Source organism: Heptranchias perlo, chromosome 21 (genome assembly GCF_035084215.1).
Source record: "Heptranchias perlo isolate sHepPer1 chromosome 21, sHepPer1.hap1, whole genome shotgun sequence".
NCBI classification, from domain to species: domain Eukaryota; kingdom Metazoa; phylum Chordata; class Chondrichthyes; order Hexanchiformes; family Hexanchidae; genus Heptranchias; species Heptranchias perlo.
In genome coordinates, this window is record NC_090345.1 from 24,691,914 (window position 1) to 24,836,092 (window position 144,179).

Here is a 144,179-nt window from a genome sequence, read left to right on the forward strand (position 1 = left end):
CACCTGATTGAAGTCTCCTCTGCAATATTGGATTGCTTTGAACACAGCCAGCCATTATGTCCCCCTCCCCACCCATCCTGGCCTCTAGCCCCTCCAATTGCCGCTGCTACCCTCCTGAACCCGGCCTCAATGTGATTCGTGACATTCCTTTGTCTGTTATTTTAGTGGAGACTTCAACCCATTTAAAATAAGTACGTTATTGCCTGCATTAAAATAAGGGCAGAGGAAAGTCTTGCAAAAAACATTAAGCAGTTGTATAATCGTGTAGTTTAATGGTCATGAAACCCTTATCGGAAGAGCTAAAAAAAAGCTCCGCCCCCATCAAAATCAATGCCGATCGCAAATTTGCTGAAATAACGCTACTTTGATTGCCGCTGCCAATTAGATCATTACATAACGGCACTGGTGGCTTACACAGTGGCATGGGATCTTTTACATCCACCTCAGAGGATAGACGGGGCCTCGGTTTAATGTCTCAGCTGACAGTCCAGCACTCCCTGAGCATTGTACTGAAGTGTCAGCCTAGATTATGTCTCTGGAGCGGGGCTTGAATCCACAGCCCTCTGGCTCAGAGACAAAAGTACTACCACTGAGTCAAAGCTGACACAGTGGGACATGGAATGCCCTACCAGAAACATTAGTGGAAGCAGGATCCATAAGAGCTTTTAAAAGGGGACTGGATAAATATTTGATAAAGGCTGGGGAATAGGGCTAAGTGGATAGTTCTTTCAGAGAACTAGCACAGGCACAATCAACCAATTGGCCTCCTTCGATGCTATAAAATTCTGTGGGAGTAGTTTTAACTTTCAGAGATGGTGTAAATCTGACAATATCAGATCAGCCGTGCATTGACTTCAACAGAAAGGAAAATTGGGCGGACGATCCCTATCACATGTTTTACGCCATCGCCGAAAGTTAAAATTACCCTCTGTGATCCTAGTTATAATCCTAGCTTAGTTGGGAGAGGTGATGGTGGTTGGAAGTAATCTTTACTAGTAAGTACTAAGCAGATGTTTGTCTGAGGCACATCCTTGGTACCAACAGTTTGAGATGAGAGTATCTAATTTATCTGTGGATGTAAAGTCATAGACAAGTTTTTGGAATCATAAGGGTCCCTCAACAGGTGAGTAAAGCATAAGACTGAGTGTTGTTACAGTTTATGCAGACAATACCAGCATCTTAGTGTTATGGTTAGTCATTATTTAGCCACACATTAATTAAAAACCAGAACAGTTGGGAGTATGGTACAATACGAATCCTAAAGTGGCTGAAATGACACTGCTCTGATTATTATCCATTAATGAATAGTGAAAAACCAAATTCAACATCCCAAATAAACTGAACCGTTTGTAAAGAATCCAAAGTGGCCCAAATTCAGAACACTTTAATTCAGATACAAAAATAGAAGCGTACATGTATTTTATACATATAACAGCACAATTGCACACTATGCTGGGCAAGCATTCATAGATACTTAAAAAAAAAAGCTGTTTATTTTTATTTTTATGAAGGACCCTGATTCAGACATTGGCCCAAGTTTCTTTTGTAAATGCTGACCAACCTGCTGTACAATTCCACAATAAATACAGATGAAGGAGATCATTCTTCCTTATCTGGAAATGTTCAGTTTAACTACCTCTGGAATCTTTCAAGAGTTTATTTCGGTGGGGTTGGGGCCAGGGGAAAGAATGCATCCATGGTGATCTGATCTGGGAAATCTTGCTCTCTAGACTGCAGGATTGGGATTGGTCTTGAGCTTTGGCTTCATAAATATCCTAAATTTAAATACTGACCTTCCTTATCTGGCATTGATCAATCCAGTTGTACTAATTTTGAATGTTTCGGGTATTCAGGTGTACATTAGTCATTTAAAAGCCACAATAAAAAAGAACAAGATATTGTGAAAACAAATGGATAATGCTTTATTATAGATATACACTATCAGATTTTCATTGTTTATTGGAAATGTGATTTAAAAATACAAGAATCATGCATCTTGCTCAGTAAAATGTGATCAGCGCTTAAATATAAATCAACTCTAAATACTCCAAATATGATTTATAAAGGGTTCTTTAGTCCAATAAATCTGATATTTAAAAAAAGAAACAACTTTGACTTTTTCATGCTCAAGGTATGTGTTGGTGCTATTCCACTCCCCAGTACCAAATGTCAGCATTGAAGACTTTCGGGTCTGATATAGCCCGGTTAGGTGTAGAGTAAAGCTCCCTCTACTCTGCCCCAACGTGCTGCTAATTAGTACTAAATTAGGGGTAGTTTTATGCTGCGGGTCTGTGACTACCAAAAATTGGATTGAGACTGCCCAAACTCATTTCATGTTGGAGCTTTACAACTAAAAGACAAATATTTGGAATTCCTGCAGAGTTCTCCCGCCATAACTTTGGTTTAAGGTCAGTGGAAGCCCTACACAAACAATGTAAATGGCTGCTTACGCCATTTCTGAAGGGTTTCCCCCGATCTTCCACCAAAGTTATGGTGGGACGTAGGAGAACCCTCCCAAAAATTTGACCCAGAAACTTTAATCTCAGCAGTCTGGCTTGGATTCGTACACAGGTGCCAAAGGTGAAAGAACAGTATCTAATTCACTGTTTCACACAGTCCAGTCCTCCTTAAAAAACACTCTAATTTTAATATAATACCACAATTTAGAAAATTAGAATATTACTGACATAACACCCAGGTATATGTCTTCATTGCAGATGTTCTTATAATACCACCATAGTGTAAATCAGACTCTATTCAATCAACCGTGTTAATCTCAATTCATTGCTACAATGTTGTACATACTGGATGTTCAATGCACAGTAGATTTTTGACAACCTTTTTTAAAGGCAAATGTTAATTTTTCCAGAAAGGGATTTACAATGAAACTGTGTGAAACACATAAATACAGTTTAGCTATGCTCAAACATTGTTTTGCAATGTATTATGCATCTACTGCAAAGAAAACAGATTAGAAAAAAATAGTATTCAATTGAATTATTAGTTTGTGCAAGACAACAAGTTTGTATCAAATATGATATATAATAGTCTGAAAACATAAGCATTGCTGTTTAATATGGTACAGAACAAAACTTCAGGCACCCCAGGTGCAGGTGGAGCATCTGTTACTTTTCTAGGGTTTGTAAGACTGCCAAAATATCTGTTAAGAACAACTACGCACCATATGCCTGCACCTAAAATAAACTTTCAATGAGTGTCTTAAACAAGCAACAGAATAAGAACTTTAGGCTGCACAACAGCCCACAGGTAGGATTTGAAGACAACACAATTATTGTAACTGCTTCAAACAACCTAAGCTGCAACCATAAGAATTTAGTACAGAAGTGATGCTACAAACACCATCAATTATAGAAGAGCCAAGTTGTTCTGGGAAGTGGTAATATATTAGGGGCCTTATGGAATAACGGAAAAAGGTTGGTCAGTAGTAATAAGATGGCTGACACACTTACAGAAAATACTAACATTATTGTAATTGAGTATTATTTAGATGTTATATATTAATTTGATACGGAGCAGTACTTTTATTGACATCATATATTACCAGTATAATATGTGATAAAATAGAATTATACCTTGTACACAGTATATGCTGTAATAAAATACGATTTTATATTGTCAAAATCCAATAAACTATGCATTACAAAAGATACAGTCCATGACACCCTGTATAGTACCTGTGGCTTGTGAATTTAAAAACACATATAAAAGCTGTGATGTAAAGATCTCACTTTTAAATCTCCTAATCTTGCATCTGGTTTACTTCAGGTAAAATTACCATGCACAGGCACATAACATGATAACACAAATAGCTCCCTTACCACAAACTACCCAACAACAGATTTTTCAAAGAACTAATGACTGCATGTTGCAAGATAAAGGAACCATACTAATTCTGCTATAAAGGCCCAAATTGAACTTTCAGATATTGAAAAAACATACAAATAGAGACAACTGTCCGAGCTGAGCTATACAGATCAGGAAATGCCCAGCTTCAGGCCCCCAGTATGTGGGGAGTTAGCTGATCTCTGCCAGGGCAGCAGTTAGGCTGCTACAATTGGCCTCAGTGCCCCTTCATAAGAGAAGAAACAAAATCAGGTTGTTTTCTGCTCCTGATCACTATCCAGTAATCCCTGCTGAATGTGCATGTGGCAAGGCCACAATGAAGGTCCTTACAGTCGAATAACCCGCGGACACTCACTGCCACATCTCTCTCATGAGTATTGACCAATTGAGGTACTGGAGAACAACCAACACCTGTGGATTCATGACCCAGCAAGTAGTTAATGCTTTCAGGAGGGGAGGAGAGAATAGTTCTGCAAAGAGAAGCGATCCTCACAAAGCATATATCGCACGACTATGGTTATATTTTTCTTCATTTTAGTGACTTACACTCAATAGTTTATGTTTCCAATTGAGAACCACTGGAATTAATGACACAAGTGCCTGACAAATGGGTCAGAAACAATAATGCATAAATGTGAAATAAAGGTTTTAGCCACAGGAAAAATTCTCTTTAAAACTTTATTGTAAAAGTGGTTCGGTTCTTCAGTTACGATATTTATCACTCCAAACTGGCTATTTATAAATAAGAAAGAATCTGCATTGATATTATACCTTATCAAGTCTCTCACCAACATCCCAAAGCACTTCAAATACAACAAATTACTCTTTTAAGTGCAGTTATTTAGGCAAAACAGCAGCTATTTTGGTCACAAACAGCAATGTGATAAATAGACATTGAATCAATTGCTGTTGCTGTTGGTTGAGGAAAGAATATTGGCCAGGACACTAGGAGAACTCCCTGCTCTTCAAATAGTCTCATGGGATGTTTAACATCCACCAAAACAGGCAGGTGGGACCTCAATTTAATAACTCATCCAAAGGACAATATAGAAGCCCCTCAGTACTTCACTGAAGTGAGAGCCTAGATTATGCGCGCAAGTCCCGCAGTGGGGCATAAACCTGTAACCTTCTGATTTAGAGGGGAGAGTACGACCAACTGAAGCAGGTTGATAGTTAGTATTATTTTACCCAATCAACTAACAACAAATTCACTTGGTGATGGTGGGCATTATTGGAAACATAAGGGCTGATCCCCGACAGGGAACGTTGGTTGGGAAATCATCGGCCACCGCCCTTGACTTTCTATAAATTTAAATCAGTAATGAGCAGAGAATCAAGGGCTGCAGCCCCGCAATTCATTGACCTACGTTTGGCATGAGTGCTGATCCTCACCAGGAACACTCACTTGGAGAATCAGTCCTTTAATCTATAAAAGAATTCCTGATTTATGTGAAAATCTTTTAACATTTTTTCTTCCCTTAACAAAGCTTGAGTGAAGCAATTCACTTCAACATTTTGCAATATTCAAGATTTCAGCTATTTCACTCCCCCCACCCCCAGTTTTCTATCCCAGTTCTTGCTTGGGTACAATTCAACAGCAGCCTTCCAGCACTTCATCTAAGTGGCTCCATGTGCAAACTCTGAGGTAGAATTTCTGCAGGGGCTCTTCCGATCTTTCATTGTAACTTCAGTGGAAATAGCATAAATAGCTGTTTATACTGGGTTTTCCGCCAAATTTATGGAGAGCAGGAGCATCCCAATAAATCCGAGTGCTAACGGGATATTGAACCTATGAAGGGCAATACAACCAGACCAGATCATGTTTTCACTGGACATCTACACATGCACTCTTCAGTAGGGATCACTGAACAACAATCAGGAGTGGAAACCCATGTTGACCCCTCCCCCTCCCACCAGATTGGATGAGGCTATTTATAGTGGGATCAACAGCTACCCTGAGATCAGATAAGTCGACACAATTATATCCAATGCTCACTGAAGATATCTGGCTGATTCATGCATAGCATATAAATAAAATGAAGATAACCCATCCATCTCCATTTAATTATATGTTATGCATGAATAGCCAGTAAAGTAACTTTTTAATATCCCCTTTATATAACAAATTGCATTGATAGTAATTAGCAGTTCTTCAGGACCACCCTGATAAGTGACAAAGTGCACTTTGTCTTTCTTCAATGATAGGTTAAGCTTGTGGTGTATAAGACATATGCCCAGTGTCCTTCATAGTTCATTATGTCTAGACATAATGGAAGGGCTTACGCCAGCCCAAGTGCAAGCTTTAGGATAAAGCTGTGAGGTGAATTTGTGGCATAAAGTGGGAGACCTGTTGCTTTGGCCTTCATTCACCTATCACTGAGTACTCTAGACTGGGCACAATTCCTTGACAAAGCCCTCTCATGAGGACCTGAATTAAACAGTTGGTTGTGAGTTGTCTTGGTACGTGGCACAAGACTTAAAGGTCGCTGGGGAAACTAGACTTGGGATTACAGTTCTGGAAAAAGTTATCTGGAGTCCTGATACAAGCTCGTATAACCTGGCATGATAACTGGCCCGCAGAAATGCAAGCGACTGCTGCTGAAACTGCTCACTTCCAATCGGTTTAAACCATTATTCAATGGGGTATGATGCTGTGATCAGGATGGTGGCACTGCACCCACATTTTATGGTGAGTTGAGTTGCTCGCCTTGCCACTCGTGAGGTGCTCTTGGTAACTGCTGCTTGTTTAATGAGGACTCAAATGATCAGTTCTCCAATAACCCAACTAGTGACTATGCTCCTTGGGAAGTGAGGTAAGTGGGGTCATTTTAGCATAAAAGCAGACACTCCCATCAGAAATTTGGAAACAAGTTAGCCCTCTGTGGCAGACTCTGTAACCCGAACCAGGCAATATTGCAGTAGCCCAGGGTACTGCTGCTAACTGACCAGCCACTCTGACTCACTTATAGAGCCTGGAGGGGTTGACCTGCCACTGGGGCTGGGATTCTTCCTACTCGGCTCTAATTATTCTGGCAAGCGAATTCCTCAATAGGTAGGGTGATCCTGGCTGGACAAGCAACAGGAAGTTTACCAGCACTCTAGTTTAGTAGACTAAGTGGTTTGTGCTGGATAAACTCCAGCAGTACCCCTACTCACAATTAGGGGTTCTGAAGGCTTGGTGCTCCCAAACTGTACCTGAGCTCTCTCTGGATTTAGTTTGGTGGGGGGGGTCCCTGGCGGAGGGGTGTGTACTCTCATTAGTCAAACAGAAGCATTACCTGAATGGATGTGTCAACAATTTGGTTTCTATGCATATCAAACATCTGGCTGAGCAAAAAACTACAGTAACACTTGTCCAATCGTATTTCAAAATAATTTGTGCAGTGCAGCCTTACAAAAGCAAGTTACAATCAGTTTTACAGCTTCTATGTTACAGAATGCTTTTTAATCATGTTGACACCATCACTGGCATAAACACTGAATTCATTCAATCATTTATCCAACATGCTAAATCTCTATAAAATACTGGTTAGGCCCCACCTAGAGTCTTGTGCCCAATTCTGGGCACCACAAGGAATGATGGATGTCAAGGCCTTAGAGAGGGTGCAGAAGAGATTTACTAGAATGGTATCAGGGATGAAAGACTTCCAGTTATGTGGAGAGACTGGAGAAACTGGGGTTGTTCTCCTTAGAGCACAGGTTAAGGGGAGATTTGATCAGTGTTCAAAATCAAGAAGGGTTTTGATAGAGTAAATAAGGAGAAACTGTTTCCAGTGGCAGAAGGGTCGATAACCAAAGGACACAGATTTACGGTAATTGGCAAAAGAACCAGAGGCAACATGAGGAAAAAAATTTTTACACAGCAAGTTATGATGATCTGGAATGCACTGCCTGAAGGGTGGTAGAAGCAGATTCAATAATAACTTTCAAAAGGGAAGTAGATAAATACTTGAAGTGGAAAAAATTGGTGGGCTATGGGAAAAGAACAGGGGAGTGGCACTAATTGGATAGCTCTTTCAAAGAGCCGGCACAGGCACGACAGGCCGAATGGCCGCCTTCTGTGCTGTATCACTATGATTTTATGCACAAATATAATTTGTTCTCAAAACTGCTAGGATTGTTCACAAATTCTGAGGAAAATATAGGCCTCGAAAATCCATGGGCCTTCCATCCCAGGTGTCTGTGCCAATATGTTCTTGCTAGTGACCTCTGGCGCCGACCCTGCCAAAATATGCAGGGTCAGGGGGAGCTCATCTCATTAAAATAGCAACAGCAGGTGCCCTCACCATTACGGGTGTATCCCTTGTACCTGCCACTTAGGGGGGGCTGGAATTCCAGGTAGAGGGGTCCAGGCTATGACCCTACCTGGACCTCCAGGTGGCTCCAACGTCTGCTAGCTGGTGGCCTGTTATGTCTCTCTTTACTTGGCGTATCGGCCCACTCGCAGATTCCCAGGCCAGATACGAGAAAACACCCAGCCTAGGAGTGCCCTCCCTTGGCCACACCCTGTCTGGTGCAGGAGTTCACGTTTGGAGCAAGCTCCTCCTCAAACAAGTCTCTGAGAAAATTGTGGGGGAAGCCCGGGACGCCAAATATCCAGGTTCCAGCTAATTTGCAGCCCTTCTGCCGCACTCCTGCATGGACTTACAGTAAGCACGCATCAGAAAGGCCATGGATTTCTGGCCCCATAGTTGGTAAGGAAATCTAACTGGACAGTTCCCATTATATACTTGGCTTGCACTTTCACTAAACACCCACAGTCTTGAATTGAAACTGAATTCTAGTAATTAGCACAAACATCATCTGAGTATTATTTTCCGTTTGTACCAGTTAATCCTTCAATGACCGCAACAGAATTTCCATGCAATAACAAAACATACAACTTGCATTTATATATTAAAGTTACAACTTGTTCTTTTCCCAAAGTGCAGTGGAGTCTTATTGTACCTCAGTTTGGAACTATATTTATGCTCTTAAGTGGATGATTAAGCACGATTGTAGAAACTGAAAGGGTGCAAGGATCTGAAGAGAGATTATTATAATGAGCTAAAATTGACAGAGAGGTTTGTAGAGACGTTGAAATCAGGAACAAAGATTAAATGGCAAACTTGTAGTTCAGACGTGCTTATTTTTATGGGAGCAATGATAGGGCAATCCATGTGTGAATTCTGCATGAAAGTATTTTAGTGTTGGCACATTAGATTCAGATTGTGTTTATTGTAGAACAATTTGCAGTACAATTAACAGAATCTATGCTGACAGAAAACATGATAAATTACATAGAAATGAATAGGAAATGGCTTGGTGTTTGGAAATTATGCAAGAAGAGTATTGCAAAAGTGGTTTTCACAGTACTGTGAATTTAGTAAACACATTTTTGTGGGGTGGCGATTGTGGTTGTACTTCCCATGCTGGCATAGTTGTAACACTGCAGAGTGACACCCAATGGTTCTTAACAATTATCTCCACTTTTCATATTTTAAACCTGAAAAATACTTCAAATATAGAAAATAGAATACTTGGTACCTCTGTTAGTGCTTCACTGCTGAAGAAATCTGGTCAGACTGCCTCAAGATAATAACAATTGCACATTACAGGAGAAGCATTTCATTGCATTTTGCATCACTCATAATTAGTAGTTTAAAGCAAATGGAGTATGTCACATGTAGGGTGTAGGCGGTGCAGTGAGGTACACCCACTGGGGCAGATTGGGCTTTGCATTACTAGCACCCATTCAATCATTGGTATGTTGTCTCTGCCTGATTTTGCAAAGCCAGGTTCATTGTCTAATGTGGGTGAGAAATTAACTGCAAGCACTCGTCAAATGGAGATAAAAACAGTAGTAGCCTTTATAAAGGTTAAAATTCTTAATGTACATCTTAGGCTTTGTCACGGTTGTTGCAGTACCAAAAATAGCCTGGTTAAAGCTTAGCAGCTACCACAGTAAAATATAGAGGCAGGAAACAGACGCTGTGGTCAAGTGATGGAACAGTGCAACACTCCAACCCCCTTTTTAATGGCTGGTGAAGTGGTGGTGGTATACAATGAGATGGTAGCAGGGAGGATGGTCCTCCTCATAGCACAGTATTGCAACGAGCCTAGAAGGAGGCGCAGGAAGATGACATGAGGGTACAGCTGACTGTTATTGCCACTTGCATCACCAGTCCTATGGTGCAAGCTGGTTGCAGGTATTCAAGCAGCAGATGGCAGAGTTGCGCATCCAGCTGTCGGCTGACCCAGAGCCCACGTAGCCAGTTCTGCATAGTCGTTGCTAGGCAGATACACTTTTGCCTGTAAATGAGGGTAAGCGAGTCCCTGGCATCTCTATTACTCTTCTTCCTCCAGAAAAAAACATAAGTGAAAGGTGGCTCCCACTGTCCATTGTCATGGACATGCCAAAAAAACCCAGCAGTGCCAGAACATTAGGCACAATGCCATTTGCCCAACTATATGGAAACAGGAAAGAAACAAAGAAAGAGCAGAAGAAATCAGAAACAGCCTCAAAATGTTGCTACAAATCTTATTATAGGGTTCTTTAAAATGTACTTTTGTAAACTGCACACCCTAGTATCCATGGACACCCATTGTATACGGTCAGGCAACGATTGGGCACTACACCAGGATATTGCATGGACATCCAAATGAGGACTCTGGGGACTTATTTTCATATAATTAATTGCAAACAGCCAGGTGTTTCTGGCCAGTACAAAACCTAACCTGTAATTTAGGGTAGAAATCAGTTATGCACACTTTGCCCCCAATAATCAAGTGTAACCGAACAGAAAATCTACCCTACTGTGCTTTTAGCTGTGGGACCTGCATTCAAATCCAACCCAGACTAATGGATTAATCCTCACTCTCTGCCAGTTGCAAAGGCCGTTCATGAATGAGTTTGTGCAGTCTCAACCCAGTTCATAGTGCGTATGAATCCACAACACAAAAACTGTCCGTACTGTAGCCCAAAATGCCACTAAATGGTCAGTCTCACTCAGACAAACCACAAGCATAGCTGGTGGGTGAAATGGAAACTTTTTAACTATGCAGTACAGAGTACATTTCTAAAGTTAAGGTTAAGTAGGGATCATTAAAATCTGTTTTATACCGATTTCCACTGATAAATTTCCAGATTATTTTAGGGTGGACAATTGGTAAAAACCAACCTAGTCCCAAATTTGCACTCTCGCCCATACTTCCCATTTATTTTAAACTCAAAATCTAGTTCGTAGATGCATCTGTGGCATCAGCATGCACATTGTGTGTAGTAATGTTGGTATCACAGATGGGATGTACACATATCTGAGCCCAATTTTTGCCAGGAAATGAAACAAAGGATGTGTATCTTGGATTTTCTTTAAAGGGGATCTGGATCTTCTTTAAGTAGAGCAGTGGGAATTATATTCTTTATATAGCAGCATCAGTGTTTCCTTCAGAGTTAGGTATGGGGCAAGGTCAACAATGCACTCTGACAAGTTACCACACTAATAGTCCCCTGAAGACTAAGGCCGACTCAAGTCACACACAAAGGCATTGTTTGCTGAAAGCAAGATCACAACTATTCCTCTGTGCATAATCTCCACTTTTCTTTTTATTATCCCATTATAATGGCAGGTGAGTGATTGGAGCCACAATACACAATTTACTTTTAATTTTTAAAAAACTATCTAGAAGTTAAGTGAGAATCCGATGGTGAGCCCCATAAATGTCCTGTCAGTGAACTGTGTAAATAACTGTGGGTTGATATATAGCGTGACTGTACTTTTTCAACTTCCTTATTTTCTTGAGTTTGAGAGATCTTCAAAATAAAAACTGTTATTTTTTTTTACTGATTTTCTCAGGTTATTTGTGGTTCAATTCTTGCCTACTCATTTTCTCTTCTTTTTTTACAATAAAGCTAAAAAGTTAAAAAAAATGGATATTAAATTGGCATTAAAAAAACTGACTAATGATCCTCGAGGTTAAGGCCTACTATCGAGCTACAGTGAAAACGTGGTTTACTCTGTAAATGACTGGATGATACCTGACCCGGAAGCAACTGACTGGGTAACAAAAGTGAAAAGTGTTCCATTACCCTGTATTAAGATCTCTCACTTTGTTGAGCATAAAAATTAATTTAGAGAAATATTAGTATTCTCAAATATATAAACTATTCGACTGACTAATGGTCCTCATTGCTAAAAGTGCCCAAGAATTTCAAGCAGTTAAACCATATTCTTCCTGATGAAGTTTGCTCGGCTTAACTTTGGAAAACCTTCTTTCCGATTAAGTTTGATGTTTCATTATAAATTTACATCTCTTACCACAAACATTTGCGATTCTTTGAGCCAGCATATGTTAGAGTTTAGCTGTATGAACTCTCGATTTATAAACCACTTGACAATAGGGGGCACTGCTACACAATCTTTCACAACATAATTCTTGACAAATGCTGATGGTGTGACTATGGACAGAAAAGCAATCCCCAGTAAAAACAAGTCATAAATTCATAGTATAATATGCAGTGCAAGCTTCTGTTTATAACAGTAACTGAGTGTTACACATAAAAATAGGTTTGCTGTGCACATGGACCCTGAAAACACAGTGAATTTTGTCCAATTCAATCCCATGGATGTAATAATTAACATTTTACCAGGCATAGTCCTTTCTAGAAGCAAGCAAATTAAGACAACTTGATTATTTGATTGAGAACATGCAAAGAACAGGACAGGAAACAAAAGTTGGCAAATATTCTGGACTGATGGCAAATGAAGATAATGGGCTTTGTATAACTAACACCACAATTGCTGGACATATTCCTTCACAAGCTTTAGCTCCAACATATAAACCAACAGGGAGGGAAGCGATAAAAAATAAGTTAAAAATAGTAGCTCTTATATCGGTTACCAATCCATAATTATGGTATATGAATTACTGGAAGACTAAAGTAGGCACTATTATTGTATGTTTGGCAGCAATATTTAAACACATTCTGTAAAGATTTCATTTTTACCAAATACACAAGTATAATTGAAAATCCTACAAAATATTTAAAACTCAACCACATGGGGAATTACTTTTTAAAAAATTATTTACACAAACTATGGGATTCTGATTTATTATGGTATTCACAGTGTCAAGTATTATGAACCTACATATTCCATGGGAAAGTTAAATGAGGGCATATGGATAATGTTCTTCTTTATAATCAGGGTTAAACTTCAAACGAGCCTTTTGTTGAATTCCAGACAGGTCTTCAGGTAAGAGTTTAAAAATAAACTTAAAAAAATAATTTTTGAACTTTAGCATCAATGTTTTGTTGAATATTCCAGGACAGTGAAGAAAGCATTATATAAAACATTTGATATTTTACGGCTTTGTGTGAGTTTGGTCTGTATTTATTTTTCCCATAAGAATGAATCATCATCAAGTAGCAAAGCCAGCTTTTCATTAAATGGCCCGTAGAAATCCTCTAGAATCCTCCTGGTTTCCGGCAACATAGGCCCAAGGCTTTTGTCTTTGGGACGTCTGGTATTTGATGCAGGGTTGTTTATGATGGCTGCCTCCAGTTGCTCTGTTAAATTTCCTGTTGAAAAGTAGCAGTAGAGCTTTAGAAAAAAAACTCTAATATTGGCACAGAAATTTTAAACCTTTCCTTCTGAATCTAGCCAGCCTTTTCTTTCCCCTCTGTGAGTCATCTTTTCTCTTTGCTCCTTATCCTGCCATGATTTAAAGTAAGAGTGAGAAGGTATATTTGGTTGGTTTTTGTGCAAACAGATTGAGGCTGAAAGCAACTGAAGGAAAGAAAAGATTTTCTTTTGAGTTAAATACCTTGGCTTAGTGCAGTTAGCAGGGAGTCATTTCTTAAACTAATATCTAGATATTTATTAAGGCTCAGAGACAAACTATCAATGATTTAAAACATGCTCCAGTAATAGGCTATTAATTTGAAGCATTTTCCACTAATAGATTGCCAGTGTTTAATCAAGTATTCTTTTAAAAAGAATGTCCTAACTGAGGTTATTAGGTTACCTGCTCATGTTCACACTCATTCCTACTATTTGCACTAGAAACTTCTTCAATTGCTTGGTTAACCTGAATACCAGGAAAAATGTGTTGAGTTCACCACAAAACTATTGAGCAGCTTCAACTTCAAACTGAAAAGCAGACTCGCTGAAAGGCTGATATTTCTGTGAGCCAGTTTAGTAAACCTTGTTTTTATTCCTGAAGCCAATGGAAGTTTCAATTGGAGCTAAAATTGCATTAAATCAGAAAAATGTGCACCATTGTCTAAGAATTTATTGTGCATGTGAGGGTCAGGAAATGCGTATTTATCCAGTCATAGCCAGAGAATCACCTACAATAGCTTGTCTTCCCGCTCCCGCACCGTTACCTCTGGAGTCCCCCCAAGGATCTATCCTTGGCCCATTCCCATTTCTCATCTACATGCTGCCCCTCAGTGACATCACCGAAAACACGACTTCAGACGACACGCAGCTCTACCTCACCACCACCTCTCTCGGCCCCTCCACTATTTGTCACACTGCTTGTCCTACATCCAGTACTGGATAAGCAAAAATTTCCTTCGATTAAATATTGGGAAGACCGAAGCCATTGTCTTTGGTCCCCACCACAAACTCCGCTCCCTAGCCACCGACTCCATCCCTCTCCCAGGCCACTGTCTGAGGCTGAACCAGACCGTTCACAACCTTGGTGTCCTATTTTACCCGGAGATGAGCTTCCGACCACATATCCGCTCCATCATCAAGACCACCTACTTCAATCTCCATAACATCGCCCGTATCCTCCTTGCCTCAGCTTATCTGCTGCTGAAACCCTCATCCCTTTGTTATCTCTAGATTCAACTATTCCAATGATCTCCTGGCTGGCCTCCCATCTTCCACCCTCCATAAGCTTGAGCTCATCCAAAACTCTGCTGCCCATATCCTAACTCGCACCAAGTCCCGTTCTTCCGTCACCCATCCTCACTGACCTACATTGGCTCCCGGTCCGGGAATGCCTCAATTTTAAAATTTGCATCCTTATTTTCAAATCCCTCCATGGCCTCACCCCTCCCTATCTCTAACCTCCTCCAGCCCTGCAACCCTCCGAGATCTCTGCATTCCTCCAATTCTGGCCTCTTGAGCATCACTAATTTTAATTGCTCCACCATTGGCGGCCGTACCATCAGCTGCCTAGGCCCTAAGCACTGGAATTCCCGCCCTAAACCTCTCTGCCTCTCTCTTCTCCTTTAGGACCAAGCTTTCTGTCACCTGTCCTAATACCTCCTTGTGTGGCTCAGTGTCAAATTTTATTTGATTTCGCTCCTGTGAAGCGCCTTGGGACATTTTACTACATTAAAGGCGCTATATAAATGCAAGTAGTTGTTGTTGAAATATGTAAACAGGTTAACACAATAATGTTGTCAAGGTTAAATTATAATTTGAACAAACTGTAAACTCAGTTAATTCGATTAAAAACATTCAAAATTCTGCTGGCCTTCAATGTTTAGTGTCAATTGAACATAATAGTGTCAATTAAACAAAACTTTCTGCTTGTCTGGGTTTCAACACCAAGGTTCTCAAATTTAGATATTTACAAAGCTGAGGAAAAACCCAGTCATGATAACCATAGGCTGGCACAAACCATGCCAGGTCATCATGAAATTTAGAAGCCTATTATTCTCCCAAATCACCAGGAAATATGGACATATGCTTACCATTAAATTGCCATAGAATCAGATATATTGCTATGACCTCGACCCAGTGTGAATGTGTACCCACTGTTAGGCCAACAGGGATCAGGCTCCCTGACTACACTACCATAAATAAGAATAAAAAATAAAGAGAGACTGCTAGTACGTTTCAGAATTTAACTCCCTTTACCCCCATATCCATCCTTAGAAGACTGCTAGGGACTGGACTTCCATTTGACTGCTTTATAGAAATTTTCTTTATAAGTAATTTTTAAAGACATAATCGTGTTGCTATGACTGTAGATGTTCATTCCTTACACTGCCAAGAAAACAGAAATTTTATGGCAGGACACATTTCATTTGAGATTTAAAACCGGACAGGAATATACAAATCCATAGCGGCCAATTTTAGTATCAGGTATGTCCGAAACGCGCAACAGGTCATCATGGAACATAGGAACATTAATAGGCCATTCAGCCCCTCGAGCCTGTACCGCCATTCAATTTGATCATGGTTTATCTGTCACTCAACTCCATTTACCTGCCTTTAATCCCTTGATCCCCTCATCTAATTAAAATCTGTCGATCTCGGTCTTGAAAATTTCAATTGACCCAGCAACCACAGCCTTTTGGGGAAAAGAATTCCGTATTTCCACTAACCTGTGTGAAAAAGTGCTTCCTGATTTCACTCCTAAATGGACAGGCTCTAATTTTAAGATTATGTCTCCATGTTCTTGATTCCCCCAACAGAGGAAATAGTTTCTCTGTATCTACTCTATTGAATCCTTTTATCATTGTAAACACCTCAATTAGATTACTCTCCACCTTCTAAATTCAAGAGAGTTTATGTAACCTGTCTTCATAATTTAGCCCTTTAAGCCTTGGTGTAATTCTGGTGAATCTGCGCTGTACCCTCTCCAAGGCCAATATATCCTTCCTGAGGTGCGGTGCCCAAAACTGAATACAGTACTCTGGAAGGGATCTGATCGAGGCTCTGTACTACTAAAGCATAACTTCCTCCCTTTTCTTTTCCAACCCCTTTGAGATAAAGGCCAACATTCCACTAGCCTTTAGTAATTTGTGCATCTGGATACTCAGATCCTTTTCCCCCTCCACAGTTTCTAGTCTTTCACCATTAAGAAAATATTTGTCCTTTTTGGATGCAGAGTGACTGACCTCACTTTACAGTGAGTTAACTCAGAGGGTCGTGAATCTGTGGAACTCCCTTCCCCAGAGAGCGGTGGAGGCAGGGTCATTGAATATTTGCAAGGCCGAGTTAGATAGATTCCTGATTAATAAGGGAGTCAAAAAGGTTATAGTAGGTAGACAGGAAAGTAGGGTTGAGGACACAATCAGATCAGCCATGATCTTATCAAATGGCAGAGCAGGCACGAGGGACCGAATGGCGTACTCCTGCTCTTAATTCGTATGAACGTCATCTGCCACAGTTTTGCCCACTCACTTAACCTATCTACGTCCCTTTGTAACTTCCTGGTCCTATCTACACAGCTTACTGTGCTTCCTAACTTGGTGTCATTTGTCATCTTGGATATACAGCACTCTATTCCTTCATCCAAGTTATTGATATATATATGGTGAAAAGCTGAGGCCCCAGTACAGATCCCTGGGGAACACCACTTGTTACAGCAGCCAATCAGAGTACATTTACTTTATCCTTACTCTCTGTCTCATACTTTCCCAACCAGTTACTAACCCATGTCACTAGGTTACCTCCAATTCTGTGCGCTTTTACTATTGCTAATCTCTTGCGCAGAACCGTACCAAATGCCTTACGGAAGTCCAACTAGACAACATCCATAGACACTCTCCAGTCCACCACTCTCTTCAAAAAATGCTACTAGATTAGTTAGACATGACCTATACTTCACAAATCCATGCTGACTCTCTTTGATCAGTTCATACTTATTCAAATGCTCAGGCACCCTGATGATAGATTTCAGTAACTTCCTCACAACTGACGTTAAACGGGACCAGCTACCAGGAAATTGCAGGCCGTTTCTTGAAAAGGGAAGCAGAGAATGGCTGAGAATCTGTCAACAGAAGATAGACAGCTGTAACTGTGAAGCCTTGGGTGCCAGGGAGGTGGGTATGTCAGTGGGGGCAAGACATGGGAAAGGTTTCGCGCCAGCAGGTGTCATACGAGAACTGAAAATACATAGGCGTTAACTGTGAACGCGAAGTACATTTTTCCCGGGCTGCTAGCAGCAGTGCCCAGGAGATCAATCTTCCATTCCCGGAGACTCCCGGACAATCAGGAACGATTGGCAACCCTACAGGGCTGGGCTTTTGAAGCTATTGTCCAAAGCAGACAGGAGCTTCATTGCAATATGCATGGGGATATGGGAAAGGGCGCCTTGGAGGGGGTGGGGAGAAGAACTACCTTCAGACAGGACAGCCTTTATAACGGCAAATAGATATTAAGGGTATCTTGAGTGCTACTTGCCCTTTAACATTCATGTGGGATTAGCACCTGTTCTAAACCATTCAGGGCTGACTTAATCCTGTAGTTGAAAAGCAGTTTTTGTCTAAACTGACTTGAATTCGAGTATTTGCTGAATTAATTGGAATTATACAATTTGCTGATCCCTAGGGTTCTCAACAGTATACTTTGTGAAGTATATTAATATTAACGAATGTACTCTAGATTGATATTTTATTAACTGATGCTTTTAGCATGGAAGTGCAACTTATATTGAAAGCATACCCAAGTTCAAGAAGTCAAAGACCCTGCGCATACTGTTCTTCAAATCAGCTGCATGTTCCTCCAGTCGGAGAATGAGGAATTGGTTCCGGTTAAAAACTGCATACCAGTCCCACACAAAGACTGCATACAGTCCAATTTGCAATCTCACCTAAAAAGGAAAAAAAGACAACACATTGTTTGATAATTGTACCCTAGTCCATCTCCTTTTTCTTTTGTGGCCAATCACTTTATGTAACATATTTGGCCCATAGTATTGAATATTTTAAAAGGATCCAGATGAGCTTCTCCCATTGGAGTATAAGGCAAGGATTTTGTAAAATCAGTGGCACAGCACACTAGTGAACTGACACACTGCACTATAGGTGAATGTAGGGCCTTCCCCTGTAACTCCCCACATTAGGAGTTCCCAATGGAGAAGACACCAAGCAGAGGCAGGGCTAAGACACTGAGGGGAGAATTTCTGTGAGGTTTTCCCGATCTCCCACTGTGACTTCAACAGAAATCATAGAGAAATGGTGTAAATAGCTACTTTTATCCATTTACACCATTTCTCTGGGGGTTCCGCCGATCTTCTGCGGAATTTACAGCGAGTGGTTGGCAGAACTCCCTACAAAAATTCCAGGCGTAACAGGTCGCGTCAACCCACGCCACCCAAAAGGACCCGTCATTGACCAACTGAAGAGAGATAATGAGAAGAGGCCAAGAAAGAGATGACCTAACTGTCTTCTCGATCAGGGAACGTTGCAGTTACCATCAAGTTTCAATATCAGGCATGGTAAGAGAAAAATACACGACACATGGCTCCCTGTTCTAAACTGCTTTTCTTTTTTTAAAAAAAAGTACTAAGTTCTGTAGGGGTGGCAGCTCATCCTTCATCTGATCACAGTGGCTGTTTGTTGAGAAACCTAGGTGAAGAGCCAAGACAAATCAAGAAATAATAGATAGGTGACACCAAGCAGGGAGGGAAGATTGAGGGCAGGTAAGGAATTTCAGAGTTCTGAAGTCCTGGCAAAGAATGAGAGTTGGAGACAGTACAATGAGTCTTGATTTTAACACAATTAAGATGCAAAGAGGAAAAGCTTGTAGGACGACATTTTTCTGACCTAAGAGATACAAGGAACTTCAGCGGAAAAATGACGAAAGCAAGAGAAAGGTTGCAACAAGAAATCAAAGCGAGGTTGGTAGCTAGATGCGAGAAAAGGATTGTTTAATGGCCTATCTTAAATCCTGTCCAAGAGTGTGAGAGAGGTGCTTGTGGAACCACCCCAAATATGGGACTAGTCCAATAGAGGGACATTGAAGGGAAAAAAAGTATAGAATGTGTGGCTATAAATTCCACACATGTACAGATTTTTTCCAAATACTAACTCCCAGTCTCTCTGGAGGGGAAAATAAAACTAATCCACAATAAATAGAAACTAGGTAACAGTTTCCTCCAACAATGTGGAGATAATAAATTGCAGCAGCGGAACCGGATACACTTGAAGATGTAGTTTGTTTTATTTTGGCATTACTTGTGGTCAAAACAGTAATATTGCCAAATAATAATATTCCCAGACTCTGGTTATTCTCTGGTAATCAAATGCAGATTGTCACTCAATAAGCTTGTAATGGTCAAGTTACAATAATCCTACAGTTAGAACATAATTACATGTCATCTGTATGGAATGTCCATGGTATCAATATCTGTTATAACAGGCACCATTTGGAAGGGGAGGGAGGAAAGAAAGAAACAAATTAAAATGAATATCAATAGTTTGTTACAGAAAAATAATGGATACTAAGGAGCGACTTTTCAGGTCGTCATTTCATTTTGTGGCCCAAATGAAAATCATAAGAGCAAACAAAGTATTTTTATACAAACATGTGTTTGTACATAAATTTTATATGGTGTAATTGCTAGGTTTAAGTAATTTAGATAAAGAAATTTTGTTTGAAAAATTAAGGCAGAGTAGCATTTCTGTTACCTCAGCAAGACCACCATTTTGCAACTAGAGAAAGTAAGTAGATTACAGCCATTTATTCCCACCCACCCACACCTTAACCCCAATGTCTCCAGGTAGCCTGCGGTGTAATAATAGAGGTACCAGGATTGCTACTACATTTGTCACTCTGGATGATCTGGAGGGAGGCTGGGTAAACTTGATTAGGAATCTTAATTATTCTGAACACAAATTTTTTGAAAAAGCTTAAAATTAATATATGTTAAAATGTAAGGTGACGACATACTGCTCCTTTGTTGGCACATAGAACCAAATCAACAACACTTACTCATAGCATTTAAAGTTATGTATAGTTGGCCACATGGCACAGAGAGAAGAAAAACAAACCAACAAAATTGAGGAGAAATAAAAAAATTCTGTGCATCTATTGCAGTGTGTTGTGCACAAGAATTCAAGTACTAGTGAAGGCAGAACTTGAAATTATCACTGCAGATACCTAGGGAGGATGACTCCAAACAAAAATATTCTCAGATAGGCAGTTAAGCCCAAACTTGCTAGCATGGGCTCAATAACTGCCCTTACTCCACCAATGGGGTGAATAAGTTCAGGAGTATAGAGACCAATTCCTGCCAGCAGTCAGTTTGAGGCTGCTTCAATTGGCCAGCAGGAAATAGCATGGGCGGAGATACAAACTAACATCTGCTGGTGGTAAAGTTTTGAGATGCAGGTAATATACCTCAAGTTTTTTTTAGTGCCAAAAAAAAAAAATCCAGTCAACATGGCCTTTTTATTTTAATATACGTAGCAAATTTCAATGTATTATTTTTAAATTCCAGTGAAGATATGAAAACTCTGTTTTGTTGGGAGGATTTTACACTGCCACATGCGTTTTATTTAGGATCCTTAATAGCCATCAGAGAAGACTTACTCTGTCTGGGCTGGAATCTAATACGTGTCCTAGAGGTGGAAAGTGTATTCTAACGCACTGTGTCACTACATCTTCTAAAACTCTTTAAACTGTTTCAGCTGGTTATTATTCTCTTGTCACCATACATACCTCCTAAAGAATATTTGTAAAGGAAAAGAAATATTATTAGAAATCAGCACATATGGCTAAGAATAAACTGTAATGGCATGGCAAATCCTGCATTGCCCTCTAATCTGGTTATCCCTGAATTATAAAATATAACAGAAGGAACTGGATGGCACAATATGGCTTTACACTCTTCTGGATCATGGGTTTTGAGCCACCCAAAAACTGATGGGATGACATTTCCTCCCAGTACTGCATGTTAGGCTCCTATGTGAAGTGACTTTCTATAGTGTCAACCCAGTTCCTAATGTGTATGTGTCTATAGCACAAAACTGCAAATAATGCAATATGTCTTGACGCTAAATTGATAGTTCTACTCAGTGAGGACATAGGATGAATGTGTAACAAACAGAAATATTTCACTGGTGCAGTGAGGGGGTCGCCTCAGAGGCTAGAACACAGTGGAGGGAGATTTACTTTGCATCTTGTCATTCTATACCTGAGGTATGAGTGCATGATGTTGATCATGGATGTCAAAAGTGTTCTATGCACCAGTGCTGACATTCCTCACCTTAATAAGGAAACATGGTCTGCCAAAAAAAAAATTATAATGTACAACTCCTAGAATTAACAGGGTTAAACTTAATTTGTACTACTTGATTCTTTGCCAATGTAAAATGCACTTCATGAATAAGGGCACCAAAAGAGAAAGAGTCTTTTTGATGACATGAGGTACAGGTTTGCCTGCCATATATTTAGGTTCTAATTTTACCTCTTTTTCTCAGATCCATTCAGCATGGATTATGTTCACATGGTAGTTTCTGCATTGATATTTTACAGATGTGCATTTCTGCAATGATATCTTACAGATGTGCATTAAGTGTGTCGGCAAAACTGTACATGGCTGGACTGCACTGTGTGCCAGGTGCTCAGAGCAAGTCATTAGCTGTGGTTCTGCAGAGAGGGTACTGTACTGTGCCTTTCCTCCCTTATCTTCAATGGGATTCGGGGGCAAGGGGCTGTTCTCTTCCATTATGTTACTTGTAACGACCGATGTCCCTTTTATGGGGCCGCTGGGATGCCACAGGGGACAGTATTGCCAAGGAGGTAGCCAGGAAGGGGACCTGGATGCAAGGCTTAATTTGCAAGATTCACACCAGTGCATTTAGTTTAGTTGTTGGTACATAACTCTAGACCAAGGAGAAAATGGTCGTACATAGAAACTTGAATGCCAGTTTCCTTCCCGAGTATGGAACCTCAAAAATAAAAATGGAGTGAGGGAGCCAATGGCATTACTGCTAGGTTACTGTGGGAAAAAATATTTTTTTATTCATTCACATCCAGCATGACAGAGGAATTTGCTCTTCAAATGGCTGTCACTCTAAAAGGTACTTACAGGCATGGCAGAGTTCACAGTGCAGTTGTACACACAGGATCTAAGGGACGAGTGCATCAAACAGCCGTCGAATATTTGCAGTGAATCTTTTACCTTTTCATGAAAGTCTTCCACAGATTTGTTAGCGCTTATGAAGTACAAGTAATCAGAATACAGCCTAGAAAAAGTGTGAATATATTAGTATCATACAAGGGCATAAACTGAGTGACTGACCCTCATCAGAATACTAAAACACACCATTTTACAAAACCTAGTCTTCTTTTTCCATGTTATTGCCTTTCTTTAACATGGAAAGATCTCAAGGAATTCCAGTGACTTCTTTTGGAACACTAATTGCTTCTATGGTCACAATAATTAGTTAAGTGGTTTCAGGAATGGAATGGTAAACTTCCTAGATATTCAAATAATAACCTTGATTTAAAAGCATTAGGAAAGTTAGTTATTGCCTACATTTGACATTGTCAATGTGCTCCAGTCATTTTTTAAAGCTCTGATAGCATTTTGTGGACTCAGAATATGAGTCTCCAAACTATTAAAAGTATATAGAGGCACTGGAGCAAGTGCAAAACAGATTTACTAGGATGATACCAGATATGAGAGGTTATACCTATCAGGAAAGATTGAATAGGGCTCTTTGCTCTAGAAAAAAGACTGAGGGGTGACCTGATAGAGATCTTTAAGATTATGAAAGGGTAGACGTAGAGAAGATGTTTCCACTTGCGGAGGAGACCAGAACTAGGGGCCATAAACATAAGATAGTCACTAATAGATCCTTTCAGGAATTCAGGAAAATCATCTTCACCCAGAGAGTGGTAAGAATGTGGAACTCACCACCACAAGGAGTAGTTGAGGCAGCTAGCATAGATGCATTTGAGGGGATAGACACATGATAAACACATGAGGGGGAGGGCAATAGAAGGATATGTTGATAGGTTTAGATGAAGAAAAGTGGGAGGTGGCTCACATGGTGCATAAACTCCGGTATGGAACAGGTGGGCCGAATGGCCTGTTTCTGTGCTGTATCTTCTTTGTAATGCGAAATAACAATGAAGTTTCACTATTAATATCCCCATTAAAACTATATTACAACTAACTACCATCAGCATCCTTTTTTCTATCTTTGCTGGTTGCTTGAAAGAACTCAAATAGAAGAACTGGATGTGCTGAAAATTTGGGAGGAACTTATCGTGGAGGGGTGCTGATTCTGGTAGCATGATGGAACTGAACTAACAGAGGTACATAGCTGAACAAGAGGACTGCTGAAAGACCTAATGTAAATGTACCTTAATTAATCTCGATTCTAATCCATCACACTATCAGACTCAGTTCACCGAGATCATCAGCACTCTTTGTTTTAAACAAAAAGCTTGAGGAAAAAGGTTAATAGAAAGAATAGAATGAAAAGGATTTAAAAATTAGTCATAATCCTTTATAACTGTTTGATTGATTTTAATGGCCAAGATTTGAGCCTATGCCCTTATGTTCCCTTGCCCACTCAAATTTTTTTTTTTTAAAACTCATCACTTTTAGCAAGTAAACATATAAAGCAAAGAAATCAAACGGCAGACACAAGTAGTGGGAAATTCTCACTATATCCCCGCAACATTGACAGTTCTACACTGAAATGTATGTGTGCACGCACACAGTTAGGGGGACCTAAGCCCATTACATCAGGAGAGCATAGCCATTTATAATGAAAATTGGTTGACCCTCAGATGTCAGGTGACAGAAGAGCAGTCATGAATAACACAGGCCTCAGTTAGTTGGAGCAGTGTAAGAGGAAGAAAACAGCAGGAGGAAAAATAACAGAGGGAAGAGAAATCATAGGATTACCCTGTAGGAATTACTATATCCAGGGGGAGATAAATCATAGGATTACCCAGCAAGAATTACTATATCCAAGGGGAGATAAATCATAGGATTACCCAGCAAGAATTACTATATCCAAGGGGAGATAAACCATAGGATTACCCAGCAAGAATTACTATATCCAAGGGGAGATAAACCATAGGATTACCCTGCAAGAATTACTATATCCAAGTGTGAAACATGAAGTAGTCAATGGAAGGAGAACCATAAATTGAGAAAGGAATCTGTGGTGGAGAGTAAAAATAATGTGCTGCACGGTCAAAATTTGCTAGTGGAGGCAAAGGTAGCATTGGAACTTAAGGGATTTACTCTATCCCAAACGAACACACACTGCCTGGCCATTGCCAGCATATGTGGATCAGTTTTTGACTATGTTCTTCTCCTAACCCATAAAGGGCAAGGCCAATGAGCTACAGCAGATTCCTGGGCACTTCTGCTTCAGTTAGGTGCTGTATTACATTCAAATCATGACCTCAGAATCCAGCAAGACTCAAGGAAGTTCAAGAAAGACAACCCATGCAACCTCCTGGGTGTCATCTGGATTGGGAGATATATCCCATCAATCCAGTCCAAATCAAAGACGTTCTAACTATAGAAGATGGGCTATCTCCCATCCCTGCTCCCGACTCACATCATAAATTGACCTAAATCGGGCCAGTAGCTCACCAGTTCTTCATTGCCAATGTAATTGACAACTTCGTTTCCAAAATATGTGTTTTTTAATTCTTTGTCCTCTCAGGTCAATGTCTTCAAAAGCACTATTTTGTGGGACTGGATGCAGCAATGCATTAGCATTTGGACTTCTCTGAGACATAGATTCATATCTAGCTCAGAATGATGACTGCCTGTGTTTTGAAACTTCAAATGATTTTTAGTATACACCCATTAACAGCTCAACTCCAAAAAAAGCAATAAAGACTGGGATGGGAAATTGAAAACGCACAGGGAAAGTACAACCGGAGCACTCTTCTGAGGGAAAGATTAAGGCTATTGTAGCTGAGCTGAAGAAACTTTACATTTAGCCACGTCATATCTGACCTGGTAGTGCGTGATGCTGACAATTGGTGGCCAAAGTAGTCAAAGTATTCCAAAAAGCCGGCAGTGATATCTTCAACTTGGTGAGCACAAACATTCACCAAACCATTTAAAGTTAATACCAGTAAAGAAAAGCCACGCACAATTTTCAATTAGTGGTTATTCCACTTTAATGAGTCACAAGAGCACAATAATGTAAATTTAGAAGACATTTTGTAACTGGTGATGTAAAAAATGTGAGGAACTTTCAGGACATTATAAATTACAATATCACTACAGAAATACTGGACTTACAATTATAGGTGGAGCAATTATGCTTCCTTTTAAAAATGAAATAATATTGAGTTAATAAACTATTTATTTTTAGTGAAAGTCTCACCATGATAGCCCATTTTAAAAATCAAATAACTGTACTTGTAGTTGCAAAGAATTAGAATGTACATTCTTGCCCTTTTGTTACTGTGTCTAACCCCATCAATAATTTTGAATACTGATGGCACTGGCTTGAAATCAATAGTCAGTGTATCTGTATGAGAGATATTGAATTTTCAGTAGAGTTGTTCCTTTGTTACGTTAATGGCATTGGCATGGGAGAGGTGCATGACATAATTTTGCCTCACTTACATTGGCCAAGTTGTGCTGACCACAAATAGTGGCTCCAGCTTCCTCTGAAACCTGCAGTACCATTGTGCGTCACAAAAATACCATCAAGTTTTTGGCTGCCATGTTGACTGTAGTTGAAATATTAGAGCTGGCACAGCATTATTTCAGTGCCAAGCCACCGACTTGGATGACTCTCAGAGGCAACTAGCACAGGTGTGCCAGTTTTAGATTTAGTGGTTACACACCATCAATTCCATGCCAAATTCCTACCACAGTACTGGCATCAATTCAGTGCAAAATCCATAACAGGCTATTAAATCTAAAGTGCTTCAGCAATAATTGCCATAACCTTCCAAAATATTTAGGCTTGTTCACTGTTCCAAGCTACTACCAATGATTCCATTTCTCCAGATGCCCCTGACTTTTTCTAGGGTAGAATTCCACAGGTACCTTGCCCAAGTGGCCATTCTTTATCAGCGAACCTGGACAGCTGGGGTCGATAGACTGGGGAGCTTAATAGCAGAGCTCAGTACAGCCTTCATGCAACACCCACACACCTAGCAGGATTCACAAGACTGCAATAAGATGCATCAACTCTGGCTGATTTTGCCTTCCCCACCTTCAAAACTTTTAGGTCCACTATAATATTCCCCAACACTGCCCTGGCTGAGATCAGTTAGCTTAGCATAGACCATGAATCAGACTTCGGGGCCTTTCTGGGCAGTAGGGTTCAGTGCTACACCTACATGCTGCATTTATCGATTAAACCTTCCGAATCCCAGCACTTCTAGTTTAAGCAACAACAAACTGAAACAAAAATAATGTTAATGTTTATCATAGTCTTTTCTACAGTCTACGCCTGAGAAGCCCATCATTTTTTTTTTGGAACTATCCAGTAATTTGAATTAAACAATGTACATAACACAAAAGTGTGAATTTAGTTCAAAAAAATTGTAAAACGTTAATAAGAGTAGACGGTAACTTTTCTTTTTAGTAAGTTTTATTACTGAGAATCTATGAGAAAATTTTCTACGATTCTTTTTTTCCAATTATTTAAGCCAAATTCTCAGTTACAGGAAAGTTGAATCACACATTTATTTGAAATGGAAATGTCAGAGCAGCGGAAACATTATACAGCGTGGAAACTCAGTACTCAGAGTTTATAACAGTCATTAATGCACGATTGCCGCTCTTTGCGAGAACTCAAGTTTCCTTACTGTTTGGCAAAACGAACACAGCACGACAAAGAAAGACTACAGACTAACCTCTCAACCGGGTCCCTCAGCATAACAATAAGTTTAGCAGCTGGCAGAACTGCATGAAGGAAGTCCTGAATTAAATATGGTGGTTCACTATTAGCAGTGCGACCATAGAAATTCTGCCAAGCATTATTATCCCACATTGTGGAAGCACTTGCCTCACCTATAAAGAGATAAAATGAAATGTTTAAAAAAAAATTAAGAATGGAAGTAACTAAGGTTCGCTTCCCATGAACGATGAGAAGCAAAAAGAGGAAAGATACAAATTGAAAAGCCCTGGTGAAAATACTTGACTGGGTAACATATGCAATGTACATTTTCTCTATTTTCATGCGCACATTTGAACTGTGTCCATGGTAATTAAAATGCCCTATACTTTCCCCTCCTTTTTTATACAAATGCACCTGTGATGTCTGCATGACAGTGTGAAAAAGGAAAGTGCATTGGCAGAATGGTTTGCTCGTGGCTGGTTTTCATATTTTGGCTACAGGCAAGCTTCGTACATAACTAAGTGCTAGCTTTACCTGCATCTTATTTGTTAGCATCTGAAAACTTTATTAAATTGGACTACTGATTCCTCTCATTATGGAGAAAAGAGCCCATCATGTGAGAGGCACTGATTTTTTTTGAAACCAAAACAAAGATTCTTTATAAACTTAAATGATAGTAACTCCATGGAGTTAATAATGCAGTCCCAGCCGTGTGGTGCCAGCACACTGGGTACTGGTCATGTCAAAATAAGTTGTATTTGCATCAAAATAAGCTGCATTTGCACAATAATCTATCAGCACATTTAAAATATTTTCATGGCACCCCCAGTACTTAGTGCGATAGGAGCGCCATGGTGTTTCAGACCTGGAATGTTAGATGGTAGCAGGAATGGAAGGTTTGCTGGCCACCCATATATTTTTTTGTAATGTGGTGGGATATGAAGACCCCACTGAAGAATTAATCATCGCAGGCCCCCTGAAAGTGGGTAACAAAGTAATGGTGGCCAGACCAAGAAGGAGGGGGCCACACTAGAGCAAAATTTAAATTATTAATGAGAGCTTCCTCTGAAGTACCTGTTGGAACGGGTGCTCAGCAGCTGAACGCTGCTTGGACACTCTGGCTGCATTACGGGGAGGGTCCCCTAATGTGCTTTCTGTGGGGGGGGGTGCGCCTTAATGAACCTTACACATATTTTGTGAGCAGATGCCCAGCACTCTATTTGCTGGCCAGCCATTTTGTTGAACACTGGATATATGGTTAATGATTAGGCCCCAGTAGCACAGCATTTTAGACATTACTGCATTATTGGTCGCCATGTCTATTCCCCTCCTTATTGCCACTGACTGAGTGCTCAATGGCGTGCCCAATGGACCTTGATACCCAAAGAGTAAATTTTGCGATGGGACATGTGCCGCATGTATGCTTATTATATAAGGACTTCCCTTCCATGCCACTTGTTGACTTCTAAGTGCAATAATAAAAATCTATCTCCTTATCTGAAACCATGTCAAAATAATCTTGTAAAGTTTCTTTCTGACATGGCAGGTGTGACAATTAATCAACTATAAAAGCAGTGGGTTATTTTTATTCGGAGAAATAGATTAGTTATAGTTATATGTTCACTTTGCCCATTAGATGTTTGCTGTAACATTTCTTTAACAAAGTTAAAAATGAGATTAGAACATTTAACAATGTTTTAAAGGATTCACTCCTAAGCTACTCGAGTGTTTCGTATCCTATGCTAGAATCATTTCTATTACAACTGCCAGAAGCAGGGTTGAAGTTCATAACGATACCACATGAAAGCAATTTTTAAAAATGGAAAAGATTAGGAGCTTAACTCTCAGGTAACAGACCAGGCAGGGCACATGGGCAAATGGGATATAGCTGCGTCCTAACAACAGTCTCTGGATCTGGCTGCAATACCAAATGTGGAAAGGTGTAGCACATTCTATAGTGAGACACATTGAGTAGGAGGAGCAAAATAAAAGGGGTTCTGCTCAGACAAACATTTAAAACAATTCAGGGACATACCAATATAATCTGAGTTGCTAGACATTCTAGCATCTGACATTGAGCTGTAATTGAAGGAAATACAAATCTTTGTTTGTACAGAATTCTAGCATTTGCAGGTTTTGAGCAGGAGCACACCACAGCTCTAACATACTGTGCCAGAATGTTGTGATGCAGTTCACGTACACATTTCTCCATTAAACCTCACCTCTGCCATGAAAGTAAGCATAGCCAGAGGCCTGACAATGAGTCACCTCCCTGCTCTCTTGGTTTGAATATGGTGCAAAGTCAGGGAAACAAAAGAGGGGAAAGGGAACAAAATGTACTTTAAAAAATCAAGTACAGACAAATGAAATTTTGACAGCTGCTTTTATTTACAATTACTTTCATGTGGTAATCCAGTAAAAGATCAGTTGCAGCAGAATCAAGGCTTTCACGCTACAAGCCAAGACTGAATTGTTCTTGTAAATTATCAGATTTTCCACCAGTGAGTATAAAATTGAAACTGTGTCTGAATAAATGATCAATTTAGAAAACAAATTTCCATAAATAAGATGCTCATTAATTGACACCAACTATACTATGACAAGTACATAACATGCTTTTTAGGAGCTCAAATAATCTTTTTAATAAAGTGTGGGTGCATTAATTATCTTACCAATAACCATGTTGCTGTTAATTTGTTGTTCAGCAGATGAATTGGCTATCTGACTCTGAATCTGATGTGCTGCCAGATCAAACAGATCCAGATAATCTTCAACTAGATATCGGTCATGGAACCCATTCCAGGGCTGAATAATCCCTGCAAACAAAAGCATGCCTCAGTCGAGAAATCATAACACACCAGACAATTTTAAATTGACCTTCTCTTCTCATTAAAGTGGTTCTCTACTCCATTAATGTTAAATTTCGAGATTACTCACTTAAAATTCTGTCAAGTGTCCTGAATTGTGTTGTACTACTATAGAGAAATCCAGCAGGCAGCATTGCATTTTTAAGCACTAGTTGCTCCTGTTTCACCTGACTAATACATTGGAATAAAATGACAGACTAAGAATTGCTTATGCTCCATAGTGGTGATATACAGTCAGGGTAGAGCATGTGGTTACGCTACTGGACAAGCAACCCAGAGTTTGCGAGCTCAAACCCCACCATGGCAAGTTGTGAAATTTAATTCGATAGATCTGGGTAACTTTTGAGCTAGCGCCATAAAATATTATCAAAGCTGCCGTTCAGTCATAAAAACTCAACTGGTTCACTAATGTCCTTTAGGGAAGGGAACCTATCGTACTTGCCTGGTCCGACCTATTTGTGACTGCAATCCTGCAATTTGTGGTTGACCTGAAGTGGCCTACCAAGTCATTCAGTTGTGAACAATCACTGCAGGACACAATCATAAGAACAATATTGAATGGCCTAACGACCTGGGCATTAGATCAGGACAATGCTCAGGCAATCCCACTTCAGTTAACCCTGCAAAGTTCTCCTCACTAACATGTAGGGACTGGTGTCCAGCTTGACATTGCCATACTAACAGAATCATATCTACCAACCATCATCTTGGATTCCATCATCATCCCTGGGTCTATCCTGTCCCACTAGCAGGACAGACCCACGAGAGATGGCAGCACAGCATGTAGTTGGATGGGCTTGGCTCATGGCTTCAGGACAAACAAGATCAAGAAAATCTGACTACTACATACCACATATCACCTCCATCAACCGATGAATCAGTTCTCATACATGTTAAACACTTCCTTAGAGGAAGTACTGAAGGAAGCAAGAGCACAAAAGGTAATCTGAGTAGAGGATTTCAATGTCCACCACCACGATTAGCTGAGTAGTATCACCACTAACTTAACTGGGCAAGTCCTGAAGGACAGAACTGCCAAACTGGGCCTGCATCAGGAACCAACACAAGGGAGTTATCTACTGGACCTCATTCTGACCAACCTACCTGTCTTAGACATTTCTGTTCACAATAGCATTGATGGGAGTGACCACCGCACAGTCCTTGAGGAAACAGTTTCGCTGATGATTCTACTGTGATCAGCTCCATTGACAACACTGATAACCCATGACAGCCTTCGGAAAGCCTGGGACACCATCAGGCTTGGACTGTCAAGTGGCAGGAAACGTTTACACCACATAAGTATCAGGTAATGACCATCTATAACAAGAAAAGGTGCAATGAGGGTCATCTCCCTGACCTTCAACGGCACCACCATCATGGAGACCCCATCTTGGATGATCCATCTCGGCCTCCTCCCGATTCACTCCACGTGATATCAAGAAACGGCTGAGTGCACTGGATACAGCAAAGGCTATGGGCCCAGACAACATCCCGGCTGTAGTGCTGATGACTTATGCTCCAGAACTAGCTGTGCCTCTAGCCAAACTGTTCCAGTACAGCTACAACACTGGCATCTACCCAACAATGTGGAAAATTGCCCAGGTACATCCTGTCCACAAAAAGGAGGCCAATTACCGCCCCATCAGTCTATTCTCAATCATCAGCAAAGTGATGGAAGGTGTCGTCGACAGTACTATCAAGCGGCACTTACTCACCAATAACCTGCTCACCGATGCTCAGTTTGGGTTCCGCCAGGACCACTCGGCTCCAGACCTCATTACAGCCTTGGTCCAAACATGGACAAAAGAGCTGAATTCTAGAGGTGAGGTGAGAGTGACTGCCCTTGACATCAAGGCAGCATTTGACCAAGTGTAGCACCAAGGAGCCCTAGTAAAATTGACGTCAATCGGAATCAGGGGGAAAACTCTCCAGTGGCTGGAGTCATACCTAGCACAAAGGAAGATGGTAGTGGTTGTTGGAGGCCAATCATCTCAGCCCCAGGGCATTGGTGCAGGAGTTCCTCAGAGCAGTGTCCTAGGCCCAACCATCTTCAGCTGCTTCAATGACCTTCCCTCCATCATAAGGTCAGAAATGGGGATGTACGCTAATGATTGCAAGGTGTTCAGTTCCATTCGCAACCCCTCAGATAATGAAGCAGTCCGTGCCCGCATGCAGCAAGATCTCGACAACATCCAGGCTTGGGCTGATAAGTGGCAAGTAACATTCGCGCCAGACAAGTGCCAGGCAATGACCAACTCCAACAAGGGAGTGTCTAACCAGCGCCCCCCACCATCAACATCCTGGGGGTCACCATTGACCAGAAACTTAACTGGACCAGCCATATAAATACTGTGGCTACAAGAGCAGGTCAGAGGCTGGATATTCTGCGGTGAGTGACTCACCTTCTGACGTCCCAAAACCTTTCCACCATCTACAAGGCACAAGTCAGTAGTGTGATGGAAAACTCTCCACTTGCCTTGATGAGTGCAGCTCCAACAACACTCAAGAAGCTCGACACCATCCAGGACAAAGCAGCTTACTTGATTGGCACCCCATCCACCACCCTAAACATTCACTCCCTTCACTACCAGCGCACTGTGGCTGCAGTGTGTACCATCCACAGGATGCACTGCAGCAACTCACCAAGGCTTCTTCGACATCTCCTCCCAAACCCGCGACCTCTACCACCTATGATGTGGAGATGCCGGTGATGGACTGGGGTTGACAAATGTAAAGAATCTTACAATACCAGGTTATAGTCCAACAATTTTATTTGAAAATCACAAGCTTTCGGAGATTGTCTCCTTCGTCAGGTGAGTGTGGGATTCCTTGAACGTTTTGCATTTATATTCAGTGAACAATACCTGGTGATTACAGATAATCTTTCCAACTGCCCGTTGTCAAGGCAATCAAAGTGTTCAGACAGAGAGGTGTTACCTACAGGACCACCGAATATACAAACGGCCAGAACAAAAGACAGAGAGAGAGAGGGAGAAACATCCCAAAGGAAGAGAAAGACAGAGAATGACCCGTTGTATTAAAAACAGATAACTTTTATTCGCTGGTGGGGTTATGTGTAGTGTGACATGAACCCAAGATCCCGGTTGAGGCCGTCCTCATGGGCGATCGCCAGACAGGAGGGTTCCCTCCCAGTCGGGGAACACTTCAGCAGTCAAGGACATTCAGCCACCGATCTTCGGGTAAGCGTTCTCCAAGGCGGCCTTCGAGACACACGACAACGCAAAATCGTCGAGCAGAAATTGATAGCCAAGTTCCGCACCCATGAGGATGGCCTCAACCGGGATCTTGGGTTCATGTCACGCTACACGTAACCCCACCAGCGAATAAAAGTTATCGGTTTTTAATAAAACGGGTCATTCTCTGTCTTTCTCTTCCTTTCGGATGTTTCTCCCTCTCTCTCTCTCTCTCTGTCTTTTGTTCTGGCCATTTGTATATTCGGTGGTCCTGTAGGTAACACCTCCCTGTCTGAACTCTTTGATTGCCTTGACAACGGGCAGTTGGAAAGATTATCTGTAATCACCAGGTATTGTTCTCTGAATATAAATACGAAACGTTCAAGGAATCCCACACTCACCTGACGAAGGAGACAATCTCCGAAAGCTTGTGATTTTCAAATAAAATTGTTGGACTATAACCTGGTGTTGTAAGATTCTTTACATTACTCTACCACCTAGAAGGACAAGAGCAGCAGGCACATGGGAACAACGTTACCTGCACGTTCCCCTCCAAGTCACACACCATCCCGACTTGGAAATATATCGCCATTCCTTCATCGTCGCTGAGTCAAAATCCTGGAACTCCCTTCCTAACAGCACTGTGGGAGAACCTTCACCACACGGACTGCAGCGGTTCAAGAAGGCAGCTCACCACCACCTTCTCAAGGGCAATTAGGGATGGGCGACAAATGCTGGCCTCGCCAGCGACGCCCGCATCCCATGAACGAAAATAAAAACATCCTGGGGTTCACTGCTAACCAAAAGCTTAATTGGACCAGCCACATTAATAATGCAGCTACAAGAGCAAGGCAGAGGCTGGAAACTCTGATGAGTTGCTCACCTCCTTACCCCTCAAAGCTTCTCGAACATGTACAAGGCTCCAGTCAGGAATGTGATGGAATACTCACCCGAGTGCAGCTGCAACAACAGCTTGACACCATCCAGGACAAAGCAGTCCACTTGATCAGAGTCCCTGTCACTGGACTCAGTATGTACCCCTTCACCATCGGTGCATTGTGGCTGCAGTAGGTACTCACAATGCTTACTTCAACAATGCCTCCCTCCCTTGTGACATTTACCATTGAGAAAGACAAGACCAGTAAGATCATGGAAACACCATAACCTGCAAGCTCTCCTCCAAATCACACACCATCCTGACTTGGACATGTATCACCATTCCTTTATCATGGTTGGTTCAAGATCCTAGAATTCTCTACCATTGTGGGAGCACCATCAGCACAAGGACATCACAGTTCACAAAGGCCCATTACCAACTTCTCAGGGTAATTTGAGATGGGCAATAAATGCAGCCTTGCCAGTTTTGCCCACATCCAGATCTCAAATATTAAAAAATGCAGCTTCAAGAGTCTTGGAAACGATGATGGCTTTCTGCATGTGTTAGACACAAAACTGTCCAAAAAAAAAAACAAATCTTGCAAGCGTTCTACCGCAGGTAGCAGTCTTGAAGGTCTATAACTGTCTCTATTCCTCTTCTATCTGATGGCCAATGTCTCATTCCTAGACTTCTTGCAAGCTCTGGGTTGTCTTTTGATTTTGAAAGAGTGGAGATGGCTTTGTAGAGATCTGTTGAGGAGTAGAGCTACAGTTCTGATGGGGGAGGGGGAGAAGGGGCAGGATCAGCTGTTCAAATGGGAACTTTGCAGGTTGGTCAGGTATTTAAATAAGTGGCAGCAATATTGGTCATGTTGGAGGGGCCAACATTTATCTGCCAGCTGTTGGAAGGAGATAATCTGACCCCTTGAAGATATCTTAGTGATATCTTGTTTATGTTGCTTTGTATGTTCAGTTGCTGTGAAATAAAACAGCTTAACGATTCATATTTGGCCTCATCGTACCATGTGTTTTGTAGTTCCACCTTAAAAGAGATCAAAGAAGCACACATGCAAAAGGCAGAAATATCCAGTCCAGATCACAAGGGGTTACTGTTATTACACTATCATATTGTTAAATATTGAGAGTATGGGCACACTAAATCTCAGATGCTTAGACTGCTCACAGGAGTTACTGGCACTGTTGTACCTGAGAAAATTTCTATGGCAAGACCCTAAACTTTTAACAGGCTAATTACAGATAAGTTCAAACATAAATGCATCCAATAATAATTAATAATATTACAGTCAGATAAGTGTAGATAAACTGGAGTGTGTTGCTGAATTTACCCCATCAGACAGTAGTGAAATCGTACCATAATAACCAGGTTATGTCCTAACTGAATTGCTGTCAGTTATTTTAAGACACAATGCTGTGCCTATACTTGACTGCCAAACGTTAAAACCCTTTTAGCCACTCAGGAATCAAGGCATATATCCAAATCTGGCTCAAACACAAAATGTCAAAAATAATAAAGCATTTTTCCAGCTAAATATACAATAAGCCATTGTATCCAATTTTCAAGTATTCAACAGGAGAACCAGAGAAAAAAAAACTTTTAAAGAAATACTCCGAAAAGATTCTCTGAAAAAACATTCTCTGAAGAAATCTCAGTCTGTCAGAATTCCTCAAAGCATGAAATTAGCTGACAGGCTATCACATCAGGTGATATCATGAAGGTACAACTCTACCATCCAGACCACCTCTACTTTAGTAAATACATCCAAGAAGAGGGAAAATGCAGTCCTCCAACATAGATGGTATCATTTTTGGCGACCTAGAAAACTATCAAAAGCTGACCAACAGCTTCAAAAAAAGCTGACAATTCAAAAACAACCTTGAATATAAAACTATGACATGTGAGAAGAAGTAATCACACTGGAAATGCAGTGGGACATTAGCACGTATTCCTTCACTTTTAGAGAAAAAAAAAGTACATCAAAGTTTGAAGGGAGACACAAATGTTGAAGGCACAAGATTCATTTTCTAGAGGGGTCAGGCATGACGCCCACAAAACTTAGATTTTTGTTACTTTATATGGTGGATTTTCTAATTGTGATTGAAAAAAATTACAATACCATTCAAAAAAGTAGAGACATTTGCTCAATGTTATAATGAAGTATTCTATTTGCCATTTGAGAATTTTTTTTCATACTTTAAAGCTTCTTTTTCTCTAATCTATTACTGTTGGAAAGTCTACAGCATGCTTTCCTGGGACATTTGAATGTTTAAATGAAAAATAAAGCATTCTGGTTGGTTTTAACTACAAATCTAGCAATTGAGATGTCATCAAAGAAGGTGGTAAAATAAACTCTCATTTAGATTTTCAACAGGCCAATCAAATGACGCTTCCTCCTTCACAGAGGAGCTCTCTCCTTCCAACCTCCTACAGTTCACAAACATTTCAGACGACTACTTCACAGCAACATTGTCCTCCCTTCAAATCTCTCCCCAGGTCACAAAAACATTCTCTTCCCCTTCAGCTAGCGGCACTCTTCTCTCACTCTCTCCCCATAATGCTCGTTTGAACCTAGCATTCCAACCCATCTTCCTTTCCCACTGACAAACTGACATTTCTCTTCTCCATCCCCGCACCCGCCCCCCCCCCCAACTCCAGCTGGGGCTCATCTCCTCTGCCAGTTTATGTTGGCACTCTCCCCCTCCCATTCATCGAGATTCTTCTTTCCCTCCAGCGTCACCAGTTCATGCTACCGCTCTCATTCTCATCTACCTCCTCAGTTAACACTGGAACTCTCTTCCTCAGTACTGCTCCCAGTTTCTCTCCTCTCCTGAATCATTGCCAGTCCAGGCTTCTACCACTTGTTGTGCACTCAGACCACTTACAAGAATGACTGGCACCATTGAGCCAGAGGAGATATCTACAGCAGACCTGAATTTGTAACAGTTGCATTTTTTTTTAATAAAAGAAACTGCTGTCATTATAGAGGCCGTCAATATACTCCATGACTTTGTGTCAGGTGCTGTTCATGGGTATTTGTCTATGATGTTGGAAATTCTCCACAGTGACCAAATTTAGAAATTAGGGGCCAATACAATTTATAAAACACTTAATAATTTGACATGAAACCATTTTACAATTCCAGCTCTGCAACTCATTGGGATGGTTAACATTTTGTGGCCCCAACAGTAAATATCAGTTAAAAATAGTTAGCCCAGTTCTACATTTAGCTGCATTCTGTGTAGCTGCTGAACATGAAGTATGCAGCACATTCCTGTTACCAGCACAAGAATAGGATTATAATTTAAGATGTATTTATAGGATTTAATATTTACAGACTCACAAAACCAAATGATAAACAAACTTGTGACAAATTATTAAAATATCCTGTTTTTGGAGCTTTAAATGTAGTAGTTGTGGTAATTAAGGGAGTGGCTGCAAAGTATTGCCAGTTCCAGCAGATGACTAAATTATCTAAATTAAAGACCATAGAATAACATCCCACAGCTTGTACATCCATATTTAAATTGTAAATATAGAATAATAGATAGGTTGAGATCTGCAATAAGACAATAATGCAAAAGGCTCCGATTATGCCAAACTGTGCAAATGGCTCAGAAGATTTTTTTTTGTTTCTTTCCTCTCTATCTCCTCCCCCCACCCCGCCCTAGACTCCTGGTCTAGCATGACCAACAAAACTTGTAGCCAACCCACTCCCAGGTCTCTTCCAATGTTGCTCTGAGTTGACCATCACATACAAAATGTCTGGAGGAAAACCTCCTTCTGGCCTGGCCATCATTCAGTGCCTCTTTATAATAGGAAACTAACCTGCTGTGGAGCCACACACTGGTGCTTCAAGACTATTGCACTTCCTTGTGTTCTTCAATATGTGGAAGTTGTGGACTTTAAGATGACTTTAGAAGTAATAATTGCAACATTACAAAAACCATTATCATAGAAAGGTTACAGCACGGAAGGAGGCCATTCGGCCCATCGAGTCCGCGCCGGCTCTATGCAAGAGCAATCGAGCTAGACCCACTCCCCCGCCCTATCTCCATAGCCCTGCAAATTTTTTCCTTTCAAGTACTTATCCAGTTCCCTTTTGAAGGCCATGATTGAATCTGCCTCCACCACCCCCTCGGGCAGTGCATTCCAGATCCTAACCACTCACTGTGTAAAAAAGGTTTTTCCTCATGTCACCTTTGGTTCTTTTGCCAATCAATCACCTTAAATCTATGTCCTCTGGTTCTCGACCTTCCGCCAATGGGAACAGTTGCTCTCTATCTATTCTGTCTAAACCCTACATGATTTTGAATACCTCTATCAAATCTCGCAACCTTCTCTGTTACAAGGAGAACAACCTCAACTTCTCCAGTCTATCCACGTAACTAAAGTCCCTCATCCCTGGAATCATTCTGGTAAATCTCTTCTGCACCCTATCTAAGGCCTTCATATTTTTCCTAAAGTGCAGTGCCCAGAACTGGACACAATACTCCAGTTGTGGCCGAACCAGTGTTTTATAAAGGTTCATCATGATTTCCATACTTTTGTGCTCTATGCCTCTATATATAAAGCCCAGGATCCCGTATGCTTTTTTAACCGCTTTCTCAACCTGCCCTGCCATCTTCAACGATTTGTGCACATTTACCCCCAGATCTCTCTGTTCCTGTACCACTTTTTGAGTTCTGCCCTCTAATTTATATTGCCTCTCCTCGTTCTTCCTACCGAAATGTATCACTTTGCATTTTTCTGCTTTAAATTTCATCTGCCACGTGTTCGCTCATGCTACCAGCCTGTCTACATCCTCTTGAAGTCTATCACTATCCTCCTCACCATTTACTACCCTTCCAAGTTTTGTGTCATCTGCAAATTTTGAAATTGTACACCCAAGTCATTAATATATATATCAAGAAAAGCAGTGGTCCCAGCACCAACCCCTGGGGAACACCAATGTACACCTCCCTCCAGTCCGAAAAACAACTATTCACCACTACTCTCTGTTTCCTGTCACTTAGCTAAATCTGTATCCATGTTGCTACTGCCCCCTTTATTCCATGGGCCACAATCTTGATGATAAGCCTACCATGCGGCACTTTATCAAACGCCTTTTGAAAGTTCATATATACCACATCAACTTCATTGCCCTCATCTAATCTCTGTTGCCTCATCAAAAAACTCTATCAAGTTAGTTAAACACGATTTGTCTTTAACAAATCTGTGCTGGCTTTCCCTAATCAATCCGCACTCGTCCAAGTGACCATTAATTCTGTCCCGGATTATCATTTCTAAAAGTTTCCCCACCACTGAGGTTAAACTGACTGGCCTATAGTTGCTGGGTTCATCCTTACACCCTTTTTTGAACAAGGGTGTAACATTTGCAATTCTCTAGTCCTCTGGCACCACCCCCGTATCTACGGACGTTTGGATGATCATGGCCAGTACCTCCGCAATTTCCACCCTTACTTCCCTGAGCAACCTAGGGTGCATCCCGTCCGGACCGGGTGACTTATCTACTTTAAGTACAGCTAGCCTTTCTAGTACCTCTTCTATCAATTTTTAGCCCATCCAGTATCTCAACTATACCTTCCTTTATGAGTCTCTGGCAGCATCTTCTTCCTTGGTAACGACAGATGCAATGGTACTCATTTAGTACTTTGTCTTATGAGGTAAACAAACAAATGCTACTCTATCATGACTGGTAGAAGGGTGTAACAGTTTTTCTTTATAGTGAAATACTATGTCAGGCTACTTATTATCTTGCACACACTAATCAGCATTATTCCAAATAATTTGACAGTGCCTTTGGTATATTTGACAGTTTGAAAACAACTTTTTGAAATGTGACATATATTTTTAAAACTGGAAATGAATTCTCTTCTTTCATTACTCAGCTATATGGACAGCCCGGAACATGCCTTACCCGGTGTTGATTTTTTTTTACTGTAACTGTGTCCTTTCATTCACAAAACTGTGGTGCAATATTAGTCCTGACAGTTCTTCATATACTTGTAATCCAAATGACGATGCCAACTTTAACAAGTAGGCTCCATTACTGTAACCTCTGTTCATGATTTTTTAGCTATACAGTGGGAGTAAGCAACAATTCTGCCACTTACCAAATCTTTTTCTTGTCCACCAGTGAGGTTCTTTGACTATGGAAAAGCTCACTTCAGGATGCAGCCTGAGTCTGTTATACAGATCTGTAGTCCCACACTTTGGCTGTCCTATAATGTAGAAATAAGGAAGACAGCGTAGGCGGTAGTGTTCGTCACCACGGCGTTGCAAGTGTTTCCAAATTACCTTTTTCAAGTAATCAAATATAGTTTGGAAATGCTTTGTGTGTAAAAAATATGCATTATTCTTGTAAGGATCCGTGGATGCAGTCCCTGTGTATCTTGTATACCAACAATGGTTCTTCACATTTTGAAGAAACTTTCTTGGAATGACAGAAAATATCTGTAATGTAAAAATAACAAAATATTAAAGGAATCCAATACCTAGTTTTGATTCTAAAACCATTTTGACCACACATTACATGATATTTAATTGCACAATTTTATTTACAGAATGGTTGAATTAATCTTGTGATTTAATGTCGTATGGCACATTGACTGTCATCTTGAAACCTTGTAAAACATTTGTAAACAAAAAAAAAACTTAGATATTACCCAATACTCTGTTCAGTATGATCTTTGCAGCTACAATTATAAAGAATTTAACATTGTTCTTTCTGCCCACTTCCAAAAGGTTTTTCGTATCTTTTAACATCACATATGCTGGATTGTAGAAAGCTTAAATAAGCAGAGTGTCATGTGTAATAATCTTGAGTACAAACTTTGATTAAAGTGATGAGAATGCAAATGCAGGCTTTTTCTTTAGTAAATATAATTTAGACAGCTGTAACGTTTGAGAATTTCTGAAACAAAACTTCCACAAATACATATGCCATCAAGGAACAATCCACTCATCGGGTTCAGCTGAAGGCTAGCTGTGCTGTCAAAACTCAAAATTCTATACTCAAATTCTTTACAGCAGCCTAACCGTCCAGCTGCAGACAAACACACTGGGGTCATTCTGACTTTGTGTGATCGTGTAAAATGGGCGATAGCAAATCGGCACTCATTTATGTTTCTCCTTATTTTTACTTCAATGGAAATAAAAATCTGCAGCAATGTAAAACGGGCTGCCGATTTGCTATCATCCATTTTACATTATCGCACAGTCAAAATTACCCCCAATGTCCCTTTCAAGCAGCAGAGTGGCTCGGTGGCAGCACTCTCACCTACAAGTCAGAATATTTGTGGGTCCAAATTTCACTTCAGAATGTAATCACAATTTTTGTTTGTCTTGGTTTTAGGTCAACATTAAGGATCTCATGGAACCAGTTGAACAGCAGAGAATGCATCAATATCCTGGCCAACATTCCTTTATCAAATAATACTACCCAAAGAAGACAGATTAACTGGTCATTTGTCTCAATGCCATTTGTGGGTCTTTGCTGTACGTAAAATACTGCCAAATTTACCCACACAACAGCAGCAACTGCACAAAATAATTCATTCAATGTGAAGTGCTTTGGGACATTTCTGGGAGATGTAATTTCACTATTAAAGAAAGGAAGAGCTTCCATTTATAAAGAATTCTATAACCCTCTCCATAATTCGTTTGTAGACCTCCATGAAATATATGAATCCACCTATGGTTCTGCTGAAATCTCTAGAGAAGTATGGCATCTCTTGGCAACTGATTTACATAATATATAATGCTAAAAGCTTAGTGTTTTGGGATATTCTCAATGGATTGATGTGAAAACTAAGTTACACTTTACATCATCTCAGTTTAAAGCATATTTACTTTTATAAATCTCAAGATACATAATATGTAAACTGAAAGAATGGTTTTCAAATTCTGTGTATACAAATTACATAATCTTCATTGACGGTTACAGCAATAAGTATAGACTGAGACAAACAAATACTCCCATCAGATACTATTCTGTGCAGTTGGGCCGGGATGTTGTCTGTAGAGGACAATGGCCAGGATTGAATAGTGCAGATGTAATGATTGATGGATGGTCTGAAGCTGTGCTCATCATTGGGGGTCATCATGTATTTATGCACAACTTTACTTTGGTGAGATTAAATTGGTGAGGTTGGATCCATAAAATGGTAGATTGTACAAGATCTGTGAAAGAATCAGGATTACGGGCCAGATGGATTTTCTCATTTCTCATGCATTATTACATGGTTATGTAAAGTGAGAAAGACATTGCAAAGCTTTCTAATCCTTTCAGGGCACTGTAGCAATCCTGCACTGACTAAGATTAACTAACGTTGCATACGTCGAAGACTGAACTTGAAACCTTCCTTTATGTCTTAATGCCATAACATACAACACTGAGCCATCGGGGTAGTCAACCAATAATTATATTAATATTCAAATCCAATACTCCAACTTCAATTTGTGCAAGAGGAGACAGCAGTAATCATCCTCTAACTAAATGAATAATCCTCTTCAGTACTAATCAGTAGAACTGAAAACAAAAATCTCTGCCATATTAGGTTCCACACAAGGTAAATGTACTGCACTTCAGTATTTAATGGCGGTTGGTTGGCACACCAGTGAAAGACATTTTTTAACGTCTGGAACAAACAATCTTTAGCACTAACTGTATTCCATTAAAGTGGCTCTAACCTGTTAGCTACATGGGGCAACTTGTAAACCTGGCATGTATGGTATTAGTCTAGACTACAGCCCCGAGAGCAAGATTCTTAAATTACTTGAGTGATGCCATTAAAATAGCATAATTTAATTACTAATAAACATACTAAGTGGAAAATTGTTGTGCACTATATACCTTTAATTTAAAAATAACCCATTAAAAAAGCTGCAAAAATACTGATTATTATGCACTGCAGACTTCATGGAAAACATTACGGGTACATTATAGAAAAATGTATTCCAACTCACATGTGCCTCTTGTTTTACAAGATCATCCCATCGTGGCAGTCTTCTTGGCATGAGCTGAAGTTTGGAATCACTAGTTTCAATAATAAGTTCAGATGTTAAATAATTGGTCCTTTCTAACCAATTAAGTGGCAAGGAGAGCCCATCAGTGTCACTCTCAATTTCTGCAGAGTCCATTTCTGGAAATTCTTCATTATTTGTGGTTGTACTGTACTGGAATGGGGATGGAGTCAACAATAATCTCTGTTGGTCTCTAGTTAAAATATAAGATGCCATTACTAGGCAGAGTATTATTACTCCCAAAAACAGGGTTCCCAGTTTTGCTTTCCAAGCAAAAATATGTCCACTCCACCCAAACCGGCGCTCTGCTTTGACCTCCAGTGTTGCAAGTAAATTCATTGGCTGCTGCTCAGCTTCATAAAATAGTCGAGGCGGTTTTTGAAAGTCTTTGTTAAAAGTAAATGAAGCAAATTTATTTTCTGTAAGATCAGTCCCTGAAAGCATTTTATTTGGTCGTGTACCTTGTAATAGTAAAGCAGAAGTACACAGCAATTGTGTATTAAATAACTACATCTTCAATTGATGTCATTTCTTTTGTCATCCTAGCATTTTAAAAAAGTCAACCTCAGTTGATAAGTGGCTTGGCACAATCTTGCTCTTAAGCCATGAAGACACTTTTCCGTTGTGAGTTAGTGGAGATAGTCAGTCTGCCTTTAAACATACCTACAGAAAGAGAGAAAACATACAATAAATACAAAATGACACTTAACATTATTTCCTTTAGTTATTAGAAAATGCCGGCAAGCCACATATATCCATCTCATAGCATTGCTCACAGCAATCGGATATGTTATGTTATTTTATATGGACAGAAATGTTGTACCATATAATAAACATTATTCTGCTAAGGTGATTACTATGGTCATAAACTACAGGTATTCTGACTCTGCTAAGGCATTTTTTGTTGGTGGGGTAGTTTCTCTACATTCCAAATACCAGATTTCCTTTTTTAAAAAAAAATATAAGTATTGTTGGAATTTACATATAGGCCAATCAACTGGAAGAAATTTACCTAAAATAATTTGCCTCTAATTGTGACACAGAAGTGTGATTCTGGACATGTGATGCAACTATCTCTTTTATTAAAAGATGTGATTGCTAAGCTCAATTAAGAAGCTGCAATAATTTGGTATCTCTTGTATTTTCTATTTGAGCAGCTTCTCTGTACATTGCCTTTGTCACTTAATATTTTATTTTGAAGTTTGACACTTAAAATGTGATTGATACGCATGCCAGTTGCACTGAATTTATGTTATTATTGGCAAAACGTCCCATGTGCTGCTCTCAGCAATTCAAAGGATGCACAGAGGTTTAATAAGAACAGGGACATTATATCATGTTAAATAATGCTTGTAAAATGTTGTGTATCCCATTAGGGATACAAAGTTTGCTTTAAACAACTTTTATTCCAAATGTGGCACAGAAATTTGCAATGTGTAACATCTGAAGTGTAACAAACATTCTAAAAGTATGAGAAAGGAAGTGCACTCAAGTTTTCATAATATTACAGGAGCTAATCTCTTGTGTCACTGTTCTCGTCAGTGGAAGTGCTGTTTGGCAAGGTTATACATTATACCATGTAACACACACTGTATTATCGTGCTGCTAAAGTACAGGTGTGCATCTAATTGTCAAATTGAAGTTAAGCAGACACTGCCTTGAGTTCATTCAGAAGTTAATTGCTATTCAGGATGGATACACCCTGACTCCAGAAAAGTCAATTAAGAAAGTACAGACATTATGGTTCTAGTATGCTGTGTTCTTGCAGAGTTTCTCTGTTGATTCTAAATGTTCTGCTCTTTATGCTCCACTGCCTCCAAGTGTTACATTAAAATTTGCACTAGACAATGGGTGCTTCCCATTTGAAGTGAGAGACATAGTAAATGTATGTGTAAACTTTGAGTGAGTGAGAAAAAAAATCTCTAATTTGTCTATTACCACCTAGATGGCCACAAGGAATACTTAGTGGCTTTAATTAAATATCACACCATGCTCCATGCTCCAGGCCCCAGAATAGCCTAGGAGATATGCTAGTTTTATTTAACAACAGGAATCTATTATGTCATTATCTAAAATCTCTACAAAGTGTAGATTTATTGTTAGCTGATTTCATAACACTTGCAGACATCAAACCAAGCTCAAATTTCATTGTCTAACCATGGTTTTAGTTTACACCAGTGTCCAAGAAAAAAGGCAAAATGTAATATAAACAAAAGGACATACATTTTCTCCTCTCCTCCCCGCACCCCCCCCCCCCAACCATGGCAAAAGCAAGTCACAACAAACTGAAAATACAGCAACAGATATTCAAAGCACAGCAAGTATATCCATTCAGACTCTAACTGTACTAGAAAGTCAGAGTAAAGTGGAGTGAATGTCAACAAATAAAATAACATTAAAATATTGATTTCTGCCGCAAAAAAAATTAAACAGCTTCAAAAATACAAGTAACACAATGTCCATGGGCATTTATAGTTCCAGTGTAACACTTGGAAGATTATGGGTACCTACCTGTAGCATTGAAAGATTGCCTTGGCCTTTGATACTGCTCATCAAAAATATTGTTTTGGAGTCGAGACTAGTTACATTAACAGACGAAAATGATATTTCTATGCCTTAAGAGTTGCCACCTTCCACATGTCCAATTCATGTATACACTTTAAAGAAAACACTTGCATTTAAACTGACTAAGAGGTTGAATTTCAACAAAAAGGCCAGCAGACCAAATGTTTTTCAAAGCTTTGCTTAAAACTCTGCATTAAAACACAATGCAATGTTTGTCCTGCTTCACTGTAGTTTGCAACCTTTAAATCAGCTTACTGTTTTACACAATCTTTGTGTTTAATCAGAACGTTGCAACTGAATTGAAATTATCTGACTCACAATCATTTTTAATCATTCCCCCACAGTGAGACAGATTTTTAAAAAACATCACCTTAGTATGGACTAAAATGTTTCAGCTGTTTGCTGAACAAATGTGTCTCAGTACTATGTCTGACCCAAATCCTTTCACATTGATGCTTGTGTTACATTGCAAAAAGGAGGAAGTGGACTACCTACTTTCAGTACAGTCATCCTATTCTTCATGTGTAATTTAACCATCTACAAATCAATGGATTAGGCTCAATCATCCAGGAGGGAAATCACAAGGGCATGCATAATCTTTCAGGATTTTTAAATATATGACAGATAAGCAACTATCACGTGATCTACCCCTGCCCTTCAAAATTATATCCAGACCACTTACCAGCTCTTTGAACAAACAAGCAGTGAAAAAATAATATTTTGCACTTCAAATCTGTTAGAAACACAACGATTGGAGGTCTGTGAAAGATAAACTACCAAAAGGTCGGTAGCCCATTTTTCCTCTTCTAGATTGAACCACCACATTCCAGTGCGGATAGTTTCATGTTGTGCCCAAAACAGAATATAATTTTCTCTCGATTTCTGCATTAAAGGGTTGACATGCTGAAAAGCATATTCTCATCACACATCTAAATAATACAATGCTCCTTAAAGGGGAAAAGGGTGAATCCATGTGGTAGCCAATATTAAGTTTGAGTTAACCCTTTGAATATTAGCCCATGAAATATATTATATCATAAATGCCTATATCTCTGGTTAACAAGCTGATCACCAGACAGTTCCCTACCTGGCTACTGGTAAAGTAAAATACATCCTATGACCCATTTTCAACACCCTGCTCCCAAACATTCATTGCTGTCCCAGAAAATAAGGAGCACCCAAATGTCTGCAATTGGATTGAAATGTCGTCTCCAAGGGAGACCGGTTTCATACAGATTCAATTCAAGAGGTAGACTTTGTCACCACCTGACAGGATAGGATGTACATTTGCATGCTAAGTAGATCCTTGTCATTTGGACCAAGCCACATAATAGCTGGTATACCAACAGAAATCAAAAATCCCGATAAAATGAAGCCCTTTTTAAAATTGGTAGCATTTAACATTCTTTGCTAAATCTAAAAGAAGAAAGAAAAAACTTATATTTACACAATGCCTTTTATCACCTCAGGATGTCCAAAAGCATTTTACAGCCAATGAAGTAGGGAAATGCACAGCCAAATTGTGCATAGCAAGATCCCACAAATAGCAATGAGATAAATGACCAGATAATCTGTTCTACTGATGTTGGTTAAGGGATAAATATTGACCAGGGTACTTGGAGAACTCCCCCACTCTGCTTCAAATAGTACCATGGGGTCTTTTACGTTCACCCGATTATGGAGAAGAAGGGGCCTTGGTTTAACATCTCACCTGAAAAACAGCATCCTTATCCCTTTCTTAAGATCTTTCTTTATTTTTATTATTTTTTAATCATATCTATAGATTCCATATGTCTTCTTGAATTTTAATTTCTTTCTAGCCTCTATTTAGCCACAGCATTTTGAAACTTGAAGTAGTCTTTTTTTTTAAATGGCATATTTAGTCTCCTTTATAAAAATATTCTATTGTTGATCTACAGTCCTGTATGGCTCCACAACATAAACATATTATTACGACAGTGTCAGACCATATCATACAGGGGTAGTGTCACTGTGGCAGACTTAGGTCCTGCATTATCGGAAGCAGTTGACCTGATGATGTTGCTGCTGCTTTTTCTGCTGGGGAAAGTTTGCATGACAGCAGACACTGCACCGGATGCTGCATAAAGCTTTGGAATTTGGCGTTCACATTTTTACCTTAGTTTTCATTTAAACTATGGGGAGAACAAAAAACACAAGACACAATTGAATGTGTGGTTACATCATTGCGTTGCAGAACATGTCATTGAGTCCTCTATGTGCAAATAGAGTCAAAATTCCTTGCGTGGTGTTTTTAAGAGCAAAAAATTATCCTAGAGATTCTGAGATTTTCCCTGAACAAGTTGCATCCTCCTGGCGTTCAATTTTCTATAAGCATTGTATAAAGGCTTAGGAAATAAAGTTACCCTTTCAAAAAAATAGAAGAATGCCTGCTTTTCTCTGTACTTAACTTAATAAAATCACATTCTTAGAAAATTGTATATTTCAAAGCTTTACATTCCCAAGTTTCTGTTAGCAGGTTATAATTACAGAATAAAAAGTGGTAATGAGGGACATGCCCAACTACATTACATGTTTGCCTCTAATGGCAACAGTGTTGTTAGAAAGAGAGAAATAAAGGAAGAATTTTCATTTAGGAAGCATCCCTGTAGACTAAATAAACCAACATCAGTGCCATCTGAGGGGTTCTTGCTGAATGCCTTCGACGGACAGTGCCACCTCCCATTGGCAGCATCATCTCCACCATCTTGATACCAATTGCTGATCGCTCATCCCACCCGTACAGGTCAGCAATACCCTTACCATTGCTGCCATGTATGAGCCATGTACAAATCCTCTATGTATACAGTTTTCCCAGTATGGAAAGAATGTGCATATATGTAATGCCTTTCACAATCCCAGGACATCCCAAAACGCTTCACAGCCAGTTAAGTACTTTTGAAGTGTCGACATTGTTGTGAAGTAAATGCGGCAGCTAATTATTGCCAAATTTCCCCCCATAGTGTAAGAGGGGCAAGTTAGGAATGGGAATTGATTGATTATTGAGCTGATTCAGTAATATCAAGTAGCATGAGTGGACAGTGAGTTCACAGACAGAGGGCAGTGGAAAAAAATTGAGTTGAAGCATGAACATTTAAATGGGACGGTTTCCCAACAGTGATGGGAGTTTGCCATTTTTATGTAAATATGAATGAGTGAGAAAGAATGCATCTTCCAAGAATATCTTAATATAATAATTTTTTTATATTATAGTTACTCCCCATTCATGAGTAAACTATATCTCCTCCTCTCTAAGAATTAATCTATCTCTGCCCAAAACTATATAGTACTTTCCTTCTGTTAAAAGGAGCTTCCAGTTTCTGAGGCAATTTTCCTTAGTTCCTTAAATTTCTCCGCCCTTCCTTCAACATTCCTGTTGAAATATACTGTTGTTTATGGGAAGTTTGCTGTTTATGGGAACTTTAGCTGTTGTGTGTGTCCACATAACAGTCACTGCATTTCAAAAGATAATCCAAGTACTTGGAGACATTTTGACAATGTGGTTAGGTGCTATAGAAATACAACCATTTTTTTCTTTCCATCTATCGCTATTATCCAATGGTTTAACAGTCATGACAGGATAAAGAATCCCACAACCAGTCTACGAAACAGAGTGGAATGTTTTATGGATGTTCCATATTGGAATTTTAAATATTTTTGACAGTTGTTTACGTGCTGTTATTTTAAATTAAACAGAAAAACTAATTCAAACAAAACTCATTTGATCCAACAATTAAAAATCTAACAGTGCACTTTAACTGCACCAGATAGCACAAGGCATCTATTTGTAAATAATGATACAAGGCAAATAAATATAAATGTAAAGATTGCAGAAGCAATTAAACTTTAAACATTAGCAGAAAATCCTCTGCAGAGCCATAGATCAATAAAAGTAAAAAAAATTAAAGGACTATCAGCTTGATAGGCCAGGACCTACTCCGTTAATGGTAGGGCGTTGGGGAGAGTTATAGAACAAAGAGATCTAGGAGTACAGGTTCATAGCTCCTTGAAAGTGGAGTCACAGGTGGATAGGGTGGTGAAGAAGGCATTCGGCATGCTTGGTTTCATTGGTCAGAACATTGAATGCAGGAGTTGGGATGTCTTGTTGAAGTTGTACAGGGCATTGGTGAGGCCACACTTGGAGTACTGTGTACAGTTCTGGTCACCCTATTATAGAAAGGATATTATTAAACTAGAAAGAGTGCAGAAAAGATTTACTAGGATGCTACCGGGGCTTGATGGTTTGACTTATAGGGAGAGGTTAGACAGACTGGGACTTTTTTCCCTGGAGAGTAGGAGGTTAAGGGGTGATCTTATAGAAGTCTATAAAATAATGAGGGGCATAGATAAGGTAGAACATCAAAATCTTTTCCCAAAGGTAGGGGAGTCTATAACGAGGGGGCATAGATTTAAGGTGAGGGGAGAGATACAAAAGGGTCCAGAGGGGCAATTTTTTCACTCAAAGGGTGGTGAGTGTCTGGAACGAGCTGCCAGAGGCAGTAGTAGAGGCGGGTACAATTTTGTCTTTTAAAAAGCATTTGGACAGTTACATGGGTAAGATGGGTATAGAGGGATATGGGCCAAGTGCAGGCAATTGGGACTAGCTTAGTGGTATAAACTGGGCGACATGGACATGTTGGGCCGAAGGGCCTGTTTCCATGTTGTAACTTCTATGATTCTATGAAAGGACACAATGGGCCAGTACACCACCCGCTCAGCTCTAGGACCTGAGTAGACACAATGTAGATTGACGAGATTCAAAATCTGCTCTCAGATGTTTGCAAGGTTGTGAAGATTGATCTATGATCGATTACAAAATTACGGATAATTCACCATTAATTGGATAATCTTACTCTGAGGCCAATGAATGGCTGATGAGAGAAATGGAAATGACACACCAGTCCAGTGCTCTTTGAGACTGAAGATAAGGAACAATACTGGATTAAATTGATGGATTGTTCTTGATATTGACTCAGTGCAGCAATTTCTATTATCCAGTATTGATATTCCCCGTCTCAAAAAAAATTAAACTGTATTTTCAAAGTGCCAATGTAAACTAGATCACTATTTGAAGAATTCTACTTTCCGATTACTTTGTCATACAATTGGAATGTTAGCCTCTGATTTTTAAATTTATGTTTTGTAACCAGAATAACAGATATGCTCCATTACTAAAGAAATTCACTTCCCTTTTAAAAGTTATTGTGGATTCTGCTCCCACCATTGTTTCTAGTAGAACATCCTGGGGGTTAAATTGGTTAACTCCTGAAAACAGGTGCTGGGATCGCGGTGTGCCATTAACCCGCACCCAGTCATCAAGATGCAGCAGCACATAACGTTTGTGCTGCCTGGTGATTTTTCTGATTGCTGTGTGCAGCCAGCGCTACCTGTGCTGTTGAGTGGCTACTCACCAGCAGGGGGCCCAGATATCGAGAGTGGCTAGCACCACTTAAAAAGGCAGCCTGCTCCTCTTAAAGGGAAGATGCACTGTGGCTGCAGGAAGTGGTGGAGGTCATTGGTGAAGTGAATCTGTGCCGCAATATAGTGAAGCACGGTAATGTTGGGAACTCTTTTTAATGAGCAACAACTTGGCTGCTCAAAGTTTGTGGGACTCATATTCTCAAAGTATAAGATACAGGTCTGAACAGAGACCAGACATCGCATACGTAAAACACAGATGCAGGTCCCATCCTTATGTTTACAAACTGTTGAGTGCTTTCAAAACGTTGAATAAAGGTTGCTCATAACTACATCCCACATCCTCCAATCCGCACGCCAGACCTCACCAATCTGAGTTTGTACCAGGCCTGCTGGAGAGTATGCACCAAGGATCTCTGATGATCCATTAGAGGCATTGGTGGAAGAGGTGGACAGAAAGAGGGGCATCCTATATCTGCAGGGGGGCAAGAGGCCCTCCAGAAATATGCTATCGAGGCAGAGGGAGGTAGTAGGGGACGAAGTCAATGCCAGGAGCATAGCATCATGAACATGGATGCAGTGCAGGAAGAAGTTCAATGATTTGACACGAGTGGTCAAGGTGCGTGAGTTCAACTGTCAAGTGGCACATCCTATCAACTGCACCACTAGCCACATCCACTGTTCCACACACTATACCCCCAATCACCCACCTAACAACAAACTCTTTCAATCAGTATTCAACTTTACCAATCAAATGTTTCATCTCACCCTCACACATTATCACTGTTGCAAGTCACACACCCACAACTCGCAGGTCACACACACTGGCAGCTATTCAACCATGACAGCCACATCACCCAAACATCTTGCAGGACACTCACCAACACATGTCCTGCTTTCTTGCAGGAAAAGGTGACGCATAACAGGAGGCAGCAAGTGGCAGTGGCTCCATGGAACATGAACCTGCTGTCCTCTCTCAGGATGACAACATTCCTGTCCCACCCCTGCCACTCCACCATGCCCTCGCTGTTGCCTGTCAGCTAGCTAGCCCACTCCCTGTATAGTATTGAAACGTTATTTTAGGAACGGGAGTTGGCCATTTAGCCCCTCGAGCCTGTTCCGCCATTCAATGAGATCATGGCTGATCTGTGACCTAACTCCATATACCTGCCTTAAACAAATGTATTCAGGGGTATGGGGCTAACAAAAAATTATCAATCTCAGATTTAAAATTAACAATTGAGCTAGCATCAACTTCCGTTTGTCTTAGAAAGTTCCAAACTTCTGCCACCCTTTGCATGTAGAAGCATTTCCTAACTTCAATCCTGTAATTCCTGGCTCTGATTTTTAGGCTATGTCCCCTCACCCTAATATTCAAGTATCGAAGACCTCCAAAAACAGATACAGATGCATCAACAGCCAGAAGCAATAATCCAGCAACGAACCTGTAAATCCTGCATGATCCCTTTAAATAGCGCTGGTGGTGGGGGGGGATCCTCCATGCTGTTTAAGACCTATTCAGCATGTGAGGTTAAGACAGTGCGTTGGCTGGAGCGTGGAGTTCCTAAATCACATCAGTCCCTTTAAATCAGCGTTGCCCCCTGATCTACCGCATAATCTCCCTACTTTACATGCTGGCGGCATTCGTTAAATGCGTGTGCGCAAACGCCTTTAACATATGGTGTCCTGTGCACATCATGCTAGAAGTGTGAGTGCGCATCTTGGACGCCATTTTCAGTGCTTAGAAGTGCACACAGCGTCTACCCAACGGGCGCTACGTGTCCCAATTTAGCGTCCCCCACCCCAATCTCTTAACAGTCCTTTGCACAAAAAAAAACTCTTCTACCCTACCCCTTTGTTTTTTTGCTGATCTTACATTTATGCCCTCTAGTTACAGATTGACCAAGAAGTGGAAATAGTTTTCCCAATTTACCTCATTAAAACCCTTCATATCTTTGAACGCCTTTATCATAGTTTCTCTCAACAGAGAGGAACTAATAGAAGTTTTTAAAAAGTTATGAGTGGTTTTGGTCATCATGGGGGCTACTTTCAACTTCTGCAGGGCTGGAAAACTGGCGGTATTGGATCAGCTACTTGTTATACACCCTGTTCGATTTTCCTTTCCAATGACATGGTGGGGTGTAGAACAGGTAGCTAATCCAATACCGCCAGGTTTCTGCTCCTGTCAAAGTTGAAAGTTAGCCAAAAGCTTCCAAACCAACATTTGAGAGGACTTCATATTGCTTTGTTGTGATATACAGCTCTCTTTTTTGTTAGCACTTCATCTTTGACATCCTTTTAAGGCCAGTGATGCATTCATAGCAATTTTGTGCACTTTGTATAATTGCAGAAACTTTAAGTGCTATCATAATCCATACCTTTTTATGGTTGGGAGAATAGATTTTGTGCCATAAAAGGAACTTTTATCTTTGATGATGTGTCAAATTAGTTGCCGAAAAATATAATTTTTACACTTTGATCACTCCTTTCTACCGTTCACTCTCACTAACATACAATCTCACAATAATAATCATTGGTCAAGTACTTTGTTGTTGCTTATTAAGCTAACAAAAATCAGTTCACATTGGATTTGTCTGATTTTGCTGCTGATGGTAAGCTGCACGGTTTCAGACCACATGGAGTCCCCCAGATGGGCAATCATTATGTAGTCTAATCATTACTTAATTGTCTACAGTGACATAACTCCCAAAAGTCCAAAGTATTGATCTCTTCATAACTTATGATTTTTCCAATTCTAAATATTTATGGGAAGTATAGTCTACTGAATTGTCAAATAATCCTAAATGTTAATCGATATGAATGGGCGTGCACACACACACACACACAAACACTTATCTGTCGGCTCATTCAATGCCCAACTCGTGCTCGTTGAATTCATGTTGTGAGTAATTGAGCCATGCAGCCAAGAATGTCTCAGCTTCAGTCCTTAATTTACCCAATTACAATTCCACTATTAGTGCCAGTGCCCCTGGGTTAGGAAGGGGAGAAAGAAGAAAGAAAAATCTGCCAGGGTTCCTGATCACTCAGCAGTAAAGCCTGTTGGATAGTGTGCATCCATTGGGTGGGACTTTGTAATTCATGATCCTCTATTAACTGGGCAACACTCAATGCTGTACACATGTAAAGAATAACCATCTAGAACAAAGACCAAAGATGAAAGACGAAGAGGACCCAGCAACTATACAAACCTACACCAGCATAAGTCAATGCCTTCAAAAAAGTGAAGATTAAAATCAAATTTTTATTCTCTCGATGTGATATTACAACTCAGAAGTGGTTCCGTTCATTACAGATTGTACCATCTGCTACTGGGGTCCTATTATAGACACACAATACTGAAATACGTGATTGACCAGATTGTTTGAAACATTGATGTCATTGCACAAAGCTGCCTGACACCTGAAAAATTAGTGTTTAGTTTGGTGCCTTCATTTTTTTCACCAGTTACTGCAGAAATAACCCTGTTAACTCAATCAGGATTACCTACTTCTTTTTAAAATCCAACAATAACAGGAAATGTCACATCAGCCTCAGGAGTATTTTTTCTCCATGTTAATTCAATGCAGAATGGTCTTTTCTTCCTCAAATCAGCTGCCTCACTGCGCACACATAGCAAGAATTCAGCACCGCTTTTGTGGTTTCCTGAGTGGAACGTCAGCTGTTTTTCTTATCCCATTTCCATCAGATTATTTTTCCATCACCTGGAAAAGTGGTTTTCTTAATTTCTGTTTATGCATATTCAACAAGTCACGATTAGCTTTTAAAAAAGTAGTGGAATGTAGAATGCAAACATGTTCAAATTATTCTGACTGTTTAAGGTCTATGATTATTTAAAGAACAATGCTTAAACAGTCATATATCTTTCAGATTGCAGACGATGAAAACTAAGCTAAAGATTTTGCTTATGTAAAAATGGATTGTTGAACAGTACAGTTTGTCCCAACAGTTAACACACCCTTAAGAATATTCACAAGACTTTGAATGATCATATACTGTATGCAAGGACTTAAGCATTTTTTGGCTTAATCGAGTTCCCTACATCTCTGCTCTAAGTCAATTACATTATACTGGAGATTCAAGCCTGTGATCGACTGGTTTGGAGTAAGCTCTATACTACTACTGTTTTCAGGCTACCCCCACTTCCAAGATTTCAAAGTAGTACTTCAAATATTGGAACTGTTCAGACTGTTCTGGGAACATTGAAGGATAACAGCTACTGATTACTGAGATGTATGTCTCATTTATCATTTAAGAACACAAGTGTTCTTTTTACTGTTTTTTCTGGGCAGACTGACTAAAAAGTAAAATATACTTTATGTCATAAAGGATGAAACTCAGTAATAAAGATCTACTGGATAGATTTCTAGACACAAGAGAAATTACATATTAGAAGATAATAAGAGGTTCAAAAAACACCAACCAGATGGATAGGGTGGAATGCATCGTATGATTTGAAAGCAAGTAATGGATAAACATACAACACAGAATTGAACCTCGCTGCTTACAAAGTATGAATTTTTCTTTTAAATAGCCCACTATGTGCTTTATACAAAACAGGGTGAAATGGTGGAATAACTTGGAGTGCCATGGAGTTCTCAATCACAGTTGTGGGGAGCTGTGGAGATATACACTTCCACAGAAATAGTGAATGGTCCCCCAGACTCGTACATTTCCTTATAAAGCAGTATTATTCAAAGCAAAAAACATTACTGGATGTCCCATAACATTGCTCACACAACTACGCAAAGTGGGCACTTATCTCTCCTTGCTGCTGCTGGTGGGCAGTATTGGAACTAAGGTTTAAGCCAAATGCTGGAAATCTGTCTCTACTGCCCAGCAATACATGGTGCGATATTATATGATGTCATTGATCTTCCATGGCATTGCTAACAGAGAATTGTGATTCTCTCTCTTCCTGTAACTATCTTTGTTTCTGCTTTGATTTCCTTCCACTTTTTCAGTATCCCCCTTTCTTTATTCCTGTCTGATTCACATTTCCTACTGTAGTCACATCTGCTTTAATTTGTCTCTGTTTGGCTCTCTGATTCATTAACGTCCCAGTTTCTTACGACTCTTACCCAACATTCCTCCTTCACTTGGTTTTCTCCCCCTCTGGTTTTCTGTCTGCCTATTTATTCTCTCTCACCATTTCTTGCTCTTTTCCCCTCCTTCATTACCAATGCATGCCATTTAGCTCCTCTATTCTGTAGTTACTTCTCTCAATTTTCTTATTTTCTCCTGACTTAGCGTCTAGCACACATACAGGTCATGTGGACCTAAGTGCAGCCAGAGACCAACATTTGAAGAAATCTGGGCGCAAGCGTTGCCCAAGTTGGGGACAAGTGAATGTGCCACTACTAAAGTTGTGTAGGGGGACTGATGCTAACCGGCACTAAGCTCATGCTGGAATAAAAGAAATAGCAGAGAGGCATTGATGCTGTGCACAGTTTGAAGAACCAGCAAAAAAAAAGTGTGGCAAAAACACAAGGGGGCAAGCCCAGATCAAAGTTCTCAGCTCCAGCATCAGAGCAAAAGGCAAGCCTGAAGTTCAGAGGGAGGAGATCTGTGTGAGGGAAAGGTTTTGGAGATATTAGAAGATGGGACGGGTAAGTTCATGGTTAAATTTTGTGATTAGATTAGATAGATAGATGGCATAATTTAGAAAGACGTTACATCAAGGCACAGGATATTATATATTTTTTAATAATAATAACAGAATGCATTTCTCCCTAGGTGGCCTCATCCTTGAAGATCCAGAGATGAAGAAAAATGCTAGTCCTGCTAAGAGTCCATTCATCAGCCTAAACAAAACTGGTGGACCAAGAGCAGTTAGTATTGGGTGCCTGAATTGGGCATTGAAAATGGCAACACTACATGCATGAGAATTGCTGCAAATGGTAAACAGTCACTCATACTGGATCAAAAGTGCCACCAATCCTCATCCAGCCAGTAGGATTTAAAAGGTGCATTCCACCCGTTTCTCTAAAACAATCCCAGATACAAGACAAGCTGAGAATTACCAGCTCTATCCAATCCTGTTGTAAAAGATAGCATGTAGCTTAATATTTCAGAGCTGCAACAAAGTCATTATAATGTTAAATTATCAAGATGTTGCCTGACTACAGTCCTAAAACTACAACCACAGCGTTAATATCCAGAAAGTCTGACTACTGTCTAAAGCTGTCCTCTGTTCTGCTTTGATCTCTCAAAATATAGTTTAAAAATACAAATACTGACTAACCATTGATTAATGTGTACTGCCTCAGCCAATTAAATCACTTCAGTTAAAATGGTTTATTCCCTTTAATAGGGTATGAAAATCTTAGAAGGCCTGGAGTGCACAAAGCACTCGATGCGAAGAAACATAAAAAACATAAATGGACATATGAGATATGCTGCAAGTTAAACTGTTAAACAATCTTGTAAGGACTAAGGGTGTAGTCAGTAATTTTACTGTCCAATTACAACCAGGCAGATCATTGCAATCTGGAGATTAAAGAGACTGAGTAGTGTTCAGGTCATTCCACACATTTGATTATCGGTTTAACACAGTGACTAATGACAGGCAACTAGAAATACATCTAGCCAATTATTAAAGGGCAGATCCAATTAACAAGTGATTTTGCATATTCCACTACTTCTAAATCCTTATGCTGCTGGCTTTGTAAGTCACGGTAGGGCCAGGTTTTATTACCAACCGACTTAAAGCACTATGACCCCAAGGGGGTGGTGGAGGCAGATTCAATCATGGCCTTCAAAAGGGAACTGGATAAGTACTTGAAAGGAAAAAATTTGCAGGGCTACGGGGAAAGGGCGGGGGAGTGGGACTAGCTGGATTGTTTGTGCATAGAGCTGGCGTGGACTCGGTGGGCCGAATGGCCTCCTTCCGTGCTGTAACTTTTCTACGATTCTATGATTATATGTTTTGCAGTGTTATCAATAAACTTAGTAAAAGCTTTCAATGGCAAAATTGCAACAACTTGCATTTATATAGCACCTTTAACATTGTAAAACATCCCAAGGCACTTCACAGGAGCGTAATCAGACAAAAATTGAGACCGAGCCAAAGAAGGAGACGTTAGAACAGGTGAAAGAGGTAGGTTTTAAGGAGCATCTTAAAGGAGGAGAGAGAGGTGGAGGGGCGGTGAGGTTTAGGGAGGGAATTCCAGGGCTTAGGGCCTAGAAGCTGAAGGCATGTCCGCCAATGGTGGGGAAAGGAAGTGGGGGATGCAAAAGAGGCCAGAGTTGGAGGAATGTAGAGTTCTTGGAGGGTTGTAGGACAGGAGGAGATTACAGAAATAGGGAGGGGTGAGCCACTGAGGGAATTGAACACGAGGATGAGAATTTTTAAAATCAAGGTTTTGGTGGACGGGAAGCCAACGTAGGTCAGCGAGCACAGGGGTGACTGGGAACATAGAAGGAAGACAGCTACTGAATGGGACGATGTGAATTAGGATGCGGCAGAAATTTGGATGAACTTTCGTCTATAGAGGGTGGAAAATGGGAGGCCGGCAGGAGGGCAATTATTGTGCAGAAAATAAAATGTTCCAACATAAGCGAACATACATTCTGAATGAATATATAACAATAAAAGCATGACCAGAAGATAATGGCACGATGGGTGACAGAAATTTCCAGAATCTGTAACAGTTGTATCAAGGAGTGTGAAGAACCACCATGCTATAGTTTACCATCTGAATATGAAATGGGAATGAAGTACTGACATACAGAAAGGGCATTGGACAGAAGTTATTAAAGTTTTTTTCTGTTGAATAGTCATATAAAACATCAGCAAATAAAAAAACCTTGTGCTTCCAAATGAATATAAACTGCATTTAACATAATAACATGCTTTACAGTCAAAGGTGTCTATAAAAAAGTGGTTACTGCACTGTGACGGAAACTGAGCAAAAAGGAAAATTTCTGTTGTGTGTCGTTTTTATATTATTTTAGACAGAATATGAATTTTAAATTTGGCTTCAGTGAGTTGTGACTGAGACAGTTTTTTTTGTCTTGTCGTCAGGCGACAAAAACCACACAAAACTGTCTGGGAATATCCATATTTTCGGGGGGGGGGGCGGCGGGGGGGGCCATCTGGCATAGCCAGTTCCCCTCAGTAACACTTTTGCTGGTATTGAGAGGTTAATTGCATCAGAATTGACCATATTTTCCAAATGTTTGCAGACTGGGAGAGAAGTTGACACTCGTTGGGCAGGATTTTCTGATATTTACTGTGCGATGGCCAAGGATGGGATCCATAACATTGGACCCTCGCGCACTTTTCACCCCCCTGATTTTCTGACATCACTTCCCTCTGCTGCCAGAGACGCCCATCCTAAAAGAGGCAGGTGTGATTATGTGAGCCAGTAATGTGACATCATACAACCCATCTTCTGTAACCAACACCTCTAACGTTGAGTTTAAAATTAAACAGTCATCCAGCAGCAGTGAAGAAACAGAAGTCAATTTAAAGGGACTTTTTAAAAAAGGTTTCCAAACTGATTTTCCTTTTTTTTTTGTCTTATTACTTCTAATTATTGCTTTACCATCTGTCTTATATCTTTCTTCAGAGACTCAAATAAAAGATTATGAAAGAACGGCAAAGATTTTGGAATCTATTGTTTTGAGGGTAGTTTGCAAGTCAAGCACTACACTACCAGTTACTTGCTTTATTTTAAAAGGAATTGATAAGGTAGATATGGAGAAACTTATATTTTTAAAATGATACATTACTTAAATACAAAATAGGGGGATGCTTTTAACAAACAATACTCACCATAGACTTTTCTTCCCTTCAACTTACCACCAGGGATAAGGATCAGAATATTCAGCAGTAACATTTTGGTGCCTTTATACTCACTCTCCAACTATCTGCCCCTGATGGTCATAACCCATGTCAAAATTTAGGAAAATCCATACTCTATTTGTCTATGATAGTTTGTTATACCCCTCCAGATATGATTTGGGACATTTTTTTGAATCTTAGGCATGATTTGTTTGGAACAAATAGAGATGGCAGTATTTCAACTGGCATTCAAAAGGGTCAGTCCTAGATCACATTCTTTAGCTTCATGATGAATTATCACACGGTCTATGCGCATTGAAAATCAAGGAAACAAGCTCTCCTGATGGCCCAACAAGTTCATCCATTGAGTAGCTCAGCCGTGCAAATCAGGAAGGTCCCAGGTTTGATTCCCTCTCTGTGCAAAATCAGCTGATCTCAGCTGGGATAGCAGTAGTGTTCTGTCCTGCAACTTCCACTCTGCCTTCCAGGACAGAGTTCTCTTCTGTAAACAATTTTACAACACCAAGTTATAGTCCAGCAATTTTATTTTAAATTCACAAGCTTTCGGAGGCTTCCTCCTTCCTCAGGTGAACGAAATGAAATTGCTGGACTATAACTTGGTGTTGTAAAATTGTTTACAATTGTCAACCCTAGTCCATCACCGGCATCTCCACATCAGAGTTCTCTTCATGCATGTTTGCACAATGACTTTTTTTGTGTTAGCAGAGTTTGAGCACTTTCTCAGATTTCTAAGTTTCAAAACGTGCTCAAGAGCTCCAGTGGATTCCTTGAGCAATTTTAAAGTCTGTTCTCAAACCAGTCTGGAGTTATGCTCCATCTGGTTCCAAGCCCCAAAAATGTGACCTGCAGAGGTCCCACACATTTTGCCTTTGGTGCTTGAGAATCGGAGCTTGACCCGATTCTCAAGCGTTATACTGCCACTGTCACATTGATCAGCATTCTAAACCACACTGCTTCAAGGAGAAATTGATGGTGTAACTTCAACTTTTATCTAGCTCACAAGCTGGACAGTTGACCTATATAGTAGTTACCCAAGTACAAGAGCTCACTGTTATTTGGAAAGTCAATAAATACATCGTTTACTCTATCAGAATAATCATTTCTTTGAATAGTCAACAGAATATTCCAGTGCAAAATATAAATCACTTGGCTGAGTCCTAGAAAACAGTTTTTTTCCTTTTTTCCATACATCTTGGTATAATATAGCTTTAATATAGTAACATTTAAGGTAAAAATCAGCTCTCCAGCTATTTTATTTTGTATCCTCTTCACTCTAAAATTATTAATGCCTATATGTCAACTGAATAAAATTACATTTTCAGAATGTTCAAATTGACAGTAATTATAGGCCAATCTGAATATTTTACACTTACCAAAAGCAATGCATGAATTCTGCACAATTATTTACAAGGAGGAAAAAAGGGATACAAGTTAATTTGCTAATTCTTTGCACGACTACATTTTCTAAAATGAATCAGGGCATTTCTAACCTTAGCTTTCAATAGGATTGAGCCCGTAATTTAAATAACTTAAATAGGGACTAAAAGAGTGAATTACTGGTAAATGATCAAACTGACACTCAGAATGCCAGTACAGTACGAATATCTAAAGGGCAGCTAGAAGCTGATGTATATTGGCAAACTGATCTAAGTGGATACTTTTGTAGCTGAAATAACCTCTCAGTTTTGGAGAATGGGGACGTATCTCAATTACACAGAGAAAATACAATATCACATATTAGAATCATTTGTAAAGAATACTTAAGAAGCAGATACATTAAAAAAGTTAGTTACATTTCCTTGCTCATTCAATGCCTCAAGTAAAATCCACAAATAAAAATACAATTTAAAAAAGAAATCTAGCAGTGATGATGACATCACTGACACCAGACGAATCAGTTTTCATATTTCACATTGTTGGCACTACCATAAATAAAATTATGAATCCTCATGCCTTGTTACTTTCATCTAACACAAAGTGGGAGACAAGGACATTTTCACACAAGAAATGTCAGTTATTACGCACCGTTACATGTTGGAGAGACAAGCTGCTGGGATGTTTATGTTATGATTCACATTAACAATTTATGTTACATCTCGCTATTTCAAGACGTATTGGAAAAGCTATATATTGGGGGTGATTTTAAAATTGGAGTCGGGAAGGGGGAGGGGGGGTCAATTTGAGGTCGGGAAACCCATTAGCCCAGGTTTCCCAGACGTCCTTACGATTTTGACATAAGGACGTCTTATTTTTTCTGTCAGTTTCCCAACCGGCTGATTGACAGGCTGGTCTCAGTCGGACGGGAGCCCAGCCAGGGAAGGGGCGTCTTCCGTTAAGTCTTTGTTTGCATGGATGGGTGGGCACGGGGGACGCGAGTCATGGGAGATGGGGTCGGGTGTCAGTCATGGGAGTCTGCAATCATTGAGAGGGATCAGGGGTCGGAGGGGGAGAGTCGGGGTCGGGGGTCCGCAATCAGAGGGATGGGGGGGTTCAGTGCAGGTAGGCTTGTTGGGCCTGGGGAAAGCACTCCTGCTTCTCCGGGCCCACAAGCTGTGCCTTTCTAGGTACCTGATAGGCGGCAAGAAGGCCCGAGACTTTCTCGAGGCGTAAAATAGAAGGCCCGGGAATCCTGGCCCCCCAGGTTTGAAATCGGGAATGTGTGAAAAATGGAGGCCCGAAGTCTCCTTGAAAGGTTTTAAGGCCCGACCCGCCTCCTGGGAGTGGATTGGTTGCCCGCCCTGGTGATAAACGGAAATGGGCGAGTTGGAGGCAGGTCTGAAATTTTCAATGCCCCTCCGCCCCCAACCCACCCATTTTTTTACTTTTAAAATTGAGCCTATTGTGTCTATTAATATTTGGAACAGCATTATATTATGTCACACTCTGGACTTTTATGGAGGCACAACCTGCACATTTGAGGTATATTTCTGTTACACTGCATACGAGATTTCACTCCAAAATGAGCAGATTGGCACGTTTATTGCAAAATTCCCTAGATATGTTGATAATCCCGGTCACAATTCAGCGAAGTAAATCCCAGGTATGTACACCAAACAAATTCACTCCAGTTAATCCTACAGGACCACTTCTACCAAACACAGCTGCAGTCGCACTTTAGTAAACATGTGATATTATGTTTCAGTGTGGCATTGGGCCGGATTTTGCTCTAAAAAGAATGACAAGCCTAACAGCGCTCACCGTTGTTTCAGTGCAAATGGTAGAGCAACTTCCAGCCACCGCACACGTGCAGTTAAAAGCGGAAATCTAGAAGTACCTCTACCAGGTGCCGTGCTCCTCCATGATCTGCGCGGGAAGGAGATCTCGCTGGCTGGCTCCCCAATGAAATGACTGCAACAGCACAAGGTTCCTGCACTGCCCAGATGGAAACAAAGTAATCTCTCCAGAAAAAGGTACAACAAGTTTTTTTTTTAAGTGTAACCAAAATTTTAACGGCATGGTAAGTCTTAATGACTGCCAAACGACCTCTCTGGCACTGAAAATTAAGTTTTGCAAGTGTGGAGTATCATTCCTTCAGATTTTAATCGTTAGACATTTTTTAAAACTCTTTCTGTCTCTATCTCTGTCTTTAAATCAATATTTCTTACCCTTTCTTTATTTTGCTTTCTGTAACTGATTTTACATTGAATTTACTATTTTAACTTACACTTCCTGGTTCTGTGTCTGCGCTGCTTATTTACATGCTTCAAATTGATTGGTTAAGAGGATACACAGCAGCATGCTCTGTTCACACAGGTCAGAGATGCCCAGGAGAGGGCGCCACACCTGATAAGAGGAACTTGCCGTGCAAAAGCCCATGAAAAGCTTATGGACCAGTCCAAGTGTAAAGAGCGGCGGACGTCATTCGTTTGCCGCTCAGATCAAAATCCAGCCCATTATGTTTTTTTACATGTACCACAGCCTTAAAGCTGCATTTTCCCCACAACTTATGTTCAAAATTAAAAGTACTCAGTGAAGTAAATATTCTGAAAATGTGTGGTGAAATTCTGTGTATTCTACAGGAGTATTAAAATGATCATTTAGAGCATTAAATAAAACTAGATGACTGGTTTTCATCTATTATTGGCTGATATTCTTATTGTGTGACACTACATAAAATGTTTTTATCTACTCTTATTTTTGTAAAGTACCTCTAATCCATCTGCTGCATTCTGTTCACTTATTTTTTTTAGGAGCCAAGACTATATCAGCAGATTGAAGCCTTTTGCTATGGGCAGGGTTCATACTAACTGTGCTTTTGGTTCCTAAAATGCATAAATGTTTGAGCCAGCACCTAAAAATCCTCATTAAGTTGGTACAGACTCTTGACTCAGTTATTTTGAACACTTGTACAGGGTTGCCAGCTATCCAATTTATATTGTTGAACTTTACATGGGTTGTCCAGAGATTTTGACACCAAAAGTCTGATTTTTCATCACCAAAAAGAAACATCAGAACTCAAGCCAGAATCCCCCCTGCCTTTGTTATGCCCCAGTTTTCTACTTGGCAAAAAAGGTGCTAATTGTTCCCATCGGTGACTTGCTACCAACATTTTATTTAATTCAGCTAAATATTATCCAGTCAGAGGCCAGTCCACCCAGGAAAAATATGAACTTTGAGGTCTGATATTAGAAGTTTAAAGAAAACAAAACAAAATGATGTTTCAAGAATAAATCAGGGTGTTTGCTATAGTTGTAGACCAAATTTATGAGCTATTACACACATTCCTAAAACTGCTCAATGAGAATTTGAGTAACTGATTCATTTTGGGACAGATGAACAAATAATTTCAGTTGAAAGCTATTGGCCACTCTTTCAAAAAATGAATCTTAAAGGATCCACTGTTTTAATAATATATGCATGTGCACATCAAAAAAATTCTAGAAGTACATTGAATGTTGTGAGGAAAGAAAGGTGATAGCAATGTATTGATACTGTGAAATGTTTTGCCAAAAGAATGTGCGAACTACTTCCAAAATGAATTTAGATTAAATAACTTGAGTTCTAACCTGTTTACGTCGAGTTGCAAGATGAATACAACGCAATAGCAATGCAGCTGAAAGGAAGCAGCTTAGTCTGAGGAGCAACGGATGAAAAAGGTCTTTTCATGATATCCAATTTTTGCAAATGATTGTAAAATAAAAATCAAATGTTTCTGCAGCAACTTTAAAATAAAAGTTATAGCTTAGATACCACAGTGCTCATTAGTGACTGTACTAAACTGTAGAAAAAATGGTTCTGAATTTAATTTTTCATGTTTTATTTTTTCATTAATCAGGAATGGTGCAATGAAGCAGGTAGTCTTGTGAAAAAAACCTATGCAGGCATGAAATAAATTTTAAAAAGCAAAAGAGACAAAGAATAAAAGGAAAAATTAAAATTGGGCTAAACAAAATTTAAAACAATCTATGGAACGATGGCACAGTCCAGCAGAGTTTTCATACGCTGCGCCTTAACGGGAAGCAGATTTTACCTGTAGCTAAAGCTATGCTGTCGTTATGCTGTTAACGTAATACTAAAAATAAATGTTCAACCTGAAATCTTTTCTTTACATATAAACAGCAAAAGTGTGCAATGAAACCAAAACACTGCAAAACATCACTCTTCTCCCACCACACCCCCGTCTTTTGCTTCCCACGCATTATCAGTAGCAAAGTTTCCAAATCAACGGGGAAATTCAACAGCATATATTCACATCAACAATTCTTCACACTAAGTTACTGTAATAGGCGATGTGGTGAGTACATACATCCCTATTGGAAGGAACGGCGAGGGGTAAAACCTGCAGACAAATCATCTCAACCCACCCTTGCATGCTTTTTAGCAGGTGAATCAAGAGCATTCTTGGAAAAAGTCTAACAACACGTTACCTCTCTACCTTCAGCTTGGGTGGATCGAGTGCAAAGTGTCATAGCTTGATTCATTAACGTTTTCATACTTCACCTCCTCAAATCACACCACAGGAAATAGTTCCACTGTGGTTCTTTTATTCATTTTGAAACTTTTGCTGCTGAGAACGTGAGGGAAGCGGAAGATGGTGAGGCAGAATAGAGACCTCCGGTTGTTAGTCTGGTTTCGGTTTACATTTTTGTTGTTTATGCAATAACAGAAGTAACAATTTGGCACAGGTATGTATCACCGCTTTCATTACAGGTCAAACAGTTTTTAAAAAAAGGAACAGTAGGTACGGAGATGATCAATTACAACGATATTTACACATCAAGGGTAATCTTGAGAACCAATGTACACATGCCATTCAACATTTAAAAAGAGAATGGAAGTAAACAGGTTGAAAGACCATTTTGTGTTATAATAGGAGTTCAGTGTTGTACGGGGAGAAGGGGCATTCAACTTAGGGTTAAACATAAGCTCCAGTAGATGGTGCCAAATCTACAAAAGACTGCTAACAGTCATTCTTCATGAACTTATCGTCAATAAAGTACAGATTAAAGAAGTCATGAAGGATGCATACTTCTCTGACCCACAGCACTGTATGTGCTAGAGTAACGCAATGGTTAAATCAACTTCAAATTCCAGGAGCTGGTTGATCCCACATGTATCTTGTGTACTTACAAACAGCCCATCCCCACTAAAGTGAATGGACAAGTAGCAATGAAGACTTAAATCTTAAATAAATTATATACAGGGAAGGAGATGAAAGGAATTGTGAAACAGAAGTTGGCAGTCTTTGGAGAAATTGTATAAAAGCACTGAGGCCAGAGGCCAACTCAAACTCCTGCAATATTGATTCAACTTCCCAGTTTGGGAGGAGAGGGGGTGGAGGAGGGGAGAAATCCAATTCTGATTCTGCAGAAGGTGCAAGAATGTGGTGTGCATCAGCTATTTTTTGCCTCCTTTTCTCCCCTCCTCCCCTAAGCACAGTGACTCATGCTATGGTAAAGTTCTGCAGGTGCCAGTAGTCATTTGGTACCAAACCCATGTGACCATTCTGCATACTTAACCGAAGAGGGGAAGAGAGTGGATTGAGAGAGAGAAAACAAAGACAGAAAGGAAAAGTAAGAAAAAATTTAAAACAACAGTCAAAAAAAACGTAACCCCAGTTGTGTTTGGGAATTGCTGTATTGCTCCTTGAGAAGTTAATGAGTGAATGACAGGGTAGGTGTATGAAACGTACAAACATTTGACCTATGAAGTATAGAACAGTGGAACACCCAGTGGGTACGCCATTGCACTGTTTTCATAGGAAAATAGGAATTGCTAAACCAAAAAAAAGAGCAAGGTCCATCTGGTTCACCTTCTACCATCCTAGTAGTCGCATGATACAATGATAATGGAGTTGATGACTAATCATAGCAATCGATCTCTATCAATTAGTCTACAACAGACCCAGACACGGAGAAAAACCCAGTGGTGGAGACCTATAATGTTATTTTCCGAAAGAAATCTGTCTAATTTGCATTTGAATAAGTGATCCTCTTCTGAGTGTTGAAACAGCTATGCATCCTGAAAATTATTGCCTTCTGATACTACCAGGAGTGTGGATGGAAAGACTGGCATAAAAAAAAAGAGATAAAACGATTTAAAAACCTCTCAGAACAATTTACTACCTGCTGGAGTGAGACTCCACAGCTTGATTGGTTCCTTTATGAGCCTCCAAGGTTGAAGGTCATGTCAGGACCATATATCATGTAATTAACAGGGTCCTCTACGACATTAATTACCAGCCCAAAATGGTTGCAGCGGAAATCATTTGTAATAATATCGTAAATCCAACAGTTTCACAACCACATTAAGTTCAATGGGGAGCCTCACAGCGAGAAAGAACTTTAATCGGTTTTGGTGAGGCTAACGGGGGAGCAGTGCAAATCGTCCAGCAATTTTGTAGAATTGGAACTCATGGCATATCTCAAACTAGAAATTTGTAGACTAACGAATAGCGAGCGACATTAAAGTGTCATTCTAATAACGTGACTTCCCAGCAATTTATAGCCCTTAATCTGTTAGTGCGTTACAGCTGGCGTCATCACCATGACCCCATACCCTCATTGCACATCACCCCCTCCCCCCACCATCCCTCAGCCCCCCAGTTTGGGAATCACTGACCTAGATACTGCCCATTTAAAAGTATATGTCTGTTTGCAAAACCGCTGAAACCAAGCTGATTCTATACAACAGAGATGTCCAAACTTTTGGCAATCCAGTCTGCAAGGCCACATCCTGGAGACCCAAGGAACTAGAAACAAAAAAAGGAAATAACTCCATCAAATTGGGGCTTGATGCCTTTTGTGGTGAAAGTTGATGTTTTTCTTTAGATGGAGATGAAAAAGTGATCCATTCCCAAAGCTTGAGTTAATTACTCAAACTATCAAAATAACCATGATCAGAATGCATTTGCATCATAGGGCAGCGCCTTTATTCCTCAAACCTATTGTTGCATTAATCACTTCACACTTTGATGCAACATTAAAGTTTCTTCCTATCGCTACAATTTCATAGTTACACAATAGTAATCCTATTATCATACCCAAATACAGAATAAAAATAGGAAAACATTGTATTGCATTTATCTACTTACTGTTGACAGTAAGCCTGTTACTGCAAATTTAAATATAGAGAAACTTGATATGCAGTCAACACCCAGGCAGTTATTCTTAAATGGGGACTCTGTACGATGCTAGAATTACACGGGTTTTGAATGTAGCTCAGTCGAGATTTATTCTCGGGACACATGTGGTAGTCTTTAATTAGTATACCAAGTAAATCACTATGCCCATGTCATCCACATCAGAACCATCCTCTTTCAGCCCAATGCACCACTTTAAAGAAACACAGTGTGTTATTAAAGCTTTACAGTTAACCCCTGTGGCTATGCTTTCTCAGCAATACTGCAGCATTCGTGGCTTAAGTTACTAATATGATTTAGAAAAATTTATAGTTTGGTATCCTTATATTTAAATTTCTTCTGCATTTATACAATTGTTTAATTTTTATATGTTGTCACAAAATATTTATGTTAAAATGTTCTGAGTAGGTGAGGAAAGATGTGGGTTCATGCCCATGATTCTTCTTGTGGTGAGTGCCCAATCTCAGCTATGCCACTGGGGGGAGGCACAGTAGGTGCCAGCTGCTTTCTTACGAGCAAGAAATAATAAGATTTCAGGTTAGGAGGACATAGACAGACTGGTGAAATGGGCAGGTATATGGCAGATGAAATTTAACGCAGAGAAGTGTGAAGTGATACATTTTGGTAGGAAGAATGAGGAGAGGCAATATAAACTAAATGGTACAATTTTAAAGGGGGCACAGGAACAGAGAGACCTGGGGGTGTAGGTGGCAGGACAAGTTGAGAAGGCTGTTAAAAAAGCATATGGGATCCATGCTTTATTAATAGAGGCAGAGTACAAAATCAAGGAAGTTATGTTGAACCTTTATAAAACATTGTTTGGGCCTCAGCTGGAGTATTGTGTTCAATTCTGGGCACCACACTTTAGGATGGATGTCAAGGCCTTAGAGAGGGTGCAGAAGAGATTTACGAGAATGGTACCAGGGATGAGGGACTTCAGTTCTGTGGAGAGACTGGAGAAGCTGGGGTTGTTCTCCTTAAAGCAGAGAAGGTTAAGAGGAGATTTGATAGAGGTGTTCAAAATCATGAACAGTTTTGATAGGGTAAATAAGGAGAAACCGTTTCCTATGGCAGTAGGGTCGGTAACCAGAGGACACAGATTTAAGGTGATTGGCAAAAGAACCAGAGGCGACATGAGGAAACATTTTTTTTTTAAACGCAGCGAGTTGTTATGATCTGGAATGCACTGCCTGAAAGAGTGATGGAAGCAGATTCAATAGTAACTTTCAAAAGGGAATTGGATAAATACTTGAAGTGAAAAAATTTACAGGGCTATGGGGAAAGAGCAGGGAAATGGGACTAATTGGATAGCTCTTTCAAAGAGCCAGCACAGGCACGATGGGTCGAATGACCTCCTTCTGCGCTGTAACATACTATGATACTACTATGATAAGGACATTCACTCTAGGCTACTCTCATGAATCTCCCAGCAGCCAGTAGTTACAAAGGAATGTCAGTGAATGACCAGCCGCAGGCCCTTCTATACTTTGAGCCCTGGTACAATGAATGGTGTAGAGAGACCTACAATGAAAGAGATGAATGCAAGAATGTGTTAGAGTGGACTAAATAATGAATGTATTCTGTTTTTTGTTGTTAGAGCCAAGGGTAAAAAAAAAATTCAGCAAAATTTGGAAATTTAATTGAATTGTTAACATTGGTCAAATATTCAAAATAGTCATAAAAATGGTAGAACAACTGATTAACGCTGAGAAAGGGACAACTAAGGATTTATTTTTTAAGACTTTTTAAAAGCTTTTTTGAGCCCCCCATATATCTCAGTAGTAAGGTACAGCTGTAAAATTCTTGGCCCCTTACCAGGGCAGATGCCCAGTTATGCTGGAAATGGTACAGACACCCTTCCCTACTCCATTATGTAAATGACCCCAATCCTGAGACTTGAGATTGTCTCAAGGCTGTAGCAGACTGGCAGCTACAAGTCCCACCCTTCCAGCAGCAGAGTGCAGCCCCATTACATCTACTAGTCTTAGTGGTCACAGCATGCATTAGATTCCAGTCATAATGTCAGCTTCAACTCTTATACTGGAGCTGGTGCCTTATTCCTTCAGCAGACCACCATCTTGTGTTGGTCAGACTTGACAAATGCAGTGAACCTGAAATGGGGGTGAGGTTTCGCAGCTCAATTCTATAATTTTGTGATGTATTTACACTGCTATTGCAGGAAATTCTGCATGAATCATAATACAACATTATAGGCAGGTGATCTCCTAATACAAGTTCAAAATTAGTTCATTAACTTGTGCTTTAATCAACCTTAGGTAGTCTCTGTACAGCAGTATTTTAAGATGAGTTTTGTTGTATTTGATTTGCCACCGAGCATAACTAATTGATCAGTACAGCCTAATTTTCTTGTGGCAGCATCCAACACAGACATTCCCTAACTGTGACCCAAGTCATAGTTTAGCAACTACACAAGAATAAATTGAATTTATAAAAGTGTTCAAAAAAAACATTAAATCTGGTTGAAGACTTGGTGGCTTAGAGGTCAATTCTCCATCTCTGTGCCATAAACTGCTTAATTACCTGATTTCAGCTGGGGTAGCAATCAAATTGGTACAATTGGCTGCAATCTCCCTAGGAACCAAGAAATATTAACCAGGATTCTTGCTCTTGATCATTGTATAGTGATCCCAACTGGAAGTACACACCAGGGAAGGACAGAATTGAACTCAACTATAATGTCCTCCACATTTAGAAAGGTGTGCCGGCATTCAATGTAAAAGCTCACACGTGAATAATGACCACTTAGGAGGTATATCAGAAGGCAACCAGTACCCATGGAACTGCGACCAAGAAGGGAGAAGAGCAAACTGCGAGTTAGAATAGGAGGCTTACAAAAATATAGCGTGACAGGAGATGTACTTTTATAAAGCAAAGCAGGTTTAACATTTGTCCACCCAAAGACTTGTAACAGAGTGGAAATTTTAAGTTTGAAAGGGTTAAATGTATACATGGTTTTAAAGCAATATTTTTGGTAGATAATCATTCATTGTGGAGAAAATTAACTATAATAAACTGTAACCATTACTGGAGTCTACCAGATTCCATTTTAAACAGTTCTTTCAACGTGAATATTATTCACCTTACACTGTGAATTTTTTCCAAAGCAGGAACAAAACTGCAATAACAAGTAGCCACAAATTTAACTCCAGTAAGACCAATGGTCTCGCTCAGATCACTTCATCTTTATTTGGGCTTATGTTTTACGACCTTAACTCTGTTAAGTAGAGTGCTTAAATATGGTGAAGATATACATTTGATATTTCCTATGTTATATATGAAACGATAGCATAGCTCAATATTGAATTACTCTCTCACGGGTTGCCAATATAAATAAAATGAACAATGAGCAGCATCAGAGTAGAATGCTGTTTCCGATCAAAAAAAAGTCACGAGCTCAATTCCCAGACTGCCCGTCACTTCAATCTGCCATCCCTAGTTGGGTGAGTTTTATCAGTTCTAGACAAGGTTACTAGATGCAGTACTATGCAGGCATAAGATATTGAATTTCAGAAGGAGTCAGAAATCTGACCTTCCTGGCTGGATTTCCGACTCTTGAAAGCCATAGTGCAACATTAACGATCCCTGTGAAGAAGTGCACAAACATCCAAACATTCCCAACTGGAAGACAAGCTGCTGCAACTAGCTCCAAGAAGTGATGAAAATAGGGGCGGTGGAGATTAAAAAAAAGAAAACTGACCTATAAAGCATCTATCTGGGGAAATATCATGCACAAAAATTGTTAAAGGACACTCACTGCCTTAGTGAAAAATTTTGCAAACCTTTTTTGTTTTTTATACAGTGACATAAATCATACTTAAACCTGTGACTGTTCCATATGTTGCTTGTAACCTTATTGCAATAAAATCACCCCAGCTTTTCTATCTTCCCAAAAATGTTTTTTCCTAAAAGGTATTGGTCCTTTAATTTATATAGCATCTTTAATATAAAGAATAACTCAAATAGATGTTGGAAAAATGGATGCTGAGTCAGGAAGGGAGAGAATTAGGATGGGTGACTAAAAGTTTGGTTGGAGGCTTCTAAGCAAGGCACAAGAGAGATGGAGTACTTAGTAGGACTAAGTTGGCTGAAGACTCTGCCACCAATTTGGAGCGGGGGGTGGGGGGCGGGTGGTGTGGTGGGAGAAGAGGCACAAAGGTTCAGAGCCGGAGGAAAAGAGCATTCAGAAGGAGATATGGAGTTGAAGGAGCTTGCAGACAGGGTGGGGCAAGGCAAGACTAGGGTTGCCAACTCTGTTGGACCATATTCCAGGAGGTCTCATCACATGATCACCCTCTTCCAACCACCCTGCCCCCACGCTGCCTTTGGTCACTTGACACGTCAATCCTCACGGTAGTTGGTCAATAATGGTAGCTACAATACCCACAATCCTTTGCACTCAGAAACTGCTCTATCCATCGTGAGATTTTACCGGTTAGAGCATGCATACGCCAGGCACGTATTGAATCCTGGGCGTGTTGTGGTCTTGCTGTTTGCTGTGAGTCCAGCTAGAGCCAAACGGGAGAAGAAAATGCCCCAAGGCTTTTCTCCCGGTTGCTCGCAGAAGTGTCCAGCCGATCAATCTTTCATTCTGGGAGACTCCAGAGCAATCTGGGAGGGTTGGCAACCCTAGGCGAGGTTGTGGAGAGATTTATAAATAACGACAAAGATTTTGAATTTAATATATAGTGAAATGCAGAGCTAATGTAGATCAGTGATGATAGGGATTATGGGCGAGCAGGTCTTCGTGCAGGGCAGGATAAACATAGCAGAGTTTGGACAAGTTGGAATTTATGGAGACTAGAGAAAGGGAGGCCAGCAAGAAGACATTAAAGTAGTCAAATCTGAAGGTGATAAAGCATGGGTAAGAGTGGGATGATGACAGAGTGATTGAAGTTCACCACATATTCTATGTGGCAGATAGATTGAAGATCCAACTGCAGATCAAACTGCCTTCAGGATTAGAACCTATAATACAGTTGCTAAAGTGCTGCTGATCATAAGCATTTAACATTTAGGAAAAAAACACACCATTATTTAAAAAGGATCAACAACAATGTGCATTTATATAGCACCTTTCACATAGTAAAACGTCCCAAGGTGCTTAACAGGAGCATTATCAAACAAAATTTGACACTAAGCCATGTAAGTGTAGGCATACCGAATTGGAAACAAGTTTGTAGTTTATGCTCCCACATTTGCATGGTTTTCTCAACTGTGGACTGGAAAGACTTTCTGCTTGTCCCTTGATTGATGCAGATACTGGGTGCCCAAAATTAAAACTGTTCTATTGCCAGCACTAAGATCCCTTACCTTGCAGACTACAAAATACACTTAAGAAAAGTTCATATATTCTGCTATCACCACAGCTTCTGACTTATTATTTGGCTGTGCAAAATGGGCAGGAAAAAAAGATTTATTTTCAAAAATATGTTGTTGGACCAGGTGTTTCACTAGAAAATAAAACAGCTGCTCTTTTGATATGATGAGAAATCATTTTACTGGATTATAATACTTAAATATATGTTGTACATATACACAGAATAGCACAGACTGCTGAGTGCTACAGGCTCATCAGGATGCTGAAATGACATTGCGCGTCTCAGTTGTCTTAGCGATTATCTGTTACTACCCTGGGGTACAGTCCATAGTGTGTTATTCTGCATTATAGAAATTCCTTAACCTTATTCCATATCCAGTTTTCCGTTTTCATTTTTTTTGGCGGAGAAGCATGAACAGTGCCATGGCAACTTCTATGTATGAACCAAATGATCAGGGCTGAAGTGATTAGTAATTATTTTACTGTCTCCTATATTTTGTATAATAGAGGACAGTTTCACTTCTGATATAACATTACTTTTATTAAAAAACAGGTTAATGCTTTTTTAAAATGACATACCTAGTTATACATTTTTCTGAAGTACTATTGATTCATCTAGTACCTATTACACATTTTAATTAACAAATGACATCTACTTTGCATTACATGTAATTATCCACTTTACGTTATAGATTACAAATGCAGTGTTATATAAGCGAGGGCACAAATTGGCAGGACACGCATTGGGAGAGAGGAACACATACATGGAGAATTGAATGGAAAGTGAACACCGTCTGGATAGGACCATACACAAGAAAAGTTCTGTGAAGAGGAAAGACGGCAATGCATAACATTTATACAATGCATGTCAATCATAAGTGTCTTTAAAAGTTTTAAACTTTTAGAACAAAATGATTCTACAGCAACATAACAGGATCTAAGATCAAGATAATTAAAATGGCAGACACCTCACATTTACACTTGTACCACTTTTTTAAAAAGCAAACTGAAAAAGATAGCAAAGTTCCAGGATTAAAGCACTGATGCTTGTCTGTGTGGGCACCAAAGTATAATGTTAAACAAAGTAGTGATGAAAATTTTACAACAAAAAACATTCAGCTTTTTTTTAAACGTCAGGAATTAAAGGAGGTGGTGGAGGGAATCTAATCTCAAGTTTCAGGTGAAAGTTGCAGACAGCTTTTGAGTTTTATCTTGATGTTTATCGTGGACACTTTCTTTCAGTTGGTTCTATCACAGCCTTGTGATCCATTCCCGGGCTGGCATTAATTTTTGTAAATCATCTCTAATGTAGCGCTGGAAAAAATCTTAAATTTCATCAGTAGCTAGCAGGGTTTTTTTTTTAAAAACTACCTGAAAGGCCAAAGGACAACTTTTAACCAACACCTTAATGAACACTAAAAGTAGACGCAACTATCTGAGGATTTGGGGGGGGGGGAAGTCTCTCTCCCCATTATTGTTTTCCCATGGTTTATGCCCCCTCTCCCCACTCCAGATGCCGGAATTCCCTCCACATGACTCCCAACACCTGGATGCGACCTGACACTCGGCAGACCGGTCAGTCCCTTTAAACAATATTCCTTCACAGCTTTAGTGGATTTTTTTTTTTAAAAAGAGCAGCATAAATACGGAGGAAACTTTTTATTTTAAAAAAAATTATTTCTCAAGGTCGAGGGGAAAAAATGTCTCGCAGTTAAAACGGTTTTCAGTAATAAAAAGGTTGGGCGGGTGCGGGAAAAGTCTGGTGGTGCATTAGTTTGTGATTCGAGTGTCCATTTAACCCAAGTGACCGGGGGACTGGTTGATGTCCCCGGGTGTTGTCTGTCAGGCGGGATGTGCAGACCCATTCAAACAAAACCACCCTTGTTTCAACCACTTTCTTTAGCCCGAGAGCGGCACCTTAACAACTTAAACTCAATCGAAGTCGTCACATCCACGGTCCCACTTACCCTTTTCGATTTGAAAACCGTTTCTTCATTCTCAAAAATCCACCATCCCCCGGTTAGGATTCTTCAGCCCTCCTCTCAGGGCAGTAACTCATCGTGGCACCAAATCTCACTGCACAAGTGGCGGGGGGGGGGGGGGGAAGAGAGAGAGAGAGAGGAGTCTAGTCGCGGCTTTTCCTTGGATTTCTGTTCCCTTTTTCCCCCCTCTGGCTCTCTGCATAAACTTCCCGTAAGGGGCTCTTCCTCTGCTCCTGAATAAAAGGCAGTAAACACGAGTATCCGGCAACTCCTCCACAAGCAGCAAAGAGTCAGCAGCACGCAGTCCTCTCGGCTACAGCCCCGGCAGCCGACTCACCGACCTCCAGTCACAAGCTCAGCAGCCAACCCACAGCGTTACAGCAGCAACCAGCCAAATCACAGTCCCCCCACCTACAGCGCAGCAGCAGCAGGCTCACAGTCCTCCAGACACAGCTCGACAGCAGACAGCCGGCTCACAGTCCAGCAGACACAACTCCGGCAACTAACTCACAAATTTCCACGCCTTATAGATAAGCAGCTGGCTCATCGTCCAGCGTCGACTGCTTGTCCTCTGTCGAGCCTGTTAAGAGTCGTATGGTACAATACTAAACTACTTGGATCCAATTTTCAAACTGTACCCCACAAAGACACTTTTTAGGCCGGGTTTGCGGCAGTTATCAATGTATACGCCCTATTTTCGACTCAATCAAGTTTTAATTCACCCCTGGTAAAAGGTTAAGCCATGAAGTCATTGTAGATGAGTGATAAATGATATTGGGCACCACTAAGTAACCACGTTCAATCTTAAAATCCTGGAGAGGATACCGAGATAGGAGCTTTTGGGTAGTTTAATTCAAATGTGCGGTGCATGCATACTACATGCTTATATGGTTGGTTATTAGTAAAGTTGTGAAAATGTATACATTCTCCGTGTGACACAGTAACCTCTTGTCAGTAGGAGCTGGTTAATGTAGATGTCCCGACTATTTGCAATCGCAATCCAAAACTAATCCCATTGCTCTGCTCTCTCCCCATAGACTGGTATGTTTATTTCTTTAAAAATGTATTCAATTTTCCGTTAAAAGATGCAATAGTCTCTGCCGCAAAGCATTCCATATTCCAACAACCCTCTGTGTAAAGTAATTTCTCCAAACCTCTCCAGTCTGTGATAATTTAAAATCAATGACTGTTCATCACTGATTCCCCAACCAAAGGAAATATCCTTTCTCTGTTCATTCTATCAAAAGTCTTAACTTTAAACGGCTGTATTAAATCACTTCTTAGTCGTCTCTGCTCCAATAGAAATAGTCACAACTGCAAAAAAAAAAGCCTATACCTCTGGCTGTAGAATCCCCAACTACTACCACTCCCCTGTTGTTGTAGTCTACCTGCTTCTCATCCTCTTGGGTAGACCCTTGCTCCACAGAAGATTGAAATTCTGCTATATAATCCTGCATCCAAAATACATGACTTGTGAATGCAGGAATGTTAGGCTTGCCCTTGCCCGTTTAATTTTCATGACCTTTTGCACTGTAAGTGGGAGAGGGAAATGGCGTGGTGCCCCCTAGAGGGCATCTGGGACCTGTGTGAACAGAGCAAGCAACTGTGTATCTCCTTAACCAATCGGATTGAACAATTGTTAATGAACAGAGCAGAGTCTGAATCAGGAAGTGTAAGTTCCCCCTTATAAAATGGGGAAGAAAAAAAAAGAGGAAGTGTAAGTTAGAAAAGTGAATTCAATGCCAAATCAGGTACAGAAAGTGAAATAAAGAGAGGGAAAGAAAGATTGGATTAAGTGAGAGAGAAAAGAGACAAAGAAAATGTAAAAAAAAATGTACTTTAATTTTTTTTAAATCCCAAAAACAATTAAAAGCTGAAGGAATGAGACCCCACACTTGTAACGGTTAATTTTCAGTGCCAGCGAGGTTGTTTGGCAGTAATCAACACTTATCGCAGCGTTAAAAAGGGTACTTAGACTGAAATGGACAAGCCCTAACTTTCTGTGGCGAGTTCAGTTCATATCTGCCATGCAAGTAGAGGAACTTCACGCCATTCAATGCATTTTAATGGTGAGTCCGACAGCGAGATGCCATTTTCGCAAAGATAACGGTGGAGCAGTGCATCTCACACAGCAACTTCCGGATTTTCGCGTTTACCCTCGCATCTGCTCTCGCCTAAAGTTGCTCTGTGATTTGCACATAAATAACGGTGAGCGCCGTTAGCCCCACTGTTATTTTGATAGTAAATTCTGGCCCAATGTACTCTCCTGTAACTGGGCCACAGATTGCAGTGGAAGTTATTCACATTAGAATGAGCATAGTCATTCATCATATTCATTATAATATACAGCATAGTGCCATGCAGCACCTAGTCATCAACCTGACACACCAAAACATGTACTACAATATATGTGGTGTATACACCACTAAGTTGCACAAAGGATAGTCTGGTATCACATCCTAAGCAGTACACCTATGGGATTCAGTACTGAATCAAAGACAACACAAACTGATCCTATAGATACAGTGAAAAAGAGTGCGAAGCTTTGTCTTCAACGATTCAATAATAAGTTTTAAAAGGCAATTGGATATATACTTGAAAAGGAAACATTTGCAGGCGTATGGAGAAAGTGCAGGGGAGTGGGACTAAGTGGCTAGCTCTTTCAAAGAGCCAGCACAGGCACGATGGGCTGAATGGCCTCCTGTATAGTATGATTCTAAGTGCTGGCCTATAGCTGGAGACAAAGTGAGAGCAAGTCAAAATATTGGAAAGTAAAGTCCAGTGCTTAAACCTAAGGGTTGGATATCCATTGTTGCATTTGATCTCCAGTTTTGGCAGTTGTATTGTGCTGTTAAAACCATTGAGAACAACCAAAAGTTACTCTTATCAAGCGACCGAGTAAAGCATCTTTTGTGTTATGTCATTTTGTTGCACAGGCCATGACTGTTCAGCAATGTTCCCTCTAGTATTTTTCGGCCATGTGCGGACTGAATTTGGGTTTGTGCACCGATATAAAGGCTGTGTGCATCACCATTAAAAAAAATCACAATTTTGAATAGAACATCTTTTTAGAAAACATTATTCAAATAACAAACAGAATAAATGTGCAAAATAATGGATAATTGTAACAAGGCAAGCTGTCAACAATTTTTAATTAAACAGAACTGGTTATAGAAATTTCAGAAGTAAACACTACCACCAGAGGAATGGGGACATTCTGATTGAGATCCAGAGTCTGTAGATGACAAGGCAGATGATGGAGAAGAAGAGGGTGACTGTCTCTCGTTCGGATGTTTTTATTGTGTAAATAAAGGCTGTGTCTCAGTTAGAGTCATGTGGAGCAGCTATATGATTTGATGGTTCAGCTCAGTCTAAATGGGGCAGAACTGGCAAATAATCTGAAAAATAATGAGGCAATGAGGTGCAAGTACATCAGGGCTTTACCAAGCCAGGGGTTGTTCGCACAAGGTGAAATTGTCCACTAAACTAGCTGTTGTTCTGTTAACTACTCCGATACACATGTGCTTTGGAATTCATTATTTTCATGAGATCAGTATTTCTTTTGTGCCTGATATACAGTATATGTCTTAGATCTAGCATGAGTCCATCACACTTGAGATGTCACACTGCGGATATCACATTTGCTGTGTCAAAAGAATAAGAAAAAAGTCAGTCATTTCCTTCTGCTTTTTCTGACGTTCATTACCTTCTCTTCCCAAGTGCAGGAGCCTGGAATTTTCTACTAATGTACAGAAACTTCCCTCAATAATTAGCCTCCAATTGACCTCAGAATCTGCCTATTAAGACCACAGTACAGAAGTTACTGATGTTTTTCAACACATTCAAATGCCATTGTTTCAGCAGTGATTATGTCCCCTAACAGTGATGGAAGCAAACAACCACTGCTACCACCATTGCAAAAACCTAAACCTTTACTACTTAGGCATGCAGACACACACTGTTCCCCTGTTTGTGGAATCTGCCACTTTTTCCCCTTTCTCCTTTTACTCTTCTTCAGTTAGTGACTTACAATGAGGCACAGCTCAGTGTGCTAGCTGTCCTCCGGTACCTCATCCAAATGACCATTCTTCACATATGAGCCGGGACAGTGAAGGCTGTGTACTTCTGCTAACTTTTTTTTTCAACAAATATACTTTATTCATAAAATTTGCAGCAGTACATACAATACAGTTGTCATATCACATTCTAAACGTACACAATATAGATTATGCAATTTGCAGGTTACATCAAGTACAGTTCAATGAAACACATTGGACATAATTACAGTTCATGACACTCTAGGGTGCCTCATTGCATCACAATCAATACAGGTGATTCATTACAGATTTATTACGGGTACATTACATCAATTTGAGTTTTACATTCTGCCCGAGGGGGTTTTTCCCTGATTTCAGCCCTCGGTATACAATGGCGGGAAGGCTCTAAACGGTTGCCTTTCCCCACAGAGCCTTTGCGGTGGCTGCACCCATCCTCAGTGCGTCCCTGAGCACGTAGTCCTGGACCTTGGAATGTGCCAGTCTGCAACACTCGGTCAAGGACAGCTCCTTGCACTGGAAGACCAGCAAGTTTCGGGCAGACCAAAGGGCGTCTTTCACCGAGTTGATGGTCTTCCAGCAGCAGTCGATGTCCGTTTCGGTGTGCGTCCCCGGGAACAGCCCATAGAGCACAGAATCCTGTGTTATGGAACTGCTCGGGACGAACCTGGACAGATACCACTGCATCTCTCTCCAGACCTTCTTTGCAAAGGCACATTCCAGAAGGAGATGGCTGACGGTCTCATCTCCACCGCAGCCTCCTCGGGGACAGCGCGCGGTGGCGCTGAGAGTCCTGGAGTGCATGAAGGATCTGACGGGAAGGGCCCTTCTCACCACCAGCCAAGTTAGGTCTTGGTGCTTGTTTGAAAGCTCTGGCGATGAGGCGTTCTGCCAAATGACATTGACAGTCTGCTCGGGGAACTAACTGACAGGATCCACCATCCCCTTTTCCTGCAGGGTCTCGAGGACGTTACGTGCGGACCACTTGCTGATCGCCTTGTGGTCAAAGGTGTTTTTCTGCACAAACTTTTCCACGAAGGACAGGTGGGGCGGAACGGTCCAACTGGACGGAACGTTCCGTGGCAGCGTGGCCAGGTACTTCTGCTAACGCTGCAGGCAGAGGTGGCCCTGCTACCTGAGGTGCAATGGGAAACATTCGCCTTGTTGGTGCTTCCAACTTCGCCAGTGCCACAGATACATGGCACAAATGGGATATAGCGATGGCTCAGTTATTAATTTGCATTCCTGTAGTGGAATCAAACCAGGCCAATCCCTGATCTGGCCTGTGCATTGCTGTGTTTGCTGATGGCTATTTGATCATGGGGGAAATGCAGCTCAAATTCAGAAATTACCTTATTTGAATGCACACACAGTTTCCAGGAGAGATCGCTGGATTTAAGTCTGGAGCAGATATGGAACCTTTCTCCCCGCCCTAGTCCAGTAACACGGAAGGTAAGTGTAGTGTCCCCACCATTGGCTAACTCAGCCAGAGAGGGGATTGAACCTGAAAGCATCTTGATCTATGGAACCTACTTGTTTACGCACCCGACACCCAGAACACCCACCCCCAACCCCACACACCCATCTCAAACTGATTCTCCACGGTCACGGGTGCGGACAGAGCCAGATCCGAACACAGGCAGCAGGACTGGGAGCGGCTGCAGACACAAAGCACAAGGACAACCAGGGCCTGCCCCAATTCCAAACTCCAGCACGCCGGATATGAAGATCCACCAGCCGCAACAAGATCATTTATTTATAGTCACCCGGATGTGACTGATGATGACACCGACTGGCCCAGGTTTGGTGCGCGGGTGGAATGAATAAGTGAGCGGCAAACAACAGACTGCTGCATGACCGCGCACACACGCAGCTTAGAGGGAACAGTGCTGTTCAGTCACATTAACAATGTAACAATGTTCCATTAAATCAAGCTAAGATATTACCCTATTTCAGCTCTCACGTATTAGGGAATCTGTAGGATGAGGTTTACCTCAGAAATCAAACCATCTCCAAATTGAGACTAGGCATTACTAGATCTCCTCAAAATTAAAGTACAAATACAGCACCTGATGCACACATGTAAACGTTCAAAAGCATTCCACAACCAAATTTATGTAGTTAGAGGGATATACAGAGTTCATATCATTAATATGCTTTTCTGGTTACCTGAGGAGTTGTAAATTGTTACCCATGTTTAAAATGGTCTGCTGTCAAAGCCTCCACCTAAAAAAAAATCGTGCATATTTGAAAAATTAAATGAGAGTTACTGAGTACTGAAATTATTAAAAATAATTTGCACACAATATACATTTCTAGTAATTGTCCATAATGCATTCAGAAAATAAGATTCTGAGCTTTGCCATGCTGTAAATTATGTAGGCCCCAAATTGGCATGCAACCTATAGCAAGAAAACTGAAATGGTATTGATTTTTTAAAAAAGTACTGCAATTATATTTTTACTTGTTTGGCTGCTAGTTTGTATCAAATATTACTTTTCAACTTCTGACTGATAAGAAATCGTGAGATTCATAAAGAAGGAAAAGTCCTAGAAGTAATTTGTGTTTAAATCAATAATGTTGCAATTACTCAAAATATGATCACACATACATCATAATAAAATATACGAATAGGAATGTTACAAATACCCACAAAGCTATGTAATTGCCAAAAAACGTAAAAAGTATTGTTTATGTAACACAACCTCACCTACTACCACCATTTACCACAGTGGTATTGATAAAACGAATTTAGGGGCTACTAACAGCCAATCACTTGTCACCCCTAGTGCAATGTCTAAGTGCTTTGAGTGGGAGGGGGCGAGTGTGGTAGCAGGCTGTTGTTCCGTGCGGGCCTCAGTGGATGGAGATGGTAGTGTGGCTCCAGTGTGGTCATGAGATGGCCTTGCTGCAGCTGGAACCACGTCTGAGAAGGCACTAGCTGAAAGCACCTGCCCACTAACTGGCACGTAATGAATTTAGCCTGAGATAAAGCTGCCTCATCTGTACCTTTTTTTGTCACACTGGGTACTCCTAACTAGTGATCTGCATGAAAGTAGACTGAAGGGTTCCATTGAGGACTCTGAAGCCCGTCATGTGGGTCTCTCTTTTTAATTTCAAAATATACTTTATTTCATAAAATTTAAGGAAGCACACAGTTCAATGTAAATACACAATTACAATTCAAACAAAATACAGATCATACACACTCTGATCCCATCATTACAATTCAAAACACAGTACATATCTTCTAATACATTTTGTACAATACAGAGTGGAGTGACCTTACACGGTGACCTTGCCCCATAGAGCCTTTGTGTAGGCCACACATCACTTCAGTGTGTTCCGCAGCACGTACTCCTGGACCTTGGAGTGTGCCAGTCGGCAACACTCGGTCGTGGACAGCTCCTTCAGCTGAAAGACCAGTGGGTTTCGGCTGGACCAAAGGGCCTCCTTCACCGAGATGATGGTCTTCCAGCAGCAGATGATATCTGTCTCAGGCAGGGAAACAGCCCATAGAGCACAGTGTCCTGTGTTACCGAACTGTTGGGGATGAACCAGGACAGATACCAACGCATCTCTCTCCACACCTTCTGCGTGAAGGGGTTGTTCATCAGGAAATGGACAATGGTCTCGTCCCCACTACAGCCTCGACGGCAGCTTGCAGTGGCGCTGAAATTCCCTGCGTATTGGAAGGACCGCACTGAGAAGCCCTTCTCACCACCATCCAGGCTACATCCTGGTGCCTGTTGGTCAGTTGTGGTGATGAGACGTTCTGCCAAATGGCATCGACTATCTGGTCGGGGAATAATCCGATTGGATTCACCCCCTCCTTTCCCTGCAAGACTCCCAGAACGTTCCATGCCGACCATGGCAACGTAGAGTTACCCCACGAGTACCTCACACCTTATCACCAGGTTCCTGCTGGTTATGGAGAGGGAGTGCCACCACACCTGCCCACCACCCCCCCCCCCCCCCACATACCAAGCTTCTGTTTGGCCTTGGCGACCTGCTCCTCCCAGTTCTTGGTGCAGGCCTGGGCTCCCCTGAACTACATCCCCAGCACCTTTAGGTAGTCAGATCTGACGGTGAAGGGGACAAAGGATCAGGTCTCCCACCGGCCAAAGAACATGGCCTCACTCTTATCTCGGTTCACTCTGGCCTCCGAGGCCATCAGTCTGTGTGCCGACTACTGGTCGGAGCAAAAGACGGTGATGTCGTCCATGTACAGGGAAGCCTTAACCTGAGAGCCTCCGCTGCCTGAGATCGTCATCCCCTGATACCTGCGTCCTTCCTGATGGACACGGCAAATGGCTCGATACAACATACAAACAAGACCGCAGAGAGAAGAGCCCTGCCTGACTCCAGATCTGATCGGAAAGCTCTCCGACTCCCACCTGTTGATTAGGACTGCGCTATGGATGTCTGCGTAGAGCAGTTGGATCCAATCGCGGATTCCCTCCCCAAACCCCATTTTGGAGAGCACGTCCATCATGAACGTGTCGGATATTTTGTCGAAGGCCTTCTCCTGGTCCAAACTGATGAGTTAGGTGTTCACCCCCCTGAGCTGCACTTTGGTCTCCACATCGCTACTCCCGGCGTCCCGGAGTTGGGGAGCACTGGGCATGTCGATGCTCCCTGTGCCCCGGAGCTGGGTGGTGTTGCTGCTCCCAAATTCCTGGAGCTGGAGTGTGCTGTTGGTGTCACTGGTCACTGTCGCATTTTGCTGCTTCCTTTGATGAAGGTGACGTTTCCCCCCTTTTCCTTGTTCATCAGCCGAGGAGTAGTCATTATTGTTCGTTGGGGATTCTAAGCACCTCTTGCTGCTAGTCACATCTTTGGCGTTCGTACTTCTGGTCCTATGGGACTTTCACTTTTTCTTTCCCTATGTCATCCATCCTTCTTCCACCCCTAGGTCACTTTCCATTGACTCTGAATTCTCAGTGGAAGTCTCGGGGCTGGGTGTCTGGGTTTGGTTGCTTTCCTCGACTCTCCCTTCCTTCTCTTTGCCCTCCTCCCGGTTTTTAGCTCTTTCACGTGGGGCCACGGCTGGGGGAAGGGGGCAGCCGCGACTGCTGCTCTCTTCTGCAACCCCTCGCCTCTCGGTGCCTGTGCATAGTTTTGTCTGCAGTTTGGGCAGGTCTTGTACAGATGACCAACCTCTCCACACAAGTTACAGCACTTGGCCTCCTGTCAGTCCAGTGTCAGGTGGCCCTTCTTCCTGCAGTTCCTGCAGGTCACCACCTTGCAGGAGGCTGCCTGGGTTTGCCCGGGTTTGCCACAGAATCGACACACTCCAGGCTGCCCCTAGTACACCACATACCCACAACTCGTCCCAGTAGCAGAACCTGATGATGTTTCCATCAGCATCTACCCTCAGCATCGCCTTGACGCTCCTCATGCTGGTCCAGATCCCGTGCATGTCCTCAATGTCGATGCTCCGATCTGCTTGGTCCACGTATCTCTTGAGGAACATTAGTACATCCATGACGGGTACATGTGGGTTGAACATGTGGACCGTTAACGTCCGTTCCTTCTCCTGTGGGAGCGCGAAAAGTGGCTCCACGGTGAAAAGCGACAACGGTACATCCTTCCCCTTCTCTTTGAAGGCCTGGAGCATCTTCAGGCATCCAGCGACATCCCTGAAGGTCACGTTGAAATATCCGCTCCTCGGGAAGTCCTGCAGGCAGAAGATGTCCGCGGCCTCAAATCCACAGGCTTCGAGAAGAACCTTCCTCATGACAAGGTTCCTTCACTGTTCCTTGCGGTCAGCCTAATGGTGTTGCGTACCCCATGTCCAGAAGCTTGGGAAGCTCTGGCCACCATGTCCACTGCAAAAAATCATTTTCACCTTATTGGAGAAAGGTGTTAGACCAGTCTCTGGTCAGCATTAGGATCCACCTCTACGTCAGCAAAGCTGCTTCTACTCGTCCTGGGAGATTCGCCTTCTGGATCACGGACTCTCCCCTGCCTCACACCTTATCATTTTTTTAATATTTCAAAATATACTTTATTTCATAAAATTTAAAGATACACACAGTTCAATGCAAAAAGACACAATTTCAAGCAATATAGTTTGAAACAATACAATGCAAAGCATACACATTATGATCTCATTTTTACAATTCAAAGCAAAGTACATATCTTCTATACAAGGTGGGGTGGCTTTACACGGTGGTCTTTCCCCATAGAGCCTTTGCGTAAGTCGCACCTCGCTTCAGTGCGTCTCGTGGACAGCTCCTTCAGCTGGAAGACCAACAGGTTTCGGGCGGACCAAAGGGCCTCCTTCACTGAGTTGATGGTCTTCCAGCAGCAGTTGATATCTGTCGCACCTTATCATTTTTTAATATTTCAAAATATACTTTATTTCATAAAATTTAAAGCTACCACAATTCCAAGGCGATACAATTCAGAACAATACAACATGGATCGTACACAATATGATTCCAATATTACAATTTAAACACAGTACATATCTTATAATATATGCTGTACAACACAAGGTGGGATGTCCTTCCACATTGGCCTTTCCCCATAGAGCCTTTCTGTAGGTCGCACCTCACTTCAGTGCGCCCCGCAGCACGTACTCCTGGACCATGGAGTGTGCCAGTCGGCAACACTCAGTTGTGGACAGCTCCTTCAGCTGGAAGACGAGCAGATTTCGGGTGGACCAAAGGGCCTCCTTCACCGAGTTGATGGTCTTCCAGCCACAGTTGATATCTGTTTCGGTGTACGTCCCGGGGAACAACCTGTAGAGCTGTCCTGTGTTATCAAACTGTTGGGGATGAACTGGGACAGATACCAACGCATCTCTCTTCACACCCTCTGCGCAAAGGGGCTGTCCGTCAGGAGGTGGACGACGATCTCCTCCCCGTCGCAGCCTCGGGGGCAGTTCGCAGTGGCGCTGATCCCCAGCCTGACCGGTGCAGCACAGACTTACTTCCTGTAAGTTTCAGCCCAAGATCCTATAAACACTCGTCACAGTCTTTATAAGGAAATGTATGCATGGACCTGGTCTGTCAGATCTTCGGGGCTTCCCTGCAGATGGCTGTGTAGTTGCCACATGCCACGTGGTATACTGAAATTTGTAAGAAAGCTGAGGTTCAGTATCCTGACAAATACATTCTGAGGAACCAGACGAATCCTTAATGACCTCCTTTAACTCCTCACCAAGGAACCTTCTGGGGTTTTACCTTCCAATGTAGGTCTAGGGCTGAGTGATGCCTGACTCAGCTCCTGTACTGTCTCACATTTAACCCAGTTCAGATCACAATGAATTTAATTTACTCACCTTCGGTTAGGTTACCCTCAAGCTGCTGAGTGAGTGAATCATCAAAGAAGAAGCCAGACCACAAGTCATGATGTGGAGATGCCGGTGATGGACTGGGGTGGACAAATGTAAGGAGTCACACAACACCAGGTTATAGTCCAACAGCTTTATTTGAAATCACAAGCTTTTGGAGCTTTGCTCCTTCGTCAGGTGAAGTGAGGAGGAGTTGCATAAAGGCACAGCATATATAGTCAGAGAACAATGCCTGGTGATTACAGATAATCTTTCTAACTGCGCTTTATCACACCTTGGCAGACAGATAATCACAGCAATCCAAGGAGTGTTCAAACAGGTTAGTCAGGGAAACATTACATCCAAGAATACTGAGGTGGGGTCACCAGGGGTCAAATGTAGCAGATGCTGGGGTTTGTATTAAAAACAGATAACTTTTTTTTGCTGGAAATCGCAGCAGGTCCGGCCGCATCTGTGTATGGAGAACAAGCCAACTACGACTTGAGTTCGGATGACTCTATGTCAGGTGGGGTTACATGTAGCGTGACATGAACCCAAGATCCCGGTTGAGGCCGTCCTCATGAGTGCGGAACTTGGCTATCAATTTCTGCTCGACGATTTTGCGTTGTCGTGTGTCTCAAAGGCCGCCTTGGAGAACGCTTACCCAAAGATCGGAGGCTGAATGTCCTTGACTGCTGAAGTGTTCCCCGACTGGGAGGGAACCCTCCTGTCTGGTGATTGTTGTGCGGTGTCCGTTCATCCATTGTCGCAGTGTCTGCATGGTCTCGCCGATGTACCATGCTCCGGGGCATCCTTTCCTGCAACATATGAGGTAGACAACGTTGGCCGAGTCACAGGAGTATGAACCATGTACCTGGTGGGTGGTGTCCTCTCGTGTGATGGTGGTATCTGTGTCGATAATCTGGCATGTCTTGCAGAGGTTGCCGCGGCAGGGTTGTGTGGTGTCGTGGACGCTGTTCTCCTGAAAGCTGGGTAATTTGCTGCGAATGATGGTCTGTTTGAGGTTAGGTGGCTGTTTGAAGGCGAGTAGTGGAGGCGTGGGGATGGCCCTAGCGAGGTGTTCGTCGTCATCGATGAATGTTGAAGGCTACGAAGAACATGGCGTAGTTTCTCCGCTCCGGGGAAGTACTGGACGACGAAGGGTACTCTGTTGGTTGTGTCCCGTGTTTGTCTTCTGAGGAGGTCTATGCGATTTTTCGCTGTGGCCTGTCGGAACTGTCGATCGACGAGTCGAGCATCATATCCCATTCTTACGAGGGCGTCTTTCAGCATCTGTAGGTGTCCATCGCGTTCTTCCTCGTCTGAGCAGATCCTGTGTATTCGCAGGGCCTGTCCATAGGGGATGGCCTCTTTGACGTGGTTAGGGTGGAAGCTGGAGAAGTGGAGCATCGTGAGGTTGTCCGTGGGCTTGCGGTAGAGTGAGGTGCTGAGGTGCCCGTCTTTGATGGAGATTCGTGTGTCCAAGAATGAAACCGATTCTGAGGAGTAGTCCATGGTGAGTTTGATGGTGGGATGGAACTTGTTGATGTTATCGTGTAGTCTCTTCAGTGATTCTTCGCCGTGGGTCCATAGGAAGAAAATGTCGTCGATGTATCTGGTGTATAGCGTTGGTTGGAGGTCCTGTGCAGTGAAGAAGTCGTGCTCGAACTTGTGCATGAAAATGTTGGCGTATTGGGGTGCGAATTTGGTCCCCATGGCTGTTCCGTGTGTTTGGGTAAAGAACTGGTTGTCGAAGGTGAAGACATTGTGATCCAGGATGAAGCGGATGAGTTGTAGGATGGCGTCTGGAGATTGGCTGTTGTTGGTATTGAGTACTGAGGCTGTCGCAGCGATGCCGTCATCGTGGGGGATACTGGTGTAGAGTGCCGAGACGTCCATCGTGGTGAGGAGTGTTCCTGGTCCAACTGGTCCGTGGGTGCTGAGTTTTTGTAGGAAGTCTGTAGTGTCGCGACAGAAGCTGGGGGTTCCCTGTACGATGGGTTTCAGGATGCCCTCGACGTATCCAGAGAGGTTCTCACACAGGGTTCCATTGCCTGATACGATAGGACGTCCGGGTGTGTTGGCTTTGTGTATCTTTGGGAGGCAGTAGAAGTCTCCCATGCGGGGAGTACGTGGGATGAGAGCGCGTAGGATGCTTTGAAGGTCTGGATCAAAGGTCTTGATCAGTTTGTTGAGCTGGTGAGTGTGTTCTTTGGTCGGATCTGCGGGTAACCGTCTGTCGTGTTCCTGGTTGTCCAGTTGTCGGTATGCTTCTTTGCAATAATCCGTTCTGTTCTGTATGACGATGGTTCCCCCTTTGTCCGCTGGTTTGATGACGATGTTGCGGTTGGTCTTGGGAGCGTCGATGGCGTTGCGCTGTGCTCGGGTGACATTCTGGACTGTCTTGTGAGTGCAGCTGATGAATCTGGCATTGACGCATCTCCTGACAGCTTGAGCATACATGTCAAGCTTAGGGCAGCGACCCGCCGGAGTGGTCCAATTTGACTCTTTCTTCTTCGGTTGCTGTACCACGGATCCCTCTGTCTGCTGTTGAACACTATTTATTGGTTAAAAATCACAACTTAAAGTTTAAGTTGGGTGAATGAACACCTAATATTCATCCATATGAGTAACCAGTCATCTAACAGTTGAGCAGCAAATCATTAATGGGCAGTTACTGTGAGATTTGAGAGCCTTTTTGACCACAAAGTTGGATATTCTTGCGTGTCTGTACACAAAAGACACTGCAAGACGGGGGTTAAAATCTCTTTTGATATTGTGAATTTGGAATGTTGGACATTCAGGGAAAGGGTTAACTTTGTCACTTAAACCTGCAGAACAAGCTTTTGGCTTGTGAAAACATTGGAATTTAGCTGGGACAATAAAGGCAGACAGCTTGGCTCTAATCCACATAGTGCGTGGAAGGGATCACATTTTCTTCTGAGATATGTTAATACCAGAATCTAGCTGGAACAATGGAGGGGCAGAAACTAGTGTATAGCTTTTCAACGTTACATTTGAACATTTGGACAATCAATTTAAAAACTGCAAACAGAAACTACCAGAAGTCCTCTAACAGGTTTTTGATGTGCAAAACCATTGATGAGGTAAAAGGGCCACAGACCACAAGACTACACCAGGCCATCAAGAGACTGTGAAGGTGGTCAAGTCTCCAACACACAGAATGATTAGACAGTAGAAGTGTGAAGCACCAACAGGACGCATTGAAGACCAATTGGCTGCCATATGAGATCATGACATTTAGTTTTAATTGACTTAACTGTCAATTAGTGATGTATGCTAATGATCAAAGCCTGAACTGTCAATCATTAATTGTAAACAATTTTACAACACCAAGTTATAGTCCAGCAATTTTATTTTAAATTCACAAGCTTTCGGAGATTTTCTCCGAAAGCTTGTGAATTTAAAATAAAATTGCTGGACTATAACTTGGTGTTGTAAAATTGTTTACAATTGTCAACCCCAGTCCATCACCGGCATCTCCACATCATGTCAATCATTAAGGTCTGCTGGTGGTCGAAGCCTAACAAGAGAGGCGATTGGACATGGGTGATGCCTCCCCCAATTCTACATCGCCTTGTTCTGAAACAACTCTCGCTCTCTCTTACCACGACTGCAGTCAAAGCGCTACAACATCAAAGAAGAAGGAACAGCCTTAAGTGCAATAGATTGATCACCTGGTAAACTCAACGACCACTCTCTACTGTGAAAACATTATATGAACTTGTACCAATCATTTAAATAAAATTGTGTTTTTATCTTACAACGATTTGTTCGTATGTTTCTTTTCCAAAATTTACTGTCTAGAATTCAACAACCCTTGGACACCTGTAGGGACCTGGTCCAATGGACCTTAGGGACTTCCCTACAAATAGTTGTGTTTGAATTGAGTAGTGACAAACCCTACATTACTTAACAAAACGAGTAGCAAAGGTTACACAGTCAATTCAGTCTACCACTGTAAATCAGCACTAATGGATGCTAAGCATTAAGTATAGCAGTAACCAAAGTCTTAGGTTATCAATTGGTAAGATTACTTTAAGAGTAATTCCTTGATAGCTGACAAGTTAACAGATTTGAATAGCCAGCTAATATATATCTCAAGTCTACGTGTGATTAACAACATTCAGAGCTTACATGGCCCCATTCTCACGAGCAATGTAGTTGAGTCAATCTTCTTCCTTCCCTGGGATGCAGCCTTTAGCTTCTGAAGTGTTGAGTCGATGCCTTTCAGCAGCGGGTTTTTCCATTCCCTTTGGACCTTCGGTTCCAACTGAACCCATCTTATACACAAGCACCAATATCTGACTAACAAAAGGATGCTGCGCAGTGGCAGCACTCCTCCAATCTCTCCTTTCCCATCTCTCATGTGCACATGTCTCATGGTGATTGAACAGCCTTTTCCTGGAAGCACAGACAAGGCATCCAGATGTTAGAAATTGGCAGAACACCCAGGTAGTCACCTCAATGCCCAGTGCATATTTTGTTTTGTGTGAGTGTAGTATCTGTTGGTTCTCAGCGCACCTTTCAATATTTATGTATTACAGTGAAAGCTATCTATATACACCACAGCTTCTGTGCGATTAAAGAGCTTGTAGAAAAGGGGAAAAGGTTCCCTACTTGCTTTGAAGCTTCCATCATGGAGAGTGCTTGGTCTATGGGATCTGTGCCCCACTCGCAGAACAATGTTTGCAAAGGTGGGTTTGCTTACCTTGGCCCTCACCTTCTAACTTAAAACTTCTCATTGTTATCAAGTCCTATAGGTCTATGTGACTCCACTTACTCTCTCTGCAACCTGCATCCAAGCAGCTTTCTCAGCAGATGTTCTTTTGCTCCAAAAAGGTCCATCTCTTTAGCTACACTTCCTGCAGCAGAACCTTCAAGACATCCAGAGTAAGAGGGTGTGTTTCATGCATATTCCTGTTTGCATACATTTTTTCCCCAATAACTCTCCTAACTTTTTCTGCAATTAGTTTTCTTCCATTGCAAGCAGAATGGAATCCACAACAAAGCATCCACTTCCCTTTAGGAACCAGCAGCAGCCCTTTACTGCTTGACTGAAGAGCCAACACCGCCCCCTCCCTCTTACAATTGCACGGTTAGTCAGATCCCCTGCATTTGTTTTTCAGGAAGCCTATTCAAATGAGGAGGAGAGTCAAACTTAACAAAATTTAGCACCCCCCCCCACCTGGAACTACGGATTCAGGCATGCAGGTGCTATGAGGAGGCATAGCCCAGATTTTGCTTGTCTTACAAAAATAGGGCTTTGATTTTTTTTTCAGCTATGGACAGATTTAATGTATTGCCAGCAGATTGGGAGGAGGATATTTCCCTGGGGGTTTCCACAATGATCCCCCGTAATTTCATTAAAAACATAAAGAAATGTAAGAAATAGGAGCAGGGGTAGGCCATGCGGCCCCTCGAGCCTGCTCTGCCATTCAATAAGACTATGGCTGATCTTCGACCTCAACTCCACTTTCCTACCCAATCCCCATATCCCTTGATTCTCACAGAGTCCAAAAATCTATCGATCTCAGTCTTGAATGTACTCAACAAAACCAGCAATGGATGACCAAAAAATTGATAAAGAGGGAGAAAATAGAATATGAAAGTAACTAGCAAGAAATATAAAAGCAGATTGTAAGAGCTTCTACAAGTATATAAAAAGGAAGAAAGTAGCAAAACTAAGTGTGGGTTTCTTAGAGGCTGAGTCAGGAGAAATTATAATGGGGAATAAGGAAATGGCAGACACGTTAAACAAATATTTTGTATCTGTCTTCACAGTAGAAGACACAAAAAACAAACCAGAAATACAGAGGAACCAAGGGTCTAATGAGAGCGAGGAACTTAAAGTAATTAATATTAGTTAAGAAAAAGTACTAGAGAAATTAATGGGACTAAAAACCAACAAATCCCCTGGCCTACATCCCAGGGTTCTAAAAGAGGTGGCCGCAGAGATAGTGGATGCATTGGTTGTGATCTTTCAAAATTCCCTAGCTGAGGCCCAAGCACTGATCCTGGAGGCACTCCACTAGTTACAACCTGCCAACCCGAAAATGACCCGTTTATTCCTACGCTCTGTTTTCTGTCTGTTAACCAATCCTCAATCCACGCTAATATATTACCCCCGATCACATGAGCCCTTATCTTGCGTAACAACCTTTTATGTGGCACCTTATCGAATGCCTTTTGAAAATCCAAATATACTACATCCACTGGTTTCCCCTTGTCTACCCTGCTAGTTACACCCTCTAAAAACTCTAATAGATTTGTCAAACATGATTTCCCTTTCATAAAACCGTGCTGACTCTGTCTAATCCTATTATGATTTTCTAAGTGCCCTGTTACTACGTCCTTAATAGTAGATTCTAGATTTTCCCTACTACTGATGTCAGGCTAACTGGTCAGTAGTTCCCTGTTTTCTCTCTCCCTCCTTTCTGGAATAGCGGGGTTATATTTGCTACCTTCCAATCCAGAGGGACCGTTCTAGAATCTAGGGAATTCTGGAAGATCAAAACCAATGCATCCACTATCTCTGCAGCCACCTCTTTTAAAACTCTAGGATGTAGGCCATCAGGTCCAGGGGATTTGTCAGCTTTTAGTCCCATTAATTTTTCTAAAACTTTTTCTTTATTAATCTTAATTACTTTAAGTTCCTCCCTCTCATTAGAACCTTGGTTCCCTACTATTTCTGTTACATTTTTTGTGTCTTCTACTATGAAGACAGATACAAATATTTGTTTAACGTGTCTGCCATTTCCTTATTTTCCATTATAATTTCTCCTGCCTCTGCCTCTAAGGGACACACATTTATTTTCGCTAATCTCTTCCTTTTTATATACTTGTAGTCGCTCTTACAATCTGTTTTTATATTTCTTGCTAGTTTAATCTCATATTCAATTTTCTCCCTCTGTATCAATTTCTTTGTTATCCTTTGCTGATTTCTAAAACCCTCCCAATCCTCAGGCTTACTACTCTTTTTGGCAACATTGTAAGCCTCTTCTTTTAATCTAATTCTATCCTTAACTTCTCTAGTTAGCCACAGTTGGATACCTTTTCCTGTGGAGTTTTTATTCCTCAAGGGTATGTATATTCATTGTGCATTATGAATTATTTCTTTAAATGTTTGCCATTGCTCATCTACGTAATATCTTTAAACCTAATTTCCCAATCTTCCTTAGCCAACTCACCACTCATACCTATGTAATTGACTTTGTTTAAATTTAAGACCCTATTTTCGGACTTAATTACATCACCTTCAAACTCAATATGAAATTCTATCATACTATGATCACTGTTCCCCAGGGGATCCTTTATTATCAGATTACTAATTAATCTGGTCTCATTACACAAAACTAGATCTAAAATAACCTGTTCCCTAGTTGGTTCCTCAACATATTGTTCTAGAAAACTGCCTTGGATTCATTCCATGAACTCGTCCTCCAAACTACTTTTGCCAATTTGGTTTGCCCAGTCTACATGAAGATTAAAGTCCCCCATGATTATTGCATTACCCTTGTTACATGCTCCTCTAATTTTCTGATTTATGCTCTGCCCAACACTAGAAGAGGAACCATGGGACAAGAATGGCATGACTTTAGTGGAAGAGTTGCAGAAACCCCAGAAAATCTGCATAAGCAGCTCATCTGCCAAACTTCCTGTGGATGATGGGAGAAATTCCCTGCCGTTAATGTGTGACATGCTATACACGAGGCTTTTAATTATATGCTTCATATGTACACGCAGAAAATTATAAAGTAGTTTTAAAATAGAATTTTTAAAAAACAATACATCATTAGGAAACCCAATAGTAGCAAATTGCCTGGTTGAATATAGTGTGGTGGGTTGAGAAAGGCCAAACAAAATCAGTTTCACAAACCTATACAAGTTGTACAAGTCTAATGACAGAAATATTTTTTAAAAATAGGCATATATATTTTCTTGTGTATTAGGCATTAATTACTACAGTGAATCACACATAATCCAAAGATGGATAATTAAATGACTGAATATTGTATTCTTTAAATGCGAACAGAATTCTTGAAATTGGGTTATGGGTAACTTTTTAATGATGGAAACAGGAATAGAATTCTACAGATTTAACTCATCTATATTTAACATTTTTGAATCATACTTCAGGTGCTGCACTTTGTAACACATGCTAATTTGTATGTCAAACTTTAAAAAATATGTATAAAAAAAGAGAAAGAAAGGAAGCCATTTTATCCTACTTTCTTCCTACCTCTAATTGGCTCAAAGGATCTGAAGAAGGGCAACTAGCCTCTAACTGACACAGGAAGACACATCAATTGGATCTTGTGACCATAAAAGGACACCCCAGGTTATACTCAGATGCACCTTAGCAGCAAAATAATATATTGTGCACTACATTGTATAATTTCCTATCATTATAAAATAGCACACATCCTGACTTACCACTTACAACTCTTTGGGAGATCTTAAGAAAATAAAGTGGAGATTTTCAGTTCCTGTGTGCTGGTAGTGCAAGTGTGCGTGGGGAGGGGGAGGGGAGGAGCAAAAAATCGGGGGAAGCAGGCCAAGCATCAAATTGTGGCAATAGTGCAGTGCTCAATATTTCTCAACCAGACACTGCTTAGAGAAAGAGGTTTCCCAGTCACATTGCATAGCGTCAATTGCACAATGTTATTGCTGTGTGCCTGTATAAACAGGCACTGCATGACAGCCACATGGCCAGGAGAAGGAACTGGCTGATATTCTTAAAGCTGCATGTTCCATAGTTTTTGACAGAACTTTTTGGGTTCATGTTCTTGCAACAATTTAGGTGCATTGTATTTTTTTGCATTTCCATTTGACCTCGGCATTCAAGGTAACCGGGAGTGCGCCCTTAAACCAACTTTTTCCTGCTCCTCCATTGCCAATTGCACTTGCACTTGGTCCTCCTTACTCAGGCTGTGTTTCACCTTGTACTTCCAGCTCTAACTCTAATTCCACATCTTCCCCAGAGTTGATATTCCTGGGCTGATGCTTAATGCAATTGAAGTCAGTAACTATGTGTCTTGTGAGGTGGTTGGCCCTGCATCCTAAAGGCCTGATGCTCCTCAGCCTTACCTATGGAAATACAATGGGAAGAAGCATATGTTTCAATCTGCAACACACTCCTTGTAACACATTTCAGTAATCAACACATTCCATGCTATGATATAGTGAGAGAAGACCTGGCAATTTCATTGAGGGATGAAAAAGCTGGATACTAGCCTGCAGATGCAGGTTGACCACTTGCATGCCCCACTCTAATCTGATCAACAGAGTGGAGGCCCCTGGATTGCAGAGTTAGTTCCTCCAGGCGGGTTAGGGGGTTAACGTTCAAGGTGTCCCCTCCAGTGGACAATCTCCTCCTCCTGCAGTGTGCATTCTTTTCCTGAAGAGTTTGGTGAAGTGCTGACTGCTTCATGCTGACTTTATTAGGCAATTGGTCACGATGCCTCCCAAAACAAGAGTGCAAGAATATGCAGCAAGCAAGTGGTAGTAGGTGGAGACTTTTAGGCCCTACCTCACCATCAGTGAAAGGTTTCCAGGTAATGTGAAAGGTTTATTCTTCACGAATATAGATTACCTGGTGATAGTGTTGGAGAGACCAAAGGAGTCTGTAAAAATGAGGAAACATCCTGTGTGAGTATGCAGCTGGGTGAGGTAGAAGTAGGTGTTGCCGCCAACCCATATCAGAATACCTTGGCAAATTTCTTCAAATTGTTGAATTTTTTTCTACATCTAGTTCGAAGATCTCCTGACAGCAGACGCTGTGTGGACCTGCTATGTCCTCTTTTCATGCATCCCTGATAGATGCCTTTTGAGAATGTGTTCCTCAGACCCCAAAATGACAACCCTCCTTTGCATTTCGTACTTGAGCATTACTTCCAAGGCTCTGTCAGAAAAGGAAGCTCCCGCCTCCTTGCACTTTTGCAGTCTCTTGGGTCATCATCCAAAATGCCTCATCAAATTGGAAATTCTCCCTCACAGGAAGTGCAGCTGCAGCTATAATGTGCTCCAGCAGTACTTTTAACCACCTGCCCCAGATTTCCTACTGCTTTGGCCCCCATGCTTCCAGCACTTGGCCCAGTCAGCACTAGAAGCACTCCATAAATGCCAGGTCCTCAGAAAATCTTGAGAAGCCTCCTGCCCACTCCCATGATGGGAGATGCCTCAGTTCACTTCCGTGTGCACTGGTAGCAGAAAATGGGTCCTTAAATTCTTAACTTTAGAAGTGAAAAAGCAATAAAGTACAGCCAGCCATTATTTACTATTGGTTTTTGGCAATGTCATCTCATGCATATTTAGGTTTTCTTATGCCAAGAATGCATTTCAAAATACTTCGGAAAATATCCATGTTTTAAACCACATCAAACTATTTTTGGTTTTGCAATGAGGCATAATCCCATATTTAAAAATTCCCAACAGATTTATTTTAACTTTTAGTTTAACACTCTATTGATGTAGTGTAAGGAAATTCAATACAAATAAACCAAAAATTTCATGTTAGGTGCCCACTATTTCTGTCAAATCAGATTTTTAGAGAAAACGCTATTCATCTGTCTTAACTATTATTAATCGTATGTTGTTGCATAGTAGCAAACTTGAGAAACAGTCGTGTGCAGCTACAAAATATAAAAATATTGCTTCCTGGCATTCAGCATGCCACATCTCACCATACCAATTCACACTTTTAATTAAAAAAAATTACAAAATGCAAGAGTCATTTCTGGGCCATTGAACCCACTCCCTGCTCAAAAAGTCACTATTCCTTCATACATATTTTTTAAAAGCATGTTGCTAATGTTCACTAAGTCCTTATGCCTGTCTGTATGCCAAGGGGTCAACCACTGGTGGAATGGGTTCCTGAAGCTTTAGTAGCTTCTTTTTATATTATTTGATAACCAAGTTCTACCTGATGTTTCTGCTGGAGGTTAGAAGATTCATGCAAAGGATTATCAGAATATATGCATTACCACAAATGGCTTTTGAAGCTGAGTTAATTAAGACACTTAAGAGAGAATTAGATGAATACTTCAAGAAGAAAAAAAATATTAGGTACTACAGGGAAATAGGATTGAAGTGAAAAGTTGATCTGGAGCCAGCACCAGCATAGGTACAATGGGGTCAATTTTCGGATGGCCGAGCAGGTGCGTTTGTGGTGGGGGGGCTCCTAAAATTGGGGATTCCCGGAGTGGGTCCGGAGCCCGGCTCCAACCCGCCCACTTCCGGGTTCCCCAATGACGCGAATCGGTGCGCACGCAGCCCCCGCATGCGGGACTCCCACCGGCAATCAAAGCCAGCGGGATCCCACTTAATATCATTATCTGGGTACTTGAGGTCGTTTACAGACCTCATTAGTTGGAGATTTTAGGAGGATTCGGATTTTGGATTACCCAGAGCGTGTTTCCCATGTTGGGGGAAACACTCCCTGTTTAAACAGACGTGTTGCAGCCAGCAGCCAGTGGCAGCTGCAAAGGTGCAGGGTAAACACTCATTCGTCGCAGCAGGGCACTCTGTCACCTCAGACAAAGTTTTGTCTACCACACCGTTGTCTCCACACTCCAAATTATTAAATCATACCCTAAACTCTGCTGTCCAAACACTTTGTGGACCTCCTCACACTCACACCGTCAGGATGGCGGGGGCGGGGGGTTTCATTGCTGCATTCATCACTCCATAGGAGGATGAGCAACATCACCAGCCTCACCAGGCACGCCGTCCACCTCTGCCATGTGGAGCTCCATAACACAGTGCTGCGCAACAGGCACCTGCACAAAGTAGTCGTGCAACTACACATACACCCACTGTAGGGTGACCCAATGGGTGGCATCAAGGGTGTTCATGGAGAACCTCATGAAAGGGCATTATTGCACAAGCCAGTCAAGAATGGCCAAGACGTGGCAGTAGTGGTGACAATATAATATGTAATGCGAGTTGATCAGAAATCAAATATAAGTGAAAACCATGACAAACCCTCAAACACCCTTGTGCGTCCCCTTCATGCTCACGACACGTTTGCCTTACGCTTCCTACTACACATACGTGATGCATGTCCTGTGGCTGCAGCACAGGTAGTGGCAGGTTGAGTGAGGCTGACCGTGAAAGAGATACATGAGAGGGTGAGTATGATATAGAGCCATGAGATTGTATGAGGATTGGGTTGAGTGGTAGTGGTGGGATGAGTACTGGCGAGGTAAGTAAGTGCAGGTAAGATGAGGATAAGCTTTGAGTGGGTGTGAGGAGTGATGTGATTGGGTAGTGTTGGCAGTGCAGAAGGAGTTGTGGGGTGGGGGCGGTGATGTGGAAGACGGAGTGTAGAGGAATGAGTAAGTGTACTCACTTCGGCTGACCTACTTAGGTCATTGAAGCATCTCCTGCACTGTCTGCGGGTGCGTGATATGTTTGTGGTGCTGGTGATCTCCTCTGCCACCTCGAGCCAGGCCTTCATGGTGGCAGAGGCAGGTCACTTCCTCCCGTCCGCCGGGGAGAAGATCTCTGTTCTCCCCCTCCTCCTCATCCCATCCAGTAGGACCTGGATTGAGGCATCATTAAACCTGGGAGCAGCCTTCCCCCTGGGCTGCTCCATGCTGTAATTTTGGCTCCTTTCTGCAGCTATTAGTCAGTGGAGGACTTCCCCTTTAAATAGGGCTCCTCCAGCTGACAGCCTATGATGCGGGTGCACAGTCCGCCCGCTGCGCAGCTTTCCAGCGCGAAACCCAGAAGCCAAGGTAAGTGGCTTCAATTTACTTACGATCGCGTGGGGAACCCATCGATTTTACTTGGCGCGTTACCCACGCACCCAGTCGACCCCCCGCTGCCAACCCGCCTCCTTCCTAATATCGGGCCCAATGAGTTGATTGGCCTCTGTGCTGAAATTTCTATAATTTTATGACAATTCACTAAATTGATCAATAAAATAACTTACAAAAATGAATGATGCCCTTACATCTTAGTGACCTGTTACTGGCTATTGTTTGCAAATATTTTTTCCTGGTTAATCTGTTTACTTAATAGCAACATCGGCAACTTTAAAAAAAAGGTACAAGGGAGGCCTCCAACACACCCATCAATGGACGAACAGGCACCACCTGGAGTTGTGCGAAAACATAAAGACCAGAATGTCAGATACGATTTCTATTACGTGTTGAATTAGCAGATCTCAGTTGGGGCATCAAAATAGGCACCACAACTGGCCTCCTTGCTTAAGGGCTAGAGAGGGGAAAATAAATTAACCAGGGTTCACATTCCTGATTGCTAACTAAAAAACGTCGCTTGAAAATACATGTTTGTGAATGTTAGGTGGGAACAGGATCAGGCTTGATTGTGATGCACTCCATAATTGAATAGTCTGCCAATCCTCTGAATTCATACATGAAGAATGGCCATTTCAGAAAGATAGAGGGGAGATGCCAGTGCCCATGGAACAATGCCCCAACTTGAGTCTGCACCTTCAGGAGTGGAAGGGAGAAAAGGGGATAAAATTATGGGGAGCAAGTACTGAAAGGTTCACCTGCGTATCTTCAATATCGTTTTAATACAGGTATACTGAGGTGCAGCAGCATCTGAATGGCATCTGAAAACAAGGAATTCCACTTTCCACACTCAAAAACTACAATGCAACTCCAAGTTGTCCATACACAGGGCATGGTTTAGTGCCTGACACTTCGTTAAACTTTAGTATATTAGCAGATGTCAATATTCTTAAATATTCTTGTTTTGACTTATGTTTTGATTACTCAATTAGTTCTGAGCTATTAACATAATAAGACTGTGGTGTTAATTCAGGCATTAGTTTTATCAGTTTAGACACAACTAATGTTCTGTCAAATGGCCTTCCTGCTAACAGTGGCAGATAAGAGGTCAATAACAGGCTCAAACCATTTTCTATTAAAAATAGAAAGTACTAATAAAGTACAGCTTTTATTGTCCATATAGTCACAGGTTTATGTTTAACAAGTTGTCAATAATTAAATAACAATAAAAAGATTTTTGCCTTCAATCATTAATATAAGATTAAACTTGTTCATTTTGAAGACCGGATGTCAATAAAAGGCAATGCTTCAGTTATGCTATATTTTCTTTCTACAACACCCAATAGTTCAGTGCAGCGAGCACTGTGCTAGAGAGGCACTATAGTTCAGCCAAGTGTAAAACTTATATTGTTTAAGGGCCAAATTAAGGTAACATATGTGTTTTTTTGTGCAAATGAAGTTAGTTTGCCAAGTTATACAGCAGCCACATTTCATAAGCTATAGAGTGGGATCAGGTTCAAGCTGAAAATCCATCACAACATCATCTCTTAGGGTTTGTATTTCAAATGGTCTCTGTGTTTTTGTGAAGCAATCAAGAACTTTGTCCTGCTATTCAATGGGACAGAATCTTCTACCAACTTACTCTTGTGATACTATGTGAGTGAAATAACAGCCTAATCATTATTTGTATCAAATATTAAGAATTGTTACAGTGGGGATTGTTTCGATTAGTTGGCAAGACAGTAATGAGATATCACAAGTTTAAGGTAATCTCAAAAAGAATCAAAGGGAAGGTAAAATTGCTCTGTGGAGTAAATATTTAAGGGGATACATGGAGAGTTATTTTAGTAAACATCCCAATTACAGATGGTAGTCATATCAGATGTAATTAGAAATTTGTTGGAAGGGATCATTAGCATAACATGCCTGGAATTTCCTTGGGAGCTGCCCTGATCTGCTGCCATAACTTTGGCAGAACCCTTGGAGAAACTGTGTAAACAGCTAAAAAATGTCCATTCACGCTGTTTCTCTAGGAATTCCACTGAAGTTATAGCAGGAGATCCCTATGAAAATTCTCCCTCATATGATCATAGGATTTTACAGCACAGAATTCAGCCCATCACACCTGAGCTGGGTCCCTGAAAGAGCTATCCACTTAGTCCCAGTCCCTTTCCCAATACCCTTTAAAATTTTTATTTTTCAAATAAATATCCATCTTTTTAAAAGCCATTATGGATTCTGCTGCCACCACTGTTTTTGGTAGGGCAATCCATGTACTATCAACCCTTTGTGTAAAAAAGAGTTCCCAGCCTTCCCTTTGTTCTTTTGATGATCTTTCATTTATGCCCTCTAGTTACCAACTCACTGACCAGTTTTTTCCTATTTCCCTTGTCAAAATCCTTCATAATTTTGAATACCTTGTCTTAACCTTCACTGCTGCAATGAAGAAACTCCAGTTTGTCTAATCTCTCCTCATAATTATAGCCTCTCATCCCTGGTATCATCCCAGCGAATCTCTCCTGTATCCTTTCCATGGCCTTAACATCCTTCCTATAGTAGGGCGCCCAAAACAGGCACAATATTCTAACAGCGGTCTTACCAATGATTTTTCTGTGTGTGCAGCAGAGCTTAATGCTAGTGGCAAATTTGTTTCCACTATTGTTAGCTTCCAGTTCTGGTGATAAGAGACTTATTAAATAAATAAATGTGGTGCCAAAGGTTTTCATATGTTTTTACAAGTGAAATGTATACCACCAGCAAATAGGTGGAGGGAGACCTTCTGGCAGCAGTGAAAAAGAGACAGTGTAAAATGTAAAACAAAAATTAAGAGCTGCAGATAGATTGGATGGTACAGCTGGTTGAATACTGTCCCGTTACCTCTGTGACTTGGGTTTATTCCAGCCCTGACTGATCAGGTACTAGCGACCCAACTATGACATGAAATTAGTTTGGGGCGGTTTCAACCCAGTTTCTGCCTGCACCAGCATTTTCTGTAGCTTCCTGGCTTGGTGCCAATGAGCCTGCCTTTCTTTGCCTTTATTTCTGCCAACATAAAGTTCACAGAAGATAAGGAGAATTTTGGGACTTTGGTCACAGCAGATATGCCCCATGCTGCTCCTCCTTCTGCTATTTGAAGCCTTTCCTTGTTTTATTTCTCTCTCTCTAACACAATCTCCTGTCCTCTGGGCCTTTAAGCTGCAGCAATCTTTTAAATGCTGCAAGTAAACCACATGTCCATTTCTCCCTGTGGCAGAGCAGCAGTCAGGAGTGGGAATCCTGCTTTAAACTTGCCCTGCAAATAAGATTAGGGCCTCCCCAGGAAAATGCTGTCAGTCGGCAGCGGGAGTCACGTGGGCAGGTGGAAGTCCCGCCCTGCCCTGCTATGTTTCGGGTGGGCCCAGGAAAATCCAGATCTGTATGAGTGTTTTTTTAGTGATTATAGATAAGTATTTGTTTTGTAACTTACTCCCAGCCATTACGAGTACAACACTTTTACAAATTTGCAATTTGTTTGGTCAGTTTTATGTTTCCATTAATTGCAGCGGAATAAACTGAAGGTAATTTTACTAAACTGAAATCATGCATGAAACAAACAATTTTAAGCAGAAAAACAATGCAGGATCTTGCTCATTTGCTTTTTTTTTATCTGTAATTGCTACTTGGAACTGGAAACACCTTTTCTATAAATCCATCACACTCTGCATCTTGTAAGTCACTGATGAGGGTGGACAGCTTTCATTCCAAGGTCACCTCTCTCATACTTTATTAATTCAGAGGTGACTACTCACCCCAAAGACAGTGCTCAACAGTATGCAATCAAAGTTTTCAAATGTACTACATGAACTAGTAAAACACATTCTACATTTACCCAGACATTAGGGAGTTCTTGTCTGGAGTTCACTTAACTTCTACCCCAGCTAGTTAAATTGTAACAATCAGATGTTACCTGAAGCGGATTAATATTCCCTGTATAAATAGGTCTCCATGAAAAATGTCCCCATCTGGTACATACTTAAACTAACAAAATATGTATGGCATGTAGACAGAACTACTTTTTGGCTTAATAACACAGGATTTACTACAATACACAGTAAGTACTTTTATATAACTACAGGCTACAATCTTACTGGCTTGAGTCACTGTCTGCATGCCTTGCTTTTGTGCAGGCAATTATTTTTGTTCCCTATAGTGTATCTGTCACTAATTTAGGCTCAAAAGCTACTGAATTTTCAAATCAACTGTTACTGGATTTCAATGCAGCCTTTTTAATGCATTGTATGCAGATTTGAACATTCATATATGTAAAACTGGAGTAATACATGCATTTTTCATATTAAATGACATACTAGATCTTTTTTATTTTTTCTTGTTATGCTAAAAATTAAATCATTGTATGCTACTTACATGCCTCATTTTCTGCTCGTTGTCCCTTCCATAACTAATTGCCTCTGTGTCATATTCACAGTGCCTTGCACAATCTTTCATGGCTAATCTGCTACAGATTGGCAGAGAGAACTCACTTGAGTATCAGTTTTTTTTATATAACATTAAAAACAAAAGAAGTCTGAGAGGAGAGGAAGGGTACATCTTGCCCCAGGCAAGATAAATTTCACATGCACATATACTCTTAATAGTTTTGAATCGGAGAAACAGTACTTAAGTTAGCCACCCTCCCACCAAATTGGTCGCTGTTACATGTAAATAAAACAAGAGACATTTTTTTTAAACCATGGATTCCTTCATCTACACATAAAACAATATACAGGTTGAGGCAAATATTTTGAAAGGAATTGAAAGATTATAATCCATCAGGGCCTGATGACTTCATATATCACAAGAGAGTTTGTTACTAGCAGCTGAACCTCAGGATTAAATTACTACTTTTAACTATGTAGCATCTGTAGTTTTATATAATCAATACTGATTTTTTTTTTGTCTTACCACTATCCCTACTCTGTGAGGTTTTCTTTATTAGGTAAATAATTTTGTTTGACAGCTTCCGTGTTAGTCACCAGCACTAGATGCATGACCTAACTGATGGTAATCAATTCCACCAGTAACCACAATATCTAAGTTAGTGACATTAATGGAAACATCATCCTGTGACTGACAAAATGGTGTAATTAATTTAGAACAACATTTATACAATGAAATTATACCGCAGTCACATTTTTGCATAACAGGAAGACCACATTTGCACCCTCCTGTATTCAGTCCTAATATTCTTAATTACTTTTTGCCTCAAAATGTGATATCAAACAATCAAGGCAGATGTTTTCAGCATCATCAGCTCCATTGTGTCACTGGCCACACTCGAGTCTACACTGCAGTTGTAATTGTTTAAGTTGAGACCTACATCATACACGTCCAACCTAGATTCAAATTAACACAATTGCAGAATCCACTTCCGAATAGGGAGTCCATATTTTTAATTTAAATTAGATCAAAATTCAGTTAATTTGGCTTGTTTTGTTAATAAATGATGATAACCTTTGTATTGTTTTAGTTTCAGGACTTAAGTTAAAGGGGACCCCAGCTGAAACTGTTGAAGCTCAGTACACATTGCTCAGCAGGTTGGAATGCTGGCCACCTCTGGGACCTGAACTTTCAACTATTTAGGTGCAAAGCAAATGATCTTAACCACTTTGTTGGAACATCATGACTCACCATTTTTGCTAATTTAGCCAATAAATACACCATTCATACTATCTTGAGACCTTGCATGTAGTTTCCAGACACAGAAGTGAGCCCAGGATTTTTATGTGCTAACCATATAGGATTCTTTGTAAATCCTTGAGCTCCCAAAACGTATGTCCCAAAGCTATATTTTATTTAGTAAATGTACTCCACAAAAGCTAAGTATGATGCATTTTGCTATAAAATATGAATAGCGTTCCATTCAGAAGTAGCTTGAGACTGTTTTCCTAGTTTCTGCTGGTTATTAGTTTTATTCCAACAATCGTTCATTTCATTTTGTTTATATTTAAGGAAAGCTTTTACGTAATCCTATGAGTCAAACTTCATATAGAACAAAATACATTTAAAGATGGAAATAATTAGCCAATACCAAGAGTAATGAGAAATGACATATTTCCTTGTCATTTTCCTGGCACCATTTTCAAGCTTCTTTGAAAAGGGTCCCTATGTCAGGAAAGAATTTCACTATAGCATTGGAAATGAACATGACCTATTAGAATATCTACTGCTTTGCTTTTAATAGGTAATCGAAAACAGCTTTATTAGCACATGTTGGTTGCTAAGCCACTCAAAATAAATAGAAGCCTAACTAGAAAGCAAATCATTACCAAAAAAAATGAAAGTTAAACAAAAAGGAAATAAAACTTCAAAGAAAAATAAACTTTACATGGCAATATCCTATCTAGGTCAATGTTAATGCCTCCTCTCACTCTGCTCTCGAATTATTGCCCTAGTTGAGGTTAGCTAACTCAACACAGACCAGGAATTGAACATGGAAGCTTCTTTGTCTGTAATAGTTCAGTGCCACAAAACATTATACACTTACTGAGACATTTGAGAGCCTTAAATTAATAGTAATGAGGATTCTTCATAGTTAGTGAAAATAAAAATCTGGCTTTTAGAATTATTATCTAGACTCCTTCAAAGACCAGCGAGGACTAAGGGCGCAGAAATTTGTTGTCGCCTGTTTTCTGACGCAAAACCAGTGGCGCACAGATCGTGTCGATCCAACCGGTAGGCCCGAAGCCTTGGGCCTCATTTACATTATTTGGATGAGCTGCCGGGGCCTGTCGTACCTCCAGAGGCAGCTGACCCATTTTACATAGTTTAATATCGGGCCGCGCAACTTGCCGGCAGCAGCCCTAAGGTAAGTTGAGGGATGGGGAGGAGAAGAGAAGCGATCCCGACTACTGTGGAGTTGAGGTTAGCACTCCTGCTCCACAGGAACTTTTCTTTCACTTTTTTTTGGTGGAGGGTGCTGCTTAAGCCGCAGCAGCCATTTAAGAATCGCGAGGGGAGCAGGCCCAGTGCCTGCTCTGCTCATCTCAATCCAATTTGGTAGAGGGGGCCTAAAACAGGTTTTAGGCCCCTCATTTGTATGTGTAAGGCTAATGCCTGTTTCCGACACCCACCAAGGGTGCCTGAAAAACGGCCCAATGGAATATCGAGCCAGATGTCTTTCAGGCATCGTTGGGGCACAGGATGTTGGTCCCTGAAATTGACCCTCATTGCACCCATTTATGCTCGTAAAATGGGCACAACAATTTCCCCCTCAGGGTTCTTGCGTCAGACACAGATTGGTTTCCATTTAAAATTATTTTCAAATATTTACAACTTTAGGACCCTTCCTGTCTATAGGTTCTTTAGCAAGATGGTTGTTATCAGCATTTTATAACATTGCCAGCTTTCTACTCAAATTGAACAACAGTGCTATAATACAGTCTCATTATTACATTGCTGCTGACAAGGAGTGTTTATTCAATTGGTTGCAATTGTTCAACAGGAAGTCTGTTTTACTTAGTAGGCAGCTGCCAGACTTTCTTTATCAGTATAATATTAGCAACTATATTTTTAAAAGTGAAAACAACTACATGGGGACTACTTTCAGTGCAAACTGTTTGCTCTTTAATGCATCCAAGTGAGTAAAGCCTGTGCTCTCAGCTGGGTACCAACTAATTAAAACAAGGAAACAGAATAGATATGGGAATAATGAACTTTATGAAATAATGCCCATTAAGGTTTTTAGCTTTTCTTCAATTTTCCTGAGGCCTTCCTTTTCTGCACAGTGTGTATTCATCAGGGAACAGAAGGTGAAAATCATTACAGCATTTCAAAATATTTCTTGGAAGGAGATGAGGAGAAGTCATTTTTACACACTGTGCTGAGATTTAGGCTAGGTATTACAAGGGCCTTCGTGAAAGATGGCTATAATACAGAATATTCTTATTGTATGTAGGATTGTTCCCACTGCACTTAACTTAATGCAGGGCACCACTCTCACAGTGCTATATCACTATAGCGCTGCAAGTAAAATTAAAACAGTTGTGTAGCTGTGTTTTCTTACATGCTAAAACACAAAAGCAGACGTTTCCAGTGTTTTTCCTCATTCACAAAACAAAAGGGTAAGAACTTGCCAGATAATTACTATGCTAGTCACATCTAATTTCAGATATGGGAATAGATGTCTCTGAGGTTTTTTTGCATATAAAAATACTTAAGATGATGTAAGTCATTATTTTCAAGCTGTTCACATACATATGTGAAATTGACCTATATAAAGTTCACATAAACAGAGTAAACACCATATAAATAAATAAAGACAATCTAAGAAGTTGCAAATAGTAGTTTTTAAATTGACATGCAAACTATATTTATGCAATCATGATAAAAACAAATTCCTTACAATGCATTGAACAGTTTTTGTGCTAGATGTGATATTGTCAGTCTTATATAGAAGTCTGAAGAAGCAGGATTCCAGATCTGTGCGTGATGCATTTAATGTCACCAATGAATGTTAAGATATGGTTTTACACTTATGGTGCCCCATATTGCTAACAGTATTGGTAACATATCATTTAGTCCAGCAAGGAAGCAGGGACAATCTGCTTCCCTACAAGAGCAATTAAGGGGAGGAGGACTAGAAAAGTGAGCCTGTTCAGTTCACCCCTCCGCAGACCAGTAGGCTATGGACTCATGTCTACAATTCTCGGCATGGTGAGACCTTGATCTTAGCAAAGTCATCTGAATGAGGTGCTGAGTGGAAGGCATTTTCTCATTGCGAGGGAAGGAAAATTCTGGCTCACAATTGGGCGTGGAATTATCAGAGGTTTGCGTATAGGCCATCTGCTAACCCTCTTATCTTAGAAACAGAGAGGAATGGCTAAAGCAAATTTGGTTTTCCTACAAAAGTGATTCATTGACACATGTATATTGTGCAATATAAGAATTAAACACATGATTAAAATATAATGCAGTTTTTGGGCAACTTCTGCTGACACGATGGGCCGAATGGCTTCCTGTGTCGTAACTTTCTATGATTCCATGAGTACAACCCAAGCTTAATGACTATTGTGATGTTGAAATGCATTCATGTAATACTTTAAGAGAGTGGGTCAGCAATATTGAGGCATTGTCACAACTAGGGGAAATGACTTGAACATACTATCTTAACTTAGTCATTCATGTAAAGAAGTCAAAACTTCTAAGTCAGTAAAAGGTCAGCTGTTGTAGCATCTAGCAAAGACATTAAACTATAAAAATAAAAGTAAGTTGAAGAGAAACTTGCATAAACCATTGGTCCCAAAAATATCTTTGGAAGATTTTTTTATAATTCTTTTTGAGCACAAAGAATTTGGAAAGAAGTAGAAAAAACACTGAGATTCAAGCCTAAGTTTGGATAATAGTATTAAACAATCGTACTCAATAAAACCATAGAACTTTATAACACAGAAGGAAGTCATTTGGCCCAACTGACAAAATAGTCTTTCCCTATTCACCCCAACAAAACCCTTCATAATTTTAAAAGCCTTTATTAAATCTCCTCTTGGCCTTCTCTGCTGCAGTGGAAAAAAGCCCTCGTAACTCAAATCTCCAAGCCAGGCAAGACTGTTTGACTTGAACTGTTACACTGCCACATTGTGAACAAAGCTGTAAGAATCCCCAAAAAAGTAACTATAAAATAGCCATAGAGAAATGAGCAAAAAGGCTGAGTTGGGGAAAATAATGAGTTTTATAAGCTGCAGTCAACAATAGTGAGTAGAGATAGAACCAAAAGAGATAGTCTTTGAGAGAAAGGAGAAAGTGATAAGAATGAAAGAGAGATTGTGAATTGGGTATGTGGGGGAGACAGCGGCGACAGCAGCAGAAGCAGGTATATATACTAAATGCAGATGTGTACAATTTTTATCCCCTTCAAAGAGTACATCAGCTGTGGCAGTGTGTGTTCGCAGTCTATGGGCATGATTTTATCATAGCGGCGGGAAGACAGCGGGTGGGGGGATTTGCGGGTGCAAAACCCGGAAGGTAAGTGAGTGCGATCGCGGCCTTAATGAGGCCAATCAATGGCACGTCCGGGTTTCGCGCCCGGCAGCCAGCCTAATTGACAGGCTGGCTGCCTTTCGGCAGTGAGAGGGACTGCACATCAGAGAGGGGAGCGGGAGAAAGAGAGATCATCTGGCTTTGGGAAACATCGGCATTCGGAAGTGGGGGGCTGGGTGTCTACCAGCCGATAGCGGAGATCCGGGGTGGGGGGAGGGGTGTCTTCTAGCCAAGGTCGGAGATAAGGGGCTCCAGGCAGCATCGGTTTTAAGATTTTATATTTGCTAACTTTTTTTAGCATGGAAAATGTCATTTTATTAAATTTATTTATTGTATTGTTCATGGATCCAGCCCTTCCTGTCTGCCTTCACCTGGCAAGAATCTGAAGTGATGGGAAACCCGCACAGGTACGGTTAAAATCATTTTAAGTGTCTAATACACAAAATATAAAGTACCTTAAGTATCTCAATTAGGTACATTGCCCCTTTAAGTATCGGCCCGCCGGATTTAAGTGGGGGCGGGACTTCCTGGTGACTGCTGTGCATACGCTCTCAGATCTGCCTGGGTATAATGCAAAAATAGGCGGGTTGAGCCGGGATGTCCGCCCGCTCGTAAAAACATCAATTCTGTCTGTCCCCAACCCCAAACCAACCGATCTTGGAGGCTAAAATCATGCCCTATAAAAATCTAAACACCCAAATGGAGAGCACGGCTGTAAAAACTGGTCAATAAACTAAAAGTTAATAGAACATTCATCAAACAAAAACTAGCTAAACACTTAGTATGTCAGAACGCACATCACCGATTAAGAAAATAATGTATTGATTTGGTTTCTCACTAGGAAAAGCAATGGCTTATTCAGTTCTCTTCCCACTTAGTTTGAGTTAGCAGATAATGGATGCTGGGCTCAGAGTTCGCTGGGGATCATGTCCTTAATACATAACGTAAGATGTATATTTTGGAGCTGGAAATGGAAAATGGATGACTGAAAATTGTAAACTGAACTGCCAGCACTTACACGCCAGTGAAAAGATTTCCAAATAACTAAATAAACACCTGTGACCACATTTTACAGACTATCTGTATTTATAACCCATACGGCATTCTGTACATTGACAAGGGACTGCAAATAGAGTAGCAAAGATCACAACTTTTTTTGAAACCCATAGAATCATACACAAATAAGAATGAAAATGTAGAACGTTGTTGTTGCAACATCTGTCACTGGGTGAGCATAGGTTGTCACGGGGTCGTGAGTCATGGGGAATGGGATGGGGGTCAGTCACAGAGAGGGATTGGGGGTCATCGCGGGGGTCCACGCTCGTTGTGGGGGAGGGTCGGGGGTGGGAGAATCGGAGTGGGGGGGAGGGTCGGGGGTCAGAGGATCGGAATTTGGGGGTATCCGCGATGGGGCGTCGGGGGTCTGCGATCGGGGGTGGTCCACAATCGGAGGTTGGGGGTCCGCGATCAGGTGGGTTTGCGATTGGGTGTCAGGGGTCGGTGATTGGGGGGGTCCGCGAGCGGGGGTCAGGTGTCGATTGTTGGGGGGTCAGGGCAGGTAGGCTTGTTGGGCCTGGAGGAAGCGCTTCTGCTCCTCTGGGCCCATAAGCTGTGCCTTTCTCGGCACCTACCTGTTAGTCTCGGGCCTTCTTGCCTCCTTTTATGAGGTGTAAAACAAAAGGCCCAAGAATCCCGGACTTTTCGGGAAGTCCAGGAAAATGGAGGCCCGAAGCCTCCTTGAAAGGTCTTAAGGACCGACCCGCCTCCTGGGAGTGGGTTGGTCACCCGCCCCGGTGAAAACAAAATAGGTAGGTAGGAGACAAGTTGGGGGCAGGTCTGAAATGGTGGCAATTTTCAATGCCCCCCTGCCCCCAACCCACCTGTTTTTCAATGTTAAATTGAGCCCAGTGAATCTGTTAGTGGCAGTTTGTATTTTCCGCTTGCTGCTAATGATTCCATTAGAATTAATAAGACCTAATTAAACTAACAATTAAGGGCCCAGGATAGTGAGATTGCCACCCTCAGTTACTATTTCAATCACAAATATCACTATTAAACTGGCAATGTTAGACCAAATCCATCAAAGCAGTTTGCAGAAGAACAACCTTCTGGTAACATCAATGGCTCTTCAACCAGCTTCATGTTGAATTAAATACTTCATGTACTGATTCATATGGGAGCACCAACTACTGTGCCACATCTGGAATACAGAACTCCCTGCCAACTGAACTCAATGGCTAACAGCTAATTGTCTGCCTGAGGAGGTCAGACTCAGTAGACAGAACTAACTAACTTTTGGCTGGAACTACTAAGTGACTTATTCAATCAATCAGTAAGAAGCATCTGCATTACCAGTACTTGTGATATGTAGAAGCCTTCAATGGCCAGATGGTATTGCAGGATGTACTGTGCATGTCCACTCCACATTTACCCTTAATTTAATTTGATATTGCACATTAATCTTAATTTATGTTAATTTTAGTTGTGATACTCTGTCCTCAGTGGGGCCAGGGACCTTTGAGATTGGGACAGTGACAATGCCACCCGTTCCTTTTACTGTCAGCTGCTTCATGTGTTTGAAATGCTACGTTTGTATTTCACCATTTAAAGAGTATATAATGGAACCTTCTTCCCAGTTGGCATTGACTCGTTGAGCTACCACATCCCAAGCACCTCTTCACTCCCTGAGATTAGTAGTTTTTTGTTGGCATATATAATTTTATGCCATTTCAGGACTTCTTCTGTGATAAGGTCCACTGTCACTTCTCAGAATCAAAGTTTGCTAGATGTTTGGGCAAGCTACAGTTTCTAATGTTTACTGCTCATGCAGCATGCGTTAAAGGTGCTATTTGTTGTTGTTGGATTCAGTTTCAGCTCATTTGGCTGATTATTTGTCATTCTCATTACTTTCACTTCATCAGATGATTTCATCAGCATTGATGGCACTACTGTTGGATTAATAGCACAAGAGACTACGGGGGTAGATTTTCACTTTGGGCAGACTTCAGGCTAGTGATGGAAACTGTCTGCCCGATGACCCAATGGAGAGGCCCAAGCCATTTTGTGGGCCAGGCCTCATTTCCATAATCCCGGCAAGCTGCGAGCATTGTTCAGGGGGACGGCGGAAAATCCTCAAGCAGGGGAAATTTTGGAGAGGAGGTGTCGGTGGGATGGCAGTTGGCAGGAAGATTTTTGTGGAGCCAAAAGGAGCCTTATTTGGTTTTGAAGCAGCCTGCATCTCAAAATTGCCTCAGGTTCCCATAACCGACATAGGATCCCGATTTGCATATCGAAAGTAGGTCATGCCTGAAACAGGCGAGTGCCTAGGCCACCCTGCTGAAGACCGTGAAGAAAATGGTGGGAATGGGGCGGTAAGTGGTGCTAATTTTGGCCCAGTACCACCCTGTTCCCGCTGGGCAGAGGCAGCATTTTAATAATAAATCAGCAGATTTATCACATTAACCCCAAATCAAAACGGATACAAAAAAAACACTCACAATCAGTTGTTTATACAAACTTTTAATTGCAGTCGAGAAAATTGGAAATAACATGAGTTTCCCGGGGGGAAAAAACATTGGGCGCTAAATTGGGCCGTGTAGCGCCCGTTGTTTCAGCGCTACACGGCCCCTCGGACATCCAAGATGGCATCTTGGATGCGCACGCACGTTTCCTGCGTGACGTACGCCAGATGCCATCTTGGTATAGGAGTTAGCGCATGCGCTAATCCCAAACGCTGGAAGCAGTGTGCAACGCTGATTTAAAGTGATACACACAATTTTGGACCTTAACGCTCAACTCAACGCACAGTCTTATCCTAACCATCTAAACATTCCTTACAGTGCCAGAAGGACCCCCCACCAGCGCTATTTAAAGGGCCATGCAGGTGTTGCTAACCTGGCTGCTGGAGTAGTAGGAAGTGTTTTTAAAGCTCCCTATTCTTATTCAGAGTTCCTACACTACTTTTGAGAATGCTTTGGCAGGTATTGCCTTACAGGTCGGAAAGATACAACCCTAGTGGAACAACATTCCTGCCAACCATGGGCGGTCTGCTAGGGCTCCCGTTGGGCATTGAGCATGACTGGGAGCATGCAGAGAGGCCACGCCCAGCAGGTCAAGCTGCGAGGAAACGGAGGACGAGGAGGCGCAGGGCACTGAGCAGGAGGCCCTACCCAATGAGGGCCTTCAGGGATCAATTCTCTTACCTCAACATGACCAAGGATGATTGCATCCGACGCCTGAGGTTCACCAAGGAAGCCGTCACTGAGATCTGTCAACTGGTACGGCCACAACTGCAGCCTCAGAGCAGGGCGAGGACAGCATTGCCTGTGACTGTGAAGGTCACCGTGGCGCTGAATTTCTACGGCTCAAGATCATTTCAGGCCTCTGCTGGCGACATGTGCAACATCTCGTAGTATGCAGTGCACTGCTGCATAAGGGAAGTCACAGATGCACTGTACCACATGAGGAACAGGTTCATCACCTTCACTCTCGACAGAGACAATCAGAGCGAGCGAGCATGGGGGTTCTCCCACATTGCTGGCTTCCCCATGGTGCAGGGTGCCATGGACTGCACAAATATTGCCCTGCATGCCCCGCTCATCAATTCGGCTCTCTTCATCAACCGAAAGGGCTTCCACTCCCTCAACGTGCAGCTGGTGTGCAACCACACGCATCGCATCTTGGAGGTTGATGCCCACTACCCCGGGAGCAGTCATGATGCCTTCGTCATGCGGCAGTCCAACGTGCCAGCTATCTTTCACCCGACTTGGCAAGTCAAAGGCTGGCTACTGGGTGACTAGGGCTATTCCCTCACGACATGGCTCATAACACCAGTCAGGAATCCATACACACGTGCACAGCAGGCCTATAATGAGAGCCATGCTGCCACATGCAACATCGTGGAGCACACCATAGGCCTCCTCAAACAATGCTTCCACTGCCTAGACCGGTCTGGAAGAGCCCTGCAGTACTCCCCTGAGTGGGTGGGCAGATTCATGGTGGTCTGCTGCATGCTGCACAACCTCGCCATCATGAGGGACTAGCCTTTGCCACCAATGACTGCAGAAGATCCTGAGCCAGAGGTGGAGAAGGAGACTGAGGAGGAAGAGGCGGAGGAGCAGGAGGAGGGGGTGGAGCCAGAAGAGGAGGTGGAGGAAGACACAAGGGTGCAGCAGGAACTACACGCCTTGTCTGCAAGGGCTCTGCGTGCTCGCCTGATCCATGCCCGGTATCAATAATTGGAGCTGCATCCCCCAACTCACCAACAGTCCTACGTTCCCCACCTTTCCCCTCCCACAAGACAATCAAATCGCCCTCCATCAGATTACACATTGGTGTCCCTCTCAGCTTATTGCATGAATAAAAACCACCACCAAATGCAAAATCAAACTCTCATTTATGGATTAATAAATGAAAATATGCAAACATAACAGAACTATTCACCCTTGTGCATTCCCTTAGTGGCTGTTGTCCATGTGCCTTTACCTATCCTAGTGCTCCTACAAGGTGCTTCCTCAGTGGCTGGAGCATGGGTGGTGGAAGGCTGCTGGCTTTCAATGGAGGAACGTTCAGATGGCCTTGGAGGACGACCTCAAGCAGTTCTGGGCCTGGAGGGCCCGTCTTCAGACTGCACCATCTCAGCATGGGCTGCAGCAATCTGGCCTGGCTGGCCGACAGGCAACAACAGGGGCACTGGTGGAGTGGCAGGGGTGGAAGCAGGAATGCTGTTGTCCTGAGAGAGGACAGCAGGTCCAACTGCCATGGCACCACTGCCACTCTCCCGGGGCAGCGCCTCAGCACTCCTGGTGATCAGCTCGAGAACGGTTGCTGGAGTGCTGTGATGCCCTGGAAGCCCTGTTCCACAGTGGTCCCCAGAGCCATGATAGCAGCAGTCTGAGCTTCCAATGCAGCAGTCTGAGCTGCAAATGCAGCAGTCAGACCTTGGATGGCAGATGTTTGTGCTGAAATGGATGCCGTGACATCAGTCATCAGACACTGCATCATGTTGGGTTCCACAGGTGCACTGATGGAGGTAACCACCCGTTCCATGTTGGAAAGGATGGGCTCCAAGCTCTGTGCAAAGCCCTGTGCCAAGTTGGAGCTGGACTCCTCCATGCCCCTTCTCATTGTGCGCAGGCTTTCTGGCAGGCTTTCCAGTGCCCCAAGCATTTGTTGGTGAACGCCCATCAGCCGTCTTCTGTAGCCTGGCCCATCGAAGTCCTCATCTCACTCCTCTGCAGCAGAACTAGTGAGCGACCTCGCCCTCCGGTGAGTTGGCTCCTGTGGTATCCATTCCCTCCGCCCTGGCTCCTGTGCACTTGTGCTCGGTGTCTCACCATGTGCAGATCCCTCCTCTAACCTAACCTCTAAAGGACGCGCAGTGTCAGTCTCTGAGCTGGTGGAAGCAAATGTCAGATCGAGTGACGGTGTGGCTTCAGTGTCCTCCTCCTCCTCCTCCTCCTCAGGTGCCGCCATGTGTTCTTGGGTATCTGCAATGACAAAGGGAAACAGGTTGAGTTGTGGAGTGGGGAGAGGAGCAAGTAAGAGGTGTGTGCTGGCAGCATGTGCAGCACGTGAGTCAGAAAAGATTATGGGAGGAGGGAGATGTGGAAAAGGAGAAGGATCATTAGATATGCAGAGACCCCCTTGACTGGGACCTCCAGTGCGGCACGTTGTAACGGCTGCAGCGACGGCCCGCCCAATAATCCGCAGCACCGTCTCCTCTAGGGGGATGAGGACGTGTAGACGAGCCCGTCCAGCCTCAGGTCCCTCCGGCGGGTGTTATATGCCACCTTCTCCTGCAAGACAGAGGACAGTGTGTCATTGAGTGTCCTGCAAGGTGTTTGGGTGATGTACCTGTCATGGTTGAATAGCTGCCAGTTTGTGTGACTTGAGTGGTGGTTGTGTGGCCTGCAAGTGTGGTATTATGTGCGGGTGAGATGCAGCATTGCGTATGGATGGGCAGTGTTTGTTGTTGGGTGGGTGGGTGACGGGAGGTGTTGTGCATGGAGTATTGGTGCAGTTGGTAGGATGTGCCACTTGACACTTGCATTCACTCACCCTGACCACTCGTGTCAAATCATTAAATTTCTTGCGGCACTGCACCCACGTGTGTGGTGCAATGCTCCTCACATTCACCTCCTGTGCCACAGCCTGCCAATGCCTACGCAGCTGTAGTCTAGACGGTCTCCGGCCACCCTGTGGGTACATGGCTGCTCTCCCCTGGTCCACACCTTCCACCAGGGCCTCCAGAGCATCGTCAAAAAATCTTGGTGCCCGCTCTCTTGCTGGTGCAGCTACTCGTGATGCCCTTTTCCCTTCTCCTCCTTGGCTGTGTATCTGCCATTGGAAATGTGCCTGCACCTTTAAGTAGTGCAGGCAGCTGATGATGTGCGCTGTCCACGCCCCATTTCCAACTTCCTCATTCTCCGTGCAGCCTCTCAGCAGCGAGGGCTGCGCTTGCTGCATGGAGATTTCAGGGTAAGTAGCAGGCAGCATGAAGTAGGGTCCGTTGGGTGCGGGGTGGTAGCTCATCGCGTTACCATCACCCAGAGAGGACCCTTATCCAATTTTTCCCCCGTAATTTTCTCCAAAAGTTCCACCAGCAATGATATTACAGAGCACATGTTGCTGTTTAGACTCAGAAAGAAAAAAAGTCAAATGAAATGAAAGACAAATGGGATGAAAGGGAAAAGTGAGGGGAACAAAGAAAAATAACAGAGAATGGTAAAGAAAGGCCTGAATGACAAAGAAAACAAAGTGCAAAGGCAAGAAAATGAGAAAACACAAAAACAGCAGAGAATATGCAAAGGAACAGCAACAGGAAGAAATAGAAAGAAAGACTGGGAGGACAACCAAAGTGAGAGATAATAGTGTATCATTTTATTAAATTATTTCTCTATGTGTACAAGTGAGAATCATTAATCAGCACCCTGAAAATACAGGAAAGTCTGACCATGATACAAAAGCATTGCAATAACTGCATACTTTAATATAAATCTGCAACGCTTCCTCTCAGGTGAATAGGAAATGAAATCACAGAGGGGTAGTATTGGGTGGCCATTAGCTGGAATAATGGGGAAAGCCACAGAAAAGTACTACTTGAGAATTTGCAATGGTGGCTTGGCCAAGATGGATGTAGCTTCAGCAAGCTGAACAGCAGCAGATTAATTGTGGCCTGCCATCTTTGGCGGGTTAACACTCGCAGTGGAAGAAAAAAATGTTAATTCTATTGTTTCTTGTTAATCGCATTTCTCCTCTAGGAGGTAGAGGCAGAAATTTTCAACTTGAAGTCAATGGAAATGAAGATCGGACTGTTTCTATAACAGGCGGTGGATTCATAACGCCAGTTTTACACTCGGGTAGCAAGTTGAAATGTTACCCCCATAATCTTTTTCCCAAGTAATAACAGTACCATAGACATGCTGCCAGCGGTGGGATAGGTGTGAGAAGGGCTACCCAGTTTGGCACTCCGGGGTACCTCCTCATAGGACAGTATTCTAGCAATATGCCTGGGACATAAAAGGTAAAGGCTAAAGTAACCATAACAGCCAATGGCAGAACTATTCTGTGCTGCAATTTGGTTGCAGGTCAGATTGCAGCAGATGGCACAACTCTGTCACTGCCTCCCAATTGCATTGGAGCCTATTCACACAGCATACCTTGGTCAAGTCTAGGTAAGTGTGCTTCCGCCAGTGTTAGTGGCTGGGAGGTTAATGATGCGTGAGTACTGTCCTCATGTGCTGAACCTTCAGCTGTCTGGCATCCCTCAACTGCTCCTCCTTCTCTTTCTGCTGAAACCTCAAAATTGTAGATTCCTGTGAGGAAACCTATTGTTCACATTTCCAGAACTGATGTAAAATATGGCAGAGACAGAACTTGTGTCACAAAGCCTTATCTGCTACTTACTGGTTTTAGCAAATATAGAAAAAGTTGCTAATGGTTGCTTCCAAACCTGCACTTTGTAGTTTTTTACATTTTAAAAGCTTTCTTCAGCTGCTGCTTCACGCTACTAGGCATCCATTTGATGGGCTTTATTAAAAACCCATTTGGAACCAGCTAATGGCTTAGAATCGCCCTCTGTCCACCCCATATTAACATATTACAGTGAAGCTTCCACCTGTTTTTGCTGTGAGGTTCCTGCACCAGTTTAAATGGCTGCTGTAAATATGCATCAGTATAACACAGACACAGATCTGGTAGCACTGATCTCCGCCCCACTTTTCTGCTTCACTATGCCCCGTGTGTACCCATTTATGGGGTATAATAGAGATGGAATTTCTCTCCCGAGTGTCTTGGCCCTCTAAAGAAAGTGAATTATTTAGCTAAGCTCTAATTGTTCACGGGTGAAAGGGAGGTGGGGGATGGTAGAATTCTACTTCATGCAGGAATAAAGAACACAGTTATTGATTAGATGGTTGCCATTCAACAAAAGAATGACACTAAATGACCTGTGGAGATGACCTAAGACCAGTGAGCAGTCCAGGGACTGGGAATGCCCATATATGGTGCCAGGAACAGTGCACCCATTCTGAGTTGTGTGCAAGAGCAGTGGAGGACTGTTACCGTGTAAGAGGCACACAGGCAAAGGGCAAAATGGACCGAGCCTCTCCCGGCAAGATCGGGCGGACGGCCAGCACAGTCCGCTGTTCGACTGCCTGATAGGATCTATCCCCTTGAGTGTATATAGCTGGTTCCTTTATATAAATGAAAGAAAGCCTGCTGGCGTACGCTCCATTAGATTTACACAGGCTACTCAATAAATTCTTTTGGTGTTAGGGTCATTGAATGAGAATGGAGAAGAGGAAAGTAATGGAAGTATTTTATTGACAATCAACTTACCTCTTGTACACCTGTAGTGTACTTATACTATATGTTTTGTGATTATACTATATGTCTTTCAGGAAAGCAGTGGCTAGACAGATGAAAGTCAGTCAGTTAGGCGACTGATAGCAAGAGTTGAGAGGCTATGAGAGCCAAAGCATCTGTATGGAGAGATTGTTTTCATTAACAGCAAGGAAAATATATCTGAAGTTGTTTTCAACAGAAATTTGCCATGTGTATTTTATTCACTGCAATGTAACGTTTTGATTTCAACAATGTGCACTAACTTACATTAAGTGAAAAATCCAGGAACAATGGCTGAATTCAAGTGAGTAAAAGAGTAGTATTCCACACTACAATATTACTATTCTTTCTGTACATTGTGATACTGGTGTGTATAAACTCCAGTGGGAAAAACAATATAATTGGAGTTTCAGCTCATTGTGCATACATAATAAGGGAAATGATTCTCTCATTCTCTCAAGGTTGGCTATTGCTACTGCTGTCACACTTAATTTAATTTATTGCAGCTTGTGGAAACAGACACTGAAAAGATCTGAATCAATACAGGCTATGGAGTATATGGTCCTGGACAGGAACTCGTTTGAGAAAATTTCCCTAATTACCTATTACATAGCCAATTTCCCAAAGACAGTTTGTTAACCACTTCAATACTTGCAGCGCTCACAAGATAAGCTGCCTTAAATCTGGAGGAGAATGCTGCAGCCTTCTAAATCTAATGCAAGTACATTGGCCCCAATATTAACAGGGAGGCGAGAAGGTTGTGGGGGAACCCGGTAGCTCTCGATCGGCTGCCTATGACTGTCTTTTAAATGACTCTGTCTCCAGCTTCGGAATTGAATGGCCGCACTTGTGAGTGGTGGAGGCTCTTAGGAATTTCGGAGCCTTAGAGTCTCTGTACCACATATGGAAAGTTAGCAGCCTGGATTTCCCTCCTACTGGTAGGTTCGCAGCAGAATGGGAATAACACCCACCAAAGTGGATCCCATGCCAACATGCTATAATTTCATCCTAAAGCCTTCATTTTTATGCAGGGTGGATTTGGATGGAGGGAAATACAGCCAGATAAAGGGCAGTATCACTTATCTGCAAGAATGGTGGAAGCAGCTGCAACCTCAGGGGTGTCAGCAGCTGGAAGGACTCCCAGATTCTTGGATGCAACCCTGAAGTCCTTTTGGCAGAAGTCAGAGCCAGGAGGGCAAGATTGTTCAGCACTGAGGACAGGAAGCCCCATAAGAGGGTGGTGCAAGCTGTCTGGTGGGAGGTGGCAGAGCTGTCAGTGCAACCTGCACCTCCCCAAGTACTGTCACACAGTGCAGGAAGAGGTTTAATTACCTCATAAAGGTAGCTATGGTAAATCTAGGCACTGGTCCAATACACATTCTCTATCACTCGGACATCCCTCACTCATACTCTTTCTCTCTCAGCATCTGGGTGTCAGGGGAACTCACTTCTGCAAAAGGTAATCTCTGAAAATAGTCAAGTACCTTCTTGATCTAAAAACCACTCAAGACTATAGCAAACTTGACTGGTATAGACAATGCTGTGCTCCTGGTGGAAATGGACTGATGGTCTTCAGATGGCAATTGACATAGTTCCCCAATTACCTCAAGAGGAAACTACAACCATCTGAGTCAGAAAAGTCTAAGGAAGACCTTTTTGGTTTGAATACCCTGGTGAGTGAGTGTGAACATGTGGGGAAGAGAAGTGTTCTGTGAATCCTAACTCTAAGTTCCTCCAATCAAGCCTTTTCCATATTCTCAATCTCATCTAGTATAAGAATAGAAGTATTTCCATTCACGTCTCCAATGCAGAGCAGTACTTTAAGCAGACCTGAGTAAAACTAGCAGCAAAAATTCTGACTGAAGCTCCAAAGTACAAAAGAGATCAACTTGCAGGCAAAGCTCACACCAACCTTCAGTAGCAGCACATAAAATGGCCTCCGCAATGTGGTATACACTTCAGGGATACCTCCCTGCAACTCTTATTGCCGCTGGCATAATTATTTGGGATGGATTTGGGGAAGAAATTGGGGGAAATCTGTTCAAGGGGTTAGTCACACCCACTTGACTCCAATTACATAAGAACATAAAAAATAGGAGCAGGAGTAGGCCACATGGCCCCTCAAGCCTGCTGTGCCATTCAATCAGATCATGGCTGATCTTTGACCTCAACTCCACTTTCCTGCCCGATCCCCATATCCCTTGATTCCCCTAGAGTCCAAAAATCTATCCATCTCAGCCTTAAATATATTCAAAGACTCAGCATCCACAGCCTTCTGGGGTAAAGAATTCCAAAGATTCACAACGCTCTGCATGAAGAAATTCCTCCTCATTTCAGTCTTGAATTGCTGACCCTGTATCCTGCAATTATGCCCCCTAGTTTTAGACTCTCTAGCCAGGGGAAACAATCTCTCAGCATCTACCCTGTCAAGCCCCCTCATAATCTTATATGTTTCAATGAGATAACCTCTCGTTCTTCTAAACTCCAGAGAGTACAGGCCCATTCTATTCAACTTCTCTTCATAGGACAACCCTCTCATCCCAGGAATTAATCTAGTGAACTTTCGTTGCACCGCCTCTAAGGCAAGTATATCCTTCCTTAGATAAGGAGACCAAAACTGTATGCAATACTCCAGCTGAGATCTCACCAATGTACAACTGTGGTAAGACTTCCTTATTCTTGTACTCCAAACCCCTTGCAATAAAGGCCAATGTGCTATTTGCCTTCCTAATTGCTTGCTGTACCTGCATACTAACTTTTTGTGTTTCTTGTACGAGGACACCCAAGTCTCTCTGAACACCAACATTTAATTGTTTCTCAACATTTAAAAAATATTCTGTTTTTCTATTCTTCCTACCAAAGTGAATAACCTCACATTTCCCCACATTATAATCCATCTGCCACCTTCTTGCCCACTCACTTAACCTGTCTATATCCCTTTGCAGATTCTTTGTGTCCTCCTCACAGCTTACTTTCCCACCTAGCTTTGTATGGTCAGCAAACTTGGATACATTACACTCGGTCCCTTCATCTAAGTTATTAATATAAATTGTAAATAGCTGAGGTCCAAGCACCAATCCTTGCGACACCCCACTAGTTACAGCCTGCCAAACTGACAATGACCCGTTTATCCCTACTCTTTGTTTTCTGTCCTTTAACCAATCCTCTATCCATGCTAATATATTACCCCCAACCCCATGAGCCCTTACCTTGTGCGTGGCACCATATCGAATGCTTTTTGAAAATCCAAATTGACAACATCCATTGGTTCCCCTTTATCTACCCTGCTAGTTACATTCTCAAAAAACTCTTAATAAATTTGTCAAACATATTTTCCCTTTCATAAAACCATGTTGACTCTGCCTAATCATATGATGATTTTCTAAGTGCCCTGTTACCACATCCTTAATAATGGATTCCAGCATTTTCCCGACGACTGATGTCAGGCTAACTGCCCTTAGTTCCCTGTTTTCTCCCTTCCTCCCTCCTTGAATAGCGGGGTAACATTTGCTACTTTCCAATCCACTGGGACCATTCCAGAATCTAGAGAATTTTGGAAGATCAGAATCAATGCATCCACTATCTCAACAGCCACCTCTTTTAGAACCCTCAGATGTAGGCCATCAGGTCCAAGGGATTTATTGGCTTTTAGTCCCATTAGTTTGTCCAGTACTTTTTCTCTACTGATATTAATTGTTTGAGGCAGATTGGGCTCCAGTGAGCCTTGCTTTGAAATATTTGTCATTTATTAGTGATGGACACACAATAGCATGTTCTTACACTCTTAAAGCAATCTAAAACTCCAGCATATCAATCTGACTGAAAACAAATATCTAGGGATTCCGCTGATCTTCTGCCATATTTACGACGGCTAATTGAGGAACCCCTGAAGAAATTCCCAGCGAATAGCAGAAAATGATGGGCACTAACAACAGGTCAGTCAGCATCTGTGGAGAGAACAGGAAAGTTGAAATTTTGAGTGCAGACCCTTCTTCAGAACAATCTGATATCAATCTGACTAGTTCCATTCCACAGATTGCATCTCTATGGTTACAGTGACACAGGATCATTGCATTGCCTAAACTATTTAATCATCAATGTCTATAAATTACATAGAGCTCCAAATATTTCAACGTTATTTTTGGTTTAAGTATTATTGAAGGATGATTACTCCAGGATATTTATTCCCTTCCACTTTCTTGGATCTTCATTGGCTGCAGCAACATTCAGAATGACAGGATGGTGAGAAACATTTATTTGTTTGCTATGAATTCTTGCTGTAGGGGTTAACCAATTCCACGATTAACAGATAGAGGATTTGATCACATACTTCAGTAAAGGGGTCTTTGATTTATTTCCACAGCCTTAGCCATAATCTTTTCATTCTCACAGTTTGCTTTGTAGTTAGTTCTTATGTTGGGAAGATACCTTGATCATTATTTCTCTTTGTAGATTTTCCTTTTATCATTGTGGTAATGAGTATCGATGAAATCTTAGAAACCTTTTTTGTTAGCAGTTTCCTAAAGTCCAACTCATGGCTCCTTGCATTTGCTCTGGCAAGCATTGCTCTTTTATTGATGTACTTTTGTCAATTCTTGTATTATAGAGTCTGTTAGCCATTCATTTGTTGGTTTTTCTGAAGAAGATATAAAGTATTTCTTGTACCTGCTTCTCCCATTTCATCATTTCAATTAGTAGGCTTTGTTTTCTAAAATGTCCAGTTTCTTTCATCTGTTTGTGAAGTTAAGAACTTGCATTTTCTCGGCCACATCTATCCACCTACTAAGGTGTCAGCCTTGGCTCAGTGGTTGTACTCTTGCTTCTGAAATTGAAAGTTATGGGCTCAAGCCCCACTCCAGAGAAATAAGTATATAATCTAGGCTGACACTCCTGTGCAGTACTGAGGAAATACTGCATTGTTGGAGGTGCCATCTTTCAGATGAGACATTAAACCGAGGCCCCGTCTACCCTCTCAGGTGAACGTAAAAGATCCCATGGCACTATTTAAAGAAGAGCAGGGGTGTTCTCCCAGTGTCCTGCAAATACTTATCCCTCAACCAAAACCTAATACAGATGATTTGGTCATTTATTTCATTGCTCTTTGTGGGACCTTGCTATGCGCAAATTGGCTGCCTCGTTTCCTACATACAACAGTGACTACACTTCAAAAGTGATTCATTGGTTGTAAAGCGCTTTGAGACATCCTGAGGTCATGAAAGGTGCTATCTAAATTCAAGTTTTTCCTTGTAATTCATTACCCTGTGATTGCACAATCTGTCCATTGGGTTCCCACAATTTGGTTAAATACTTTCTGAAAAAAAATTCATCCGCCATTTTTTTCACAGTAACTAAAATTTCTAATATAGAAAATAAGGGATGAACAAAACTTTAAAAAAATTAAAACTATATATTTCACAATAACATGACTAAATTTACCCATTAAATTGTATTTTGTGTCTTTTAATGCCTTCATTAAAGCTTTTACTTGCAAGCCTCAGCTTCTCCCAAAATCCTGGGCTTTGACTTAATATTTTTGGATGACTTTAGATTGTGCAGTCTGGGCATACAAAAATATACCTAATTTTTTAGGATGTATCAGGATCAGTCATCTGTACTATTGCAATGTTTTTCTTTACCTTCAAGCATTTTCTGCTCAGTAGCTTTTCTTCAAATAATTTCGATAAAGAGAACAAATTTCAGATGCTTTATTGAAGTACATTTATATTGAGTTTTTTTTAAAAAAACAAAGGGGCCAAAAATCCACAGCCATTCCAGGAAACTCCCACTGTAACTTTGGCAGTTTACAGATTTCATTGGCTGTGAAGCACTTTGGGATATCCTGAGGTTGTGAAAGGCACAATATAAATGCAAGAACGGCCAGAAACTAGGCTGCAACCCAATTACGCAGTGTTCCAACCTCGGGGTCTATTTTAATCTTACCCACCCAGCCAAAACTGGGCGGGTGAGCAATTAAAAATGAGCAGGTTACTTACTCACTCAGATCCCGACCATTTACAATGTTAACCCGGGTATGGCAGGCTATCGAAGTGCCCGCCTAAAGCGGGGGGGGAGCCTCATTAACTCATGCAAATCAGGGTCCTATTATGCCAATAGGATTCCGATGCAATTTTAACCAGGGCCTGAGTGGGGAAGCTGCTGCCAATTTCCCTCTTGGCAGAAGTAGGTCTGCAGCTGGTCTGAAGGCAGAAGTGGCCCTTACAAACATTGCATTGTGGGGCCAGGAGGAGCAGCCGTACTCCTCTGGGTCCGACGAGAAAAGTTATGGCCTCCCTTGTCCAGACTTTCCCCTTCTCTCCCATGAGACCTTCCTGAAACCCTCTTTCCACCACTTACCTGGAGGCCAATGGGCTGCCCTTAATTGGAAACCCGCTGTGAGTTAAAATCTTCCTCCTCATGTCAAAGATGGTCTTTTGGGGCTGCAGTCTCCACCCCACCGCTTACAAGACTATTGACATAAGAGGGGCAGCTGGAGTTGGGGTCTCCAAACTTTGGACTTCTGGCACTCTGGGCTTCCCACCAGCCCTGGTTTCCATTCACAGATATAGTGTCGACCTACCCTACAGTTTAGTGCAGCCCACAAGAAAACATACCAGCACACAAATGGAGAGACACCAGGTGCCAGTCCAAAGAAAAGTCTCCATTCACAGGTGCGTCGAGGCAACCCACCCTAAAGCACACAAGATGCATCTAAAAACATTGCACCACACAAATAGACAGACAGCACATTCCATTCCAAAAAGAAGCAAAAACCACAACACACATATAAACAGATGGGGCACATAGCAGCACAAACAGCACAACACTGACACGCCATCAACCGTTTTGGCCAAGCATGAAGCCAGAGACATCAGATCAACACATCAAAATAAAAGATCACCATAAACACACACCAGCAAAACACAGGTACCTCCAGCAAAGGTACCTCCATCAACGAAAGTGACACATCACACAAACAATGTTTGTGGGGCAGGCTTGATGGACCAGCTGGTCTTTTCCTGCCCATCAATTTTGTATGTTCGTATATAAACAAACAGCAACCTCACATATACCAACCGTACTCACAGAACATATCACACATTGATGCCACAAATACAGAAATCAGCACAGGCCAAGAAAAAAGTACAGCCAAAAGCACATAAACCTGTCAAAACAAGAATCACACAAACACAAATCTCAACATAGAAAAGAACTTACCATGAGTAACACCATGGGACATCTACTATAAACATGTTGGGTGGTGCATTGGGATAGTAACAACTGATAATGAACATTTTAGTTCCATTGAAATTATGGGATGCACTTTTATGATCAGTTGAACCTCTTCATTCAACAAAATAGCCATTAGCTGAAGATGGCTTCACCTCATATGTCACCTGTGTTTCTTTTTTACAACTAGGTAATTTGAGACAGTGGCAATTTCGTTGGCTGCTTTGTCACTAGGAACATTACAACAGCTGCATTAAGCTCATTGTTCAAGCTTTTACTCTTCATGGGAATGGGAATCATGCTATAGGTATTGGACTGTTTTTATTGCTTTTCTGTACATCACCAGCTGGATTGTACCATCCAGTACAATAATGGTTAATATGCTCACCAGAAAAGACAGTTCTCCCACCACACAAAAAGACGCTGATCTTTTCCATTTACTGTGTGCGTTGTGTATATTGGCATGTACTTTGTTGATGTGCTGTAGGAAATTTCAAGCTGCTGCTTCTTTATTTATCCCTCTCTCATACATGCACACAGAAACACACACAGAGTCCATCCCAATTAAAAACACTTTAATACACAATATCCACACTCTTATCTTACTAAAATCCTTCTCTCCTGTCTCCTACGTTCCTGACACCCAGTCATGCCACCTTCTATTTTTCCCCTCTTGGATCCTTTGTCTGTCCCACCTGGTCCCCACAATCCTACCCCAACCCATCACTTCTCCTGTGCCTTCCTCCTCTCCTGTCTACATCCCAGGCTTGAATTCCACATTGAATACGTCCACAGGTACCCTCTGTGCCTCTCATGGTACTCTCCAAAGGGCCCATCGAGGCTCTCGTCACTGCTTCCTTACAAGCAATAACTCCAACTGCCTCCTCCTCCTCTCTTGCTGACCTTTCTGCCCAGTGTGCCCAATAGTGTCTAATGGGGTGTCAATGGAAAGGCCAGCATTTATTGCTCATCCCTAGTTGCCCTTGAGAAGACCTTCATCTTGAACCACTGCAGTCCACGTGGTGAAGGTGCTCCCACAATCTTGTTTTTCTTTCCAACGGTTTGATGTAACTCAGTGGCTTTCTAAGTCATTTTTGAGGGCAGTTAAGAGTGAACCACTTTGGTGTGCAACTGGAGTCATGTATAGGCCAGACTGGGTAAGGATAGCAGATTTCCTTCTCTATACCAGTTGGGTTTGTACGACAATCCGACAGCTTCATGGTCATTTTAAAGACCCTTTAAGAACCTTCTTAAAACCTACCCCTTTGACCAAGATCAAACCTTTCTCTGGTTCGGTGTCCATTTTTGTCTCATTATACCTCTGAAGCACCTTGGGATGTTTTCTGCATGGTTCATAATTTCTATATAAATAGTTGTTTCACTTAAAATAAATTGGAGCTGTCCTTACCTATAAGGAAACTCAAATAGGAAGTAAAGGATCTCTTTCTTTTTCTTAAACCTAATAACCAGTTTCACATATATTCAACCAAGATTATTCAAATAGGTCTTTAGTCAGACTCCTCCTTTCCAAAATATTAAACTGACATTTATCTTAATGAGGCTCCACGGCTGATTTTATATTTCTTGCAATAACACCATATGCTGCACACCCAAATTATATAATTTAAATAATTTCACGGGCATTGCAAAAGATTTTCCTTTGATATCTTATTTTTTCTGACTCCTCTAGACTTTAACATTCAGGCGCTTTGAATGAAGTTGGTTTATTTACCTTTTTCAGTTGGTGAAGTCTGACAGCATTTCTGTGGCTTTTGCAACAATACTTTCACAGCATACATTAAAACAATTTCTGCTTATAAAAGACTCTCATTCCCAAAGGAATAAAAGCTTGAGAATACATCTGGTCTGCGTAAAAAGAAATTACTTCGGGAGGTTGTTTGGATGTAGCTGTCAATGTTTCCCAACACTCCAAACTAAAATGCACGAGCACAAGAGAAACTGCATTAAGCAATTATTCAAATGATAGGAATCAAAAACATAATATAATTATGGAACCTGAAGCTTAGATACTGTTGGCAATATTAACGATGAACATCAGTCGTCCGTATGACATTCCGCTGTGTGCCATTTTAACACAGGCACTAATTCAGTTAAAAATAACTGGTTATTACCGGCATTAAAACAGCGGATGGAGAAATTTGCACTACTGTAATGAAGAAAAAAATACATGAATATATAATCAGGTCCTAAGACTAAACCTCTATATTTAAATAGTCTTAGCTTATTTTAAATCAAGTTCATTGTTCTCTTGTTCTGATTTCAAAGACATTGGAGCTGAGAGGGAACGCTGTAAGTAGGATTTCACAGAGATTAGAAATAGAGGGTGTTGTCCCTGAGGACTCCATCTGATTAAAAAATCCAAATTAATTGTAGCCAACTGCTGCTCGGGTGCAGATGCTGACACTGTTTTTCATTTCTTTTATGATTAATTGCTCCGGATTATGGAAATTGAGTTGCACTGGTAGTTATTCCAATAAAGACTGTGATGTGTTATTTCCTGCTGGAGCAGCTCAAGCTTCTGTAGTGTTGTCACTACTATTGGTCCATAAGCAGTAGGAACTTGTCTTAAATAATGGGGATAATTTTAACCTAACCCACCAGGTGGGAAACTGACTGGATCGGATCGGGCACCCATTTTATACCCGGCCCGATGTTTTATGTAATGTAGGATGACACTTCAGTGCAGTACTGAGGCAGTGATACATTGTCAGAGGTGGGCATCTTTTGGATAAGATGTTAAGCTAAGGCCCCATCTGCTCTCCCAGATGGACGTAAAGGATCCCACAGCTATATTCTAGGAAGAGAAGGGGAGTTCTCCCGCTGTCTTGGCCAACATTTATCTTTCAACCAAGACCCCCAAAAACAGATTATCTGGTTTGTGGGACCTTACTGTGCACGACTTAGCTGCCGCATTTCCCTATGTTACAACAGAAACTATGGGCCCGATGTTAGCAGGGCTGCGGGTTCTTGGCGGGGGGGCTATCGGGCGTGTGGGTAACGTGCCCGGTGAAATTAGTCAGTTTCCCGCGCGATTGTAGGATCCAATCCACTAATTGGATCCACTTGCTCCTCTGGGTTCCCCGCTGCTGATCTGCGCGTCGGGCGGGCTGCGCATGCGCAGTAAGATCTGTCAGCTGGAGGCGCTCTATTTAAAGGGGCAGTCCTCCCCTGACAGATGCTGCAACAAATAGCAAAAATTACAGCATGGAGCAGCCCAGGGGGAAGGCTGCTCCCAGTTTAATGATGCCTCACTCCAGGTATCAATACATGGGGTGAGGAGGAGGGGGAGGACAGAGATCTTCCTCCCGGCGTGCGGGAGGAAGAGGCCCGCCTCCACCACCAGGAAGGCCTGGCTCGAGGTGGCAGAGGAGGTCACCAGCGCAACCAACATATCGCCCACCTGCACACAGTGCAGGAGGCGCTCCAACAACCTCAGTAGGTCAGCCAAAGTGAGTACACGTAGTCTTTCCCCTACACTCCGTCTGCCACATCACTGCCCCCACCCCACATCTCCTTCAGCACTGTCAACACAACTCTGTCACATCACCCCTCATACCCACTCAAACCTCATCCTCATCCTCATCTTACCTGCACCTATTCACCTCGCCAATACTCATCCCGCCACTACCACGCAACCCAATCCTCATACAATCTCATGGCTCTATCTCATACTCACCCTCTCATGCACCTCTTCCACGGCCAGCCTCACTCAACCTGCCACTACCTGTGCTGCAGCCACAGGGCATGCATCACATATGTGCAGTAGGCAGCATAAGGCAAACGTGTCGTGAGCATGAAGGGGATGCACAAGGGTGTCTGAGGGTTTGTCATGGGTGTTACTTATATTGAATTTCTGACCAACTCACATTACATATTATATTGGCACCACTACTGCCATGTCTTCGCGAATCCTGTCTGGTTTGTGCAATAATGCCCTAACGCACACGTGTAGGAATCTCTGGCGGTGGTCACAGATGAGCTGGGCGTTCATGGAGTGATACCCCTTCCTGTTGATGAACAGCCCTGGCTCATGCGGAGGTGCCCGTATTGCGATGTGGGTGCAGTCGATTACACCCTGCACCCGTGGGAAGCCGGCCATGGCATGGAATCCAACCGCCCTCTCCATCTGGCTGCGCTCCTCCATGGCGAAGTTGATGTAGTGCGAGGCCCTGTGGAACAAACCATCGGTGACCTGCCTTATGCACTTGTGTGCGGAGGACTGGCAGACCCCGGTGATGTCCCCGGTGGCACCCTGGAAGGATCCGGATGCGAAGAAGTTGAGGGCAGTGGTGACTTTGACGGCGACGGGTAGGAAGATGCTGCTTGGTCCATCCGGGAGCAGCTCGTCGTTAAGGAGGCTGCAGATGTCGGCGACTACCTGGCAATTGACTCTGAGCCTCCGTATGCACTGCTCCTCGGAGAGGTCCATGAAGCTGAGCCTCGGTCTGTAGACCCTGTGCGGAGGGTAGTGCCTCCTGCGACGCAGCTCTCTCTGCGGTTGCCCTCCCTCCTGCTGTGCAGGTGGGTGTGCCGCAGCACCGTGTTGGGGGGCTCCACGTCGATGGGGCGGACGGCGTGGACTGCGAGGCTGCTGGAGCTGGTGATGCTGTTCGTCCTCCGAGGATGTCGAAGCGGCCCCCATCTGGCAGGTGTTGGTCTGAGGGGTTGTCCACGGTAGGTAGGTGTTTCCTCGCACTGGGGCTGCGGTTCCACGTCAATGTTTCTTCTGGTTTGGAGGGGGGTGGTGGAGGGCAGGCGTTGCCCTGTGTGACGGAGTGGCCTCCTGCGATGGTGAAGGGTCTCCCCCCCCACTGTGGAGTGCACCTTGGCAGCTGCCACAGGCTGCTGGCTGCAACACGTCCGTTTGGAGTGAGACTGTTTCCCCCAGTATGTGAAACAGTCTGAGTTGAAGGTAAAATCCCACACTTCCTAATAAGACAGCTGAATCAGGTCATTTAATGACCTGAACAAGCAAAGTAAATACATTCAAGTGGCATCCCGCTGGCTTTAATTGCCTGCGGGATTCCCACCAGCGGGGGCTGCACATGCGCCCCCGTACGTCAGCGCGGAACCCGGAAGTGGCCGGGATCGAGGCGCGATCCGGTCATGCACCTGGATATCGGGACTTTCGAGGCCCCCCCGCCGAGAACGTACCCGAAACCCGGTGCTAAAATCGGGCCCTAGGTTTTGAAATTACTTTGCCTTTGTCCAGTAGCCCTTAAATCCAGTACAACATGGATGTATCAGTAAGAAGGTGTTGCTTCCGACTACAATTTAACAATTTTTTTTACTTCTGATACTTAGCATTAACATTGCTTTACCTGCTGCCAAAATACAGTCATTTTACTAGGTCTGAGAAATGCACAGTGAAAATGTTTCCTCACAGTGTTGTTCACTACCTTGATCAAGTTTTTGATATAAAGAACAATGTTGCTGAAATGAGAAAGACCAATTTGTTAAATAGAAGCCCACTGACGTACGAAATGGAGGAGTACCCGGAAAACGGCTAGCTGTAATGGGGGCAATGTAGGGCACTTTATCTGGACGGGTACATCCAACTGAGAATTGAGAGCATGTTTGTCCCACTGCCTTTGTCTTAATGGTAAATTGTTTATTAAAATGATAATCTTGTGACAGCAACATGAACCAAAGATCAGACAACTGCTATAGCACCAAGATCAAGTTTGTTATCAGGTTTTTTGAGTGAAGTGCGCACACAGCAACTAAAACTGCAACTGAACTGTCAGCAAGATTCTAGCACAGTCATGTGTAGAATACACAGCAGGAAGTGGTGCCTTACTGAAAAGTAAACCACTTAATGATGTCATGCCACATAACTCAGAAGCCATGGAAATGAATGGGTTATTTACAGTAACAGTTCATTTAGACTTGTTAGCAAAATTAAAGCCCATAGGATTAAAGGGACAGTGACAGCGTGGATATACAATTGGCTAGGGGGCAGAAAGCAGAGCGTAGTGGTGAACAATTGTTTTTCAGACTGGAGGGACGTATACAGTGATGTTCCCCAGGGGTCAGTATTGGGACCATTGCTCTTTTTGATATATATTAATGACCTGGACTTGGGTATAGAGGGTATAATTTCAAAGTTTGCAGATGACACGAAACTCGGAAATGTAATAAACAATGTGAAGGATAGTAACAGACTTCAGGAGGACGTAGACAGACTGGTGAAATGGGCAGATACATGGCAGATCAAATTTAACATAGAGAAGTGCAAAGTGATTCATTTTGGTAGGAAGAATGAGGAGAGGTAATATAAACTAAATGATACAATTTTAAAAGGGGTGCAGGAACAGAGAAACCTGGGGGTGCACATACACAAATCTTTGAAGGTGGCAGGACAAGTTGAGAAGGCTGTTAACAAAGCATATGGGGTTCTGGGCTTTATTAATAGAGGCATAGAGTACAAAAGCAAGGAAGTTATGGTAAACCTTTATAAAAACATTGGTTAAGCTTCAGCTGGAGTTTTGTATTCAATTTTGGGCACCACACTTTAGGAAGGATGTCAAGGCCTTGGAGAGGGTGCAGAAGAGATTTACTAGAATGGTGCCAGGGATGAGGGACTCCAGTTATGTGCAGAGACTAGAGAAGCTGGGAGATTTGATAGAGGTGTTCAAAATCGTGAATGGTTTTGACAGAGCAAATAAGGAGAAACTGTTTCTACTGGCAGAAGAGTCGGTAACCAGAGGACAAAGATTTAAGGTGATCGGCAAAAGAGTTAGAGGTGACATGAGGAAACATTTTTTTACGCAACAAGTTGTAATGATCTGGAATGCACTGCCTGAAAGGGTGGTGGAAGCAGATTCAATAATAAATTTCAAAAGAGAATTGGATAAATACTTGAAGGGAAAAAATTTACAGGGCTATGGGCAAAGAGCAAGGGAGTGGGACTAAATGGATAGCTATCTTAAAGAGCTGGCACAAGCATGATGGGCTGAATGGCCTCCTCCTGTGCTGTACCTACTATGACTATGATTTTGTATCCTTAGCAACCTTTTCTAAGAACACTCCTATTTTCTGAAGGCTAATAGAAATACTACCTAGTCAATGGGAGTTATATTGGATAAACCCTGAAAACGGGCGCTGGGATAACTGTCCGTGATTAACCCGCGCCCGTTGGTTGCAATGCAGGCAGCTTGTAACATTCATGCAGGCTGATGATTTCAAGGATAGCTGTGTGCAGCCAGCGCTACCTGCGCTGTTGATTGGCTGCATGCATCAGCTGGGAGCCCCGATATCGGGAGTGGCTGGCACCACTTAAAGGCAGCCTGCACCTCTTAAAGGGGAGGTTCACTGTGGCTGCAGGAAGCGGTGGGAATCGTGTGAGAAATGATTCCTTGGCTGTAATACTTGGAAGAATGGCTGCGCCTGAGAGAGAGCGTGCACTAAGGCTCTTTGATGATGCACTAAAGGCCTTGTGCAAAAGGTGGACAGAATGAGGGGCATCCTATATCCGCAGGGGGGCAAGAAGCCCTCTAGACATACGCTCAAGAGGCAGTGGGAGGAAATAGCAGATGAGGTCAATGCCAGGAGCAAAGCCCCAAGAATATGGATGGAGTGCAGGAAGAAGTTCAACGATTTGACGTGAGTGGTCAAGGTGAGTGAGTTCAAGTTTCAAGTGACATAACCTACCAACTGCATCACTAGCCTAATCCATTGCTCAATGCACTACACCCCCATCACCCACCTACCAACAAACTCTTTCAATCAGTCGTTGAGTATATTCAAGGCTTTTTGGAATCTAAGGGAATCAAGGGATATGGGGATTGGGCGGGAAAATGGTTGAAGATCAGCCATGATTTTACTGAATGATGGAGCAAGCTCGAGGGGCCATGTGACCTACTCTTGCTCTTATTTCTTATGTTCTTATGTTTCTTATGTTCAGCAGCCTGAAAAGAGCCAAAGCCGTAAAAATTAAGCACCACGGTTACCTTGACCGGCAATGCTGTCCTTGCCCTGCTTTGAGGCTGCAGTAGTGGCTGCAGCAGTTGACAAATTTCAGTCATGACCTCTTTAGTGAACCGCAGCCATCTGATGCACTGGTCGTCGCTGGAGCTGAGGTAAGAGAATTGATCACTGAAGACCCTCCTTGGATATGGCCTCCTGCTGAGTGCCCTGCTCCTCCTCCTCCTCTTCCCTTTTCTAGCAGCTTGCCTTGCTCTGCATGGTCTCTCTGCATGCTCCCAGTCATGTTCAATACCCAGAGGAAGCTCTAGTAGACCACTCATGTATGGAAGCGACCTTTCTCAGCAATGTATTTTAAATGCCACTAAAAGTACTGCAAGACCAGCCAGACCACTCTCTATAGAATATTGAAACTTTATCCAAGTATAGGAAACGTCCAAAAACACATACAATTGCACCAGCAGCCAGAATAAATAATCCAGCAACTAACCTGTAAGTACTTCATGATCCCTTTAAATAGCACTGGTGGTGGGGGGGTCCTTCATGCTGTCTAAGTCCTATTCAGTTGTGCGAGGTTAAGACAGTGTATTGGCTGGAGCCTGGAGTTCCAAAATGACATCGACTGCTTCAAATCATTGTGCAACGCTGATTTGCATCATAATCTCCCTACTCTACATGCTGCCGGCGGTCATTAGGTGCGCGTACGCAAACCCCGTTACCAAGCTGGCAGCCTGCGCACTTCACATTGGAAGTGTGTGCGCACATCTTGGACACCATTTTCAGGGCTTAAGTTTCTGCGTAGCGCCTACAAAATGAGCGCTCCACAGCCCAATTTCGCCCTCAATTTGTTGTAAGGCTAACTGAAATGAATTTCGGTGCACAAAAAGATAGGCAATACGTCTCATGGTAAACTTATAGAATTTCTTTTGATTGTCTGCTGTGGTTGGAATTTCCCAGATTTTTTTCCAGGAATTGGTCATGGGGTTTCTTTTCCCGTTTTTTTTGCCTTTCCCAGAAGATTACTTGGCAGTTGGTGGGCGGGGGAGGGGTGGGGTGGGGTTTGAGGATCACAATGTTCAATTACACTATGACTGTTTGGAACAGGCTCGATGGGCCAGCTGGTCTTTTCCTGCCCATCATTTTTATATGGTTCACGTGTAGGCAGTTTGCTGGTAGAATGTGGAGAAACAAGAGTAAGCTGGCCAATTTCTCAATATTAGCAATTGCTGCACAGTCCATTTATATGTACACACATTGAAATTTTTGTGTTTTCCAAACTTCATATTTTTTCGCTCCCTCTCTCCTTTCCGAGGCTCATGAATCCTTGCTTTAGTGCAGTTCCCACGAGACACCATCCAAGATAAAGCAGCCCGCTTGATTGGCACCCCATCCACCACTCTAAACATTCACTCCCTTCACCACCGGCGCACAGTGGCTGCAGTGTGTACCATCCACGGGATGCACTGCAGCAACTCGCCAAGGCTTCTTCGACAGCACCTCCCAAACCCGCGACCTCTACCATCTAGAAGGACAAGAGCAGCAGGCACATGGGAACAACACCACCTGCACGTTCCCCTCCAAGTGACACACCATCCCGACTTGGAAATATATCGTCGTTCCTTCATCGTCGCTGGGTCAAAATCCTGGAACTCCCTTCCTAACAGTACTGTGGGAGAACCGTCACCACACGGACTGCAGTGGTTCAAGAAGGTGGCTCACCACCACCTTCTCAAGGGCAATTAAGGATGGGCAATAAATGCCAGCCTCGCCAGCGACGCCCATATCCCATGAACGAATAAAAAAAAAAGTTCAGTAGGTTCCAGTCAGTCTCCCTCTCTGGTAAATATTTCAAGTGCCCATTATTCAGCTCTGAGTCTGGACAACAAAGGGCCATCTTAACGGATATGTTACCAACCTTTACAAAATTTCAATATGTATTAAATGTCTGGTGTTATATGGAACAGTCCTTAGAAGTTTACACAAGAGGCACCATCAGATGGACCTTGGGTGTATTCACCCTTGTTATTCTCAGTTTATTGAAAAAAATATTATTTTTAACAATTTTCCTACCCCCTTTTATTCATGGAATAAAATTTCCATCTGTTTCACTGAAGTGTTGGTCCTTTTAGCTGCATATAATTGCTAAGTTACTGCTTCTCTAACCTTTCGTTCTTACAGGTGACCAAAGGATGGTATAATTTCTTCTGGATGCAATTTCACTATAATTCTAATTTCTTCTTTTGTCCACCCGTTCATTTATGGATTGATTTCCTATTTTGCGTAACACAACTGAGACACAACTTATCTCAGTTCTCATGTAAAATCCTTCCACCAATGTAACAGCTTTATCCTTGGGTCCCTGACTTTACTTCTCAGGCTGTTAACGGTCAAGATCACACCTGTTGATACCGCCTCCCAGTCCCAGTAGGTTTGGCTTCACCTATATCGGCAGCTGATATCATGACTGGAAACTATCTTTTCAGGTATCAGGGAGTTCTGGGAGACCCATAAGGTCAAACTTTAGAAAAAGATCATCAAGATGAGGATACTCTTGCCTAACTTGCAGGTTTTACTATAAACTCTGGCGATTGTCCCATCTGTGAGTCTTCCCCGCACTCCTTTATCTTACGTGAATTTTTATTTTTAATTATATTTTTTCCCTGCTGATAATTCAGACACCAGACATTGCTCAATATTAAAGCCCCAATAACTATCTTTCCATTAAATTCCCTGATGGTTAATTCGAATTAGTTTTTTTTTATCCTCCTTCTCTCTTTACCCATTATTTGCAGCATATCCACACCAAATATTTAGATGCTAAATATGGTTTCTGCATTTTTACATGGCAATTTGTCATCAAATTACGTTAACAAATCAGAAAACATTTTTAATAATGAGTAACTAATTTTGGCCAGAAATCAAGGTTTTGTTTCTTGATTCTTATAAATGACTGCACAGTAATACTAAGAGTCCAAATGCAAGGAAAATGACCAAAGCAGAAGACATTGAGGAAGCCACAGTTTACTGACCAGGAAGTGACTCTCGTAGGTGAAGAAGTGATTAAGAGAAGGCTAGTCAGTTTTGGGACCAGTCTCAATTGTTCTAACCTAGACACATTACTAGGTTTGAAAAAGAATGGGCGCTAAATTGGGCCGTATAGCGCCCGTTGTTTCGGTGCTACACGGCCTCTCCAACTTCCAAGATGGCGTCATGGCTGCACACACACATTTCCAGCATGATGTGCGCCAAACGCCATCTTGGTATAGGAGTTAGCTCATGGCCAAATACCGAACGCCGGAAGTATGTAAAGAAAGGAGAAAATGGATACAATCAGTGTGCAACACTGATTTAAAGTGATAGACACCATTTTAGGACTTCACACTCAACTCAACGTACAGTCTTAACCCCGACCATCTGAACGTGCCTTAGAGTGCCTTGGGGACCCCCACCAGCTCTATTTAAAGGGACCATGCAGGATTTACACGTTAGTGGCTGGATTATTGCTTCAGGCTGCCGAGAGATTTGTAACTGTTTTTAGAGGTCTCCTATACTTGAATACTAGGACTAGGGGACATAGCCTAACATTTAGAGCCAGGACGTGCAGGAGTGAAGTTAGGAAATGCTTCTGCACACAAAGGGTGGGAGAAGTTTGGAACACTCTTCTGCAAACGGCAGTTGATGCTAGCTCACTTGTGAATTCTAAATCTGAGATTGATAGATTTCTGTGAACCGAGGGTATTAAGGGATATGGGGCTAAGGTGGGTATATGGAGTTAGGTCACAGGTCCACCATGATCTTATTGAATGGCGGAACAGGCTGGAGGGGCTAAATGCCACTGCCACTTGCTGCCTCCTGTTATGTGCCACCTTCTCCTGCAAGAAAGCGGGAGGGACGCGTGGCTGGGGATGTGCCTGTCATGGTTGCAGAGCTGCCAGTGTGTGTGGCCTGTGAGTTGTGGATGGGCGACTTGCAACAGTGGTAATGTGTAAGGGTGAGAGGAAGCATTTGATTGGAAGAGTTGAGTACTGATGGAAAGAGTTTGTTGGTATGTAGGTGATGGGGGCTGTAGTGCGTGGAGCAGTGGATGCAGCTAGTGGTATAGTTGGTAGGAGACGCCACTTAACAGTTGACCTCACTCACTTTGCCCACTCATTTCAAAACATTGAACTTCTTCCTGCACGGCATCCATGTTCATGATGCTGTGCGCCTGGCATTGACTTTGTCCCCTGCTGCCTCCCACTGCTTTTGGGGAGGGCCACTTGCACCACATCCCCCCCCACCCCCCACGGATATAGGATGTCCTTCCTTCTGTCCACCTCTTGCACCAAGGCCTCCAGTGCATCAGAAGAGAACCTTGGTGCATGCACTCTTGCAGGCCTGGTACAAACTCAGATCACCAGATTGGTGAGGGTCTGGCATGCAGATTGGAGGATGTGGGATTTAGTAGTGCGCAACCTTTATTCAATGTTTGAACATAACTCATCAGTTTGTAAACATAGGGACAGGAGCTGCACCTGTGTTTTGCATGTGTGATGTCTGATCTCGGTTCAGACTTCGTGCAGACAGCAGACTGTTATTTTCAGCAAATAACAGGTACCAGCTACCTTTAAGAGATTTTTAAGAGACAGCCTGCCTTTAAGAGATTGGGGCTCCCCCTGCTGGTGGAAAGTACGAATTGCATTGAATCCTCGTTCAACGCTGATTCGGAACGCTGCTTGCAAGTAAATCCTCAGGCCTCTTGAAAGTCTCGTCCTACCTGCGCAGGGGCCATTGGGCTACCCCCACCCAATAATACGCCCTGTCCAATTTTCCCCCGATAACTCTGCTGTTGGATGTCCAAAGATATTTTAATAACATATAATAGGCCAATGAGAGAAAAGAGTACATACATCTATGTGGGAAAAAAACTGAGAACTGCAAAGGACAAAGTTCCCTATGTCTTTGCTATGAACTATTCAGAGGAAGTTGGAGAGTAAGGCCAGAATGGGACATTCTAAATCTCTTTCAATTTACCATTTAACAATCTATGCTGCTCACTCCGTAGAATACTAAACACAATGGTCAACGCAACATGACGTTTTCAATCAATTTTTAATTACGGACGCTGTCTCCGTGTTTGTACGTCTATGATGCCATGTATGTGTCAAAAATTATCAATTTAAATAAATATGTTACACCCTCATCATTATATTTCTTATACCCTATCAATAGATTTGACTTGACCATTTTTGATCCAAAGAATATTATTTGTAATGGAATCATCATGAGCACAAGTATCACCAAAACACTTACCACAGATGCAGTCTTGACTGGAACAAGACAGGGAAGGACTGCAATTCACCTTGCGCAATCACATAGTTAAGATGCAAATCATGGTGCAGACAGGCAGGCAAATTTACAAAGGTCAGTTCAATGCTTGTAAGAGGCATTGGAATCCTGGAAGGCAGAAATTCAGTTCATTGTGTAAGTTGGTTTAGAGTGTGTTGTCACCATTGGTTTACCTCATTATGATGTTGAAAAATAATTGGAATTGTATGCTGACTTTGCTGGCTTAACAGCTGGAACACTATGAGCCATAAATTCGGCCGCGTAACGCCCATTTTTCAAGGCCTACTAAGCCCCCAATAAGGCGAGCAGGGAGTGCGCACCCATTTCTGGCCGGAGGTGCGCCACACTCATTTTAATGAAGGGAAAAAAATTGTCTAATTGAAAAAATCGCCTAACATCTGTTTGAGGCCCCCAGTGCAAGATTGGTTTGCCCTGAGTAAAACCAGATCTTGCCACTGAAAAGGTAAGTTTTTGAAATTTACTTCCATGAATGTGGAGCCGGGAGCACCTCATATTTAATGAATGCAAGCCGCTGCTCCCCGATCACCCCCGTTTCCTCCAACTCGGCTTACAATTTCCCCCTACCACCCAACCTCCAATCTCCTGACCTCGGGCCTCCGATCCCCCTCCCCAGCCTCCTAGCGCCTCCCAGCCTCCTATCTCCCACCCTGGGCCTGCGATTTCCCTCCATGGCCTCCAACCTCTCAACCCCAGGCCCTCACTTATCTGAGGGCCGCTGCCACACTAGCAGCGACCTGATCTTGGTTTACTCTTTAACAGCTGACTGCTCGCGCCACACTGGCTCCTTTGAAAAGAGACCCAAGGCCCAATATCAGTTCATCTCGATCCTCACTAATCAAACGCACGGAACGTAACCAACTAAAAATGAGCACACCTGGATTTATACCCCAATTAGTTTTGCAAATTGGTTTAATTGGCATTAGGGGTGAATGACAATCAATACTACAAAGAAAACTAATGGATATTTGGTAGGGGGAGTCAGGAGTCATGGAGGGGGGTCAGTCATGGGGGAGAGTCAGTCATCGGGGGGGTCAGTCATCGGGGGGGGCTGTCAGTCATCGGGGGGTCAGTCATGAGGTGGGGTCTGTCAGTCATCGGGGGGTCAGTCATCGGGGGGGCTGTCAGTCATCGGGGAGTCAGTCATCTGGGGGTTCAGTCATCTGGGGGCTGTCAGTCATAGGTGGATCAATCATCGGGGAGTCAGTCATTGGGGAGGGTCAGTCATTGGGGAGGGTCAGTGATCAGGGGGGTTGGGGTTGGGGTTTATCGCAGGGTCGGAGATCGTAGGGGAGAGTCAGAGATCATGGTGGGGGGGGTCGCTGCAGGTAGGCTTGTTGGGCCTGGGGGAAGCACTCCTGCTCCTCCGGGCCCACAAGCTATGCTATAAAGGCACTTTGCTGCAGTTTCAAGCCTTCTCGCCTCTTCTCATGTGGCGTGAAATAGAAGGCCCGGGAATCCCAGCCCCCAGGGGTTAAAATCAAAAAAGCTTTGAAAAAGGTTGCCCGCATCCTCCTTGGCAGCTTTTAATGCCCCACCTGCCTCCTGAGAGTGGGTTGGTTGCCCACCCCTTGTCCCGCCCCGGTGAAAACCGGAAATGGGCCATTTGAAGGTCGATAGGGGGCAGTTTTTAGATTTTTGCAATTGTTATTGCCACCCCCCACCCCCAACCCACCCTTTTTTTCAGCCTAAAATCATGCTCTTGGAGTCTGATCCAAACTGGACTCAACCAAGTATATGACTGTCTGGCTGCTTCGAAATGGTTGTATAGTTTAATTTGGAACTCCATAGGGATGATGAGACTTCTCTATTCAGCATCATGCCTATGATACTGTCACAATCAAGTTAAACATTATTTGAAGCAAGCATAAATTTATTCAGCCTTCCATTGAGGTAATAAAATATTATCTCTCTCTGTGTATCCCTGAAGAAGAGATAGTAGTCAATGGCTATGTTTAATATAGGATCTCCAATTCACATCCTCTCCATCTCCAATTTGGATGTATCTGCTCCTCCATGAGCAGTATGACCTCTGAGAACATACAGGTACCACAAGTAGAATAGATAGAGCACACATTGGGAGCCAGTGCATAAACCTCATGGAGCAGACACAGTAAATTAAGAAATGGCATTGCACGCACGACCACCTTTGTGAAATATGCACAAAATATCATTGTGTTTTTGTTGTGTTTTTATTACGTTGTATCTAAGGGCTGATTTCACAGTCGGATGCTCCTGCTATAGAGTGTAACTGGGAAATTGTGAACCCACCATATATGAGTTTCCATCCAAAATGAATGGAAAAATTGGGCACGCATGCCCATGATTTCCTGGCCAGCACTCTCCACAAATGCTGTTCTGTGCCAAGGAGCTCCGGATGTTGGAATCAGCCCTTTACATTAAAACAGCGGGGAACTGGTAGATTTAATATCAATGTATGCCAGCTTTTTTTAAATTCCTTCATGAGATGTGGGCATAGCTGGCAAGACCAGCATTTATTGCCCATCCCTAATTGCCCTTGAGAAGGTGGTGGTGAGCTGCCTTCTTGAACCACTGCAGTCCGTGTGGTGAAGGCTCTCCCACAGTGCTGTTAGGAAGGGAGTTCCAGGATTTTGACCCAGCGACGATGAAGGAACGACGATATATTTCCAAGTCGGGATGGTGTGTGACTTGGAGGGGAACGTGCAGGTAGTGTTGTTCCCATGTGCCTGCTGCCTTTGTCCTTCTAGATGGTAGAGGTCGCGGGTTTGGGAGGTGCTGTCGAAGAAGCCTCGGCAAGTTGCTGCAGTGCATCCTGTGGATGGTACACACTGCAGCCACTGTGCGCCGGTAGTGAAGGGAGTGAATGTTTAGGGTGGTGGATGGCTTGCCAATCAAGCAGGCTGCTTTGTCCTGGATGGTGTTGAGCTTCTTGAGTGTTGTTGGAGCTGCACTCATCCAGGCAAGTGGAGAGTATTCCATCACACTCCTGACTTGTGCCTTGTAGATGGTGGAAAGGCTTTGGGGAGTCAGGAGGTGAGTCACTCGCCGCAGAATACCCAGCCTCTGACCTGCTCTTGTAGCCACAGTATTTATATGGCTGGTCCAGTTAGGTTTCTGGTCAATGGTGACCCCCCAGGATGTTGATGGTGGGGGATTCGGCGATGGTAATGCCGTTGAATGTCAAGGGGAGGTGGTTAGACTCTCTCTTGTTGGAGATGGTCATTGCCTGGCACTTGTCTGGCACGAATGTTACTTGCCACTTATCAGCCCAAGCCTGGATGTTGTCCAGGTCTTGCTGCATGCGGCACGGACTGCTTCATTATCTGAGGGGTTGCAAATAGAACTGAACTCTGTGCAATCATCAGTGAACATCCCCATTTCTGACCTTATGATGGAGGGAAGATCATTGATGAAGCAGCTGAAGATGGTTGGGCCTAGGACACTGCCCTGAGGAACTCCTGCAGCAATGTCCTGGGGCTGAGATGATTGGCCTCCAAAACCACTACCATCTTCCTTTGTGCTAGGTATGACTCCAGCCACTGGAGAGTTTTCCCCCTGATTCCCATTGACTTCAATTTTATTCGGGCTCCTTGGTGCCACA

At 42.1% G+C, this 144,179-nt stretch overlaps 1 protein-coding gene across 2 annotated transcripts; it reads right to left on the minus strand.

The window, feature by feature from the left end:
- Positions 1–1,898: 1,898 nt before the first annotated feature.
- chst15 (carbohydrate (N-acetylgalactosamine 4-sulfate 6-O) sulfotransferase 15) lies at positions 1,899–76,595 on the minus strand. Of its 2 annotated transcripts, none has more exons than XM_068002318.1 (8): positions 76,080–76,590; positions 43,309–44,028; positions 40,455–40,794; positions 30,058–30,201; positions 27,402–27,558; positions 22,630–22,786; positions 18,258–18,405; positions 1,899–13,423 (listed from the first exon to the last, which is right to left on the minus strand). In XM_068002318.1, the coding sequence occupies exons 2-8, from the start codon at positions 43,807–43,809 to the stop codon at positions 13,236–13,238; spliced, it is 1,635 nt and encodes a 544-aa protein (XP_067858419.1). In that variant the 5' UTR covers positions 43,810–44,028; positions 76,080–76,590; the 3' UTR covers positions 1,899–13,235. The 2 variants fall into 2 exon arrangements, 1 of the variants encoding a protein (XP_067858419.1); XR_010966691.1 differs by lacking the exon at positions 1,899–13,423 and adding an exon at positions 21,129–21,260 and having other exon boundaries at positions 18,317–18,405; positions 76,080–76,595.
- Positions 76,596–144,179: the final 67,584 nt, after the last annotated feature.

What these genes read in the sequence shown, in the direction of transcription:
- chst15 (XM_068002318.1), bottom strand. Translation starts at nt 43,809, where the DNA reads ATGCTTTCAGGGACTGATCTTACAGAAAATAAATTTGCTTCATTTACT. An exon ending in TTGTAAAACAAGAGGCACAT is followed by an intron (nt 40,795 to 43,308) that starts GTGAGTTGGAAT and finishes TTTACATTACAG; the next exon opens with ATATTTTCTGTCATTCCAAG. An exon ending in CTGAGGGACCCGGTTGAGAG is followed by an intron (nt 22,787 to 27,401) that starts GTTAGTCTGTAG and finishes CACTTTTTCTAG; the next exon opens with GCTGTATTCTGATTACTTGT.